Genomic DNA, 144,179 nt, shown 5'->3' on the forward strand with positions numbered 1-144,179 from the left:
TTTATATATTACCGAAAGTGCATAAAACTTTAATTGATCCTCCAGGCAGACCAATTGTGGCGTCCACAGAGTCAGTATTATCCCCTCTATCTATAACATTGGAACACATTTTAACCCCTCTAGTAAATAAAAATAAATCTTTTTTATTAGATACAGGAGATTTTTTGGAAAAAATGAAAACTATTCATAATATATCTGCAGATGCCATCATTACTACAATAGATGTTACAAGTTTATATACATCAATAGAACATGAAAAAGGATTAAACGCAGTGAGGTGGCTTCTTGAGCTTAATGAATTTCCAGGGGTTCAAAGAGATATAGTGATGGAGTTACTAAAGGTGGTTCTGTATGAGAACTATTTTTTGTTCCAAGATGTATATTATAAACAGAAGAGGGGATCGGCAATGGGTGCGAATGTGGCCCCCCCATACGCAAATACATATATGTCATTTTTTGAGGAGCATTATGTCTATGAACATCCTCTATTCAAGATACATGGAAGAGCTTGGTTTAGGTTCATAGATGACATCTTTTGCGTATGGGAGGGGCCACAAGAAACCCTAATGACATTCTATGATGATTTGAATAGTGTATGGAGTGAACTAAAATTTACCATTTCATATAGCACTGAGAGGATAAATTTTTTGGACACTATGGTAATTAGGAATGAGAAAGGGGACTTTGAGACAGATTTATATAAAAAAGATACGGACAGAAATAGTATCTTACATTTTAGGAGTGCACACCCATATTCTGTTAAAAAGGCTATCCCCAAATCACAGTTTCAGCGAGTGACTAGGATTGTTACCAACCCCTCCATCTGTTCAAAAAGAATTGAGGAAATGTGTGAAAATTTTAGATTGAGAGACTATCCCCAACGTATTCTAGATGGGGCATTAAGAGAGGTGGTTACTGATGAAAAAACACTTAGAAGGGATGAATCACGTATATGCTTTGTGAGGGAATATCACCAGGTCAATTTAAAAGTAGATCAGATTATAAAGAAATATTGGCATATTCTAGGGCAGGCATATCCGAGTGTGATGGAATTTAATATACCTCCCCTTATCTGTAACAAGAGATTGCCCAATGTGAAGGATAAACTAATACGGGCGGATGTTGGGAGCGATGCAATAATTCCAAGACAAACTTTTCTTTCAACAAAAAATAAAGGAACGTATCCCTGTCTGAATTGTGCTCAATGTAGTAATGTAATTAAGGGGGAATATTTTAGTCATCCTAGGACAGGTAAAAGATTTAATATTAAGGGCTTCTACACGTGTAAATCTACAAATGTGGTTTACCAGATAAAATGTCCGTGCGGCTTTTCATATATTGGAGAAACAATGCAGTCAGTAGGAACACGGGTTAATAAACATAAATCCACTATTAGGTGTGGAGATACTTCGCTTCCCCTTCCATTACATTTTAAGGAAAAAGGACATTCAATAGCCCAATTGAAATATCAGGTGTTAGAACAAATAGATACACCTAGAAGAGGAGGCAGTATCAAAAAAATCCTTTTACGTAGAGAAGCCTTTTGGATTTATACTTTGGGAACTTTATATCCGAATGGCCTGAATCGAGAATATGATGTTAGTGGTATTATGTGATTAGGATAATGAGTAATATATACATCCTATTTTTCTTTCTAGACATCTCAGATGCGATGAAATCCTGAAGTATCTGCATAGGAACAAATGGGATGCATATTATACTTGCCACATTTTGTCGGGTTAAATAAGATTGAATGCGGAGATAAGACATGATGTAAGCCGGACGGCTTCCCTATGTATTTCTAGGAATCACGGGTGGACAGTTAATTATACTGTCACCTTTAACGAAATAAATAAGGTCTAATTTAGGGAATAGAGGATAACAAAGGATAAATTTAAAAAGTTACTCTTATCTCAGACAACGTTCTGGGGGAGATGAGAATCACTTAGGACATAGATGTTCTCTATTCCCGTATGTCTGTGATTATTCCTTCAGCAGTAGCTTTATATGTAGTTACAATTTATAATGAGATATAAAGTGATATAGAAATAATATGATGAATTTTTTCTATTATGTGAATTGGGATTTATGGGAATATGGCAGTATACTGATCTCTTTATAAGGTATTTATTAATAGAATTATAAAGGGCAAGAGAATAAAAGATAGATTTAGTCACTTGTTGCAGGCTGTTCATGAGGAATCAGTTGTATATATAAATGTAATAAACAGTATTGTTCTAATAAAAATCTTTTTGAAAAAATCTAAAAATGTCAAGGAATTTTTTTTCCAGAAAAATTATATAATGTTGAATGTGTTTAATAAAAGGAACATTGAGAAATTTAGATGGGAATATTTTTGATACATTTATGAAATGGAATCCATGTTTTAGGATTTATATTCTCATATTTGGTTGGAGATTATTTATATATATGAATTTACTTGTCATTGATATATTTGATTCCATTGGAAATATTATAAAATCTTAAAAACATTAAGGATTTTTTCTGGAAAAACTATGAAATGTTACATATTTTTAGCTAAAAGAATATGGAGAAATAAAGATATAATGTGGTATATGCATGCAATAAATTTTACAATCTGCGATGTGTATGGTCTTATGTGTAGTCAGGGATTATTTAAATATATGAATTCACTTGTTCTTTTTCATTGTGCAACTTGAGTTTATTATTGCTTAATTTTTGTATGTTGTTGTAAATTCTGTTATATATAATTTCTTTTATTGGTGTATTCTTTTTTTTTATGTTAATGAGAATTATGTCATTTCCGTGCATTTGTTTATAAATATCTTGACTGAATGTATTTAACCACAATTGAAAAAAGCCTTGGACAGGCTGAAACGTCTTGTGTGAGTTGTGGAATAAATCAACTGATTATCAACACGTGAGTGCCGGGATTTTCTTTTCCTACTCACACATTCACACACCTCCACCCTACCACCTCAGACCAGCAGAGGGAGCCCGTTAGGGATATAAATAGGGAGGGGGAGCCAGGCAGCTCAGTCCTAGTTTCAGCTTGGAGTCTAGTGTGCTCAGTGAAAGAGCAGCACGCAGGCTGCTGTGTGAGGCAAGTTGAGGCCTACAGCACGCACTGAAGCCTAGTGAGGGCCCCTAGAGTGGCTGAAGGCGAGAGGAGAAGGAAGAAGTAGTGAGGGGGCAGAGGAGCATACCAGGCTCACCCCGAGATATATACCGGACAACGGGTCCGCGCCTACAGGGACACTTTATACCCAGTAGGGACCACCGGAACCCCTGGAGGACTACAGGTCCCAGGTTTACCAAACGCTGACTACAGTACCAGGGCTAGGAGTCACGGAGGCCCCAGCGTCCAGGGAGAGTGATCTCCAAGAGAAGGCCCTACCACCAGGTCAGCAGGTGCAAGGGAGAGACAGACAGTAACCAAGCTAGGCCTAGTTCCAAGCAGGCCAGAAGCTTAACGAGTAAAGCCACGGATCAGGAGGCCCTATACCCGCTCACTGAGGAGAGTCCAAAAGTGCGCCCTTCGTCCGGAGTACCTTGGACCGTGCCTGCATCATCACCAGCAAAGGTACTGAAGCTTACCCCCATGTGAGTGTCCGTCTTTCCTCCGGGACCGTACTGAAGTCTCTCACCCGCATCCACCATTCACCCCTACATTGCCCTGGAGCTAGCTCTACCTGTGGAGAGCCACACCATCCCTGCTGCCATAACACCAGCTCCAGAGGACTGCTCTGCAGCGGCGGCACCCTTTAGCCGCAATCCACAGGTGGCATCACGAACACTTCCCAAATCCCATATAAATAATTTCCCCTTTTACTGACCGCCCTGGGTCACGGACCGGGCAAGCCACCGTGATATCCCACACCGGCATCCAGAGGCCCGGCTGCCGAGTACCCCAAGGCCCAGGGGGCGCGTCATACACAGGGAGAGACCTGTCACTCTCGAGCAGCGGGCGCCTTTTAAACAATGTTTTTCCCGCATATTTTTGGCTCCAAAATTGGAATGACAACTATTGCAATCCTATAGACTAGGACATTGATATATACCAAAAGGGAGAAAGATGGGTGTGCTGCCCGGCTGGTGAAGAATTCGCAGGATTCAAATGAATAGAAATATATTGTAGTTTATACCCTACTCGTTTCTAGGTTGAACGGACCTCTTGCTCAGGGGATCCACAATGGAAGAGGTCCATTCGACCTAGAATCTATTTCTATTCACCTTAATCCTGAAAATTCTTCACCAGTAGTGCAGCACACCCGCCTTTCTCCCTTTTTTTATATAACTATTGCAATACTCGCAACTTTAGCAAATTCTGGAGACAAGATCACCAGTGCAGTGAGATGTCAATATTCTGAATTTCTTTCTTGTGTTCTCTCTGTGTATTATATACAATAATATATAAATGTTGCTTTTCCCATGTGCCACTTCTTCAATATCTATGGCATTTTGTTATGGTATAGATCATCCTTCACAATGCTGCCAATTTGCATGGCAAAGACTTTTGTGCAGCTAAATACCACTGATCCAGATGTGTAGCTAGGGATTCAGCACAGGGGGGTTGAAACAAATCTGTGTGGGCCTCTAACCAAGTAATTATGTTCAACACTATGGTGGTGCACCCTTATCATGAGCATAGGGAACCTTAGCAGATGACCATGCTGTTGCTGAAAAAAATTAGTATATAAATACCAGAACCAATGTTACCACCATGTGGTGGCCATATAGTAGTAGACACCAATACTGTAGACCATGTTAAGAGATTACAGTACAGTTATAGTGACTTAGTGACATACAGGTTATGTTCTTCATAATGGAGTCATCCAGGTTTCCCTGGCCCAGACCGCCAAGTCAACCTCTTCCAGTTATGACTCACCTGCAACAAAGACACACTTCTCAAATTTTCCTACACCTGAACCATCTCCATCTCTTCCCAACCTGCACAAACTCCTCATCCTACTGATACACCAATGCTGAGCCTGCTGCTGCCGTATTTGTCCCTGTTACTCGATATACTGAGTGACACAAATACAGTGCTTCTCTTATTATTCCACATAATAATGACAACCATTGTGCATCTTAATAGGTAAAATACAACAAGAGAGAAAGTCACCATAATTGATGCACCAGGATATGACACAGTCAAGGCATGGTGTGGGTCAGAGTAGACGACAGGTAGAAAAAGAAAAAATCCCCAGTGTTGAAAACAAGATCTTGTTTTCAACGCTACAGATTTTTTCTTTTTCTTCCTTAATAAGTAAAATGCCTCTTTTGTGCCCTCTAAATGGTAAAATAGCCCACTAAAAAATGTTGATGTCCTATGCAAGTGCTCTAGAAAACAGTGCCCATATTTTTTCACCCTAAAAAGTAATAATGTCACCTGTGTGCCCCTTTGATGGCAACAACATCCTCAGTGCCCGTATAACAATAATGCTTCTTAGCTACCTACTTAACATTTAATAATGTCCCAAGCCCCCCAACATATAGTAATAAAGTCCCCTGAGTTCCCTTCATGTGCAGTAATAATGCCACCTAAACTTTCAATGTACAGTAATGATGTCCCCTAAGTCCTTCCACATAGAGTAATAATGCTCCCTGAATCCCCCCACGTACAGTAATAATGTCCTCTGATCTGACTCCCAACATATAGTAATAATGTCCCCTAACTCCCTCCACATATAGTAATAATATTCCTGCCACGGGTGTGTCAGAAGTGACAGACACTCACCCTGCAGTTGGTTGCAGGAGATCTCTTCATTTGGCATTACAGACAACTTCTTGAAGCTGTCTCTCTAGGACCCAGCGGCTACCTTCCTCTGGCTAATTAACACCCTGGCCTGGGTGTATAAATACCTGCTGTGTGCCAGAGGGAGGTGCCGGTGATATTCCCTACTCCTTGTGAAGGCTTGAGCAAGAGCAATACTTCTTTCTCTCTGGTGGTAGAGGACGTTTGCGCATTTGTCTGGAATCGACTAAAGCTAAGTGATTTTCTCCTGTTTGCTACCCCTTGTTGTCTTTAGTGGTCAGTTGGGATCGACTAGCGCTCATCCCCTTCCTTCCCTAGCCAGGGCCAAACGCCAGTGAAAGACAGGGCAAGGTAAGTGTGCGGCGATTGGTGAAGAACCAATATAGGGACGTTAGTGGAGACAGGGTGATATTAGGTCAGCCTAGGAGGTCTCCACTCCCGCTTTCCCTAGAGTCTGGGTTCCCTTTCCCTCTTCCCTTTGTGTTGCACTAAGTCTTTCCCACACCTGAGTGCCACACTACATACAGTAATAATGTTCCCTGAGTGCTTCCCCACATACAGTCATAATGTTCCCTGAAACACTAAGAATGTCACCTGAGTCCACTATAGTTCCATATACAAAGTATGATGTCCTGACAATTACCCTATACACAGTATGATGGGCCCGCAGCTTCCCAATGCATAGTATAATACACCCACAGATCCCCTATACACGGTATGATGTCCGTAAAGCTCCCATATGCACAGTATAATGACCCCCAGCTCACCTATTACACATATCCATCTCAACAAACAGTCCTTCTGAGGACTAATCTATCTGCAGAGATATCAGGCAGGCAGTGTATATAGCAGACTGCAGTGCATATAGCACAAGAGGCTTCATTCCAGTTCTGCCTTCCACTGCTGTTAAACATTTCTAGACAAAGGCCCAGGTCTCAGGGACCAGGAATAATTTTTTTTGGATCTTAATCCTCATTATTTGCTTAAAAAGCAATTCAGAGAACACAGTTTTTCTGTGCCATTTGCTTGTTGGCACTGCAGAATACAGCCAGGTCCTTTCCATATTACAGCACTAAAAAACCTATTTAAAACTGTGTTTTCTCAGTCACACGGATCACATGTACGTTTTCAGAAAATGCTGCCATTTTTGGCCTCCATTCAAATTTTTTTTCACTATGTCAGGGAAGTTTTTCACACCGGATTGCTGTTCAAAATAGTTACCTACAGGCCAGGTATTTAAAACTGTGTTTTCTCCGTCACACGCATCACATATAAGTTGGCTCCAAATTCAGTCATTTGTAGTGAGCGTGGAAGAAATTTCCTCCATTTAAAATGGGCAAGGCACGTGGCAAGGGACGGGATACTGGACGTGATGGCGATGGTGCATGCAGAGGCCGAGGCCAAGGCCGTGGGCAAGCTGAAATTGTGCCACAACAAACACCCACATCTTCTCGCTCGACCTTCCTATCCCAATTCCTAGGGCAACGCAGCACACCACTATTGAACCCAGAGCAGTGTCAAAAGGTTGTTGGTTGGATAGCGGATAATGCTTCCAGTCACTTAGCCACCACCACCACCACCCTGTCTTCCACACGGTCAAGTCTCAGTAGCCATGAGTCTGGACTGCATATTCCTCACCCTGATCCTCCTTCCTCCCACCATGCCGAGTGCCCGGAGACAAATGATCCCACACTTGGACACTCTGAAGAGCTGTTCACTTTTCCATTTATAGATTCGGACCTCTCGCCCGGTCCACTTGAAGCGGGGCAAGAGGAGATAGCATGTAGTGATGCCCAAATATTTGAGCAGCCACGGTCACATGAAAGTGTCACAAGATGTGGACGATGATGAGACACAATTGCCAGAAAGTTAGGAGGAGGACCAGGGTGCGGAAGTGGAAGATATAGTACCTGACCCAACCTGACAGGAGGACATGCAGAGCGAGGACAGCAGCACACAGGGGGAGAGAGGCAGAGCACCCCAACAGGCAGGAAGAAGCAGTGTGGTGGCCGCAGACAGAAGGCAGGCCACCGTTCCCTGTAACACCAACACAAACAAAGTTGCCAGTACAACTGTTAGGTCTTCCCGAGTCTGGTTGTTTTTTAAAGACTCTGCCGATAACCCCAAAAAGGCCATTTTCCCCACCTGCCAGGCCAGCATCAGCAGGGGTGGAAAAACTAGCAGCCTGACCACCACCAGCATGATCAGGCACATGGCAGCAAAGCACCCGACTTTGTGGGCCGAATCCCAGGGCCCAGGAACAGTGTCTGCGGGTGGCACCATTGTTTCTTCCACTGTTGTTAATGCAAGCCAATCCCCTGTCCATGGTGCATGCGAAGATGCCTCCTGCCATGCACCTGTTGTTGCACACTCTCAAGTAACAGCATCAGGAAGCATGTCCTTTTCCCAGTGCAGCGTTCAGTTGTTTATACCCCAGTCCTTGGAAAGCAAGTGCAAATACGCAGCCAGGCCACACTACTAAATTCTCACATTTCACGACTGCTTGCGCTTGAAATGTTGCCTTTTAGGCTCGTGGAGATGGAAGCGTTCCGCAACCTGATGGCGTCAGCCGTCCCTCGGTACTCGGTCCTCAGCTACCACTATTTCTCCCGGTGTGCCGTCCCCGCATTACACAAGCACGTGTCCCAAAACATTAGCCGTGCCATCAACAACTACGCAGTTACCGGGAAAGTCCACCTAACCCCGGACACGTGGACAAGTGTTTGTGGGCAGGGATGGTACATCTCGCTGACGGCACACTGGCTTAACATAGTGGACGCCGGGACCAGACGGACCTTGGGATGGAACACGTCCTCCCGACGCCAAGGATTGCAGGCCCTATGTCAATCAAGGTTGCCCCAACGGTCTACAGCTCCTGCACCTCATCTTCCTCAGCCTCTTTCTCCTCTTCAGCCTCCATCTCCGAAATGACCACATCAGTCACAAGCTGGAAGCACTGCAGCACTGCCTCGGCCAAGCGGCAACAGGCTGCGCTGAAGCTAATATGCTTAGGTGACAAACCACACAATGCTGAAGAGTTGTGGACAGCTCTGAAAGAGCAGGCAGATCTGTGGCTCAAACTGCTGATCCTACAGCCAGGCATGGTCGTGTGTGACAATGGCCGGAACATGGTGGCAGCTCTGGGGCGAGCTCACACACGTACCATGCCTGGCCCATGTGCTTAACCTCGTGGTTCAGCGGTTTCTCAAATCCTACCCAGAGCTGCCGGATCTGCTTGTTAAAGTACGCCACCTGTGTGCCCATTTTAGAAAGTCACCTACAGCTTCTGCCACCCTTGCCGTGTTTCAGCAGCGTTTGCAGCTTCAGGCTCACAGACTGTTGTGTGATGTCCCCACGCATTGGAACTCTACACTGCAGATGTTGGGAAGGATTTGTGAGCAGAAGAGGGCAGTTGTTGAGTACCAGCATCAACAAGGCCATCGGTATTCATTTCAGACTCCACACATAAGACCTCAGGAGTGGACATGGATGTCAGACATATGTACCATCCTCCAAAACTTTGAGGACTCCACAAAGAAGGTGAGCGGCGATGAAGCCATAATTAGCATCACCATCCTGCTTCTCTGTCTTCTGAAATGCTCTCTGCTCACAATCAGAGAGGATGCATTTCAGGCGGAGCACGATGAGATGGAGCAAGGAACCATACAGGGTGATTACACACAACCCAGCCTCATCTCATCCCAACGTGTATTGGGGGACAATGAGGAAGAGGAGGAGGAAGAACAGGAGCTAGTTTCATGTGCTATAGACGGTACTACCTGCACAGCTGTCATACCGTCTGTTCAGCGTGGATGGCCAGAGGACAGAGAGGAGGAGGAGGAGAGCATGGTCAGTCATCCTCTTGGTGAGGACACGGAAGTCTTGCCTGTTAGTAGTCTGGCACGCCTGGCTGAGTTTATGTTACGCTGCCCTCGCGTTCTCAAAATTTTGGGTGACAGTCATTACTGGTTGGTGACACTTCTAGACCCTGCAAGGAGAACTTTATATCTCTTATTCATGAGGCGGACAAGTCTGCAAAAATTGGGCTGTACCAGAAGGCCCTTGTTGTGGAACTATTAAAAAAATTCCCATTTGAAAACGCTGGCGGCAGAGGTCACACTTCATTGGACAACCAAGGAGTACAGGCGAGAGAGACACAATTTCAATCCAGCAGAGGCAGGGGAACACTGTCAAAGTTCTGGGAGAATTTTCTCAGCCCATCCCATCACATAAGCCCTGAGGTGCGGGGTACTCTCACAAGGAGTGCAAAGTTTGGGAAGATGCTGAGGGAGTAACTTGCCGACCGTACCAACGTCCTCCGTGATTCCTCTGTGCCTTATAATTATTGGGTATCCAAACTGGATACGTGGAATGAACTGGCTCTCTATGCCTTGGAGGGCCTGGCCTGCCCTGCCGACAGCGTTTTATCAGAGCGGGTTTTTAGTGCTGCTGGTGGAATTATAACTGATAAGCGCATCCGCCTGTCAACTGAAAATGCTGACAGGCTGATTATTATAAAAATGAACAAGGGCTGGATTGGGCCAGACTTCTCAACACCACCGAATGATAGCAGCAAAACATAAACTCAAATCCAGTGTCTTTTCTTGGGAGGTATATTCCCATGCACCTTTTCACACCCAGACATGGGTATACTCTTCCTGATTTTGTCTATTTCCTCTTGTCCTCCTCCTTCTCCTCATCCTCCACCACCATATCACCAGGGTGACCGTGGTCCGTGATGCAACACCCACATAATTTTTTTAAAGGGTGTTTATGATGCCCGTAAAAAAATTTTTTTATACAGTATGTTCATGTATACCCCCCAGGGGTAAATGTTTGTCAGCCCATACACTTAGTGCATGACCATTACAAGTATAGGAGGCCGGATCCTTTCTAATGGGAACACTTTTTTATGAGGCCCTCCTCCCCGTCTCTTCCAAGGGGGATTGGAGTGCCTCCCAATTTTTGGCAACCCTTGCATTCACTGCATAGGCAAACACAATGGGAGACCCACTTCCTAATAATGGGAACTTTTTTTTTATGAGGCCCTCCTCCACGCCTCTTCCAAGGGGCATTGGAGTGCCTCCCAATTTTTGGCAGCCCTTGCATTCACTGCATAGGCAAACACAATGGGAGACCAACTTCCTAATAATGGGAACATTGTTTTCAGGGGGCCCTCTGACCTCCATGTCTCTTCCAAGGGGCATTGAAGTGACTCCAAATTTTTGGCAACCCTTGCATTCACTGCATAGGTCAACACTATGGGAGACCCACTTCCTAATAATTGGAACATTTTTTTCAGGAGGCCCTCCTCTAAGTCTCTTCAAAGGGGTATAACAGTATTGGAGACCCACTCTTTAGTAATGGGAACAATAAAACATAGCCGGCTTATGGCTCTCTAAGAATAGTGAGGGCCGACTGCTGGCCCTTTAAGAATAGTAAAGACCGCCTGATGGCCCTATAAAAATAGGCTTTGTGAATTTCAGTGTCCCTCCTTCATAAATGAAACACGATGTGTCTGATGATATCTCACACACCACACGGCCAGAAAAGGTTGTAAATTGTTAAAATGACATTTCCTGGTGAATGCATTTGTCACGGTTGAAAGCAATGCAACAGTGAAAAAAAACGCATCAAAAACACTAAGTGTGAACATAGCCCAAGGTGTGGAGGAGAATTTTTGTTTTTGGTTATTTATTTTGCTTTATATACAAGTCATTACCCTGGAAAGGATGTTCCTTAACACATTTCCCAGGAAAATCCATTTTGGTTTAGTTTTGGTATGTTTTATTGTGAGTCCGTAAAAGTGGCGTAATACCTCTGACAACGTTGTTGATAGAAGTGACCTGGGAGTCAGAAATGCTTCCAGTGGTCTCCCACATGCTGTCCCCATGTCATTTGAGCACTGTTCCCATCGATTTGGGCAATTTTTAGGCCCTGTGCAGACCGCCGGGAGGAGTCACCTGAAAAATGCTCGAGTTTCCCATGGACTTACATTGGGCTCGTTGCTTGGGTCGAGCACCCGAGTATTCCAATGTGCTCGACCCGAGCATCGAGCACCGAGCATCGAGCACCCGAGCATTTTAGTGCTTGCTCATCACTACTAATGATTTATTAATAATATTTTGGGGTATATGAAATGTTATGATCAGTTTTTTATTGCATTTTTACATAGGTGGTGCAATGACTGAAAAAACCCTCTAATTCTGGTGCTTTGTTGTTTGTTTCTTTTTTACGTCATTTAGCATACAATTTTATACATTTTATATTTGATATTCACATTTTACCAATGCAGAAATACCAAAAATTCTTGTTTTTTTATTTCTTTTTAAAAGGGGAAAAGAGGGTGATTAAATTTTTCATAATTTTTGTATGTTTCTGTTTTCTGTTATATTTTTTACTTTACTGTTTAGTTCCCTTAGAAGACTTGGTGTCATGTAGTGACAAGAGACTGTAGGCACTTATTCGATCCCTCAAACTAGGGGCACCCTATGCTATCCCTCTCCCCCAAATAACCCTAGATGGTGGAGACGCCAGGGTTTCGTACCTTGCTTTGCTCCTATCTTAACTCTTATCTGACCCCCTCCAGGGAGGTGTGAGGTCGAAGTGTATTGGAAAACACTAACCAGACAGACAGGGGTAAACAGGGATAAAATAAATTACAATTATACAAATACATTCACAAATCAAGAGTGGAAATCAAGGGAACAGTAAGAGGGGTATACCAAATGGGAGAGGATTAGGAAATTACACCAACCGACTGCTACTAATTCTGAACTTCACTTCACCACCAAACCAGGAAGTTGAAACTATCACTGGCAACTCCCAAGTGCCAGTGTCGAGTATATATACCAGAGGGGAGTGGCCAACACAGAACAGCTGAGACAATTCATTATGGAGATTCATTATGGAGAGCTCCATAAGATCAACTGAACTGATTAACCCTTGCAATGGCAGAGCAAGGAAAACCTGCACTGTTTAATAGGATGGTGAAGCAGTTCTAATCAGTGCAGGAGTTTATGTAACCAGATGCCGCAATCTTCTGTCCACTCTCTGTCACGGTATCCCTGTGATACTTGGACCTGCAATTGTTCAATTGATTCTTTTATATGCTGCAAGGCTACTGGACAGCAGTATATATTCAAAATGAAATTTTCGTATGAAGCCCCACACACAATGGCACTCTGCTATCTCCCAGCTGCCATGACAACCCATTGGCACCTCACAATCATATCTCGGGGAGCCGATGGGAGTGAGTGACTGCATATATTGATGATCGCACCATTTTAATGCTTCTGTCAGTGATTGACAGTGGTCAATATGATGAACATGCCACCAACAAGCTGTGATGCATTGAGTATTTGGACACTTTTTTTTGTAGAAATTTGTGATACAGGAGCTCTTCTGTGAGGTTGAACCAGATGAGTCAGCTTTTGCTCCCTACAATCAACTAGCCTTGGAACCCCGTACCCCGTGGCCAATTTACCGTTTGTCCTTCTCTGGACCACTTTTAGTCGGTATTAAATACTACATATTGGGAACACTACTACACACCCTACAAGAGCTGCTTTTTTAGAGAGGCTGTGACTCAATTTCTAGCAATTATTGATAGGCCCTTGTATTACTAGTATAAAAATAAAAAGATAAGGTACTCCATAGAGCATATATAACCCTAAAAATATATATCATTGTGGTAAAGGCTGCTTCAGCCCCTTTTGCTTGGAGAGGTACTGTGAGTGCCATCTATAAACACAATATAACATTAAAAAAAAATCAGATGTATCTAACACTAATGATTCTATTAAAATGACCCCAAGAAATGTAGAATAAGATGTTCTCAATTTTTTTCCAGTGCCTTCATAAGGCCATAACGAAAGGCACAGGTCCAGTGCCAGAATGTGTAGTCCTTCTTTTTGTTATGTCTGTCAGAGGCTACAGGCTAAATAAGGCTACCACAGACAGACTTTGCACAAGCCACTCCGTCTGGCTGATTCCAGAGGAACTCCGACCACCCTTTAACCTCTTATAACAGGGTCCAGTGGATTGCTTCCATGGAAGGGCTGACATCCGGAAGAGCGAACCAGATTCAGGAAGGGTCGCCAAGCAGGATCAAAGCCGAGAAGTCACGTCAAGGACATAATCAGGAGACAAGCGTGTGGTCAAAATACAAGCCGGAGTCAGAACATGGACAAACTAATCAGAACACAGGAGTCAAGTCAGAGAGCCTAAGTCATTAGCTGAACACTAACTAATAACTGGCAGCTATACACTGTCAGCTGGGGATTAATAGGAGGGAGTTCCGCCCATGGCTCCCAGCAGAGACCTAATTACATATCAGCTCACTGCAGCAAAACACAAGTGTATTTGAAAGAGAACTAGTTTCAGAAATCTAAAAGCTAAATACTCACACACCGCTGGCGTCCAGCAGTAAGTACAGTTTTAGCGACCAGGGCAGTAGTTGCAGCAGTAAGTTCACACACAATATGACACTTATATGCAATAAAACTTCTCTTGCTACATGTCCCTGCACTTTTTCCGTGAATTGTATTTACTCTAATGTAAGTCACTCAGATCTCTTCTTGCCCAATTTATCTTCCAACACATCAACCTAAAGAACTGACTATTCAATTGCTGCCTAATATATCCCAGATCTTGACACGCATCATTGTAAAGAGACAGTCAATGTTATTCTTCTCACTTGTCAGTGGTTATATTTTCATAGCTGATAGTTGTGTCTTGTAAAATACTATAAATACAGAGCATGTTACTTAATTCATTAATAGCTTCTGTTTATTTTTCAACATGAGAAGTGAAACTTTCTGAAGATCTTCCAAAGCCTGAGAGATTAAACATAACACCATTTGCATAATGTTCAGTGGGTACAAGGCTTATGGACAGGAACCCATGGAATCCTTGAGGGAAATACCAGTCTCAGCTGGATTAACTGAGCTAGAAAATGCCAATTACAGTGAGTATGTCAGGTAAGCGATGGAAAGGTGTAGGAGGCCACTATCTTCTTTATCCCTTAATATATAAATCCAATTCAAAACAGGAGAAAAAACTTCAGGAAATCTGATAATGTCCCTATTTCTGATACCATGGAAGGTTTAATAGACATTTCCTCTATTCAATTGCAACGGAAAACATTGTAAACATATATGTCACATGTTAAAAATTCTGGTGTGAAACTATTGTGTATATTAATCAATTGTATTATAAACAATTGTTAAAGGGAACCTGTCATGTAAAATAGCGCTATTAACCTGTACATATGGAGTTAATCTAATGATGAGCTGGTGGGAGGAAAAATCATTGACATGTCTGATTTTGATCAAAGTGTCAGATCAAAATCCTTGTCATGCAGCCTTGCTGCATGTGTAGCTGAGGAGTTCATTGCTTGGTAGTGCCTACTACTCCTCTTCCTACTCCGGGTAAGAAACTGCAATCTGTTTATGCGTTGTACATACTTGCATTCATTAAATAAGATATACTTTATTTATCCCGTAGGAAATTAACTCATTCTTCAATTTTCTTGAATTCTGGTCATCCCTGGGATTCAAACATGCAACCTCTTGCATGCCAAGCATAGAGGAATTTCTCTATTTCACTAATTCTTCATTGCAGGCAGATTGTACTAGAACATAGAGCTACACTGCTATATACCAGGGCATTTCTATGTACCTGAATTCTAGAGGTGAAATAAAAGTCAGAGATTTTTTTTCTCCCTATAAAATTACTAAAAAAATGAAAACAAATGCAATTATGCACTTTTAAAAAGTAAATATTACATATCAGCAAATAACAGACAAATTTTGTGTCCCTGTAATCGTAAATACCCTTACAATACAGTGAACAGATTATTTATGTTGATTGATAAATGGTGTAAAAAAATAGGATGATGGATTTTTTTTTCCATTAAGCCAATAAAAAGGTAAGAAAAATATTAAGTTGAAGCGGTGTTCACACTTAGTATGAATGCTATGCTTTTTCAGCCGCTTTTGCTGCATTTTTTGCTGCCCTCTCCCACTTATTTGATGCATTTTTGGTGCAATTTGAAACAGCATTTTTAATCCCTTAAGGACTGAGCCACTTTGTAGATTCAACAGATCCCGCTGATTCCGAGATTTTTTTTTGTTTTTTGAGGGTTTTTTGTGACATATTATACTTCATGATAGTGGTAACATTTCTTCTATATGACTTGCATTTATTTGTGAAAAAAATCAGAAATTTGGCAAACAAATTAAAAATGTCACAATTTTCAAAATTTTAATTTTTGTGCCCTTAAATCGAGAGATATGTCACACAAAATAGTTAATAATATTTCCCACATGTCTACTTTACATCAGCACAAATTTTGAAGCATTATTTTTTGTTAGGAAGTTAGAAAAGGTTAAAATTTGACCAGTGATTTCTCATTTTTCCAACAAAGCTTACAAACCATTTTTTTCAGGGACCACATTACATTTGAAGTGACTTTGAGGGGTCTATATGGCAGAAAATACCCAAAAGTGACACCATTTTAAAAACTGCACCCCTCAAGGTACTCAAAACCACATTCAAGAAGTTTATTAATCCTTCAGGTGCTTCACAGGAACTGAAGCAATGTGGAAAGTAAAAATGAACATTTAACTTTTTCACAAAAATTTTACTTTAAACCCAATTTTTTTTATTTTCACAAAAAAGGATATCAGGAGAAAATGGACCCCGATATATGTTGTGCAATTTCTCCTGAATACGCCGGTATCCGATGTGTGGAGGAAAACCAATGTATGGGTGCATGGCAGGGCTCGGAAGGGAAGCAGCATGATTTGACTTTTTGAAAGCAAAATTGTCTCGAAATGAGAGTGGACGCCATGTCACGTTTGGAGTGCCCCTGATGTACCTAAACAGTGGAAACCCCCCACAAGTGACCCCATTTTGGAAACTAGACCCCTCAAGGAACTTATCTAGATGTGTGTTGAGCATCTTTACCCCCAATGTGCTACACAGAAGTTTGTAACGTAGAGCCGTGAAAATAAAAAAATCACATTTTTCCCATAAAAATTTTCTTACAGCCTCAAATTTTTTATTTCCACAAGAGTAACAAGAGAAAATTGACCACAAAATATGTTGTTCAATTTTTCCTGAGTGCACTAATACCCATGTATGTGGGAAAACTATTTTTGAGGCACAGTACAAAGATTTGAAGGGAAGAAGCGCCATATTGGAGTTCAGATTTTGATGGAATGGTGTCAAAACAGCAGAACCCCCTATAAGTGACATCATTTTACAAACTACAATGAATTCATCTAGGTGTGCAGTGATCAATTTGACACCATATGTGCCTCACAGAAATTTATACCATTGGGAGGTGAAAAAAGAATAATTACAGTTCTTCCACTAAAATGTTGTTTAAGCCCCAAATTTTTAATTTTTATAAGGGCTAATAGGAAAAAATGGACCTCTCAGTTTGTTGTTCAATTTCTCCTGATTGGTACTCCCCCCTCCCCCCCCCCCCCCCCCCCCCCCCGAAGAAGCTGATTGCGAAATGCGCATTGGGGCTGTCCTTACCTGCAGCTGAAAGGTTGTATTGTCTTTATTTACATTCTGCTTATCTCTATGCCTGATGATACCTTCTGCTTATCTCCATGCTTGGTGATACCATCTGTATTTTGTGGGCTATAATTGACTTTGCCCTATATTGACACTTGTCTACCACTTGTGGGCTTTATGGCTTCTCTCTATATGATCTATTGACATATTTATAGATATATACTTTCATGGCATTTTGACTATATTTTTCTATGCTGAATACTTTAAGGTGGGTACTTGTTATCCACTAATGCTTATTAGATGAATGAATTTTGGATACTGATCCTTTTACTTATTTATTTATTTAATTCTTCATATATTTATTACTGGGTTCATTGATATGATCTCCTTTTGTTAGTCTTGTTAAACAGAATAAATGATTGATTATCCTTGTTACTAGCACTGCCGGCACCTTCATTGGTTCACTTCCCCTTTATGTATGTTTTTATAAATTTCTTTTAATAATTCAGTAAAAGTTCCAAACCTTTTTATCAAACTTGTGCATCTATACTTCTTTGACGTGATTGGGTGTTTGAGCCATTACCCTACATGTAATCGGGAAATACATTTCAGGTGCAGTGCAAGCTCAGGAGGAAAGGAGCGCCATATTATAGTGCAGATTTTACTGTTATGGTTTGCGGTTGCCATGACCAACTATCAGAGCCCTTGAGGTGCCAAAACAGCGGAAACCCCCCTAAATGACCCCATTTTGCATACTACACCTCACAATGAACTAATCTAGGGGTGCAGTGATCATAGTGACACCAGAGGTGGGTCACAGAATTTTATATCATTGGGCAATGAAGAAAAAATAATTACATTTTTACCACCAAAATTTAGTTTAAGACCCAGATTTTACATTTTTACAAGTGGAAATGGGTAAAAATGGCACCAAAATTTGTCACACAATTTCAGCTGAATGTGGCAATACCTCATATGTAGCTATACAGTACTGATTAGCTACATGGCGAGACTTAGAAGGGATGGTGCACTATTTGCCTCCTGGAGTGCAGATTTTTCTAGAATAGTTTGCGGACTCCATATATAGAGCCCCTAAGTGCTAAAAGAGCAGAATCCACCATCAAATGACTCCATTTTGGAAATTATACCCCTGCCAAAAATGTGGATGCTAAATATGGTTTATGCACACTGGGGCTCAGAAAGGAGGGGGGCATTTGGATTTGGGAGCGCAGAATTTGCTGAATTTCTGTTGGAGGGCAAGGAGATATTTCACTTTTCCAGAGCCTTTGTACTACCAGTAACGTGAAAACCCCCTATATTTCCATTAACAGATGACGGACCTGAGCGGGGCATTTTTCTGTGGATTGAGTTGAAGCTTTTATTGGGAACATATTACATAACAATTAAATTTATCCGGCGCTTGACGCTGAGCACTTACTTTGCGGTTTCCATCTAAATCTCTGAGTAATATGATTCAGATGAAACCTCAGAGGGATCCAATCACTATAATGAGCCAGCAGAGTTAATATTTCAGAGATTTAAACGGAAACACCAGTGTAAGCGCTCAGCGTAGAATGCAGGATAAATGTGAGCTGAGCCTTACTGCAATCTTTGGGATGCAGAATGAACAAATCAACAGCAGGTATAGAATTTATTTTATTTACAGGTGCATCTCACAAAATTATAATATCATCAAAAAGTTAATTTATTTCAGTTCTTCAATACAAAAAGTGAAACTCATATATTATATAGAGTCATTACAAACAGAGTGATCTATTTCAAGTGTTTATTTCTATTAATGTTGATGATTATGACTATGTGATGGCTTTTGATCGCTTTCTATTCCGATTTTTGGGGAGGCAGAGTGAACAAAAGCCAGCAATTCAGGAATTGTTTTTTTTTTTCGTTGGGGGGGTTATGCCGTTTCACATGTGGTAAAATTGATAAGGTAGCTTTATCCTTCTGGTCAGTACGTTTACAGCGGTACCACACTTCTTTCTTTTTTTATGTTTTGGCGCTTTTCCACAATAAAAACTTTTTTGTATCACTTTATTCTGAGAGCTGTAACTTTTTATTTTCCAGCTGATGGAGCTGTATGGCAGCTTGTTTTTTGTGGGACAAGATGACGTTTTTACCGTTACCATTTTTATTTATATTCGTCTTTTTGATTGCATTTTATTACACTTTTTTTCCAGCTTGGTGATATAGCATAGTTTGCTGTGTTTATTTTGGTTCCTTTTTACGGTGTTCATTGAAGGAGTTAACTAGTATGACTTTTATAGATCGAGTTGTTCCGGACTCAGCAATACCAAATATGTGTACTTTTTCCTTTGTTTATTTTTATTTTTTTACATAAAAATGTGTATTTATTAATGTAATTTTTTTATTATTTAAAAAAATATATATTTTTTTATACTTTATTAACTGTTTTTAACTTTTTTACTTAGCCCCTCTATGGGACTTTCACTTTTTTCACTTTTTTTCACAGGTATTCACAGGTATACTGCATTGCAATGCACTAGCATTGGAGTGCATTATACCAATACTGAAAGTTTCTTAGACCATGCTGTAAGCATGCTGTAAGCATGGTCTCAGAAGCTTTCCGTACATTGGTTGCCATTACGACCCTGGGTCATCATGGCAACAATCAGGCCCCTGTGATGACGCCGCGGGGGAGCCGATCTGGAGGCAGAGGGAGCTCCTGCTTCTCTGCCAGCCTCCTGAATGCTGCGATCGCGTCGCAGCATTTAGGGGGTTCACAGCCATGGACAGTGCTGGCACCGCTTCTGGCTGCTAGTGGAGGAGCCCAGGCACTGGCAGCACTGAGCTCTGATCGGGCAGGAGGTGCTGATGTTTTAGCATCTCGTGCACAATCGTGCTGTGATCGGTCAGCCAGATTGCCTAATCAATCACAGCGATCTAGGTGCAGGGACCGACAGCATGGGTCCCTGCACCCCTTCCCCTGCCGCTCAGCTGTCACTGACAGCTGTCAGCGCTGAGCTGTCACTGAGTGTTCACATGCAGTGACAGTTCAAAGTCATGACAGACATAGCTCGTCTTGGTGCGGGTACTGACACCTGCTCATGACGGGCTATGTCTGTCATTGGTCGTAAAGGGGTTAATGCGTTTTTACAGTACAGAAATGCTCACACTGGAAATAATGCACTGAAAAACACAAAAACACATAGCTCACAAACGTCTTTAGACACACAGCGGTCATAAATTTTCATTAAATCATATCCACTTTGTTTGGACAGTTAAATGCAGAAGAATTTCTGTGCGAAAAAATGCCGCATGTGTTTGGCAATAACCACAGCTCACCTCACAAAAAAACAAGACTTTATATAATGAATCTTACAGAAAAATCACAAAGTTCTGACTGTTACAGCTATGAATGAATGAACTGAAAATACATCCATAGGTCCAACCATCCCAGATATATTAGGTAACAATCACCCCACTGTCATAGGCAGTCTGCTGAATGCCCCTTGCCCCCTCTGCCAAGGTAGAAAAAAACTGCAAATTGGTGAGGCTAAGGCTAGGGTCACACCAACATATTTTCTCTCATCCAAGAGAAACAGGCCGATTATTATAATCACACTCTGATCAAACTCTAAAAAAAAATAATAATTTCTCAACCTTCTCCTTCTGTCAGTCTTGTGAAAATTGGATTGCACTTAGGTGTCATCTGAGTGCAGTCTGACATTTTCCACAGACTCATTGACTTGCTTTACCAAGTGTGATCAAAAAATCAGATCCAACCCAGTCATGCTGCAATTTTTTCCTGAGGAAAAAAAAAGGATACGTGCATGGCCCCATAGAATATCATTGATCCGAGTGCAATACGGTTATGTGCACGAACTCTAGAGGTGTGTGGAAAAAGGAGGAAGGGTCAGAGAGCTGCAGCACTGAATCCACACTGAGGAGAATACATCGATCCCGCTGGTGATCCATCCCGCTGGGTGGATGTTGGCACTCCGGACTCGGTAATCCAAGTTTAATTATATTAAAACATTAAAAACTGTCTAATGCTCTTCTGGCAAAAAGGGTGCGCCCTTAGTCGTAGCACGGGTGTGTGGTTAAAGACATGCCCAAAGTTTGACACTGCTATTTTATGAATATTGGGAGGTTTGCTTTTAAATGGTTATTCTCAACTTGTGTGTTCAGTAGAACACTTGTGCATAGCCTTTCACTTCACTGATTCTGGGGGAGGGGTGGACTCCTCCTTAAGTGACATTCTTGGTTCAGTAGCTTTGTCCTACTGCTGAGCTTCTTCTTGATACTTCTTCTGAATTTTTTTTATCAATATATTTACGCTGAAAAAATATATAAACGCAAAACTTGTTTTTATTCCCATTTTTCATGAGTTGAACTCAAACATCTAGGGCCTTTTTCTCTCAAAAATTTGTCTAAATCTTTGTCAGTGAGCTCTTCTTCTTTGCCGAGATAATTCACCCACCTCACAGGTGTGGCATATCAAGATGCTGATTAAACAGTATGATTATTGCACAGGCGTGCGTTAGGGTGGCCACAATAAAAGGCCACTCTAAAATGTGCACTTTTATCAAAAAGCACAATGCCACAGATATTGCAAGTTTTGAGGGAGGGTGCAATTGGCATGCTGACTGCAGTAATGTCCACCAGAGATGTTGCCCGTGAATTGAATGTTCATTTCTCTACCATAAGCCTTTTATTGTGGCCAGCCTAAGCCATACCTGTGCAACAATCATGTTGTCTAATCAGCATCTTAATATGCCACACCTGTGAGGTGGATGGATTATCTCGGCAAAGGTGAAGTGCTCACTAACACAGATATAGACAAATTTATGAACAATATTTGAGAGAAAAAGACCTTTTGTGTATATAGAAAAAGTTTTAGATCTTTGAGTTCAGCTCATGAAAAATAGGGGCAAAAATAAAAGTGTTGCATTTATATGTTTCTTTAGTATACATACAGAGATAATAGTGACTTTGTGCCAGCACATTGCTCTGGAAAAGTGAGAGCAACGATTAGGGGAATTTTGGGTTGGTGGGGCCTTAGATAAGGAGGGGGGATTGTGATTTTGCAGGACTGATAACAGGACGATATGGAGGAGTAGGGAGGCAAGTAGCTAACGGCTATATAGAAATTGATGGGCTCTAGAGAGGTGCCTGAGATCTTGGGCATTAACTCATCTCTTGGAATGCAACTACTGCGCACACTTGGCCAGGTTCTGGTGGTCGGTCTTCTTCACAAAAAGCTGTGGACTATGTAAGATAGAAGTTTCCAGATCAGGAGAATGAAAGCAGATAGTAGAAGAATTGTAAACTCGCTTATTTTCATGCTTTCTAAATTACTGAATCAATTTAATAACATGAGAATATCCCTTTAATACATTCATAGTCTATCTAAATAATATTTGTGTCATTTTTGGATGATTTTACTGTTTTTCTTTTTTTGGTTATTAGAAGTTACGTGTATGAAAATGAAAATAAAAATGTATCGGTCCTTAAAAAATCCCTCACTTCCATAACTTTTATAGCAGATGATAGAACTCACTCATTTTAACACATAAAGTGAAGTGTTTGGCAGTTGTGGTTGGGCTATCATTATTGACTAGGTTAATGGTGATGTTCTTCATTGTTTATTTGCACTTTGTTTTACTATTTCTGCTTTCTTGGTAGGGTTGATTTATCTATGATAGCTTTGTCTCCTCTCATATGGCTGCTTATATTTTGTGAATGTTAAATCTTCCTAACTTAATGGTTATTTAAGTTTGTAATCGGGGCTGGATTTAGATACTTTGAACTCAACAGTGGGAACAATTTGACCAGCCAGACTTGTGCTATACAGATCAAAGACAAATCAAATATAATTACATTGCAGTCTGTGCTTTAACTACTCCCATGAGCAAGTTCATAACACAAAAAATGTGACAAATAGTTTTAATTGATCGGCTCCACTGGCAGCTTCAAATGGTGTTGGCTGCTCCTAATCCACATGGGTTCTGTTGTGATTGGATCCTACTGGAAATTGACCCAGTTTTCCAGATAAAATCTGAACCACTAGAGGATCATTTCTTCTTCTGGTGCTTTACTTCTATCTTTGTTCTAATAAACACAACTGTAAGTTTTATCAAAATATGGCTTGTAAAGTTGAGACCTTTCTTTCTCCTATGGCAATCACATAACAATGCAAAGAATGATTACTATGGAAAAGATTTTTATTTATCCGAGAAGCTTGTAAATAATGGTTCACTAATACTGTATCTAAAATTATACAGCACAAAATATAATCTAATATTACAAGTAAAAGTAACACCATAGACAATAAACAAAAAGTCATTAAAATATGGCTGTAAAGGATAAATATTGTTGATTACGCTGACAAAATCACTAAGCTTATAGATCTGAAATCCCTGTGCTAGGACTTCAAAAATCTTATTGAAAGCAGCTTTCTTTAGTTTTAATTACATGTCTGCTAATTAACAGTAGAAAATTCTCTCCTTGGAGGCCATCGTCATTAATTACCACAGGCAGGTATATATAAATCATAACCTTAGCTTACCTTACTATACATTTTATCATTCCGGTTACTGGACTCATAAACTGCTGAAAGCACTAAGAATCATATTAAGGAACGATCATCATTTTTTCCTCACATACCTTATTGCACATAAGTGATGAATGCTTGATGCTTTACTTTTTTCGCCATCATGGGATGGCAGCAGAGAACATCTTTACGTTCAATTTGCATCCATACTCTTCGTCACACTAGTGCTCATGGAGTGCCAAACATCATACATTCTCAGAACCGATGGAGGAGCTGTTGCTGGGCTGCTTTTGTGTTTCTAGTATTAGGCTGCATGTTATGGCAGTGCAGTCAGTTAACTGCCACCTACCTTCAGTATCCCACACAAGAGAAGGTTATACTGGTAAACAGTGCTCGGCTTCCATTTCCAGCCATCACTTTTTGCAATCTTAATCGGGCGCGTAAATCCCATCTTAATTCATCAAGATACAAGGCTCTAAATGACCAATTATCACTGATGTCAGATCACGAAAAGGAACATGGTCTAACCAGTAATGCATGGGAAAGAAAATTTGCTTTTGCTATGTCTCAGCTAAGTACCCAAGAGCAGATGGCTTTAGGACACCAGCTACAAGACATGCTGATTTCCTGTGTCTTTCATGATATGTCCTGCAATGAAAGGTTAGCATGGTTAAATTAAGCTTCTTGAAACCTTACAGAATATAATGCTAAAGTGATTGCAATAATTGACTTATCCTTGTTACTTTGTATTAATGCAATATCTTAACATACTTTTTACATTGGCTCCAAGGTAGAGCAATAAAGGTTATAAAGGAGGTCGAATATCATCTAATATAGAGAGTTACTATATGCTAGTAGCACTTTTTTTTGCTTGACTTGCGCACTCCTTGTGTTATATAAAAATGCCATTCACCTGAATAGATGCCATATTTTACTAATTTTATGACGCAGATACTTTTAAAAATGTATTGTCACTGATAAAACCAAGGGGCAGAACTGCTTTGGTGTACAGGCTCAACAGACTAATCTGAGCATTTCTGCGTCTTGGTTTGAGCAATTGACTTGAGTTTCAAGATCTAGACAGATCAAAACTACTAAAATGTGGCTATAACATATCAAACCATGTTTAACCCTTTCATGCAGTGGCAATTTTCTGTTTTTTCACTTTCGCTTTTTCTCCCCTTCTTCCAAGAGCCATAACTTTTTTAGCATTCTGTAAATATAGCTGTATGAGGGCTTGTTTTTTGCTGGACGAGTTGTAACTTTGCATGACACTTCATTTAATCATGTAATGCACTGGAAAATGGGAAAAAATCCAAGTGTGTTGTAATTGCAAAAAAAGTGCAATTTCTCAATTGTTTTGGGGTTTTTTATTTACCATGTTTACTATATAGTAAAACTAACGTGGCAATATAATTCTCCAGGTCAGTACCTGGCTTTCCTGGCTTTCACAGGAAAATCTTAATGACAGGCATGGGGTTTTTTAGCAAACCCCTGGCTGAAATAACCACCCATCAGCGCCCCACGATCACTTCACGGGCCTATGGGAGCGTGGAACAACACGCTCCTATCGGCGCATGATAAATGCTTCTGTCAGAGATTTACAGCAGGATTTAACAGGTTAACAGCTGCAGGTGGAGGCGCAGATATTAGAGGCACATGATGGCTGATTAAATCAGCCGTCATGTGCGGGGAAAGATGTGGGCTTGGCTTGCAAGCCCCCATCAAAGACATGGACACGACATATGACATATGTTTATGTCATACTGTATGTCGTGGAGGGGTTATAAGTAAAGTTATCCTTTAATATATGGGGTAAATGTCCTTGTAGTAACAGAATGAACATGGAAATACACATCTGGAGATTCTAGTAGGAGACAGAATATGAAAGGGTACCTCATACTTTCTTGTTCAAGCAAATGTTCTACAAAGACTGTACATGCGATGATATGTATTGATAAATAGCACAGTATATCACAGATTATTTATTTTTTAGTGACTTTATATCCACTGCCAGATCCTTATAAGGGATTTTATTAAAAGCTACAACATGTGAAAGGTAATTCCATCCAATATGAATCAGTGGCATGGTGATGTTGTATGATTATAGTAATATGATATTTTACCTACTTCAATTTGGAAGGATTACGAGTTAAATAAAACTCCAAGTTAAAAAAATATTTGTTGGATTTGAATGATAGGGCTTATAAATCATAGCTACGATATATATACAGTACAGACCAAAAGTTTGGACACACCTTCTCATTTAAAGATTTTTCTGTATTTTCATGACTATGAAAATTGTACATTCACACTGAAGGCATCAAAACTATGAATTAACACATGTGGAATTATATAGTTAACAAAAAAGTGTGAAACAACTGAAAATATGTCTTATATTCTAGGTTCTTCAAAGTAGCACCTTTTGCTTTGATGACTGCTTTGCACACTCTTGGCATTCTCTTGATGAGCTTCAAGAGGTAGTCACCGGAAATGGTCTTCCAACAATATTGAAGGAGTTCCCAGAGATGCTTAGCACTTGTTGGCCCTTTTGCCTTCACTCTGCGGTCCAGCTCACCCCAAACCATCTCGATTGGGTTCAGGTCTGGTGACTGTGGAGGCCAGGTCATCTGGCGTAGCACCCCATCACTCTCCATCTTGGTCAAATAGCCCTTACACAGCCTGGAGGTGTGTTTAGGGTCATTGTCCTGTTGAAAAATAAATGATGGTCCAACTAAACGCAAACCGGATGGAATAGCATGCCGCTGAAAGATGCTGTGGTAGCCATGCTGGTTCAGTATGCCTTCAATTTTGAATAAATCCCCAACAGTGTCACCAGCAAAGCACCCCTACACCATCACACCTCCTCCTCCATGCTTCACGGTGGGAACCAGGCATGTAGAGTGTGTCACCCTGGCCTGGATGCCACAAAATATAATAAAGCTGTGTCTGAGAGCAAGGGGGAGGTTCTCTGGTCAGGGGAACATTAGCATGCAATACCTCCTGTCTCAGGCCAGTAGGGGGAGCAGGCTGCCCCTATAAAAGCTGGTGCTGGGGGCAGGGTTAGAGAGAGCTGGACGACCTGTCTCAGGATTCAGGTCCCAGAGCAGAGAGGGACAGTTGTATTGCACCTAAGAGGAATTGTGGCAGTAGGAGAGCCACAAGCCAGAGACAAGAGGCGAAGAGAGCCTGTCTTGGCAGATAACGGACTTAATTTACCAGACTTTGGTGTCTGAGGCTGGGAGGATTCCACATTCTCCAGCAGATAACCAGTCCGCAGGGGACTGTATATTCCTTGGCCTAAGAAACCTGGAGGCCCTGCCACAACAGAAGGGACCAGCAAAGCCGTACAAGGCTGGGAGCAGAAAGGAACCCACGTCGCAGGCCATACAGGCGAGAATACAAGGAAAGCTCGGAAACGTGGGCTGTTACCCTATAACGAGGAGATAGCCAGAAGGAGCATAGAAAGCACGGTAGGCCTACACCCTCACCCTGACCAGGGCCAATTTCCCCGTTGCTCTCAGACATCCAGGTCCCCTCCTAGCTGGGACTGTTTGTGGGTCAATTTACCTGTTCTAGTAAAGACCCTGGACTGCAACCTGTTGTCTGCGTGCTCCTTGTTCCTCCAGCACTATCAGCACTGGGACTCTCACTACCATCACTCCCAACATCCATTATACTCCCGTGGGGCTGCACTCTTCCCGTGGGGAGTCACACTACCCTAGCTGCACACCTCATCAGCCCCAGCGGTCTGCATGCAGCGGCGGTTCCTAATAACCGCAATCCACGGGTGGCGTAGTCGGACATAAACATCAGCACATAACGGACTACCACTGGCCTGACCACCCTGAGCCACGGAACCGGGTTGCCACTACTACTCCCATCGTTCCCCTACTGCCCGGATCCGAGTGCCCCACGGCCCAGGGGGCGAGTCAGCTTTGGCGTAGTCGGCAGGATTGTAACCATCCCGCCACAAACGGGTATTGCGTGCCTGAAAGAGACTTTGCACTTACCTGAAAAGAGGTTTCCCGCCATCCGGAGCCGTTTCCCGCCATTTCCAGCCGTCTCCCGCCATCTTCCATCGGTTCCCGCCATCTTCAGCCGTTTTCCCGCCATCGGGCGCCATCTTCAGGACGCCGCGCGGGAAGAAGAGGGGCGTGGACGTCCAAAGCGCGCGAGACCCGAAGCTCCGCCCCACGCACCGACGCTGCGCAAGGTCCTGGAAGGGAGAGAGAGCGACGCTGACGTCATCAGGACGCGACGCAAGGTCCTCGTCCAGAGCAGCAACAGCGGAGCCGTGGCCTACAGAAGAGGATCGTCGGGAGGTAGGCCACGCTTAACTAGGGGGGAGGAAGATGTCGGACACAGAGGCTCCCACTACCACCAATGCGGCTGCAGCAGCGGTGATGCCCTTTTCCCTGCCCTACATCCCTGGAGCGGCCTGGCTGCCCAAGTACTCAGGGGAGCCCCATGCCCTAACTGACTTTAAGGAAAGGCTGTACAGTTTGTTCCAAGTCTACCCCCTGACAGAGGAACAGAAGGTCAGCATATTAACAGGGCAGTTAACTGGCGCAGCCCAGAGGGAGGTAAAATCATGGCCCACTGAGGAGAAAAGAACCGTGAAGGGTATTCTGGCCCGGCTGCGGGGTACCTTTGACACACGTACCTCCGCTGAGATTAAAATGAGGTTCTATGGATGTAAGCAGCGGGCACAGGACAGCATCAGAGACTATGCCCTAAATTTGCAGGAAGCCCTAAGGGCCATCCAACAAACTGACCCTGGCAGCGTGCAGGAAACGGATAAGCTGCTAACAGAACAATTCATAGAAGGTCTGCTGTCTAGCGCCCACAGGGCCCAACTGCGCCTCATGTTCTTTCAGAACCCTGATCTGACCTTTGCCCAATTTAAGGACAGAGCCATAAGGGTGCTCCGTGAATCCGCAACCAGTGGTGCTATAAACCCCCGGCGCCCTGCTCTCACCTACCACCAGGAGGCGGCGCCCTCCTCTATGGACTCTGTGGGGGCTAATGCACAGGCCCTGAACCAAGCTCCGTCGAAAGATCTGCACCACCAAGTCCAGGAGCTGACCAGGAGCGTCATGGCGTTGACCAGGACCGTCCAGGCGTTGCAAGTGGACCCGTCAAGACCCATCGAGCTGGCTTCAAGTCCGGAGGATGTCCCGTGGCGTCGACAGAGGAGGATCCCGTCGTTCCGAGGGAGGCCCACAGACCGCTACGCAGAGGATGGACAGCCCATTTGCCGTCGATGCAACCAGCCCGGACACATTTCCAGGTACTGTAATTTAAACGGGTCCAACCTGGGGCAGAGGGCCAACCCCCAGGCATAAGATCACCAGGCCCTTATAATTGGCGTGATAAGTATGTTGGGGGGCACCCGGTTTTACCCGTGGTGCTGGACGGTATCCCCATGAGCGCCTTGCTGGATACTGGGTCGCAAGTAACCACTATCCCATATGTACTTTTTAAGCAGTATTGGACTGATGCTGATATCACACGGTATCCAGACAGTAACTTGAGCATCATCGCCAGTAATGGCTTGCCCGTGCCGCAGATGGGGTTCAAGGAGATGACCATTAAAATTGGTAAAGTTGAACTACCGGTACAGGGAGTAATTATTGTGGACATTGACCGTCGTGAAAGTCACCCTAAAATAACTGTGGGTACTAACGTGATTGAAAATTGTCTTTCAGAGGTAATTGTAATTCTACAACAGGTGGCGGTGAATGCTAGTTCCAGCCAACAGAGAGTCCTCAACAAGGAGATAAAAGCCCTGATGAGACGGCAGCAGGTAGAACTGTCTGGTGGTGAGATCGGTAGCGTAAGACTGAGTGACCCGTTCCCCATTTCCATGCCTCCCAAAAGTGAAATGATGATCTGGTGTCGGACTGCAATCGGGTTGAGAGGTAAAGACTACCAAGCCATGGTAGAACCCGTGTACTCGGACAGCAGGCCCACCATTTTGACAGCCAGGGGGGTGGTTGATGTCCGTCATGGGAGGGTGCCCGTTCACATTCTCAACATTGGGGAGAGGGAGGTACACTTACCCAGGTACGCTACACTTGCCAAACTGTTTGTTGTCGAACACAAAGCTATCAGGGCCGTGGAACCCTTGCCTCCATCTCCACAGGCGGAGGGTAATGGCTTCCTGAAACAAAAGGAAGACTGGTGCCAGAAACTCCATGTGGGTGCTGACTCCACCCCCCTGCACCAAAACCAAGGCGTCTACCGGGTGGTACAGGAGTACGAGAGAGTCTTTAGTAAGCACCCGCTAGACTTCGGCAGAGTAAAAGGGATAGAACACCATATCCCCACACGGAGCCACCCACCAATAAAAGAGAGACACAGACCTGTATCCCCTGCACATTATCAGAACGCAAAGGGCATGCTAAGAGATATGAAAGAAGCTGGGGTCATTAGAGATAGTTGTAGCCCCTGGGCAGCCTCCTTGGTTCTGGTGAAAAAGAAAGACGGCACCATGAGAATGTGCGTGGACTATAGACAAATCAACCGTATCACCCACAAAGACGCATATCCGCTGCCTAGAATAGAAGAGTCTTTAGCCGCACTAAAATCAGCTAATTTCTTTTCTACTTTGGACCTTACTAGCGGGTACTGGCAGGTTACTGTGGCAGAAGCTGACAAGGAGAAGACCGCCTTCACCACCCCGATGGGACTGAGCGAGTTCAAATGTATGCCTTTCGGGCTCTGCAACGCACCAGGGACCTTCCAGCGGTTGATAGAATGCTGTCTAGGGCACCGAAACTTTGAGACGGTCCTCCTTTACCTGGACGACGTTATCGTCTATTCGAAAACCTACGAGGACCATCTAAAGCACCTGGCCGAGGTGTTCGAAGCCCTGGCAGGCTATGGCCTGAAGGTGAAACCATCGAAGTGTCACCTGCTGAAACCAAAGGTCCAGTACCTAGGGCACGTGGTAAGCGCGGAAGGAGTAGCCCCCGACCCTGACAAGGTCACGGCAATCAAGAGCTGGCCAAGCCCCTCGAACATCAAAGAGGTGAGACAGTTTCTCGGGTTGGTAGGCTACTACCAAAGGTTCATCCCCAGGTTCACTAAGATGGCAGCTCCTATGCAGGACCTCCTGATCGGACAGTCTAAGTCCAGAAGTCAAAAGCCACCCTTCAAGTGGGATAAACCGGAAGAGGAGTCCTTCCGCCAGCTAAAGATGGTCCTCACGGGGGATGAGATCCTGGCCTACCCTGATTATGGTCAGCCTTTCATTCTCCACACAGACCCCCACCTGGTTAAGGCTACCCGTTGTATTGGTGATATGGACACCCGGTCACAGACCACACTGTGACCTTAAGAACTCAAGCTGTGCGTCGTCTGTCTGTTAATGTTTTATAGTCATGTATATTATCTTTGTTTACTGTTTAGTCCCGGAGTACTAAATTTTACTAGGGGGGAATGTGTCACCCTGGCCTGGATGCCACAAAATGTAATAAAGCTGTGTCTGAGAGCAAGGGGGAGGTTCTCTAGTCAGGGGAACATTAGCATGCAGTACCTCCTGTCTCAGGCCAGTAGGGGGAGCAGGCTGCCCCTATAAAAGCTGGTGCTGGGGGCAGGGTTAGAGAGAGCTGGATGACCTCTCTCAGGATTCAGGTCCCAGAGCAGAGAGGAACAGTTGTATTGCACCTAAGAGGAAGTGTGGCAGTAGGAGAGCCACAAGCCAGAGACAAGAGGCGAAGAGAGCCTGTCTTGGCAGATAACGGACTTAATTTACCAGACTTTGGTGTCTGAGGCTGGGAGGATTCCACATTCTCCAGCAGATAACCAGTCCGCAGGGGACTGTATATTCCTTGGCCTAAGAAGCCTGGAGGCCCTGCCACAACAGAAGGGACCAGCAAAGCCGTACAAGGCTGGGAGCAGAAAGGAACCCACGTCGCAGGCCATACAGGCGAGAATACACGGAAAGCTCGGAAACGTGGGCTGATACCCTATAACGAGGAGATAGCCAGAAGGAGCACAGAAAGCACGGTAGGCCTACACCCTCACCCTAACCAGGGCCAATTTCCCCGTTGCTCTCAGACATCCAGGTCCTCTCCTAGCTGGGACTGTTTGTGGGTCAATTTACCTGTTCTAGTAAAGACCCTGGACTGCAACCTGTTGTCTGCGTGCTCCTTGCTCCTCCAGCACTATCAGCACTGGGACTCTCACTACCATCACTCCCAACATCCATTATACTGCCCTGGGGCCGCACTCTTCCCGTGGGGAGTCACACTACCCTAGCTGCACACCTAATCAGCCCCAGCGGTCTGCATGCAGCGGCGGTTCCTAATAACCGCAATCCACGGGTGGCGTAGTCGGACATAATCATCAGCACATAACGGATTACCACTAGCCTGACCACCCTGAGCCACGGAACCGGGTTGCCACTACTACTCCCATCGTTCCCCTACTGCCCGGATCCGAGTGCCCCACGGCCCAGGGGGCGAGTCAAGAGTCCATCCGTTCACCTTTTCTGCGTCGCACAAAGACACGGTGGTTGGAACCAAAGATCTCAAATTTGGACTCATCAGACCAAAGCACAGATTTCCACTGGTCTAATGTCCATTCCTTGTGTTCTTTAGCCCAAATAAGTCTCTTCTGCTTGTTGCCTGTCCTTAGCAGTGGTTTCCTAGCAGCTATTTTACCATGAAGGCCTGCTGCACAAAGTCTCCTCTTAACAGTTGTTGTAGAGATGTGTCTGCTGCTAGAACTCTGTGTGGCATTGACCTGGTCTCTAGTCTGAGCTGCTGTTAACCTGCGATTTCTGAGGCTGGTGACTCGGATAAACTTATCCTCAGAAGCAGAGGTGACTCTTGGTCTTCCTTTCCTGGGGCGGTCCTCATGTGAGCCAGTTTCTTTGTAGCGCTTGATGGTTTTTGCAACTGCACTTTGGGACACTTTCAAAGTTTGCCCAATTTTTCTCACTGACTGACCTTCATTTCTTAAAGTAATGATGGCCACTCGTTTTTCTTTACTTAGCTGCTTTTTTCTTGCCATAATACAAATTCTAAGGCTGTGTGCCCACGATGCGTTTTTTAAGCGTTTCCGCAGCGGCAAAAACGCTGCAGAAATGCTTAAAAAACGCATGGTAGAAGGCCTGCCATGTTCCCCAATGATAATCCGCATGTGCTGTGCACATGCTGCGGAAATTTCCACTGCGGATTATCATTGCGGAAAAAACGCAGCACTACCAATTATTTTGCGGAAATGCTGCGTTTTCGTCGCCATTGACTTGCATTAAACCGCATGGATTACTCATCACTGTATATGTAGATGCGCATTCCATGCGTACTAATGTGCGGATGGTACCCGGGTCTAGAGGAGAGGAGACTCTCCTCCGGACCTGGGTACCATAGAAAACTGTAAAAAAAAGAATAAAATAAAAAATAAATATATACTTACCTTCTGGTGGCCCGGGGTGCGCTCCTCCTTGCTTGCCAGCAGTTCGCGATGTACTGAAGGACCTGCGCTGACGTCATAGTCATGTGACAGGTCATGCGACGCTGACGTCGGCAGGTGCTTCAGTGTACCGCTGCCAGCAGACGGGACGGTGAAGCAAGACAGTGTGGGCCATCGGAGGGTAAGCATAGATTTATTTTTTGACATTCTCTCGGGTCACACTATATAAGTCCATGCTGTTTGCATGGATTTATATAGTGTGACCAAGTTGACAAGCACTTTCCAAGTGATGCTAAAATCGCTTGGAAAGCGCTTGTCAACCCGCATGTGGAAATGCAAGTGAAGAACGCTTCACTTCCGCATGTCCCTGGCAGGAAAACGCATGTACAATCCGCATGCGTTTTTTTCTGCCAGGGAGATGCAGAAACGCTCAGGAAAAAATCCTGAGCATTTCTGCATTGTGGGCACATAGCCTAACAGTCTATTCAGTAGGACTGTCAGCTGTGTATCCACCTGACTTCTGCACAACACCACTGTTGGTCCCAACCACATTTATAAGGCAAGAAATCCCACTTATTAAACCTGACAGAGCACACCTGTGAAGTGAAAAACATTTCCGGTGACTACCTCTTGAAGCTCATCAAGAGAATGCCAAGAGTGTGCAAAGCAGTCATCAAAGCAAAAGGTGGCTACTTTGAAGAACCTAGAATATAAGACATATTTTCAGTTGTTTCACACTTTTTTGTTTAGTATATAATTCAACATGTGTTAATTCATAGTTTTCATGCCTTCAGTGTGAATGCACAATTTTCATAGTCATGAAAATACAGAAAAATCTTTAAATGAGAAGGTGTGTCCAAACTTTTGGTCTGTACTGTATACATATATACAGGGTGGTCCAAAAGTAGGTGGACAGAAAGTGTAATAAGGTTATGAAGGGGGAGATTTATCAAACACTAAATTGCAGCCGCCTGTCTGGATCATCCTCCAATAAACCATGAATTAGACGTGGACGATAAGCTTTCCACCCAATAGATTTCAGGATTCGCATGATAGAAGCTCTTGAAATTCCCAATTCCAAAGAGGCTCTTCTGGTGGACTTTTTTGGACTCTGAACAAATGTTTCAGCAACAAGTTGTTTATTATCTTCTGTACTGACTGTTTTGGGTCGACCAGTTTTTGGAGCATTATGGATTGAGCCAGTGGCATTGAATTTGTCACGAATGCGGTAAATGGTTTGTCTCTTTGGGGCTTGAGTCCCAAATCTTTCAACCCAATTTGCTCTAACGGTTTCATCATTTTGAGATTTCCAATACTCTGTTAAAATCCATTTTCTTTGATCTGTATTTACATTATTTGCCATTATGTGTTATCTGAATTATCTGAAAAGAAAACAGATTTGGGGGAGATCTATCTGTGAAAATTAGATCTGTGAAACTGGCTCAGTTGCCCTTAGCAACCAATCAGATTCCAACTTTCATTTTCCAAAGAGTCTGTGAGGAATGAAAAGTGGAATCTGATTGGTTGCTAAGGACAACTGAGCCAGTTTCACTTTACACCATGTTTGATAAATCTCCCCCTTCATAACCTTATTACACTTTCTGTCCACCTACTTTTGGACCACCCTGTATATACACATATATATAGTGGTGTGAAAAAATGTTTGCCCCTGTCCTAATTTCTTATTCTTTTGCATGTTTGCCACACTTAAACGTTTCAGATCACAAAACAAGTTTAAATATTAGACAAAGATAACACACATTGCAGTTTTTAAATCAAGGTCTTTATTATTAAGGGAAAAAGAAAATCAAACCTACAGGGCCCTGTGTGAAAAAGTAATCCCCCCCAAAACATGAATTAACTGTGGTTTATCACATCTTTGGGAAGCCGAGTTCAATTTCCCTAGCCACACACTGGCCTGATTACTGCCACACCTGTTCTCAATCAAGAAATCACTTAAATAGGACCTGCCTGACAAAGTGAAGTAGACCAAAAGATCCTCAAAAGCTAGATATCATGGTGCGATCCAAAGAAATTCAGGAACAAATGAGAAACAAAGTAATTGAGATCGATCAGTCTGGAAAGGGGTTATAAAGCCATTTCTAAGCTTTGGGACTCCAGTGAACCACAGCAGGAGCCATTATCCTTAAATGGCGAAAACATGGAACAGTTGTAAACCATCCCAGATGTGGTCAGCTGACCAAAATTACCCTAAGAGCACAGCAGCGACTCATCCAAAAGGCCACAAAAGACTCCACAAGTACATCTAAAGAACTGCAGGCTTCACTTGCCTCAGTTAAGGTCAATGTTCATGACTCCACCATAAGAAAGAGACTGGGCAAAAATGGCTTCCATGGCAGAGTTTCAAGACAAAAACCACTGCTGATCAAAAAGAACATAAAGGCTTGTCTCAGTTTTGCCAAAAAACATCTTGATGATCGCCAAGACTTTTGGGACAATACTGTGGACTGACAAGACAAAAGTTTAACTTTTTGGAAGGTGTATGTCCCTTTAAATCTGGAGTAGAAGTAACACAGCTTTTCAGAAAAGGAACATCATACCAACAGTAAAATATGGTGGAGGTAGTATGATGGTGTGGGGCTGTTTTGCTGCTTCAGGACCTAGAAGACTTGCTGTGGTAAATGGAACCATGAATTCTGCTATCTACCAAAAAATCCTGAAAGAGAATGTCTGGCCATCTGTTCGTGACCTCAAGCTGAAGCGCACTTGAGTTATGCAGCAGGACATTGATCCAAAACACAGCAGCAAGTTCAACTGTGAATGGCTTAAGAAAAACAAAATTAAGACTTTGGAGTGACCTAGTCGAAGTCCTGACCTTAATCGGATTGAGATGCTGTGGCATGACCTTAAAAAGGCAGTTCATGCTCGGAAACCCTCCAATGTGGCTGAATTACAACAATTTTGCAAAGATGAGTGGGCCAAAATTCCTGCAGAGCGCTGTAAAAGACTCATTGTCAGTTATCGCAAAAGTTTGATTGCAATTGTTGTTGCTGCTAAGGGTGGCCCAACCAGTTATTAGGTTTAGGGAGCAATCACTTTTTCACACAGGGCCCTGTAGGCTTGGATTTCTTTTTCTCTTAATAATAAAGACCTTCATTTAAAAACTGCATTTTATGTTATCTTTGTCTAATATTTAAATTTGTTTTGTGATCTGAAACATTTAAGTGTGACAAACATGTAAAAGAATAAGAAATCAGGAAGGGGTCAAACACTATTTCACACCACTGTATGTGTGTGTATATCCAGTGGGGAAGTAATAAGTATTTGATACACTGACAATTTTGCATGTTTTCCCACCTACAAAGAATGGAGAGGTCTGTAATATTTATTGTATGTACACTTCAACTGTGAGAGACAGAATCTAAAAATAAAAACCAGAAAATCACCTTGTATGATTTTTAAATAGTTAAATTGCTTATTATTGCATGAAATAAGTATTTGATCACCTACCAACCAGCAAGAATACTGGCTCTCTGTTAGGCCGGTACGCAGGAGAAGGGCTTTCTCGCGGCGTCCGGCCAAGCCCTTTCCTGCTGGTCAGCAATTGTCAGCATTTAGGTTCCATTCTAGGGATTCTAAGCGTGGTTTCTGCGTTTCTGCTCATGTGCCGCTAAGCCACGCCCATTGCGGTCATGTGGCACTAAGCCACGCCCCATTGTGATCATGTGCCGCTACGCCACGCCCCCTGCTGTTTGGTACAGCGTGGTTGGTTGTCCTGAAAGGCTGGGGCTGTCTCTAGTGTATTTAAGTGCTCCGTGGGCTCCACCTCGGTGCCTAGCCTATCTCTTTCTAACCTGGGGTGAGGTCTCTGGCAGTAAATGCAGTGTGTGAGAGTCTGTAATGGGTCTGGGAGGTGAAACCTCTGAGCAACTATACAAAGGGGCAGTCCTTGTAAGGAAGCGGGTGGCTCCCAGGGAAGGCGGGCAGGTAGTCATGGCAAGTGACAGGGACAGTCTCTGGGTAGAAGGGCAGGAGGTCACGGCAAGTGACGGGGACAGTCTCTTGACAGGCGGATGGTCACGGCAAGTGACAGCAGGGTAAGAGTCTCTAGACGGGCAGGTGGTCACGGCAAGTGACAGCAGGGAAAGAGTCTCTAGACGGGCAGGTGGTCACAGCAAGTGACAGCAGGGAAAGAGTCTCTAGACGGGCAGGTGGTCACGGCAAGTGACAGCAGGTAAAGAGTCTCTAGATAGGCTAGCAGGCAGGTAGCAGGTGAGCGCTCCCAGGTGAGCGGGCAAGAGTCTCTGGACAGGCAGGTGGTCACGGCAAGTGACGGCAGAGCCTCCAGGTAGGCTAGCAGGCAGGTAGCAGGTAAGCGCTCCCAGGTGAGCGGGCAAGAGTCTCTGGACAGGCAGGTGGTCACAGCAAGTGACGGCTAAGCCTCCAGGTAGGCTAGCAGGTAGGTAGCAGGTGAGCGCTCCCAGGTGAGCGAGTAAGAGTCTCTGGACAGGCAGGTGGTCACAGCAAGTGACGGTTAAGCCTCCAGGTAGGCTAGCAGGCAGGTAGCAGGTGAGCGCTCCCAGGTGAGCGAGTAAGAGTCTCTGGACAGGCAGGCAGGTATCAGGCAGGTATCTGGCAGGTACTTTCTGGTCCGCAGGCGGACTGATCCATAGACAGACTGGTAGGTGCTGGTAGGCAGACTGTTGGACCACAGGATAGCAAGCAGGTAAGCAGATATCAGGCAGGTATCAGGCAGGTATCAAGCAGGAATCTGGCAGGTGACTGGCAGGTAACTGGTAACGGGACCTGAGGGCTGAAGCAGAGTTGAAAGGCTTTGCAACAACATTGCTCGGGCACCTCCATTTTGGAGGAGGTGCCTTATATGTGGTGAGGTCCTCCGGCCATTGGCCGGGGACTCCTTAGGACGGCGCGCGCGGCCCCTTTAAGAGAGGGGGAGCGCGCGCCCTAAGCACAGAGGCCGGGAAGCAGCGCGCGCTGCCAGCAGAGCGGGAGGAAGACGCCGGGCACGGAGCGGAGAGGTGAGGGGAATGGCGTCCCTGCCTAGCAGGAGGCAGGGACGCCGACGCTACAGTACCCCCCCCTTTAGGCCCCCCCTTTTTTAGGCCAGACAGAAATTTATCAAGGATGAGCGGGGCATGGATGTTCTCCCGGGGCTCCCATGTTCTTTCCTCAGGACCAAACCCCTTCCAATCCACTAGAAAAAAAGGTCCTTCCTCTTACCCTTTTGGTGGCCAGAATGTTCTCTACCTCAAACTCGTTTTCAGTGGTAACCGGAGCAGGAGGCGTACCTGTAGACTTGGAAAAAGAGTTAAGTATCACGGGTTTGAGTAGAGATACATGGAAGGAGTTAGGAATTCGCAAATTGGCCGGGAGTTTCAATTTATAGGCCACCGGGTTGATTTGTTTGATAGCTTCCAGTGGACCGATGAACCGAGGCCCTAACTTGTAGGAAGGAATCTTGAGCCGGACATATTTGGACGAGAGCCAGACCTTATCTCCAGGACGGAATTGTGGTGGATCCAGACGTCTCTTGTCAGCCTGTTTTTTCATCCGCTCGGATGACTGAAGAAGTGTGGATCTGGTACTTTCCCAAATGGAGGAAAATTCGTTAACGAGAGATTCCGCAGCCGGATTGTCCACCGAGGCGGAGACGGGAAACGGGATCCGAGGATGCTGACCGAAGACTACAAAAAACGGGGATTTGGAGGAAGATTCACTCTCGTGATTATTGTAAGAAAATTCGGCCCACGGTAAAAGATCCACCCAGTCGGAATGGTGAGCATTAACAAAGTGCCGGAGGTAACTGGTTAAAATTTGGTTGATCCGTTCTACTTGGCCATTGGACTGTGGGTGATAAGCAGAAGAAAAGTCCAAGGTGACCCCCAGCAGTTTACACATGGCTCGCCAAAAACGAGAGGTGAACTGAACCCCTCGGTCGGATACGATGTGGAGAGGAAGACCATGAAGACGGAAGACATGATGGATAAAGTCTTTAGCTAACTCTGATGCAGATGGGAGACCCGGCAGGGGAATAAAGTGAGCCATTTTGGAAAAGCGGTCAGCGACCACCCATATGACCGTACAACCGGCAGAGACAGGGAGGTCCGTTATAAAGTCCATAGCTATATGCTGCCACGGGGCAGCAGGTACAGGAAGAGGAAGGAGACGGCCGGCTGGCAGATGTCTCGGAACCTTGTTGCGGGCGCAGGACACACAGGCTGAAACAAAGTCTATTACGTCCTTGTGCAGGGTAGGCCACCAGTAATGCTGGGTAATAAGCTGGAGGGTCTTTTTCTGACCAGCGTGGCCAGCTAGCTTGGATGAGTGTCCCCAGTGTAGAACCTTCTCACGATCAGGAACAGTTACGAACGTCTTACCGGGTGGAAGACGATTTAGATTCACGGGGGCCACCTGCATTACTTTGGCGGTGGTCGATGATGTGTTTAGGCTCCTCCTCAAGATCAGAGACCAAAAAGGATCGGGATAAGGCGTCAGCTTTGATGTTTTTGTCAGCCGGGCGAAAATGAAGAATGAAATTAAAGCGGGCGAAGAACAAGGACCACCGGGCTTGGCGCGGGTTAAGTCTCTGGGCACTCTGGAGGTAAGCCAAGTTCTTGTGGTCCGTGTAAATTATTACCGGGTGAAGAGCCCTCTCGAGCAGGTAACGCCACTCCTCCAGTGCCAGCTTAATGGCCAACAATTCTCGGTCTCCTATAGAATAATTGCGCTCAGAAGAGGAGAAGAGTTTGGAGAAGAAGCCGCAAGTTACCATTCTTCCGAAAGACGACTTTTGGGTAAGTACTGCTCCGGCTCCAGAGGAAGAAGCGTCGACTTCTAGAAAGAGGCGGAGGAAAAAGCTAGTTTTAAGGAAAGGAAGGCCTCCTCTGCTTCGGGCGGCCATTCTCTGGGATTAGCGCCCTTACGGGTGAGCGCCGAGATAGGGGCAGTCTGGGAAGAGAAGTGCGGAATGAAGAGGCGGTAGTAGTTGGCGAAGCCCAGGAACCGCTGAATAGCCTTCAACTCCTCTGGTCGGGGCCACTTCTGGATGGCAGACAGTTTCTCAGGGTCCATTTGTAGGCCGGTCTGAGAGATTATGTAGCCCAGAAACGGAAGCGAGGTCTGCTCAAAGAGGCACATCTCATATTTAGCGTAGAGGTGGTTCTGCCTGAGCCTGAGCAGGACCTGACGAACGTCCCTCCGGTGAGTGAGAAGATCCAGAGAGAAGACCAAGATGTCGTCCAGGTACACCACCACGCAGGAGTAGAGAAGGTCACGGAAGATGTCATTGACCAACTCTTGAAAGACGGTGGGAGCATTACAGAGACCGAAGGGCATTACAAGATATTCATAGTGGCCGTCCCGGGTGTTGAATGCCGTCTTCCATTCATCCCCCTGACGGATACGGACCAGATTATACGCCCCACGGAGGTCCAGCTTGGTGAAGATTCTAGCCCCCCTCAGACGGTCAAATAATTCAGGAATGAGCGGAAGGGGGTATTTATTCTTCACTGTGATCTGGTTAAGGCCTCTATAGTCTATACAGGGACGGAGTGAGCCATCCTTCTTTTTGACGAAGAAGAAGCCTGCTCCCACCGGCGAGGTAGATTTCTGGATAAATCCCCGGGCCTGATTCTCCTCAATATATTCAGACATGGACCGGGTCTCAGCAGCGGACAAAGGGTAAATACGCCCACGGGGAGGAGTAGCGTCGGGCATCAGGTCAATTGGGCAGTCGTATGGTCTATGAGGGGGTAATGTCTCTGCTTCTCTTTTATTAAAGACGTCCGCAAAAGACCAATAGGGAACCGGTAGGCCGGGTAGATTGGCTGGGGTAGGAGAAGGACGAGCAGGATGAACGGGAACTAAACAAGTCTTATGGCAGTCCTGTCCCCAGCAAAGAACTTCTCCGGTCTGCCAATCAAGCACGGGTGCGTGTCTCTGGAGCCAAGGTAGGCCTAGCAAGAGAGCGTGAGAGAGTCCAGGCAGAACATGGAAGAAGATGCTCTCAGAGTGCAGCATTCCCACCTGCAGAGTTATGGATTCGGTGATGAGTTGGATGGGATGTGGTAAGAGGCCCCCATCCACGGCGGCGACAGATAAGGGTACAGCCAGAGGTTTGGTGGGAATGCGGTATTTCTCTACCAGGGACTGAGAAATGAGATTTCCGGCAGCTCCAGAGTCAAGTTGAGCCAGTTCAAAATAACGGTTCTCCCCGCAGATGATAGAGACCGACAGCATTAGAGATGGAGAGGGTTTATTTCTGTCTAGGGCGACCTCTCTGAGCGATCCTAGACACAGGCGTTTCCCGACCTCTCTGGGCAGGAACGGATCCGGTGCTCCTTACTGCCACAGTAGAAGCAGCTCCCCTCGGCACGGCGTAATTCTTGACGGGTCTTGACCATCTTGGTCTGGTCGACCTGCATAGGCCTGGGTGAGTGCGCCGGAGGAGTAACGGAGGAAGTGACGGGTCTCTGGAAGGTAGGGGCAAGGCGTGGAAACCTCCTCTCACGGGTGACCTCTTTGGTGCGCTCCTGGAACCGGATGTCAATCCGGGTGGCAAGTGTAATTAAGTCGTCGAGAGTGGTAGGAATGTCCCGACCGGCGAGTTCATCTTTAATACGGCCGGACAGACCCTCCCAGAAGACGGACACCAGGGCGTCGTTATCCCAGGCAAGCTCTGAAGCAAGGGTACGGAACCGTATGGCATATTGGCCCACGGTGAGACTTCCTTGGCGGAGGCGTAGCAGAGATGAGGCGGATGAGGTCCTCCGTCCTGGTTCGTCGAACACCTTCCGGAAAGCCGAGAGAAAGGCTGGCAGATTGGACACCAGGGGGTCTCCTCTCTCCTATAGAGGATTTAGCCAAGCCAGCGCCTCCCCCATGAGATGGGACATGATGAAGGCTACTTTGGCTCGGTCGGTGGAAAACTGATGTGCCAACAGTTCGAAGTGCAGAGTGCACAGGTTAATGAAGTCCCGTGCCTGACCGGGATCTCCGCCAAAACGAGGCGGGGCGGTGAGGCGGGGACCGGGAAGAGATGCCATGGAATTGATGGGCAGCGACGCTGCCGGGGTAGGAGTCGTGCGACTGGAAGCCGGTCCCGAAGATGTAGTCAGTGTGTCCAGGCGGGAGTTAACACTACGCAGGTGACTCAGGATGGTCTCCTGTTGGGACCTCTGACGGGACAGTTCATGGCATAGGTCCGAGAGCGAGGGAGCTTGGGTGCCACCGGGTTCCATGGCCCGAGCAAACTGTAACGGGTCTGGGAGGTGGAACCTCTGAGCAACTATGCAAAGGGGCAGTCCTTGTAAGGAAGCGGGTGGCTCCCAGGGAAGGTGGGCAGGTAGTCACGGCAAGTGACAGGGACAGTCTCTGGGTAGAAGGGCAGGAGGTCACGGCAAGTGACGGGGACAGTCTCTTGACAGGCGGATGGTCACGGCAAGTGACAGCAGGGAAAGAGTCTCTAGACGGGCAGGTGGTCACGGCAAGTGACAGCAGGGAAAGAGTCTCTAGATAGGCTAGCAGGCAGGTAGCAGGTGAGCGCTCCCAGGTGAGCGGGCAAGAGTCTCTGGACAGGCAGGTGGTCACGGCAAGTGACGGCAGAGCCTCCAGGTAGGCTAGCAGGCAGGTAGCAGGTGAGCGCTCCCAGGTGAGCGGGCAAGAGTCTCTGGACAGGCAGGTGGTCACAGCAAGTGACGGCTAAGCCTCCAGGTAGTCTAGCAGGTAGGTAGCAGGTGAGCACTCCCAGGTGAGCGAGAAAGAGTCTCTGGACAGGCAGGTGGTCACAGCAAGTGACGGTTAAGCCTCCAGGTAGGCTAGCAGGCAGGTAGCAGGTGAGCGCTCCCAGGTGAGCGAGTAAGAGTCTCTGGACAGGCAGGCAGGTATCAGGCAGGTATCTGGCAGGTACTTCCTGGTCCGCAGGCAGACTGATCCATAGACAGACTGGCAGGTGCTGGTAGGCAGACTGTTGGACCACAGGATAGCAGATAGCAAGCAGGTAAGCAGATATCAGGCAGGTATCAGGCAGGTATCAAGCAGGAATCTGGCAGGTGACTGGCAGGTAACTGGTAACGGGACCTGACAGCTGAAGCAGAGTTGAACGGCTTTGCAACAACATTGCTCGGGCACCTCCATTTTGGAGGAGGTGCCTTATATGTGGTGAGGTCCTCCGGCCATTGGCCGGGGACTCCTTAGGACAGCGCGCGCTGCTTCCCGGCCTCTGTGCTTAGGGCGCGCGCGCTCCCCCTCTCTTGCCAGCAGAGCGGGAGGAAGACGCCGGGCACGGAGCGGAGAGGTGAGGGGAACGGCGTCCCTGCCTAGCAGGAGGCACGGACGCCGACGCTACAGAGTCGTTGTCAAGGGTTCCTGTTATGTGCTCCCCAGTCATCCTAGCCATCAATTAGGGCTAGGGGAATGCTGTGAGCAGCATGCTCTACCGTGTCGGTTCACCGGTTGGTGTCCACGCCACGGAGGCGTCCTCGCTACTGATCCAGCATTCCAGGTCTCCGCCATTGTGTGTGTGGTCACACTGACGCTTTTACACCCATGTGTTGGGTGCTGCAGAGATCCTCCTCCTCTTTAGGAAATTAGGTTCCAGGCCTTTCCTGGCCTGCAGCTATCTGCAGCTCTATACGCCACCATCTAGTGCTCAGGCGTTTCTTGCTGCCCAATCCCTCCTGCTCTGCACAGCGGTGTCTTGCAGTGCAGAAGTTTATTAGTTTAGTTTCCAGAGTGTTGCTAACTCCCAGCATAGTACTTTGTTTAGTTACTACTTGTGTGTACACTTAACACACTAGTTTATTTCTTTCTCTGTGCTTAGCTGAACATTCCTCTGGGACTCAGCTGCTGCATCTCCTCTGCAGTCCGGTGGACCCCGACGTGTCCTTTAGGTTTTATTTTATTTTATTAAAGGACACGTCAGCATAACATTAGACTAGGCCAGGGTCTGGCTGAGTATGACGGCTACTGCACAGAGTCAGAACGGCTCATCCTCGATGCAACGCAGCTGCTGGAGTCTCAGTTGCATCGAGTAGAACAATGTGCGCCGACTCTGGACATTCTAACTCTGACCGCTCAGGCTGTGGGCCAGATGGTAGCCGCCCTAATAACCTCCCCTGTCCCAGCTCCTCGCCTAGCGCTTCCAAATAAGTTTTCTGGGAGCGCTCGTACCTGTCGGAGGTTTCTCAATCAATGTGCGATGCACTTCAAGTTCACTGATAGGTCTAAGGTGGGTTTTATTTTTTCCCTGCTCTCTGAGAGGGCGCTGGAATGGGCTACTCCACTCTGGGAACGGTCGGATCCAGTTGTGCAGACTGTAGCCAGTTTCACAACAGCCCTCAAACAGGTCTTTTTGGGTCCTGAGGTCACCAATGACACTGCCATGCGTCTTCTCGCTCTTAGTCAGGGTACGTCGTCCGTAAGCGACTACGCGGTGCGTTTCCGCACCCTAGCAGCTGAGTTGGATTGGCCAGACAAAGCTCTGATTCCCATTTTCTGGAGAGGTCTGGCCTCCCATGTAAAAGATGCATTGGCTACCAGAGAGGTGCAGTAACAATTGAGGCATTGATTAATCTCGCTACCAGAATTGACCTTCGGTTTGCCGAGAGGCGACTGGAGGTGACTGCTGAGACGCTACGGGAGCGTGCTGCTCCAGCCTTCTCAGTGCCTCTGAATGAGGGTCCAGGCAATTATGACCCCTCTGTGCCCATGGAGGTGTCACACATGGAGGGTCTTCGTCTTCCCAAACGGTCAATAAAATCCGGTCTATTGTCCCACACTCTTCAGGGGTCTGGGCGATGCGCCATTCACTCTCCGCATGTTCAGGGAAACGGGGAGTTCTAGTGTCTGTTGGAGGCGAGTCACTAGAGAATGAATTTGTTTCCTCCAAAATTCTGTTGCCTTCCTCCGTCATTCTTGATCAGAAGACTGTGGAGATAGGAGCCTGTGTGGACTCGGGAGCAGAGGCAAACTTTATATCCACGTCTTTTGCTCAGAGCCATTCAGTTCCATTAATTTTACTTCCTAATCTTGTTAAGATCCGGGTAGTTAACGGGTTTGTTCTGCTTAAGGAGGTTACCCATCGTACTGAGGCTATACAACTCCAGATAGGAACTAGCCATTATGAATCTATTTCTTTCCTGGTGGTGGAGGAGGGGGTGGATTCGGTACTTTTGGGTCTGCCCTGGCTCCGGAGGCATTCCCCCCATCTGGACTGGTCAACTGGTCAGGTTATCCAGTGGAGCTCTTCCGGCCAGGGGAATTGTATTCGTCCGGTGCTTCTGGTTTCTCGTTCTGAGTTACCTCCGGAGCTGTCAGCGTTACCCGTTCAATATGCGGAGTATGCAGATGTTTTCTCCAAAAAGGCTGCAGAGACTCTACCACCTCACCGGGCGTATGATTGCGCCATAAACTTACTTCCGGGTTCTGAACCAGGGTATCCTTTGTCGGTCCCTGAGACAAAAGCAATGTCAGAATACATTGCAGATAATCTGGCAAGGGGATTTATCCGTAAATCTACATCCCCAGCAGAGGCTGGATTCTTTTTTGTCACTAAGAAGGACGGGTCTTTGCGTCCTTGCATTGACTATCATGGTCTTAATGCGGTGACAGTAAAAAATAAATATCCTTTGCCTCTGATTACCGAGCTGTTTGATCGGTTTCGGGGTGCGAGAATTTTCTCTAAATTGGATTTCCGCGGGGCATATAATCTTGTGCGAATCCATGAGGGTGATGAGTGGAAAACGGCTTTTAATACCAGGGATGGTCATTATGAGTACCACGTCATGCCTTTCGGATTATGCAATGCTCCCGGAGTTTTTCAGGACTTCATGAATGATGTCTTCAGGGATTTACTTCTTACGACTGTTGTCGTGTATCTTGATGACATCTTGATTTTTTCTTCGGACCTTGAGCAGCATCGTCGGATGGTGAAAACTGTATTGCACCATCTGCGATTGAATCGCTTATAAGCGAAGCTTGAGAAGTGTCTTTTCGAGCAGGAATCCTTACCCTTCCTGGGTTATATTGTTCCTGGGTCCGGTCTTACTATGGATCCCGAGAAACTCAAGGCTGTTCTGAAGTGGCCCGAGCCTCATTCTCTGAAAGCTGTTCAGCACTTCTTGGGGTTCATAAGTTATTACAGGCAGTTTATTCCGCACTTTTCCACACTTGCTTCGCCTATCACCGCCCTCACTCGAAAAGGGGACAATCCTAAGGATTGGAGTCCTGAGGCAGAGGAGTCTTTCGCTAAATTGAAACTCTGATTCACTAAAGCCCCTATCTTGCACCGTCCTGACGATTCCAAACCGTTCTTTTTGGAGATAAATGCGTCTTCTGTCGGCGCAGGAGCTTTACTGTACCAGAAGAATGCTCAGGGTAGAAAAAGAGTCTGTTTCTTTTTCTCTAAATCCTTTTTCTCGGCTGAGCGGAATTATTCGATTGGTGATAGGGAACTGCTCGTGAGGAAACTGGCCTTTGAGGAATGGCGGCTCCTGCTGGAGGGTGTGATCCATCCTTTTCATGTGTACACTGACCATAAAAATCTTTTGTACCTTCAGACTTCACAGCGCTTAAATCCCAGACAGGCAAGGTGGTCCTTGTTCTTCTCTCAATTTCACTTCTCTCTCCATTTTGTGCCTGGTGAGAGGAATCCTCGGGCAGATGCCCTGTCTCACTCTTTTGACCCCCTGGGTGAGGAGTCAGAACCGCGACTTATTGTCCCATCCGAGAGTTTACTTTCTGTGAACCCTGTCACCTTGCAGGGACTTCCGCCTGGGAGGACCTTTGTGCCAGAGTCTCGTAGGCAAGAGGTTCTCCATTGGGGTCACTCCTCCAAGATTGGAGGGCACTTTGGGGACAAACGGACCAAGGAGTTAATTTATCGGTCCTATTGGTGGCCCAAGATGTCTACTGATATCTCCCATTTTGTCGCCGCCTGCGTCTCTTGTGCGCAAAATAAGCTGTCTAGGGAACGGCCGGCGGGGCTTATTATGCCTCTTCTCGTGGCTGATAGGCCGTGGGAGATGATTGCGATGGATTTTATCATGGATTTGCCGCTTTCACAGGGTAACAGACTGATTTGGGTGGTTACGGACTACTTCTCTAAGATGTCCCACCTGATTCCTCTGCCCGGCCTTCTATCTTCCTGAGAGCTTGCTCAATTGTTTGTTGCCCATATCTTCCGCTTGCATGGTATGCCTGATCGGATTGTGTCTGATCGGGGTCCTCAGTTCGCCTCTAGATTTTGGCGAGACTTTTGCCGCCTCTTGCAAATCGAGTTGTGCTTTTCCTCATCGTATCATCCCCAAACTAACGGTTTGGTTGAGAGGACTAATCAAGACATTGGCAATTTATTTGCGACATTTTGTGTCTGCCCGCCATGATTCTTGGGCATCGTTGCTACCCTGGGCGGAGTTTGCCTTAAACAACTCTGTGGCAGATTCTACAGGGCAGACGCCATTCTTGATGAATTTCGGACAACATCCTCGGGTCCCGATGCCCTTACCTGGTACTAATCCTCTTCCCGCTGTGGAGGATTGGGAAACTAATGCCAGGGATATCTGTGATTAGACTCGGGAGACTTTGCATGCTTCTAAGGAGCGTATGAGGGTCACAGCCGATAGGCATCGGCGCCCTGCTCCAAGTTATGCTCCTGGGGACTTGGTGTGGCTTTCTGCACGCAATATTCGCCTCCGGGTGGTTTCGACTAAATTTGCTCCCCGGTATTTGGGGCCATTTAAAATCTTGGCCAAAGTGAATGATGCGGCCTATCGGCTGAAATTGCCGGCCGCTTGGCAAATTTCTAACACCTTCCATGTTTCTTTACTCAAGCCGGTTACTCTCAATGAATTCTCTGGTTCCTTTCCGGCTGATTCGGAATCTGCACAGGATGTCTTTGAGGTAAATAAAATCATTGCTTCTAAGGAGGCTAGGGGCAAGAAGTTTTATTTGGTGGACTGGCGGGATTATGGTCCGGAGGACAGGACTTGGCAGCCGGTAAACAATATCAACGCTCCGGATCTTATTGCCGCTTTTGAGCGTATCCATAATTCCGGGGGGGGAGCCCTAGAGAGGGGGGTAATGTTAGGCCGGTACGCAGTAGAAGGGCTTTCTCACGGCGTCCGGCCAGGCCCTTTCCTGCTGGTCAGTAATTGTAAGCATTTAGGTTCCGTTCTAGGGATTCTAAGTGTGGTTTCTGCGTTTCTGCTAATGTGCCGCTAAGCCATGCCCCCTTGCAGTCATGTGCTGCTAATCCATGCCCTCTTGTGGTCATGTGCCGCTAAGCCACGCCCCCTGCTGTCTGGTACTGCGTGGTTGGTTGTCCTGGGGGGCTGGGGCTGTCTCTAGTGTATTTAACCCTAGAACGCATGACCATAAAAATCTACACTTTCACATACCTGGGGCCTTTTAGGCCCGTGTGCAAATAAAATGGAATAACTCAAACAAAAATGACAAACAACTATATACCTGAGGAATACCTAGAGTTTCAAAATTCTAACTAAAGTAATCTTGCAGAAAATAGAAAACAATTAACAGGGCGGGCCTGCGAGGCCCCAGGTATGGGTTCTAGGGTTAAGGGCTCCGTGGGCTCCGTCTCAGTGCCTAGTCTATCTCTTTCTAACCTGGGTTGAGGTCTCTGGCAGTAAATGCAGTGTGTGTGAGTCATTGTCAAGGGTACCTGTTGTGTGCTCCCCAGTCATCCTAGCCATCAATTTGGGCTAGGGGAATGCTGTGAGCAGCACGCTCTACCGTGTCGGTTCACTGGTTGGTGTCCACGCCACGGAGACGTCCTCGCTACCGATCCAGCATTCCAGGTCTCCGCCATTGTGTGTGTGGTCACACTGCCGCTTTTACACCCATGTGTTGGGTGCTGCAGAGATCCTCCTCCTCTTTAGGAACTTAGGTTCCAGGCCTTTCCAGGCCTGCAGCTATCTGCAGCTCTATACGCCGCCATCTATTGCTCAGGCGTTTCTTGCTGCCAAATCCCTCCTGCTCTGCACAGTGGTGTCTTGCAGTGCAGAAGTTTGTTAGTTTCATTTCCGGAGTGTTGCTAACTCCCAGCATAGTACTTTGTTTAGTCACTACGTGTGTGTGCACTTAACACACTAGTTTATTTCTTTCTCTGTGCTTAGCTGAACATTCCTCTGGGACTCAGCTGCTGCAGCTCCTCTGCTGTCCGGTGGACCCCGACGTGTCCTTTAGGTTTTATTTTATTTTATTCAAGGACACGCCAGCTTAACACTCTCGCAGACCTGTTCATTTTTCTTTAAGAAGCCCTCCTACTCTGCACTCATTACCTGTATTAATTGCACCTGTTTGAACTCGTTACCTGTATAAAAGACACCTGTCCACACACTCAATCAATCACACTCCAACCTCTCCACTATGGCCATGACCAAAGAGCTGTCTAAGGACACCAGGGACAAAATTGTAGACCTGCACAAGGCTGGTATAGGCTACAGGATATAGGCAAGCAGAATGGTGAGAAGGCAACTGTTGGCACAATCATTAGAAAATGGAAGGAACAAAAGATGACTTTCAGTCTTCCTTGCTTCATGCAAGATCTCGCCTCCTGGGGTAAGGATGATTCTGATAAAGGTCAGGAATCTCCCCAGAATTACAAGGGAGACCCTGGTCAATGACCTGAAGAGAGCTGGGACCACAGTCTCACACATTACCGTTAGTAACACACTACGCCGTCATGGATTAAAATCCTGCAGGCCACGCAAAGTCCCCCTGCTCACGCCAGCACGTTCCCTTTGAAGTTTGTCAATGACCATCTGGATGTGTAACGGGCACCAGAGCGCAGGGCCGAGACCCTCCAGTACGCCGGGCATGGGTCAGATCTTCTCTATGGTCCCCAGTCACAATGTCGTTGGTGGCGGTGCCCGACGCCTGGCGCTGCGGAGGTCACAATTAAAGGGACACATGGCTGTGGGTGTGTGGGGGTTAAACGCCGCTGTTATGCTTCCCACTGGGCTGCGAGATGTGGGTGGCGTTCCCCATGATGTTAGGTGCAGAGGGAGAAGGGTGGATCAGATGAGAGAGTCACAGAGGCATGTTAACGTTGAACAGGTTAACTTTTACTTCTCACACAGTCTTTGATGGTAACAGCCATAGATGGTACAACATGTGCAGATGGTAAAGCAGGTTCCAGAGTCACAGACAGCATTTGATGGAACGGAGGCAGAGTAGTGGAACAAATGAGGAGCTTACAAATAGGTCCCTCCAGGTGTCTAAAGTCTGGTGTCTGCTACTAACGCTACAGAGATTCCTTTCAGAGTCTCCATCCATCTTAGGCCTCACTGCCAGTTTAGGCCTCACTGTCCCATCCTCACTAAAAATCACGTTTCATGAAGGGGCAGACTACTGCTAGACGATATCCCCACGATCGGGCCGCGAGTAACCACCAATGGCTGAGCGTAGCTCCTGCATCCTAGGCACACCTGCACACGGCAGTAGACGGTTGTGTACTCGTGAGGATCAGGCAATCACCCCATTAGCAGACGACTTGTTCCTTCATGATGGGTTATCATGTTAGCCGTTCCCAAAGAAGTCCGGTAGGAACAGGGGAATGGTTTCCCTCACATGCTGGCTGGGTGCTGTGGTGCTTCTCTGTGTGGTGTTATATCATCTCCTTCTAAATCTGATCTCTGACTAGAATTTAGTGTAACTTGTGTAGCTAGCTCCACCCACCAAAGTGTTCCCTAGCAATTTGGTCTGGTGTGGAGAATTAACTATTCACTAGCTTTAGGCTATGTGCCCACGATGCAGAAATGCTCCGGATTTTTTCCTGAGCGTTTCTGCATCTCCCTGGCAGAAAAAAAAGCATGCGGATTGTACATGTGGATTGTGCATGCGGATTGTACATGCGAATTGTACATGCGGATTGTATATGCGGATTGTACATGCGGATTGTACATGTGGATTGTACATGCGAATTGTACATGCGGATTGTATATGCGGATTGTACATGCGGATTGTACATGCGGATTGTATATGCGGATTGTACATGCGGATTGTACATGTGGATTTTACATGCGGATTGTACATGCGGATTTTACATGCGGATTGTACATGTGGATTGTACATGCGGATTGTACATGCGGATTGTACATGCGGATTGTACATGCGTTTTTCCTGCCAGGGACATGCGGATGTGAAGCGTTCTTCACTTGCATTTCCGCATGCGGGTTGACAAGCGCTTTCCAGGCGATTTTAGCATCACTTGGAAAGTGCTTGACAACTTGGTCACACTATATAAATCCATGCAGCCGGCATGGATTTATATAGTGTGACCTTAAAGAATGGTAAAAAACAAAAAATAAATCTATACTTACCTTCTGATGACCCCCGCAGTCTTGCTTCACCGTCCCGGCTGCCGGCAGATCGCAGTACACTGAAGGACCTGCCGACGTCAGCGTCGCGTGACATGTCACATGACTCTGACGTCAGCGCAGGTCCTTCATTCCATTGCGAACTGCTGCCAAGCAAGGAGGAGCGAAGCGCGGGCCGTCAGAAGGTAAGTACTCGTATATTTATTTTTTATTTTATTCTTTTTTTTACAGGTACTATGGTACTCGGGTCCGGAGGAGAGTCTCCTCTTCTCTAGACCCGGGTACCATCCGCACATTAGAACGCATGGAATGCGCATCTACATATACAGTGATGCATAATCCATGCAATCTAATGCAAGTCAATGGCGACGAAAACGCAGCTCTTCCGCAAAATAATTGGTAGTGCTGCGTTTTTTTCCGCAATGATAATCCGCAGCGGAAATTTCCGCAGCATGTGCACAGCACATGTGGATTATCATTGGGGAACATGGCAGGCCTTCTACCATGCGTTTTTTAAGCGTTTCTGCAGCATTTTTGCCGCTGCGGAAATGCTTAAAAAACGCATCGTGGGCACACAGCCTAACTGGTGTAATAAATGCTGAGTCATAGTGACAGTACATAACATTAAAGGCACATATACAATATTCAGCATTCTGATAAAACACTAATGTAATACCCAGCTCTGGGGCATTACATATTATCCAGAGGAGGCATGGGAGAAGGTCATGTGGTCAGATGAGACCAAAATAGAACTTTTTGGTATCAACTCCACTCGCCGTGTTTGGAAGAAGAAGGATGAGTACAACCCCAAGATCACCGTCCCAACTGTGAAGCATGGGGTGGGAAACATCATACTTTGGGGGGCTTTTCTGAAAAGAGGACAGGACGACCGCACAGTATTTAAGGCAGGATGGATGAGGTCATGTATCGCGAGATTTTGGCCAACCTCCTTCCCTCACGAAGAGCATTGAAGATGGGTGATGGCTGGGCCTTCCAGCATGACAATGACCTGAAGCACACAGCCAGGGCAACTAAGGAGTGGCTCCGTAAGACGCATTTCAAGGTCCTCCAGTGGCCTAGCCAGTCTACCAGACCTGAACCCAGTACAGAATCTTTGGAGGGAGCTGAAGCTCAATGTTGCTCAGTGACTTCCCCAAAACCTGAAAGATCTGGAGAAGATCTGTATGGCGGAGTGGGCCAAAATCCCTGCTGCAGTGTGTGCAAACTTGGTCAAGAACTACAGGAAATGTCTGACCTCTGTAATTGCAAACAAAGGTTTCTGTACCAAATATTAAGTTCTGTTTTTCTATTGTATCATATACTTATCTCATGCAATAAAATGCAAATTAATTATGTAAAAATTCATACAATGTGATTTTCTGTTTTTTACTTTTAGATTTTGCCTGTCACAGTTGAAGTGTACCTGTGGTAAAAATTACAGACCACTCCATTCTTTGTAGGTGGGAAAACTTGTAAAATCGTCAGTGTCTCAAATACTTATTTTCCCCACTGTGTGTAAATATAAATATATATATATATATATATATATATATATATATGTAATCTTATATTTGCAACCGCCATTTTTTTTAAATCCCTCCCACATTGGTTGGTACCGTGATTGTTTGTGTTCATAGTAGTCTCAGAAAAAGAAGATGATTGTCACACATTTCATCCTTACCAACATTTTACCCACATCACTCACTATCAGGCAGACTATTGACTTTAGACAGATATTTTAATTATTTTGCATTTTTAATGTGCTTTAAAGGCTTTTAATTTTCCTAGTTGTTAAGGAATCATTACCATAAAAAATGTATCCTCTTAATATATTACAATCATATTATATAGCACTGTGTACTTACAATTGCTCATTTTGCCTTTCTACCCAGTTAATTCTTCTGTTTTCCATTAGGTCTATGACATCATATGATTAGCAACTGACTAGCTGAATTCTTCTAAGCTCTGTGTAGAAACAGGTAAATTTTCTCTGCGCAAGGCATGAGCCACTGCAAAAGTCATTGGCAGGGAAGAGGAGAAGAACAGCTGGGTCAAGTGTTGAAGAGGGGATAAGTCATACAGGGACAAGAGACATCCTGTTTCTACATAAATTACAGGAAAGAGAGTAATTAACTGGGTAGAAAGGCAAACTGAGCAATTGTAAGTACATAGTGTGACAGTGGTGAGTGTGGACCCACTATGCCATGGGCTGGGCTTACCCTGGAGGGGCGTGACTAGGCAACTACCTGGTTATTGCTAGAGCCTGTGGTGTTGAGGATAAGCTTGGCTGCAGTTATTCACCAGGTGTCACTACAGGACAATCCCCGGACGTGCAGCAGTGGACCCAATGGTCAGAAAAGGTATGAGAGGTACAGACGGGTGAGACAGAAGAGTATCAAACAATCCAAGGTCGGGGCAGGCAGCACAGGTTCACTGTATAAAGCCGAGACAGGAGTGGAGAGGTCAGACAACGGGTAAACGAGTTGAGTCAGAAAAATGGAAGACATGATGAGAAAATACACTAAATGCTGGAGACAGACAGGAACCAAAGTTCAGGCAGGGAACAGGAGGAGGAGCAGCCTAATACTTTCGCTGCTGGCAGAGGAGAAGCTGGGGAAGGCAAACCATGCAGGACATAGCACTGTTAAATTCCTGCAGCATCTGGCCACGCCTCCTCATAGTCAGGTGGAAACAGCTTGGGTATGCAACAGAGTTGGAAGTGCTGCATAAAGACTCAGTCCGGCAGCCTGACACACGGAGGAGCATAGCGGCGAACACCTCTTAACTAAAATTTTGGACCACTCTTCTTTTGCAGACTGCTTCATGTCTCTCATATTTGAAGGGTGCCTTCTCCCAACAGCAATTTTAAGATCTCTCCACAGGTATTCAATGGAATTTAGATCTGGACTCATTGCTGGCCACTTCAGAACTCTCTAGCGCTTTGTTTACATCCATATCTAGGTGTTTCTTGAAGTAAATTTGTGGTCATTGTCCTAGAATGAAATCCAGCTTTTGGACACTGGGCACTACATTGTCAACCAAAATTCATTGGTAATCTTCAGATTTCATGATGCCTTGCACACAGTCAAGGCACCCAGTGCCAGAGGCAACAAAGCAACCCCAAAACATCTGTGAACCTCCACCATATTTGACTATAGGTACTATTCTTTTTTTTTTGGACCTCATTCCATTATTGGTAAACAGTAGAATGATGTGCTTTACCAAAAAAAGCTCTATCTTGGTCTCATTTGTCCATAAGACGCTTTCTCAGAAAGATTTTGGCTTACTCACGTACATTTTAGCAAACTGCAGTCTAGCTTTTCTATATCTCTGTGTCAGCAGTGGATCTTTTTGGGTCTCCTGCCATAGCATTTAATTTCATTCAAATGTCGACGGATAGTTCGTGCTGACATTGATGCACTCTGAGCCTGCAGGATGGCTTGAATTTCTTGGAACTTTATTGGCTGCTTATCCACCATCGGACAATACTGCGTTGCAACCTTTCATCAATTTTTCTCTGTCGTCCAAGTCCAGGGAGATTAACTACAGTGATATGGGTTGTAAAATTCTCGATTATGTTGCACACCATGGACAAAAGAACATCAAGGTCGCTGGAGATGGACTTGTAACATTAAGATTGTAGATTATTTTTCAACAATTTTGGTTCTCAAGTCCTGAGACAGTGTTCTTCTCTTTTTTCTGTTTTAAATGCTTAGTGTGGCACACGCAGACACACAATCCAGAGATTGAGTTAACTCCCTTTTTTATCTGGTTTAAGGTGTGATTTTCATATTGCCCACACCTGTTACTTGTCGCAGGTGAGTTTGAATGAGCATCACATTCTTGTAACAAAGTTGTTTACCAACAATTTTGGAAAGGTGCCAACAATTTTATCCAGCTCATTTTTGGGGTTTTGTGAGAAATAATGTCCAATTTGCTTTTTTTCTCTGTTTTATTGTATTTTTACAATATACACAAAGGAAATAAACAAATAAATGTGTATAACAAAACATGTGTAAATGCAATAATTTTCTGGGGAAAATGCTACATTTTCGGGAACACTTTCAAGGGTGCCAGTACTTCCGCCCATGACTGTATATATTTATGTGATTGAGTTTGATTGAAAAAACACCCAAATTTGTCTGAACAATATACACATATGAATTTATGTATTCTCTCTTTCAGCTTCTTCACCCCTTTCTTGAATCCCAAGCTTGGGAACTGTTATACCTTTAATGGACCAGGAAATCAATCTGCAAGAAAAGAAGTAGATGTCCTTAATGCCACCAAGGCTGGTTTCAGTTATGGTGATGTCATATTAAGCATTTTGCCCTAAACCTATAACTTTTATGAACCATACAAGATTCCCTCATCACTTTTTAATGATTGTCAGATTAGAAGACTGAGGTTATTCCAAGTCTAGTGCATTGAACTGAGGCTACATTTGTATCCAGAGGCATGAGTGATAGGAGATGTATCTTGCAAGTTCTACCTGTAATTTATGTAGACTTTCTGCATTAATGTAATGCGATTTTCTACTTCTGCATTATTGAAGAAGAGCTATACTGTAGTTCAATCAACCCCAGTTAGCTTTGAGCAGTATAAATATAAGAAATATTTTCCACATAGACTAGTTAATAATTATACCACTACAGAAAGATCATCTGCATTCACTTTATTTAAGACAATGATTAGATTTGTGTCACATGTGATTTGAGGACTAAGTTTTATATAGTGTGTGTTTGATAATATTAATTTATACTGATTATTGATCTTTACTGATAGGACTGACAATGGAGCTTTTTATTGAGCAGCACGAGTATATCAGTAGCCTGAGCACAGCTGCTGGACTGAGAGTGGTCCTACATGGACAGGGGAAGATGCCATTCCCTGAGGACGAGGGAGTTAATGCCCCTCCTGGACAAGAGTCAGACATTGGCATAGTGAAGGTATAATCTCCTAAACAATTCTCTAAAATTCATTACAAATTGATTTCTAAATGTCTGAATTTCTTAAAAACAATGGTGTATTCTTTACTTAAAAATAGCTTTTATGACTCTCCAAGATCTCTGCCTGTTGGGATTCAAGTAAAAATTAGCAGCCTGGACTATGTGCACCAAGTAAAAAGCAGGGGCCCCATGACGTAGGTGGGATGCTAGGCCCAAATTTTGAGGTGGAAAGGATTACAGTGGGAATTCAATTAGTACAGATTAGGGTTATGTTGAGTATGTGGGCTTACTTTACTGGTGAGTAGATGAGAATCGTTGGAGGGATTCAAAAAGGAGAGGTTATCAGGTGACCATTGAGCATGCAGCATTTCACCCACACACCCTGTTGCTTGTTGATTGCTATGAATGGCACTTTGTGGATTTTTAACTTGTGACACAGTTGTCGAGAAGAGAGGGGTGCACATTTCTGCCCATCACAGGTATGGGTAACCCCATGTGGTAAAATGTTGTTGGAGAATTTATATAAATGGGTCCCTACAGGGCTTAGGTCTCTGTGAATGTTTGTATGGTGAACACTCAGCAAAGTTGCCCGAGTCTGCTCAGTGCAGTTGAGGGCAGAGTAGAGGTTCTGATGTTGCAGAAAAAAGGTGGCGTTCGACATTCAAAGTCCCATACACTTTTGTGATTTAATATTTTACATTTGTTTTTTATACTCCTTAAAATTAAAATTACAATATCAAGAAAGAAAAGTCATGGTATTATGGAATTTACAGGAACAATAGACATGTCAATCATGCCAGGACTAGATAATGTACCCCATTTCCTGACCAAGCACATTTTCGGATTTGTTTGTACATGAAGTTTAAAGAACTGTAAAAAAAATTCCCGTTAAGATATGCAAACAATTTTTGCATCTTTTTAACATGATACATGGTGCTTCATTTTTCTATTATTATCAAACTCTGTTTTTTTATTTTGCAAACATTGGACAATATCAGTGGGAAAATTTAGGACATACCTGTATGTTTTTCACCTTTTTAAAAAAGATTTATGACCACCAAGGAAAACTAAAATATATTTCAAAATGTATTCTCCTTTCTGTAACAATTATTATTATATATTGAACACGCTTTTCTTCTATGGGACCAGGGCTAGTAACAATGATTTGGATTGACAACATTATTTTTTATTTAATTTTTATCTGCCTCATATTTTGCCCCCACATAAGGTCAGAAAAGAATTTTTGTGGACATTTCAATATTTGAATCCTCTTTTTGGTTTACCCAATTTCCCCTGTAACTGGGGCTGGTACATTAGCCCCAGTTATAGTTGAAGTGAAGCATCTTGGCTGTATAGCAGAGCTGTCTGTGTCTCCTAGGACCCAGCAGCACCTGTTCCCTCCCTAGGTGCCATGATCACATGATCTAGCAATTACGCTGTGTATATAGCAATTGGGAATGCTTACATGATAACAAACCATCCCTGCTTCTTTATTAAAAGCTCTGCTGTGTTTAATAAATGATCCTCTGCTTCCACAGCTGCACAATCATGTCCAGCTGCTCGAAAAAATGCAGTGACGTATTAGAATGTCACTGCAGAGTATAACGCGGACCACCTAGATGTTTAAAACCTATGGGTGGTCCTCAAGTAATTAATGATATGCAAGTGGTGAAAAAATGTCAACATATTCGAAATATTTTGATTTATTCACTATTGAATATGAGCACCACGCAAAGAAATACACGCATTCACACACCTTGTCATGCTATCAATGAACTATTAATTATTGTCTGAGGAATATTTTGCCATGCTGAATGCACTTGTACACACAAATTATCAAGATCTGCTGCTGGCAACTCCCTTTGTAATTGCTGAACAATGAAATTACATATGTGCTTGATAGCAGACAAGTCCGAAGATGTTGAAGCCATGATACCTGGAATGAAGACTAAAGGGATCTAGCTTCTGTACATTATGCCACTCCACACGATAATCATGAGAGTAGGACTGGGGTGACATTTCCTCATGAAGACTTCATTATAGCACTGACCAGATGGTCTCCAGACGGAGGCCAAAGGCTGGAATGGAGCAATGGATGCCTTAATGGAGGTCTGTCTTCTTCAGCCATTTTTGTCTTGGATACTATACCAGAGATTAGTCTGTAGAGCACATGAGCAATGCCATGAAGAGGTCTTCTCGAGGACATGTCACACCAGTCCTACAACTAGGCTTATGATGTGTGGTGGCATAATGTAGTCGGATCATTCTAATCTTCATGACAGGTACACTAACAGCTTAGCATTATGTTAATTTGGTGGTGCAACAAATGCACGGCCATTTCTTCAAAGTTTTACAGGAGATGTTTTTCAACATGACAGTGCCAGACCGCATGTTGATTGTGTTACTGTGAGCAGCCTGCATGGCCTAAACATGCTACCATGGCCTACAGCTTCTTCGGACCTGTCTTCTATTGAGCACATTTGGGATGGCATTGGAAAGCCAACTGCAAAGGGAGCTGCCAGCTGTGGATCTTGATCATTTAATACAGAAATTAAATGGGAATAGTCTAGACAACTTCATTATGCAAAGCATAGCATTCAAATTCTTTTTTAAACCTTTTTTACTCAAAACTAACATCTATTCCTGGGCAACAATTACTTGTTCTGCAAACATCCTAGCAACAGCAAAATATGAAAGCAAAGGTCCTAATAAATGTAAAGAAGTCATTGAGAGGTAAAATACTTGTGCTAATACTGGGACTGATATAATTTTATGGTATTACAATAAATCGACTTTTATAAAGCCTTGTTGAAGTATAACTTGAATTTATAGTTTTCATTGTTCCAATAGACAGACAATGAGCCATCAACAATATAGGAATCTGTAGTAAATTCAAACTACCAGGATTAATGCCAATCAAAGCAAATGTCTCTTTTTGACAGGTTCATGTCAAACGTTTGCAAGAACCATACAGTAGCAGCTGTAGTAGTGGTGAAGGCATAAGAAACTATTATACCAATGCATATGGTACAGACTATAGTAGAGAGGTGAGTATGAAACCGTGACATCTTCTCACCATATTTATAATGGAAATATACTTTTAACAAACTTTGAACAAAAGGAACTGCAAATAATGGAGTAGCCATAATCCACCGAATGGCATAAAAACAGTATTTTATTAAGACATATTAAAAATTACATGACATATATAAATAGGGTCTAATTTAGGAGGAAAAAAAAGGGAGAACTATCAATATAAAGTGTCACCCATGGATATCCTGTATGCTGTGCCCATATATAATGTAAAGACTATGTAGGGTATATGCAGTGTTTAATATATACAATGTACAATAATATTCAAAGTGCAATGCTAAACTTACCCAACATGTGTGTGATAGTGAAGCCCCACACGGGGCTACTATCACTGGCATTGTGCTTTGAATATTACTGTCCCAGTCTGTAATGTTCATTAATAGGGTTTTTTTTGAGATATTCAATGTATGTTTATTCTTCGATGCTTTGTTTATAATAGTAGTCTTTACATTATATATAGGCACAACAGACAGGGTTTCCATCGGTGACACCTTATATTGATACTTATCCTTTATCTTTTCCTCTTAAATTAGACCTCATTTATATGTCATGTAATTTTTAATATGTCTTAATAAAATACTGTTTTTATGCCATTCAGTGGATTATGACTACTCCAACTACTCCATTATTTGCAATCCCCTTTGTTCTCAGTTTATAGGAGTACTCCATCCTCTCTTTAATTTTCTTTATTATTTTGGAGGAACTTGGTAATTCTTTTGGTTCCCAGCCTTAATATTAAAGGATGTGCTGTATGAATATTTGTTCTATTTTAACAAACTTTGTTCAATTTAGTAGTACAAAATAGAATATAAGAAGCTTTGTAATTAGTGTTGAGCAAACGTGCTCGGATAACATGTTATCCAATCATGCTCAGTCTTATACATAATTGGCTAATATGTTTGCCTCCCTGTGGCTGTATGTTTTCCGGCAGTAGACAGATGCAAAACATGCGGGGATTGGCTAACAAACAGTCAATCCCCGCATGTGTTGTGTCTGTCTACCGCCAGAAAACATGCAGCGCAGGGAGGCAAACATATTAACTGGGCACGCCAAAAATACTCGGATAAGACCGAGCATGCTCGTATAGCATGTTATCCAGGCATGATTGCTCAACACTATTTGTAATATATCCAATCAGAGAAATATGCTTCATTTTTCATGTATTAGACACTTCTTCTCCTACCCTCTGCCTCTTGAACCTTACTTTAAAAAACTCAAAGCTTAATTGTTTCTTGCTCAGACAAGATAGACTGCAAGCTCACTGAGGTGTCAGGTTACAATGCCCATTATATTCTATGGAGAGGGGCATGGGTAAAGTAGGGAGCAGGGGAGAGGAAACAGGCAGGGTATGACACAAAAGGTTGTGCTGAGTTTTTTATCAGGTCTTTTACTTTACACCAGAGCTTGATTCACATCAAGTTCAGAGTCAATCCATCTCTGTGGTCTGTGCAGTATATAGAAGAGATCATAGTAGTTAGTCTGTCACTAGTCACCAGTGTAGAGTTAATTGCAAATTAAGAGATAGAGCCTGCAGAGGGGAAAACTGGTGAAAATGTAGGATACACTGTCCATAAACCTATTATTCGTCATGTACATATAAAGTGCATAGGACACACAAGTAACAGGAAAGTAATTTGAAAGTACAGTTAGACTTTAAGAAATCTTTATATTTTGGTAAAGGCTAGTGCTGGAAAGTTGCTGTGGACTTTCTTAGTGTAGTAGTATCAGTTAAGATAATTGTAGTCCTTGTAGTGCACTGTCTGAACATAATTTGACCTCTGGGATTTCAGTTGTATTCCAGTAGCACTCATTGTGATTCAGTCCCATCACTGTCTATCGGGACTAAAATCTCCAGACTCATTAATTTTAATGATACTAAGCAGTCTACTTTCAGTATTCGTAACCATTAAACACATGCAATATATTTTGATCTGTATTTATATTACCGTTTCTATGTTATGTCGCTGTATTTGGCCCCTCAGGATGTTTTTGCACATTTTTTTATGTGTACACATTATTTATTTACGTGCACTTTTTATAATAAATGTTGATAATACCTTGATGCCTCGTATTTTTCCTTGGGCTATTACTTTTAAATATATAATTGATATAACTGTCCTGTCTTTCACTTTTATGTGTGATGCACTGCCTTTTTAACCCCTTCCTATTGCATCTAATTTTTTTTATGTTTTTTTATTGCTTTTTTTCCCGTTTTATTCAGGAGCCATATCTTTTATTTTTCCATTGACATAGTCATATCCGAGTTTGCTTATATATGGGATAAGAAGTACTTTTTTATGATTCCATTCACTTTACTTAACTGAAGAATGGGAAAAAAGATATACAGTCCTGCTCATCGTTATTGGCACCTATGAAGTTTAAGTACATAATGTGGAATATCTCCTGGAAAAAATTAATCAAGTGAAACAGTTTTTTGTATAGAGCTCTCAGGTTAAATACAAAAGATCAAAATGATAAACAATCATTTTAAACAAAAAACAATGGGAGGGAAAAATAGAAAAACCTAAAGCTTGCTGTGTCACTGGTATTGTCACCCTTTACATTAATTTAGTATAGAAACACATTTTGACTCGCCTGTGGTAAATCACAAAAGAGATTCACCTGTGATTAATTATCCGAGCCCATGTGACATGAATTAGCCAATGAATGATGACTTTAGTGTTTTAAAGTAGGTAGGCCCTGTTCCTTTGTCATAATGTTGAAGACAAAGGAGCAGTATGAGGACATCAGAACTGCTATTATTAGCAATCACAAGACTTCCAAAGGGTATAAGGCCATCTCCAAAGACCGTGTTATCCCAGTTTCAACAATGCGCAATGTTATTAAGAAGTTTGCCAAGCATGGAATGGTCAAAAACATCCCTGGATGTGTGGGAAATAGGAAAATTGACAAGATATGTCTTTGAAGGTTGGTGCGAATGGTGGAAAAAACACCAGGTCAAACATCTAAAGACCTGAAGGCCAACCATTGCTGAAGAAAAGACATAAAAAGGCACAACTGATCCTTGCCAAAGAGTACCTTGACAAACCAGAATCCTTCTGGGAAAATGTTCAGTGGACAGATGAAACAAAAATAAAGCTTTTTGCCAATGCAAAGCAACAGTTTGTTTACAGACCGTGCAATGAAGCTTATACGGAAAAGAACACCTTACCAGTTAAGCATGGTGGAGGATCCATAACGCTGTGGGGTTGCTTTGCTGCGTCTGGTACTGGAGGCCTTGACTGCATCACAGGAATCATGAAATCAGAGAATTATCAAGAGATTTTAGAGCGAAATGTCCTATCCAGTGTAAGAAAACTTGGTTTGAGTTGAAGATCATGGGTCCTCCAGTAAGACAATGACCCAAAGCACACATCCAAAAGTACACAGGAATGGTTGAAAAAGAAAAAATGGACTGCTTTAAAATGGCCAGCAATGAGTCCTGACCTCAATCCCATTGAAAATCTTTGGGGTGAGCTGAAATCTGCCATTGGGAAAAAGAACCCTGCAAACATTCAAGAGCTTGAACAAACTGCAAAGGAAGAGTGGGAGAAAATTCCAGCTGAGAAGTGCAAGAAGCTTATAGATGGCTACAAGAAACGTTTGGAGGCTGTCAGCAATGCCAATGGGTGGGCAACAAAGTATTAATTAGGGATGCATTTATTGCTGCACATGCTGTTTATTCTGTCTCTTTTTTGAAATTGCAACATGGAGCTTGAAAAACAATGTTTTATAGTTGAATCATTTTGTACCACTAATTAAAAAATCCTGAGGATATAACTTTGGTACACTTCCATTTATTTCTGAAGATATTGTACAGTCTATGAAAAAAATGAAGGGGTGCCAATAATGGTGACCAGCACTGTATATGTGGAGAAATGGTGAAATAAAATGCAATTCTACTATTGTTGCTTCGGATTTGATTTTACGGCATTCGTTGTGTGGTAAAAATTACCCGATAACTCTATTCTGTGGGTCAGTATAATTATGGAAATATCAAATTTACACCATTTTTTATTTTACTGTTTTTATGTAAGTCTGAACTTTTTTTTATAATAAAATTTGTCTTATTCCGACCAATAACTTTTTTAATTGTTCACTGATAAAGCTATTTTTTTTTTTGTAGAGCAAGTTGTAGTATTGATTGTTACCATTTTGGGACATAGATAGCTTTTTGATGGCTTTATATTTCTTTTTTTGGGGAAGCAAGTTGACCAAAAAAAACACGAGTTATTGAGGTATATTTTTTTTTAACAAGCTAAGGGTATAGAATAAATATTTTTTAATTTCAAATGATTGGACTTTTAAGGAAGCAAATATGTTTTTTTTTCTTAATTCCTAGCCACAAACCAATGTTGTGTATTCACATCCTGGGAAAGAGTCTTCAGGTGTTGAGGGACTCAAGAGTTGAGCTTCCTCCACATACGCCAGATACTAGCTATATTACATAGCTGGCATCTGTCTTTAGCAGTTACAGTTGGAGTAGTCTTTGTCAACGGGAAAAAAAAATGATGGCTCTTGGAAAAAGGTGAGAAAAAACAAAATTTGAAAAATTAAAAATCCCTGGTCCTTAAGGAGTTAATTTACGAAATAGAAAAACGAAAGCAATTTGATTTGTTACATTATTACAATTTTCTTTTTAAACATTTTTAAAAAAATGTAATCTATTTTTATAGTATTTTAGTCAGAAGAAACTTAAACCTGCAATTGTTTGAGCTACTGTACAAAAAAGCATGTGTTGCAATATGTTATCAATTTAAAGGTTATGAGTCATTAGAAATTGACCTATTGTTTAAAATACGTTTTGGTGCTATTCATTGTTTTTATTATTTTTTTACATTGTTCATATCACTAAATCTATGTCTAGATCTATAATAATAAAAAAGTTGAAATCTTGCATTTTCACACTGGCCACTAAGTCTAATACTAGATTCATATTTCCTGTTGTCATATTCTCAGTTCTTTTCAGCAGACACATGAACATAAGCAGCAATAGACTGACTTTGACCCTTGTTTGTACAGGGTATCTTTCAGGGGCATGCCCTGACCTGGGCAAAGGTCATTGTGAAAGAAGAGGGTGGAGGTGAGCTGTCACCATTAGAAATGAGCGAACCGAAACCCTAAAGTTAGGGGTTCATAGGTGTCCGGTGCTGACTTCCGAACACAGACTTTTCCTGGAAGCGCATTTTACAGTTCAGGAGTCCGGCGAGAGGGAGACATATTTTACAGCTCCAAAGTTCGGGTCCCAATTGTTTTATATCGGGTTTGGGTTCAGGTTTAAGTTCAGGAACAGTTGTGGTACCCAAACCAAACTTTTGATTAAAGTTCAGTTGAGGAACCTAAACTTCCATGGGTCCGCTCATCCCTAGTTATCATCATCATCATCATCTATTATGAATAGTGGGTCCTGCATTTTCTAATGTGTACAATGATGTTATCTGTTATTGTAATCCTGCCTGTGATGATAATGAGACAGCTGAAAAGCCTTCTGTACAGAACAAGAATAGTAAGTCTCATATTAGGGTTAGTGGGTAATATGAAACTTACTGATTTATTTAAATGATTATATAGAAACTCAAGAAAAAAACTTGAAAGATGTAAAAAAATGCATTTAACAAAAAACTCTGATTTAAATAGTACGTCATTCCTTTTAACAATGTTCTAGCCACTTAAATGTTGCTGTTCACAATTTGAAAATTGACAATGGTACTTAAGAGGTGAAAAAACAACTGAAGTTCTGTTTTTAGAGGGAAGTGCTGGCTGTATAACACACACTGCATCTCCAATGAATGTAGATGATTGAGCTGAGGGCATGTGAGGAGTTGTATTAGTACAGTACAAATATATCAGTAGAATACATGAGTAGCTTGTGGCCAGTTTTGTGAACATTGTACGGTATGTTCTACTCTATGGAATATAATATACAACCATATTTTATATAATTCATATTATTTGTTCACTGAGCAATTAAATGGTTATTTAAACATTCCTTTGGATCAAGGTCCCTTTGAAAGTCCAGTATTATGATAAGTGGGTAAAATTGAATTTGCATGTTGCCTACCACAAACAAATAGTAGCCTAGCACTTGTGAATCAAGTTACAAGAAATTTTAATTACTATCTTAATAAAAAAAATTCTATGTCGGCAATCCTGACATGTGCAAAAAAAATCAGCCAACACGTTTCGGGCTTAGCGTAGCTCTTATTCACAGAATATTCATAAGATAACATTTAAACAATTGGTGTGAATATTTCATTAACCAAAAAAAGGCAATTCTTTGCGTAAACTAGACTTTCTACCTACTTTATTGGCATTTTCAGAAATGACCCAGGACAAGGAAAATACTTCTACTTTCATGGTTAAACAGTCTGTCAAGTCATGTTGTTTAAGGGAAAAAGCAGCAATATCTTGAAACGTAAGTTACAGTCATTGTGCAGAGTGAGGAAGGAGGAAGCCATAAATCCAGCTAAGAGCATATTTGTAGGTATAAAGTCTACTTGTGTACATAATGTGTCAAGCAGTTGTGTACATTTTCACTTGCCCCCAGGCTTGCAAGAAGAGCTGTGCGCAGACCAAGATGATCAAGAACTGTGGCTGCAGAATGTGGGAGTTCCCAGCACCCCCCGAGTTGGATGTACCTCTGTGTAATATCAGTGAGCTCTCCGTGAGTAAGTACATCTTCCCACTAGGTTACATGCTGAAGACCACCCAGTGACCTGAGATGGGGTTTTCTCTTACCAGATAACTGTGTGGAGCTGTATGAATATAAACTGTCCCACGACCAACTAAAATGTCACTGTCCTCTTCAGTGTGAGTAAGTATTATCTACAACAAGACACATCCCATATATCATTTACAGTTTTCACATATCTTTGGCATTTTCTGGGTATCTAACGCATAACATGTACAGAAAGTATAATGCCCAAGGCAAGATGAAAGCAATTCTAGGACAGAAAGCAGGATACTTCCTTTTAGAAGGTGAGAATCACAGTCATTGCTAGTTATAATACAGTGACATGACAAGAATCCGCATAACTAATCAGAGGCTCAATAGTTGCAAGTCAAATTTATGTATGAGATAGTCAAGATGCTTGTGTATAAAATGATGGTAGTCTCACGTTACAAGCAGTAGTAGATGGTGAGATATGGAGCCTGAAAGTCAAAAGCTCAAAACATTGTTACTATTTTGCTCTTCAGTGTATAGTCTGTAATATAACAGACTGAAATGATCATTATCAAAATAATGGTGTTCTGTATTTCTGTTCATAGCGAGGAGATTTATGAACTTACACTTTCTTCATCACAATGGCCCAGCAATACCTACTTGGTAAGTGTCACTCAAGGGACAAATGAGTAAAGTGAGCTAGCACATTAGAGATGAACGAATCTGCCAAAAACAGGCTTGAATCTGACCGGCTAGGCCTCAGGCCATGCCATGACATCACATGGGGTCTTGATGGATGTATTAACAGAAGCATACAGTCTAGATCACGTGAAGTCATTATCGGACTTTACTCCTCTTTGGTCAGACCTCATCTGGAATACTGTGTCCAGTTTTGGGCGCCACATCTTAAAAAAGACATTGACAAACTGGAGCAAGTTCAGAGAAGAGCGACCAGAATGGTGACCTGTCTGCAAACCATGTCCTATGAGGAACGGTTAGAGGATTTGGGAATGTTTAGCTTGCAAAAAAGAAGACTGAGAGGAGACTTAATAGCTGTCTACAAATATGTCAAGGGCTGTCACATTGTAGAAGGATCATCTTTATTCTCATTTGCACAAGGAAAGGCTAGAAGCAATGGGATGAAACTGAATGGGAGGAGACACAGATTAGATATTAGAAAAAACTTTTTGACAGTTAGGGTGATCAATGAGTGGAACAGGCTGCCACAAGAGGTGGTGAGTTCTCCTTCAATGGACGTCTTCAAACAGAGGCTGGACAGACATCTGTCTGAGATGGTTTAGTGAATCTGCATTGAGCAGGGGATTGGACCAGATGATCCAGGAGGTCCCCTCCAACTCTAACATTCTATGATTCTATGAGAGCATCAGAGGCGCCACTAAGTATTGTGAAGAAAGAAGACCAAACTGAAGGGAGCTAACTGTGTAGGAGACGGGGCAAGATGAGTATAACTTTTTTAGTCACCTACTGGCCCAAAGGTTATGTTCACACATCATGTTTTTTTCAGCGTTTTTTCATGCATTTTTATGCAAATTTTCAGCTGCATTTTACAGTATGAGCAAAGTCTATGAGATTCCAGAAATCTCATGCACACATCATGGTATTTTTGTGTTCAGGATTTTGTGCTTTGCATGTTTTTTTGCAAAATAAAGCATGTCACTTTTTTCAGCTTTTTTCAGTGTTCTTTCACCCATTCAAAGTAATGGGTGGTGAAAAAACACTGAAAATGCATCAAAAACGCAGGTGTCAGGTTTTTCAGCATTTTTCCAGCATTTTTTGTGCCAAAACCAGAATGTGATTTTTTTTTTTCACTGAACTTTATGTACATGCATATAATGAACAAAAGGACATTGAAAAAAAAAAAGCAGCAAAAATGCACCAAAAAAACCAAGAAAAATCCTGAACAACCTCCTGGCAAGAGATGAGGTTTTGTTGCAGGAAAAAATCATGATGTGTGAACATAGCCTAAGACAAATCCAGCAAAGTGACAGCCAGATGGCAACCATGTTGTTGGATGTATGTGAATGCAAATGGAATTTCAAAACAAAAAAGGGATTCTAGGTAATACAAAGTTTTTATTAGATTCAAATCGAATTTGATTCACTTCAAATTGAGTGGTTCTAATCTATAAGACATAAAATGTAAAAAAAAACACCGGAAATCAGATAATTCATATATAAAATACTGTAGGTTCGAGGCATAAACTGGAAATAAGATAATTCATATATAAAAAAGGTTCATTGGCATAACCACCAGGGTAGAGGACATAGCAGGTGATATGGGGTCCAGCATCTAAGGGAGCAGATCTTCTGTCAAAGTTTAGCTACAGATTGATCATTGATAATCACGTAAGGAGGAAATGGCGCAAGATATACAGCTGAGTCCAAAAAGTCATAAGCGCTTTCATGGCCTGAGCTCTTTGGTGCTCGAGTTGTAAAGAGTGGCGGTTGTGCCATAGTGTCATATTTACTTATTACAAATCTGTTTACGTGCTTCCAGATATATACAGCACTTTATAACTATTAATCATTTAGTAATCTAATACAAAATTATTCAGTACAAAAATATTGTAAAGTATACTGACATTTCATAAGCTCATCTGGCAAACCTGCCCAATGCGATAGAAATATTGTACAAACCCATTTAAGTGCAATCATACTCAGACTGGATTCACAAAGTGGGTTTTGGTACATTTTTCAAGGTGTTTTTAATAAGGTTTTGCACAACTTTTCTGGAGGGTAAAACAGGTTTCAGTCATATGTTTTCCCAGATTTGTAGCGTTTACTAGGATCGGTAACATTTTGTTTTTTTCAAAATGCAGTATGCTCTAAGTAGAGATTTTCTTTCTGCCATTTCCTTATAGGATTATGCATGGGATTTCAAAAATATCAGAGAAAAAACATAGAAAAGTGAAGCCTAAATATGAATTTTAAAAAAATCTGCTTTATTGAACATCCATTAAAAAGCCAGCATGACAATATGGCAAAATATATATACAGTTATATGAAAAAGTTTGGGCACCCCTATTAATCTTAAGCTTAATGTTTTATAAAAATTGGTGTTTTTGCAACAGCTATTTCAGTTTGATATATGTAATAACTGTTGGATACAGTAATGTTTCTGCCTTGAAATTAGGTTTATTGTACTAACAGAAAATGTGCAATCTGCATTCAAACAAAATTTGACAGGTGCATAAGTATGGGCACCCTTATCATTTTCTTGTTTTAAATACTCCTACCTACTTTTTACTGACTTACTAAAGCACTTTTTTTGGTTTTGTAACCTCATTGAGCTTTGAACTTCATAGCCAGGTGTATGCAATCATGAGAAAAGCTACTTAAAGTGGCCACTTGCAAGTTGTTCTCCTGTTTGAATCTCCTCTGAAGAGTGGCATCATGGGCTCCTCAAAACAACTGTCAAATGATCTGAAAACAAAGATTATTCAACATAGTTGTTCAGGGGAAGGATACAAAAAGCTGTCTCAGAGATTTAACCTGTCAGTTTCCACTGTGAGGAACATAGTAAGGAAATGGAAGAACACAGGGACAGTTCTTGTTAAGGCCAGAAGTGGCAGGCCAAGAGAAACATCAGAAAGGCAGAGAAGAAGAATGGTGAGATCAGTTAAGGACAATTCTCAGACAACCTCCAGAGAGCTGCAGCATCAACTTGCTGCAGATGATGTCACTGTGCATCGGTCAACTATACAACGCACTTTGCACAAGGAGAAGCTGTATGGGAGAGTGATGCGAAAGAAGCCGTTTCTGCAAGCACGCCACAAACAGAGTCGGCTGAGGTATGCAAAAGCACATTTGGAGAAGCCAATTTCTTTTTGGAAGAAGGTCCTGTGGACTGATGAAACCAAGATTGAGTTGTTTGGTTATACAAAAAGGCGTTATGCATGACGGCAAAAAAACACAGCATTCCAAGAAAAACACTTGCTACCCACAGTAAAATTTGGTGGAGGTTCCATCATGCTTTGGGGCTGTGTGACCAATGCCGGCACCGGGAATCTTGTTAAAGTTGAGGGACGCATGGATTCCACTCAGTATCAGCAGATTCTTGACAATAATCAGTGACAAAGTTGAAGTTACGCAGGGGATGGATCTTTCAGCAAGACAATGAGCCAAAACACCGCTCCAAATCTACTCAGGCATTCATGCAGAGGAACAATTACAATGCTCTGGAATGGCCATCCCAGTCCCCAGACCTGAATATCATTGAACATCTGTGGGATCATTTGAAGAGGGCTGTCCATGCTCGGCGACCATCAAACTTAACTGAACTGGAATTGTTTTGTAAAGAGGAATGGTCAAAAATACCTTCATCCAGGATCCAGGAAATCATTAAAAGCTACAGGAAGCGACTAGAGGCTGTTATTTTTGCAAAAGGAGGATCTACTAAATATTAATGTCACTTTTCTGGTGAGGTGCCCATACTTATGCACCCGTCAAATTTTGTTTGAATGCAGATTGCACATTTTCTGTTAGTACAATAAACCTCATTTCAAGGCAGAAACATTACTGTGTCCAACAGTTATTACATATATCAAACTGAAATAGCCATTGCAAAAACACCAATTTTTATAAAACATTAAGATTAAGATTAATAGGGGTGCCCAAACTTTTTCATATAACTGTAGTTAACATGTTTTAATATTTTTGTCTTAATTGTAACAAACAAAAACTCACGTTTAAAATGTTACAGTACAAAATAAAAAATGGCATCGAAAACATTTAAAAACAAAATGCCATGACAAATGCTAGAAACTCATGGCATTTTTTTACATTTAAGGCCCAATTTATCAAGGCCGGGATTGTTAACGCTGACCTTGATGAGGGGGCATGCTGGAGTCAGACGCTCCTGATTTCTGGAGAGGTGCATGGCTCTTCATGAATCTGGAGCATCTGACAAGTGGCCTCCATGCGCCACTCCAGAAATCTCACTCCGGTCAAGTACTGGAGTGATGTTTCTAGAGTAAGGAATGCCACAGCTCATCTAATTCATGACGAGTGTCTCGCCCCAGTTCTGCCCATTTCAACAGAGCTGGAAGAAACTGGCGTGAAGATGGCAAAAGTCACAAAATTTAGGCACAACTCCAAGTTGCGCCTAAATTTTGTGATCTTTTACGCCAGAATTCTGATGTAAAAGCTTTGATTAATCGGCACTTAGTGTTTAAACTGCTGCAAAAATACTACTTTGCAGAACCCACATAGTCAGTCAAGGCCACAAAGCTTCAGTAAGAACAGTAAATTTTATTTTGTATAATTGTCAATGACAAGAATCATACAAGAAACAGTCACACCCATTACCATAATAATTTGAAATGTTACTATGCACATTTAGGCTAGGCGTAGATGACCGTGTATTGTCTTATCTTAGAGAATCGGGTCCCATTATGCTGATCACATTCTGATCAATCTCTGATCAGAGTGTGATCATAGCGTGATCTGATTCTCTCGGATGAGGAGCAGATGGAGAAAAAAAATTCTCCATCTTCTCCATTGTATCAGTGCACGGAAATCGGACTGCACTCAGATGTCATCCAAGTTCAGTCCGATGGTTTCCATTGACTCATTGACTTGCATGGCTGAGTGTGATCTGAATATCAGATCAAACTCAGGCATGCAGCAATTTTTTTAGTTAGACCAGATCAGTCCGATGAAAAAATTTGACATGTGCACGGCCCCATAGAATAACGTTGGTCCAAAATATGGCCGTGTGCATGAGTCCTTAATAAAAGCAATTAAAGTGGAAAACGAACACTCAAAACAAGCTCATCTAAAAGGGTAAGTGGTTCATAGGAACAATTTTCTGTATCAGTATACACAAAACAATCACACAATATAAGTAGTCTCACAGGTTAATTAATTCAGTTAAATCCCATTATAAATAAGGTGCAAGGTAAGTAAAAAGTGTGACATTTATACTGAAAAAAGCAAGTGCAAGAAATAGTTGAAATATACATAAGATATGCTATAACCCTATTATTAAATATAAAGAGCCATTAGGCCATAAGTGTTTAATTCATTATATCCTGAGACATTGTGGATTAGTTCTTATAAAGGCATAGACAGCAGGTCTGGTAAATATCTTTTTATCTTTAATATGGTTTAAAATATTATACTTTATATGAACTAATCACGCAATGTCTCAGGATTAGTGTTGAGCGATACCTTCCGATATCAGGAAATATCGTATCGGATTGGATCGGACCGATACTCAAAAAGTATCAGATATCGCCGATTCCGATACCGGAAACCAATGCAAGTCAATGGGACACTAATATCGGAATGAAAATAAACCCTTTCTTTCCTTGTAGGTTAATTCTACATGAAGGAAAACAACTAAGAATAATGTAGAATGTATTATGCGAAAAGCCGGCAATTCATCAGCGCATACACCGGTACCCGACAATTTACAACAGAAAGAATAGAGCTTCACACATAGATTAGATAGATAGAAACATGTCAGTCACATATATATGAAGTACAGTGACAGTGTTGATTACTGTACTTGTCATTTAGTGTAAAGGATTTATTCAAAAAAATAATAGTGTTTTCATGCACCATCTCTTTAAAAAAGCCGGCCGGCAATTCAGCTTCGGTACCCGACAATTTATAACAGACAGAATAGAGCTTCAAGCATAGATTAGATAGATAGATAGAAACATGTCAGTCACATATATATGAAGTACTGTGACAGTGTTGGTTACTGTACTTGTCATTTAGTGTAAAGGATTTATTTAAAAAAATAATAGTGTTTTCGTGCACCGTCTCTTTAAAAAAGCCGGCCGGCAATTCATCAGCGGTACCTGACAATTTATAACAGACAGAATAGAGCTTCACACATAGATTAGATAGATAGAAACATGTCAGTCACACATATAAGAAGCACAGTGACAGTGTTGGTTACTGTACTTGTCATTTAGTGTAAAGGATTTATTTAGAAAAATAATAGTGTTTTCATGCACCGTCTCTTTAAGAAAGCCGGCCGGCAATTCAGCATCTGTACCCGACAATTTAGAATAGAAGGAATAGAGAATCATACATAGATTAGATAGATAGAAACATGTCAGTCACATATATATGAAGCACAGTGATAGTGTTGATTACTGTACTTGTCATTTAGTGTTAAAATAAAGGATTTATTTTAAAAAAAATTGGCGTGGGGTTCCCCTTAATTTTAGTCTCTAGCGGAGGTTAAGCAGACAGCTGGGGCAGATGTTTGAAGCCTGGGAAGGGGGTAATACCCACGGAGCTTCCCAGACTACTAATATCAGCCCCCAGCTGAATACCTAGCCCTTACTAGCTATTAAAATGGGGGACCCCCCCCAAAAAATGACGTGGGGTCCCCCCTATTTTAATAGCTAGCAAAGGCTAGGCAGACAGCTGGGGGCTGATATTAATAGCCCAGGAAGGGAGCCATGAATATTGGCCCCCTCCCAGGCTAGAAACACCAGCCGTCAGCCGCCCCAGAAATGGCGCATCCATAGGATGTTCCAATTCTGGCACTTAGCCTCGCTCTTCCCACTGCCCTGTAGTGGTGGCAGTGGGGTAATAGGGCTGGGGTTGATGTCAGCTTATAATGCCAGCTGACATCAAGCCCAGGTTAGTAATGGAGAGGCGTCTATAAGACACCCCCATTACTAACCCCATAGTGAAAGTTAAAAAAAAACCACAAACACCCAGAATAAAGTCCTTTAATTGAAATAAACACACAATTCTTTATTGTTCTAAATTAAACCATACTTACCGTCACGCCCATTCCAGCTGAAGCCAACGATCTCCTGCAATAAAAGAAAAATAATAAACCAACATCATCCTTACCTTTCCATGGTTCCCACGACGGCTCCAGCTCTGCTACATTGAGATGACAGGCTGGACCGCAGCAGAACGCTGCCATCCAGCCTGTCATCCCGCAGACACTGAGAAGCGCAGGCATGCTTGCGCTCCTCAGTGTCTCTCTGTGACGGCATCCAGATGAGCCGACAATTAACTCGGCTCACCTCATGCACGTCACTGACAGCGTGGGAGAATTCTCCTGCACTCAGCGCTTCAGCGTGAGAATTTCCCCACGCTGTCAGTGACGTGCATGAGGTGAGCTCATGTCCAATGAACTCAGCTCACTTCATGTACGTCACTGACACCGTGGGAGAATTCTCACGCTGAAGCGCTGAGTGCAGGAGAATTTTCCCACGCTGTCAGTGACGTGCATGAGGTGAGCTGAGTTCATTGGACATGAACTCGGCTCATCTTTATGCCGTCACAGAGAGACACTAAGGAGCGCAAGCATGCCTGCGCTTCTCAGTGTCTGCGGGATGACAGGCTGGATGGCAGCGTTCTGCTGCGATCCAGCCTGTCATCTCGATGTAGCAGAGCTGAAGCTGTCGTGGGATCCATGGGAAGGTAAGGATGAGGTTGGTTTATTATTTTTCTTTTATTGCAGGAGATCGTTGGCTTCAGCTGGAATGGGCGTAATGGTAAGTATAGTTTAATTTAGAACAATAAAGAATTGTGTCTTTATTTCAATTAAAGGACTTTATTCTGGGTGTTGTGTTTTTTTTAAATACTTTACTAGAAATTCATGGTGGTCATGTCTAATATTGGCGTGACCCCATGAATTTCGGGCTTAGGGCCAGCTGATAATGCCAAGCTGGCCTTAACCCCTTTATTACCCAGTGAGCCACCGCACCAGGGCCCTGGATGAGTTGGGTACAGCGCCAGAAGATGGCGCTTCTATGAACGCGCCATTTTCCGGGGCGGCTGTGGACTGCAATTTGCAGCGGGTGGGGCCCAGAAAGCTTGGGTCTCCCTGCGCTGCAGATTCCAGCCCCCAGCTGCCTAGTTGTACCTGGCTGGACACAAAAATAGGGCGAAGCCCCACGTATTTTTTTTTTAAATTATTTCATGAAATTCATGAAATAATTAAGAAAAAAAGGGCTTCCCTATATTGTTGTGTCCGGCCAGGTACAAATAGGCAGCTGGTGGTTGGGGGCAGCCCGTTCCTGCCTGCTGTACCTGGCTGGACACAAATATAGTGCGAAGCTCCACGTCAATTTTTTTTTAATTATTTCATGAAATAATTTTTTTAAAAAAGGGCTTCCCTATATTGTCGTGTCCGGCCAGGTACAAATAGGCAGCTGGTGGTTGGGGGCAGCCCGTTCCTGCCTGCTGTACCTGGCTGGACACAAATATAGGACGAAGCCCCACATCAATTTTTTTTAAATTATTTCATGAATTTTCTGAAATAATTAAAAAAAAATTGACGTGGGGCTTTGCACTATATTTGTGTCCAGCCAGGTACAGCAGGCAGGAACGGGCTGCCCCCAACCACCAGCTGCCTATTTGTACCTGGCCGGACACAACAATATAGGGAAGCCCTTTTTTTAAAAAATTACTTCATGAAATAATTTAAAAAAAATTGACGTGGAGCTTCGCACTATATTTGGGTCCAGCCAGGTACAGCAGGCAGGAACGGGCTGCCCCCAACCACCAGCTGCCTATTTGTACCTGGCCGGACACAACAATATAGGGAAGCCCTTTTTTTCTTTATTTCATGAAATTCAAGAAATAATAATTTAAAAAAAAAATACGTGGAGCTTCGCCCTATTTTTGTGTCCAGCCAGGTACAACTAGGCAGCTGGGGGCTGGAATCCGCAGCGCAGGGAGACCCAAGCTTTCTGGGCCCCACCCGCTGCAAATTGCAGTCCGCAGCCGCACCGGAAAATGGCGCGTTCATAGAAGCTGGATGCTGTACCTGGCTGGCATACAAAAATATGGCAAAGCCCACGTCAAAATTTTTGGGAAAAATTAATTAAAAAATAAATAATAATTTATGGACTGCATCTTTATTAACTCATCAAATGTCATTTAGTGTTAAAATAAAGGATTTATTTAAAAAAAAAATGGCGTGGGATCCCCCATAATTTTAGTCTCTAGCGGAGGTTAAGCAGACGGCTGGGGAAGATGTTTGAAGCCTGGGAAGGGGGTAATACCCACGGATCTTCCCAGACTACTAATATCAGCCCCCAGCTGAATACCTAGCCTTTACTAGCTATTAAAATGGGGGACCCCCCCAAAAAAATGACGTGGGGTCCCCCCTATTTTAATAGCTAGCAAAGGCTAGGCAGACAGCTGGGGGCTGATATTAATAGCCCAGGAAGGGTGCCATGAATATTGGCCCCCTCCCAGGCTAGAAACACCAGCCGTCAGCCGCCCCAGAAATGGCGCATCCATAGGATGCGCCAACTCTGGCACTTAGCCTCGCTCTTCCACGCTGCCCTGGTGCGGTGGCAGGGGGTAATAGGGCTGGGGTTCATGTCAGCGCCAGCTGCTATGAAGCCCAGGTTAGTAATGATGGGCGTCTATAAGACACCCCCATTATTAACCTACAAAGTGTTAAAAAGAAAAAACACACACTACACCCAGAAAAAAATAATTTATTTGAAATAAAACACACCATTTTATTTAATTCTTAGTTTACTAAAAAAAAATAGTTACCTGTCCACGTTCCTGCGCTGATCTCCCATGCACAGCTGTCACATCTGGAGATGGTGACAGCTGTGCATGGCTGCTGTAAGCTCACGCTGCCGGGAACACGTCCGCTGCCGGCAGCGGGAGCCACTGACTGAGGTCACCGGAGTGCATTCAGTCAGCGCAGCTCCGGAGACCTCCTTTACGGCACTGCTGTACCGTGGGAATTTCTCACGATACAGCAGGGCCGTAAAGTAGCTAACTGGAGCAGCGCTGCCTGAACTCCGGCGAACCCGCTTATGCAATGACGGGGCTGCTTTACGGCCCCATCATTCTAGCGGCGGCAGCGGTTCAGAGCGGTCACATTCTATGTGGCTGCTCTGAACTGGAGATCATCGTGGGACACTCGTGGACTACTACGGAGGGGTAAGGATAAGGTTGTGGTTTATTATTTTATATTTTATTACAGGAGATCGATGGCTTCGGGGAATTAGGTGTCTAGGTGAGTATAGGTGTAGTTTTTTATTTTTTACTTTATTTTAGGTGGCGATCGGCGGGGACAGGTAATGTATGAACTAATTTATTGTAGGTAACCACGGGCCACCAATGACATGTATTTAACATTTATTGGGGACACAGTAGGGCAATTTAAATAGCAGGATCAGGCTGATGGGAACTACTGCTCCCATCGAGCTGATCCTGCTGGCACGAGTAGACGGGGGACAGACATAGGCCGATGGGAGTAGTAGTGTCACTTCGGCCTATGTCTGCCTGCACGCACACACCCGCACACATCGCACAGACACCGCATACATCGCACAGACACCGCACACATCGCACAGACACTGCACAGACACCGCACACACCGCACAGACACCGCACACACCCGCAGACACCGCACAGACACCGCACACATCACACAGACACCGCACACACCCGCAGACACCGCACAGACACCGCACACATCGCACAGACACCGCACACATCGCACAGACACCGCGCACACCCGCACACATCGCACAGACACCGCGCACATCGCACAGACACCCACACACACCAATCATGACGGGTCTGGGAGGTGAGGCTGACCTGTGCGACCGTGGGAAAGTTCATGTGAGTTCATGCAATGCAGTCAAGCATGAACTCACATGAACCCTCTGAGGGCAACGCGACGACTTCAAATGAACAGCTGATCGGCATCACCTGATACCTCAGCTGTTCATTTGAAATATCCGGCGGGAAAGCGCAGCACAGAACGGGAAAGCCGGCGGTGAAGTCTTTTCACTGCCGGCTTCCCCGCCCGGGTCCTTCGCTCCCTGCTCCTTGGTGCTGTGCTCCCCGCCCGGTCCTAACTTACGATCGGGATGGGAGGTGGCGAGGGGAGCGGAGGGTCGGGGTGGGAGGCTGCGGGGAAGCAGTATGGGGCTGTGTGATTGTTTAAAAGCCGGCGGCTTTTTACCGCCCGCCGGCTTTTAAACAATCAGGAGAATTCTCTCACGCTGGGATGGCATTCTTATGACAGGCTGGATCTCAGCTGAGCGCTGCCATCCAGCTTGTCATCCTTCAGAGACACTGCAGAGCGCAGGCATTATGGGAACTTCCGATTCCGGTATTCGATATTGTAAAAGTATCGGAATTAAGTATCGGAATTCCGATACCGCAAATATCGGCCGATACCCGATATTTCAGTATCGGAATGCTCAACACTACTCAGGATACAATGAATGTACTGATATAATGAATTTCTTTCAGGAAAATGTTACTTTGTGCAGAGGAGAACACAGATGGATGTATTTTTTTTCACATGCCAATGGGCATTTACAAATATATAATTACAGTCAAGGGGGCCAATACATCAAAGTGTTTATGCCAGAATTGTTGTACAAAACTTTGAATAGTCTCAAAATTTTTGCGCAATGCGGAGTTGCATAAAATTTTGTAACTTTTGGTGTTTTCAAAACAGTTTTGAGCAGATCTGCCTAAATGGATGGGGTTCTTGAGGAGACAGGACAGTGTGTGGCTATGGTCATTTCTCAATTTAGCAGCGTTTTTACACCAGAAATGGTGACTGGAGGAATATTTCTGACGAGGTGCATAGAGGCGCACACTACTGATAAGATGCGCCAAATTCATTAATTGGCGTGCAGAGCATTTTATTCTTGCACACCCCTTGTTAATACTAAACGTCATTCTTAAAAAATTGGGAACATAATATCTGTTCAGAATCGTACTAACATGTGCATGTGTAAAGCATTTTCCGACTGATAACACTACTGCACTGTCACAGCTCAAACACGGGAAAGTCTATCTAAACAGTGTCCAAGCAGTTGCATACTTTTGTATTTGTCATAACATCTGCTATATATATGTAAAATGTAACTTAATATTTTATTAGGACCCCTTCTCAAAGCGTCTAGAAAGTAGAAGAGGGTATCAAAACATGCAAACTATCAGGTAAGCCTAAAAAACATCCTTTAATATATTGTTCCATTTATGATAACTACACTTACATATAGTGAATATAAAAAGTCTACACGCCCCTGTTAAAATGCCAGGTTTTTGTCATGAAAAAAATTATACCAAGAAGAATCATTTCAGTCGGTATACATCCATTGAGAAACAAACTGAAATCAGTTTGAGGGTAAAAAAAAAAAAAAAAAAAAAAAACTAAAATAATGTGGTTGCATACTCTTATAATTGGGGATGTGGGTGTGTTCAAAATTAGTCAATCACATTTAAATAGTAGTCAGCATTGAATATTGTGAAGACAGTCATTAAAAAATTGGGTTAAACTTGTCACAACAGTGACATAACCTACAACTGGACGTTCCTCAAAAATTGATGAAAAGACAAGAGATAAATTGGTCTGAGAGGCTGCCAAGACGCCTGCAGCAACATTAAAGGAGCTGCTGGAATTTTGGCAAGTGATACTGGTTGTGTACTACATACAATAACCATTTCCCATATTCTTTATATGTATGGCCTGTTGGGGAGGGTGGCAAGGCGGAAGCCTTTCCATTCAAAGAACAACATCTAAGCCAGGCTATATTTTGCCAACATTTACATCAAATCTGCCAAAAGAATGTGGGAAAATGTGTTACAGTCTCATGAGACCAAGGTTCAACTTAAAACCATAATTCCAAAAGGTATGTTTGGCACAAAGCCAACACTGCACATCACCAAAATAATACCATATCCATAGTGAAGCATGGTGGAAGAGGCATTATGCTTTGGTGCTGTTTTTTGGCAGCTGGAACAGGGGCTTTAATCAAAGTGGATGAACAGTTCAAAATATCAGTCAATTTGCAACAATCATTCAGGCCCAGTGGCGTACCGCCAATGGCGGCAGACCACGCGACTGCTATGGGGCCCGTGAGCCGGGGGGGCCCCATAGCAGTCCAGGGGTGGACATACCGCTGCCGGTGCAGCTGCGCCGGGTCCCCACCATGCAGCTGCACCAAGAGGCCTGCAAGGTGCAGCTGCTCTCTCCACATGGCGGTCAGTGAGCGATCCCTGGAGCTCTGCTGCTGTCAGGAGGAGAATAGCAGCGGAGCTGGAGGGTTCGTCCTCTGCTTCCTCCCTGACCCAGGTGCGTGCAGCTTGATGACGTCATCATGCAGCGAACGCGTGGGTCAGGAAGAAAGCTGCCGGCAACCAGGAGGATGCTGCAGGGGAGCGAGCTGAGGTAAGTTTTTTTTTTTTTTTTACTGAAACGCTGGGGAGGGGAGGTGAGGGGAGAGCACTGGTGGGATGGTGGGGCTGGGGAGAGCAATAATGGGGCTGATGGGGCTGGGGAGAGGAATGATGGGGCTTGAAAGAGCAATAATGGGGCTGATGGGGCTGGGGAGAGGATTGATGGGGCTGGGAAGAGCAATAATGGGGCTGATGGGTCTGGGAAAAGCAATAATGGGGCTGGGGAGAGGAATGATGGGGCTGGGGAGAGAAATAATGAGGTTGTTGGGCTGGGGAGAGCAATATTGGGGCTGGGGAGAGCAATGATGGGGCTGGGGAGAGCAATGATGGGGCTGGGGAGAGCAATAATGGGGCTGATAGGGCTGGGGAGAGCAATGATGGGGATGGTGGGGAAGGGGAGAGCAATGACGTGTTGCTGGGAGAGAGCAATGACGGGGGTGCTGGGAGAGAGCAATGATGGGGTGGTGGGAGAGAGCAATGATGGGGTTGCTGGGAGAGAGCAATGATGGGGGTGCTGGGAGAGAGCAATGATGGGGGTGCTGGGAGAGAGCAATGATGGAGGTGCTGGGAAAAAGCAATGATGGGGTTGCTGGGAGAGAGCAATGATGGGGGGGCTGGGAGAGAGCAATGATGGCAGTGCTGGGGCAGAGCAATGATGGGGTTGCAGGGACAGAGCAATGATGGGGGGATGGGACAGAGCAATGATGGAGGTGCTGGGACAGAGCAATGATGGGGTGCTGAGAGAGAGCAATGATGGGGTGCTGGGACAGAGCAATGACTGGGGTGCTGGGACAGAGTAATGACGGGGGTGCTGGGACAGAGCAATGATGGGGGTGCTGGGAGAGAGCAATGATGGGTGTGCTGGGAGAGAGCAATTATGGGGGTTTCACTTTGCTTGTACTGTGAAGCCTTGTATGTTTTCCGTGTGCACATAGCCTTACAGTTAATTGGGGAGAGTCACAGAGACTGAATAATTTATATTATTGGCTGGTGGAGCTTATAGTTAATGGGGGGCACAGTGCTGCTTATCACTTTATATTTTGATTACTAAGTGGCTAATAGTATATTAATGGGGGGGTTACATATCTGTATTCGAGGACACAGAGCGGGGGAGACACATGTATGCATACAATATGTGCCCTTGTTATTTTCTAGGCTGGAGATCATCGTGACAAGACGAGTCGTGACTGGGAGATGTTGACATGAAGGTCTGACCAGATGGAAAGAAGCAGCAGAAACCGACTCTGATCATATGACACGTCAGCGGTAAGTGCCTGGATGTAAATATTATTCTGTATCTGCGCTGTATGACTTGGAGTGATAATGTTACATGTAAAATCCCTTAGGCTGCATTCTCACATTTGTGTGAAATGTCCGTGTGCTGCCAGATTTTTTTATAGGATGGTCCACGGACTCGTACAGTTTTATAGATCCATTCACACATCCATGAAAATCACGGATCTGAGACTGAGATCTAAGAGGGTCAGACAATGTCCTGTTCTGATCCGATTTTGAGGATTAGAATAGGACATGCTCAATGCGTCGGTAAAACAGGGCAGCACACCGACACTGCACACAGATACAGGAATGTAGCCGTATTATGTATAGCACAGTCCCTTAGTACATAGTGTACTCACTTATTATATATAGCATACGCCCTTAGTATATAGTGTACTCACTTATTATGTATAGCGCCGTCCTTAGTTATATAGTTTCCTCTTTTATTATATATAACACCCTCCCTTATTATGTACCATCCTCTCTAGCTCTAGGGGCTCACAGTTGAGGGATCATACTGTGTTGGGGTCAGCATACTTTGCCCTGGAAGTTGAGGTGGGGTATAGTAGGGTCATTATAGTGCGTATGTGGAGGAATTCACCATGGGGGTATCATACTGTGCTTGGGGGGCCCTTTTATTGGCATCACACTTCATGGAGCAATGAAAGAGAGATGTAGGACTTCAGCAGGAGGAAAATTACTATATAAAGGATGGAAAGTTGTGAGATCTGATCTTTGGTGACCCCGACTATTATTTACATTTTATTTTGGGGGGGGGGCCCAATTAGAGCTTCTGCTATGGGGCCCCATGATTCCTATGTACGCCCCTGTTCAGGCCTTTGCTATAAACCTGAAGATGAATAGGAACTTCACCTTTCAGCCCAACAATGACCCTAAGCATACCTCCAAATCAACAAAAGAATGGCTTTGCTAGAAAAAGATCAACATTTTGGAATGGCCCAACCAGAGCCCATACCTGAGTCAAATTGAAAATCTATGGGTTGACCTGAAAAGGGCAGTACACAGGAAATGCCCTTGAAATCTGACAGATTTGGAGCTGTCACAAATTCAAAGGTTACTTTAATAAAGTATTAGTTTCAGGGTGTGCATATTTATGCAACCACATTATTTTAGTTCTCTATTTTTCTTTTTACACCCAAAAAATGGCAGTTTGTTTTTCAACTGAATGGAACAGATTGGGTGACATTAAAGGTGAACAAAGTTCTGAAATGATACTTCTTGGTATTATTTTTTTACATGACAAAAACCTGACATTTTAACAGGGTTGTTTTACACCCGTTGCAATATCCCCTGTTACAATATCCACTGTATAGACAAGACGTTGCAAGTTTTCCAACAATTGATGACAAAATTATGCTAGGAGAACACTTTGCTGATGTGGCAGCTTTGTGATCTCTTACACAGTTGTTACATTATTGTCTACGGAATAATGCTGTATGAATTCAGAGTTAAGATTTGGCAGAAGATAATTATGGCTGATGATCCAACTGGACATTGTGTCATCTAATTTCCTCATGCAATATAGGAACACAAATTGTCAATTTTTTATATTTATTCTCTATCACCCCCGGTCAGAGTGTTTTAACACTAAAACAGATACCATATTTTCAAATATTAACCTAGGCAAACTATGTAAACTTGATTGTAATAAAACTCTGTGTTTTCCTAAAATAAGTGGCTCTATCCAGATTCTTTTACTCTGTGACCTATGTTTCCCATATATTATATAACAATATGCAATAATAGACATAAATTTAAGAAGTAGATTAGGTTGAAAAATACAAAACAACATAACCACTGATAGATTTATAAACTGTCTCCCAATGAAATGTTACGACAAAATACAATTTATTAATATAAACATCTGGCAAGGGCAGAGTAACAAAAGGGGGTATTGCAAAACAGATACTTATTTAAGTCAGCAAACATTAATCATGTCTATCATTGAGTCATGACTACGACAGGGAAGATGTTTTTACTCACACATACTGGGCTGCACTTTGAGAAATAGATGGGCTGTTGGAAGAAAGGAAAATATAAAGTTAGTCCATACAATGTTAACTATGTGCCCATCCCTCTATGAAATCATCTATTCATGCCGAATATTTTAATTAACTTATTCCTTTGTCATATTTATTAGCTATGTCAGATGAATATGTTTGGATACTGTGACATATTCAAAGGATATCATGAACTTTACATACACTAAAATAGTTGTCAATATTATGACAGTAAATGTCAAAAGTGTATGTACATATTTTTTCTAGAAATCTATTAATCTTCTCTATAGGTCTATTTACTGTACCCGGGGTCCTAAAACAACTATTACTTATTCTTTTAAAACCAGTAAGTACTTCTCATTGTAGTTCCCATAATAAATAAAGTAAAGAGTAGAATGGACCATCTACAACAGTGTTCCTCAACACTAGTCATCGAGACCCACCAACAGATCATGTTTTTAGGATTTCTTTATCAACAGATCATGTCTTCAGGATTTCCTTAGTATTGCATGGGTGATAGAATTATGCAATACTAAGGAAATGTTGAAAACATGAACTTTTGGTGGGCTCTGGGGACCGGAGTTAATGAACACTGTATCTGAAAAAAAGCTGTGGAAAGTGACATATTGGATCTGGCATGCCAAGGTAAGGAGGCTCCTCTGGGAAATGAAATATGCAAATTGCCTCTTCAGAGAAAAAGAGGACTTGAAATTTGTAGCGCCACCTACTGTAGCGCCACCTACTGGAAGCAGCAATCCTACAAGTCACAATCAACCCTTTAACGAGTCGTGCAATATGACTATGACTTAGGATAAAAGCCAAATTGAGATTCTGATTTGTCTTTTATCCTAAGTCATATGGCACGACTCGTTAAAGGGTTGATTGTGACTTGTAGGATTGCTGCTTCCAATAGGTGGCGCTATAGAGTACAAGTCCTCTTTTTCTCTGAAGAGGCAATTTGCATGAAAAAAAAGCTGAATTTGTATGTATTATATTATTTATATAGGTTTTGATATGAACTATTTTATGAGACTATGCACTGTTTGAGATGTTACAGTTTTCTACAGATCACTTGCCAGCTTTACTGTGTAGACTAGGACATTATTAGCTGATCATCCTATATCATTGATGGGCAAAGGATTTGTTGATGACTATATTATGCTGTTGGGAGGCTTAAGGCCCCGTCACACTAAGCGATATCGCTAGCGAGATCGCTGCTGTTTCACGGTTTTGGTGACTCACCAGCGACCTCACCAGCGATGTCGCTATGTGTGACACTTTGCAACGATCAGGCCCCAGCTGTGAGGTCGCTGATCGTTGCAAAGTGTCCTGGACCATTTTTTGGTCGTTGGCCTCCCGCTGACCAGCACACATCGCTGTGTGTGACCAGCGGGACCAACGATCTGGCTGGTAACCATGGTAAATATCGGGTTACTAGGGGCACGCGCGCACTTAGTAACCCGCTGTTTACCATAGATACCACTCTGCTACGGTGAGCGGAGGCTCCAGCGCACCGTAGCTGAGTGGTATCCATGGTAAACAGCGGGTTACTAGGGGCACACGCGCACTTAGTAACCCGATATTTACCATAGTTACCAGCCTGCTCCTGCTTAAGCAGCAGGCTGGGAACGGGAGCAGGACATCGTGGAACGATTCTTTCCACGATATCGCTGCTCCCCTGATCGCTGGTGAGCCTGCCTGTTTGACAGCTCACCAGCGATGTATTAGCGATGCAGCAACGATCCCTGACAGGTCGTATCGTTGTCGGGATCGCTGCTGCATCGCTTAGTGTGACGGGGCCTTTAGATAAACCAGGATAGTAAAGGAACACTTGCCCAACCAATATCTATTCCTTTCAACTCCACAATCACATGCAGGCTGGGCTTATGCTTTCAGTGGGAGAGCGATTGCTTATCTCTTGAGAGCAATGGATCAGGCATGTTGAAATCACACACACGTAACCCTTTTTGAACCTGACATCTGGTGTCACAGGAGAGCCAGGGCAAACATACATATTAGATGGCTTGCTGGTCCCACCGAGATTGCTGGGTTCAGCCAACAATTCTGTTATTTGTATGGCCAGCCTAGCGCTGAAAAATTCAGGTAAGGCTCTTTATGCATCTACCTGGCCACTCTCTGCTTCCTGGGAGACAGAGTAGTACTTTAACACTCACTGGTGACTGTAATAGTCCATTTCTCTGTAAATGAACTCACATTCATTGCAGCTGCTGTTAATTGAGTACTCCCATCTCCAAGATCCTATCCCAATATGTAATAGATGTAATAATAATAATATTAACAAATACCTCCAATTAGAAATGTTGTATAGTTTTTCTGATTCACTATGTCACTTAGCCCACATGCAGGGCATTGCAGTAGCTTAGGTATCCATGGTTATGACCACTAACAACTAACTGTCACTATATGAGTGGTCGTAACCACGGATACCTTCACTGCTGTAATGCCCTGCACATGGTGTGACATAGCGCATCAGAAGAACTATATAGCACTTCTAATTGGAGGTATTTGCTAATATTTTAATTATTACATCTACTATATATTGGGATAGGAACTTGGAGATAGGAATACCCTTGTAAGTGCACATATCTTGCTACACTCTCTAGACATACAATACAAAAATAAATTATGTTTTCAATAAAGAAACTACTTTAGAAAATTTTTGTTTTTTAATAAATGGCTACAAAAGTTGAAAAAAGAACAATGAGATTATTTCTTTTCTACTTATATTAATTAATAAAACTAAAAATAAATATACAAGGCAATAATGAGATCCATCAATGAAGTCACGATAACATGATTTCAATATTTCTCACCAAAATCAGCCTAAGTATATTCCTTTATACGGCATAAGGAAATCATAGTAGGCCTAAAGATTGGCTTGTTCTCTGGAAGGTCCATCTTCTCCCAATGGTATCGGCTGATCATCAGAGGGTTGCTGGGATCCGCACATGGTCAATGCATAGACCTACCAAAAAGAATTGTCCTTTTGATGAATAATTGTAGCTCAAGATACTGAACATTTAATACTGATCTTGCCTATTGCAGAGGTTCCACTAATATGTCACTATCCTATGGAAAGAATCCAGTTCTCAGAAGTCATGGTCAATGGCTACTCAAACATAACCCCTTGTGAGTACAAAAAAGGTACACAAAGTAGGGATATCTACAATAATTGTGCTTTCTTTTTGTTAGAGACAACGTAGTAAAGGTTGTGGTGTATTACCAGCAGCTCAATTATGAATTGATAGAAGAAGTTCCTTCCATGCAGGTAAGACTCAAGATATTTGCCTACTCCGTAGATTGTGCGGTCATTAGATCTGTTTTATTCATCCACAGGTGTACTGTCTCACAATATTTAAAGAATTGAAAAATGTAATAAAATTATATAAGTCAGTTGATCACAATGTGGATTGGGGTCAGAGAAACCTTTCTCTCTTCTATATAGCACCTGAAAATACAACAAAAAGGGCAAAAAAGGAGGTAATGCCAACTAAGTATAAAATAACAATCTTTATAAAGGTATGTAATAACTACAGTAGTGTTGAGCGAGTATGTTCTATTAACCCTTTCGCCGAGTATGCTCGGGCCGAGCTTCGAGTATTTATAGCTGCTCGGTGATATGGTTGAATCGCTCCCGTGTCCATGATTTGCGACTGTTTGACAGTTTTATTACATGTGAGGAATGCCTATTTCTTACACATTCCTCACATGTAATAAAACTGTCAAACAGTTGTAAATCATGCACATGGGAGCGATTTAACCTTATCACCGAGCAGCTATAAATACTCGGAGCTCGGCCCGAGCATACTCGGACAGAACATACTCACTCAACCCTAGTAATAACCAATAAAATTAGCCACATAGTAAAAAAGTGGCATCACCAAGGGAGAGAGGATATACATGTGATCACAATATGTTGGTTGTAACTTACACATTTTAAGTAAATTTTAATTCATACGTGAAAAATGATAATAAAAATGATATGAAAGTAACAATAAACTGCCTAATGCTCAAAATGGCATGCCCAGATCACACAATTCAAGATGCATTTACTTTATTACAACCATTTTATAGAACCAAACTGCGAAAAGTTAGGTCTCTTGTATGCTAAGTGTGATCTGTGGTAACCTAGATATTGTGATGGCATTTATCTCCTCCATCCATTGTGATGCCACCAATCCATCATTTAACTCATTTTTATTAGTTGTTATAAAATTTGATAAAGAGTTATTATTTTTTACATATCTGGCATTACCTTAATGTTTACCCATTTTGTCTGGAACAGTTTGCAGTTGTTCAAAGGTATATGCCACAAGCACTATGCATAAAATGATGCACATCATATATAACTGCGATGTAACTATATAAGTGGTTATACTATGTAAGCATTTCTATTGTTGGTCCACTTGGTGTACTTAAAGGGTTATTCACAAACAAACAAGTTATCTCCTATACATTGCGTAGAGGAAGTGTAGGTGCACATGCTGAACCTCAACTCCATTCATTGTTAATGGGACTGTCAAAAATAGCTATGTACAGAGCTTAGCGTTCACTGGCAGTCCCATAGACAATGTAAGGAGCAGAAGTTGAGCATGGACACCTCCATTCCATTCAGGATGAGGCTCTGCAGTCCTGTTACAGAGTCCCAGCATTCAAACACCCAGCAATCAGCAAGTTATCCTCTATTTCTAAGATAGAGGAAAACTTTTTTTTTTTTGTTGGAAATAACACAATACATGAAATAGAGGCTTCTAAGTACATTTACAATGTATTCCTCAAACTAATGTTAAGCCCCGTCAAATACTTTACATAGTTGTCATCCTTTAATCTTTAGAATGTCCAAATACCTGTTTAACCACGATTGGCACTTCTCAAATGTATATACATAACCACAGACCTCACCAGGTGTTCTATTTATCCCTGGCGATAACTAGAAGTGACACATGTTAGTTCAAATAAAATATTACTTTTATTAAATAGCTCAAAATTGTTAAAAAACAGACAAGGTGCAGGAAAAACGGTACAGGAGCTGTAATACCCAATAATGAAGGCGGTCTTATATAAAAAATTCAACACCGATTATAGTTCCAAATCAAGTAAAAATGCATATGCATGATTGTATTTGGCATTTAGCACCCTGCTTTTTAGTACAATTGGTTCAGATGCTGTATTATTATACTTGATATTCCAATGAAACGTGAAAAAAAAATAAAAAATATATATATATATATATATATATATATATATATATATACATACATAGCAAAATGCTAATACACTTGTAGATACAAAGCATTTAGTGTTTCATATTGCACACTGCCCTCTAGCCTAAATACTTGAAACACATGCCCTAAGGTCTATAATGTTTTTATCAAAGCAAGGGCTTCATATGTGGAATCAAATTTTTAAAATTCCCAGGTGCACTTAATGGTATACTGGTGAGACTAAATGCCACAGGATTCAACTATGTGAACACATCCTCAATGGTCATGAAATTTTAGCCTAATATCCCTCAGAATAAAAACTATCATGCACATGTATTGAAAAAACTGGTGGAACTTAAGGTTGTTTTTAACTGTTTAAAGAATGCTGTCGTATCTAAGTGGGAGCTCCTGTGCTCAGCCCCGACGTGCACGTTTCGCCCAGCTTCCTCGGGGGCGGGATAGTTTTCACCTGGGAATTTCAAAAATTTGATTCCACATATGAAGCCCTTGCTTTGATAAAAACATTATAGAACTTAGGGCATGTGTTTCAAGTATTTAGGCTAGAGAGCAGTGTGCAATATGAGACACTAAATGCTTTGTATCTACAGGTGTATTAGCATTTTGCTATGTATGTGTATATATATATTTTTTTTTTCACGTTTCATTGGAATATCAAGTATAATAATACAGCATCTGAACCAATTGTACTAAAAAGCAGGGTGCTAAATGCCAAATACAATCATGCATATGTATTTTTACTTGATTTGGAACTATAATCAGTGTTGAATTTTTTATATAAGACCGCCTTCATTATTGGGTATTACAGCTCCTGTACCATTTTTCCTGCACCTTGTCTGTTTTTTAACAATTTTGAGCTATTTAATAAAAATAATATTTTATTTGAACTAACATGTGTCACTTCTAGTTATCGCCACGGATAAATAGAACACCTGGTGAGGTCTGTGGTTATGTATAGCTGTCATCCTAACTACGGTTCAGCAGACAGTTCGGCCGGCAGTTGTTTTGAATGATTCTCCCATACACAGGAGGACTCGCTCTGTGGAGCACTCCTGTGTTCTCTACGATAAAGCCACTTCTAGACATCCCTGATGGCAGTCTATCTCTTAGAGGACAAAATGATCTGCAATCTGACGTCAGACATGTCAGATCCTTATTAACACAGACAGATTGTGTCAGGGAAGACTCGGGGCCATCATACAAATTAGACGGTTGGCCGATATCAGTGGGTTCCGGCCGATGTTAGTCTAATGTGTATTTTGAGCTCTTAAATATTCATGTACAGTAGTGTTCAAAATAATAGCAGTGTGTTCAAAAACACGAGTTAAACACAAAATCTTTATATTAGTTTTTATTTCCATGCATTTGGAACATTTATTTAGTTGTATAACCACACTTTTTTTTACAACTGCTTCACATCTATGTTGCATAGAGTCAACCAAATTCTGGCACCTGTCAACTCTTATTCCAGCTGAGGATGCTTTGATTACATCCCACAATTTTTTGGCATTTGTTGGCTTTGCCTTAGAAATGGAATTTTTGATGTCACCTCACAAGTGTTCTATTGAATTAAGGTCTGGGGATTGGGCTGGGCACTCCATAACCTCAATTTTGTTGGACTGGAATCAAGATTTTACTCATTTACTGGTGTGTTTAAGGTCATTGTCTTGTTGAAACACTCATTTCAAGAGCATATCCTCTTCAGAGTAAGGCAGCATGACCTCTTCAAGTATTTTAATATATACAAACTGGTCCATGATCCCTGATATGCGATAAATAGATCTGGCACCATAGTAAGAGAAACATGCCCATATCATGATGCTTGTACCACCATGATTCTGTTGGTATATGCAACAGTTGTGGACTTCTTTGTTTGTGTGAAGGAGGACATTATGGTGATCTGACAGATGGCGATGTTGTGTAGACTTTCCTTGTTTACTGCATTGTAAAAGAAAAAAGGTCTCTCTTGTATTTTCTGTTTTGTTCGTACTTCCTGGTGCAGTACTGTGTGACTGTGCGTTTTTTCCTTTTCCTCATGTTCTGAGAAGTAAAAGCTTGTTATCCCATGTAATCTGCTCTGTGAAGTTTCTACCGCAACTGTGGGTATCCAGAAGCTGTGTAACAGATTCACTGTCTTCAGTGTGTACTATGGTTTGAATGCAGAGTTTGGGGGTCGTCTGATGAACTGTCTGCAGCCCTTGGACCTAAAAAGAACAATTTTACTTTCATCAGTCCACAAAATATTTCTCCATTTCTCTTTAGGCCAGTTAATGTGTTCTTTGGCAAATTGTATCCGCTTCAGTACATGTTTTTTTTTTAGCAATGGGGCTTTGTGGGGTCTTCTTGCTAAGAGATTAGCTTCACACAGGCATCTTCTCACTGTCACAGTACTCACAGGTAACTTGAGACCGCCTGTGATCATCCTGGAGCTGATCATTGGCTGAGCCTTTGCCATTCTGGCTATTCTTCGATCCATTTGAATAGTAGTCTTTAATTTTCTTCCACGTCTCTCGGGTTTTGCTTTCCATTTTAAAGCATTGGAGATCATTTTAGCTGAACACATTATCTTTGTCTGCACTTCTTTATATGTTTTACCCTCTCCAATCAACTTTTTAATAAAAGTACGCTGTTCTTCTGAACAATATCTCAAACGACCCTTATTTCTCAGGCTTTCAAGGAGAAATCAGGCAATGTGAACTGAGGTCTAAGATGGTAGACATGCAAGAAATAGGAGCATGTTCACACTAGCAAAAAAGAAACAAAACCTACAAAAGACAAAAGACAAAAAAATATATCTCATACCCTACCATCATTATATATAAATGTAAAGCAAAGTTGCATAATAAATATAGGGTACTTAGTGAACTATTTTTGATCAAAAAAAGTATACAAGCCGTCCCACCAGCGGCAAGGTGACCCTAAATTGGGACGGTACCTATACTGCCTATATTAAAAACCTTACTGTATATCAAAGTTGAAGCAATGCATATAAAAGGGTAGACAAATAGGACCGGGTCCCAACTCCAGACCACCCAGGCCCGTGGTAAGCTACATATATACCAGTCAGCTCAACAAAGGGGATGCCACACCCTTAAATTGCACATTGCATTCTGTGCAATTTAAGGGTGTGGCATCCCCTTTGTTGAGCTGACTGGTATATATGTAGCTTACCACGGGCCTGGGTGGTCTGGATTTGGGACCCGGTCCTATTTGTCTACCCTTTTATATGCATTGCTTCAACTTTGATATACAGTAAGGTTTTTAATATAGGCAGTATAGGTACCGTCCCAATTTAGGGTCACCTTGCCGCTGGTGGGACGGCTTGTATACTTTTTTTGATCAAAAATAGTTCACTAAGTACCCTATATTTATTATGCAACTTTGCTTTACATTTATATATAATGATGGTAGGGTATGAGATATATTTTTTTGTCTTTTGTCTTTTGTAGGTTTTGTTTCAAGGAGAAATGCATGTACAACATGTGCTGGCTTCACCCTTAAATAAGGGACACCTGACTCATGTTGTAACATCCCTGTCGGCGTGCTTGCATGGTGCACCACCTCCCACCATGCAAGACCGCAATCTTACCTGTCAGTCCATGCTGCACTCTTTGCTTCAGTACTTGCTGTGTCCATGTCTCTTGTCTGATTGCTTAGGGCGTCGGCACGGCTTTCTGCTTGTTTCTTATAGCTACTGTTTGCACAGTCCTAATGCGTCCCCAGCCTATTGCTGTGAGTCACTGGATACTTAAACCCCCTCCACTCAGTAGGAGGGGCCTGAGCAACACTTTCCATCTGTGTGTTTCTTGCAACTTAGTTGCCAGGTCCTGTCCTGTATCTAATCTGTTTCTGCCACCCAGGCATGTTACCTGTACCTGTGACCTTAGTCAGTTTCTGCCACTCTAGGGGGCTGAGTTCCCAGGCTTGTTCCTGTATCTTGTTCCCGGTTCAGTTTCTGTCTGAACAGTGTCCTAGTCCGTTACCTGTTTGTCTCTATGTCTTCTCCTTACCCTTTTCCTGCAGTATCTGAACCTGCACCTAACTCCAACTCGTTGTCTCTGTACTTCTGTTTGTGAGTTTTGTGTCCACTCGCTACTTCATTGCAAGTACTTTGTGCGTATCTGGTTCTGCTCGTTCTGTTTCCCTGCCTCTGTATCTAACTCCTGTGTTTCAGCTATCTTCTTGTGCTCTCCAGTCTGTTCCATGTGAACAGATCCCAATCCTGTCTACCGCATCTGCAGGTTTTGCTTTGCTCTGCTTGCTCACCGCATCTGCGGGTTTTGCTCTGCTTTGCTTGTTCAGCGCATCTGCGGTTTTGCTCTGCTTTGCTTGTTCACTGCATCTGCGGGTTTTGCTCTGCTTTGCTTGTTCATCGCATCTGCGGGTTTTGCTCTGCTTTGCTTGTTCACCGCATCTGCGGGTTTTGCTCTGCTTTGATTGTTCACCGCATCTGCGGGTTTTGCTCTGCTTTGCTGGTTCACCGCATCTGCGGTTTTGCTCTGCTTTGCTTGTTCACCGCATCTGCGGGTTTTGCTCTGCTTTGCTTGTTCACCGCATCTGCGGGTTTTGCTCTACTTTGCTTGTTCACCGCATCTGCGAGTTTTGCTCTGCTTTGCTTGTTCACCGCATCTGCGGTTTTGCTCAGCTTTGCTTGTTCACCGCATCTGCGGGTTTTGCTCTGCTTTGCTGGTTCACCGCATCTGTGGGTTTTGCTTCGCTCTGCTTGTCTACCGCACCTACGGCTCTGTTCCTGTATCCCAGTCTGTACTGGTCCCTATCCTGCCTACGTTCCTACTTGCCAGTACCCGCCTGTCTGCATGTCAGCCGTGCCTGCCTGTGCCCACCTGTCTGCATGCCAGCCGTGCCTGCCAGTGCCCACCTGTCTGCATACTAGCCGTGCCTGTCAATATCCACCTGTCTGCATACCAGCCGTGTCTGCCAGTACCCACTAGTCAATATGCCAGTTTAACCTGCCTGTTCCTGCATTCCCCGGTGTGGGTCAACAGCTGTGACCGGGGTCTGACCTGGAGTCGCACCTGGTCCCTCTGCTCGGTTCCTCCCTGGTTCACGGAGTTGACTGAGCCGCCGTGCGACCTTGGTCGGATCGGGTTGATACTTAGTTACTCCCCTCCAGGCACTCCTTGGTTCATGGTACAGTGGGATCACTAATCACACTCATGCCAGTCAGTCCGGGCGCGAGCGTAACACATGTTAAGGGTCCGGGTGGTGGAACCTCTGTGCTTCGGTGCAAGGAGAGACCAGAGGGGCGTGACTAAGTGCCTACTCGGACCAACCCAGGTCACACAGCGGCTTAGTCGACTCCGTGAACCAGGGAGTGACCGGGCAGGTGAACCAGGTGCCACTCTGGGACCGACCTTGTGTGAGAGCAGGTGACTCCCATGGGTCAGATGACAGGAGCTGACCGGTACAGCGGATGAGCACGGCAGGAAGGCTGGTGGGTGGTCCGAGTAGATAAGCAGGCAGGTACGGCTGAGAGCCAGACAGGTGCTCCGGGTAGGCAAGCAGGCAGGTATGGTGGATAGCAAGACATGTGCTCCGGGTAGGCACGGCAGGTTACTTGGCAGGTGCTCCGGGTAGGCAGGCTGGCGGGCACGGCAGGTAACTGGCAGGTGCTCCTGGGAGGCAGGCTGGCGGGCACGGCAGGTAACTGGCAGGTGCTCCAGGTAGGCAGGCTGGCGGGCACGGCAGGTAAGCAGGTAACTGGCAGGTGATCCTGGTAGGCAGGCTGGCGGGTACGGCAGGTAATTGGCAGGTGCTCCAGGTAGGTAGGCTGGTGGGCACAGCTGTTAGACAGACTGGCGGGCTGGACTGTTAGACAGACTGGCGGGCAGGACTGACAGACAGACTGGCGGGCAGGACTGACAGGCAGCGGGACCTGTGGGCTGAGGAAAGTGTTAACTCACAAACCATTTTGGAGGAGGTGCCTTATAAAGGGGAAGTCCTCCGGCCATTGGCCGGGGGCTCTTTAGGACGGCGCACGCGGCCCCTTCAAGAGGGAGGGAGCGCACGCGCCCTAAGCACAGTGCCTGGGAAGCTGCGCGCAGTGCGTGGCACAGCAGCAGCAGGGGAGCAGGAAGACGCCGGACCGGGAGCACGGCGGTGAGGGGAACGGCGTCTCTGCCCGACAGGAGGTAGAGACGCTGATGCTACAATTCACACCTGTTTCTTCACAGAATGATTGACGTCACTAATTGAACTCCACACTGCTATTATTTTGGACACACCCCCTTTCAATTAATTATTCAAATACACAGACTCAAAAACATGCAGATCATGAATGCGGAGTCTGTTGGTTTTCTTAGAACCTACTGCACCAACTGGTAAATTGTTTGACATGTGGTAATATAATTTATACCAAAAACAGTGATTAATCTGGTTAGTCATATTGGACTGCAAATATTTTAAACACTACTGTACAACTTGTATCTCCACAAAAGGTCTATCAGAATAAACAATTGGACACTGTATATATAAATACATGTATAGAGACAGCATGGTGGCTCAGTGATTAGCACTGCTGCTTGCAGCGCTGAGGTCCTGAGTTCAAATCCCATCAAGGACAACATCTGCAAGGTGATTGTATGCTTTCCCTGTGGATTTCCTCTCAATACTTTAGCTTCCTCCCACACTCCAAAGACATACTTATAGGAAATTTTGATTATGAGCCCCAATGGGGACAGTGCCGATAATGTCTGTAAAGCGCTGTGGGATATGATGGTTGGTGCTATATAAGTAAGCAAAATAATTAATAATAATAGTTTGTCATCTAATTATATTTACACAACTTTGATAATTAAATTGATTGGATTCTGTCCCAAGCAAAAGTAATCTACTATTGTTTTCCAAAAGCAATATGTAAAATGTATACTTTATTTCTTATTGCAGCTCGTAGACCTGTTCTCAAGTATCGGAGGACTAGTAGGACTGTGGATTGGGGTCTCAGTTTGTACAGTTGCTGAGTTTCTAGAATTGATACTAAATATATTGACATTAGTCATTGTATGCGTCCCAAATGGAAAAGAAGACTGTCCCGAGAATCCATACACAATCCCAAACCCTCAACCTGAACCTTTCTCACCAGTGCGTTCTGCAGATCGCAGCCTTCTATGGGACTCTGTGGAAGATGTCTCCGTTTTGCTCAGTAAAAATGCTGAGGATGATCAAACCCTATACAACCCATACCAGAGCTGTGAAACAGTAAATGAATCCATTTACAATGTGTAGGCTTCAGAAATAAAGTAAAGGAAGGACCTGCAGCAAATCTGTTCTGAAAGCAAGTGCAATGTCTATTTACTAACTGCATAATGGAGAAATGCAAATGATAAAACAACTATCACTATGGAAGCTAGTCGTCATCTGGAATAATAACGTCTAAAGATTGGTGCCTTCAGAAATGATATCATTCCTGTCCCCTAGGAGAGATCTGCAATATCTGAACATGAAAGTTTCCAGAAACTTTGCCTTCACTGACCTGCCTCCTATTTTATCTAGCTCCGCACTACTAGATGCATTATGTAAAATGGGAGGCCAGTCAGTGAACGATCAGTGAGCTGTCATAAGAGCATACAGAGGAATATGTAAGCAGAGCACCACATAGAGCGCTACCAACAGTCACTCCCCGAAGCACGAGCATATCATTATCTCCAAACTGAAAGTAAAGATTACACAAGAACCACGGGACGGATTTCATTACACAACAGATTATTTTAATTAAAGTACCGTATATATTATTCTTTAGAACTTGTAGAAAGTAAAATATCCAAGTGATGAATGAATTGATTCAATGCAAATCAAATTTGTATTAAATATTTAGAAATTTGATTAACCCGGTGAATTTTAACTATTTATGATGGGCAGCACAGTGGCTCAGTGGTTAGCACTGCAGCATTTCAGCACTGTGGTCCTGGGTTCAAATTCCACCAAGGGCAACATCTGCAAGGAGTTTGTATGTTCTCCCTGTGTTCAAGTGGGTTTCCTCCCACACTGCACAGACATACTGATAGGGGATTTAGGTTGTGAGTCTCAATGGGGACAGTGCTGTTAATATCTGTAAAGCACTGTGGAATTAATGGCACTATATAAGTAAAATAATTAAATCCGATTCTTGCCATCAAATAGCTATATATGATGTTACTTTGACATTATTAAGGCTGTGAATTAGCATGAAAGGGGTTGGATACAGTCCTAGGAGACCTTACAGTTTTATACATGTTTTGTCAAGGCATTCAGAGGCTTTGCAGTAGTGATTTGTGGTGAATCAATTAACTGGAAATCCAATTTTAGGGACAAATTTGGCAAAGCTAGTAAATTTAAATTTCAAAACATTCACTTGTCTCTAAAATACCCCAATGCATGGTCTTTGGTGTCCCTATAACAGTAAAACATGTACTATAAATACATGTACAGTTATTTCAGGTTAAAAACACATGACAGAATGGGAATTTTTTTCTTGTTGACCCCAAATTCATAAAGATTGGATACATATGTAACATTATTAAAATGCTACTTATATAAAAGTAGAACTTGTCCAGTATAAGATCTCATATAGCAGCATAAAGAAATGTAAAAATAAGTTACTAAAATAGTACATGGCCATAAACACCGAAAATGACTTGGTCCCAAATAACTTTTTATGCCTATTACTTCTTACTATAACAAATGGTGGCAGATAATACGTGTTGCCTGCGTTGGTTATACTCCTGAATTCTCTCTTGCACAATATAGCAATGTGACTTGTTATTTGGCGTTTAGATTTTAGGATGTGTCTGCTGTATGGAGAATTGAAAAGACCTATTAATATTTATCATTCCATCTTCTGCTTCTTATCTCTCGCTCTGCACCACTGAGCTGGAATGTGAGCGGAAAGCATTTCATGCAGAGTAATACAGAATGGTCCGGCATAGAGATTGTCACATAAGAAGCCATCACATAGCCTGACTATACAAATCAACACAAAAGCCCATCTATCAGCAGTCCCATAATTGGAATGGGTTTTGTGTATGGATCTTCTCTAATAGAAATGAATGTACCAGTTTCTATGGCTTTATCTTAGTGTTACTAATGAAGGCTACAACAAGGGCTACCAGAATTCAATATGAGAATAGTCGTCGACGATCTGGGATGGTTATTGCTCCATAATGATAAAGATAATTATTAGCTTTGGAAGATAGTGAGAAATGGATCATTTTTTAACTTCAGTGGAACAGAGGTCACATTATTATTATTATTATAGAATTCATATAGCAAATCACTCACTTTTGTAATTTTTTAATATTTTTTACTTTATTTACTAAATCAGATGAGACTCAGCCACAAATTAGCATCTGATTGTTATTGATACATTACAATTCTGTAACATAGGAAACTGTAAATGGTCCTGTAAAAGATTAATAGTTGCCAAGTAAAAAAATGGATTGTATACAGATTGCACATGAGTGACAAGTGAGAAAAAAATTGAACTACTTTTCTGGGTGCAACTCTGAACGATTTTTCATACACTTGTGTAAACCTACCCACAAGCAGACAATTAGCTAAAAACCCCTAATGACCCATTGAAATGAATGTGATCTGAGCTGCAGTACCTGAGAATGGCCACTGCAATGTGTATGGTACTGCAGGGCTCCAGCTCCATACACTTTGAACATCCATTTGTAGCAGTTCTAGGTATCAGCTGGCCGGTGGAGGGGCCAAGTGTTGGACCCCCGCCAATCTGATATCAATGACTATTCTAAGGTTAGGTCCTTGCCAACCCCTTTATCATTTAATTGCTGTATTTTGTTAGCTAGATGGAGGTGACTAAATGTTACTGAGGATGACTAAAAAGGTAATTTTTGCTATGGCACACAAGGGGTTACGGTGTCTTTGCCATAACTTAATGAGAACTCATAGGTTTAGAGATGTCACAATTCTTATGTGGGGAAGAACAAGTTAAGAGCTATAAGCTATGTTTTTTCCCCATCAAGCTCTTGCCAAGGTGTAGGCCTGTCAGTAAAGAGTAGATATAAGTGGAAAAAAATCCAGGACAACTGTCGGAAATGGCACAGCAGAGGTGAGTGACTGGAGGCCTTGGAGCAGAGATCCAGATAGCTGCACCAGCAGAGATAATATGTAGTGGGAAGGAGAGATGACCACAACCACTTGGGATCCAAGTCTGGCTTCCAAAAATTGTGTACAGTTCTTTTGGAGAAGTACCATTTCCATGGAAGTGCCATTTTGACTGTAGTTGAATGGTTATAAACTAATGTTCTTGCTTAAAGGTGTCCTGTGTCTGCATCTCATTCCTTGTCTTCCTTCCTCAAAGGTCAAAGTAGCCCTACTATCTGAATATCACATTTATATGTTGTGCCCTCTTCATTGAAAATATTGCCAAAACTGAACGTTCCTTATTCTGAGCCTCAGTCCCATTAAGCTCTTTATAAGATGCTGATTATCCTAAAACATGCTGGCATCGTCGTCTCCCTGACATCCACACAGAATGATAAAAGCTCTGCAGTCATGTAATGTTCTCCCGATGTGCGTCTCAGGGCTCAGATATTGTCAGAGAGATTGCATGTGGGATGGATTCTCTGTCACTGCTGCCATGATCCCACATCCGGCAGTAGGCACGTCAGGCCTCATGTATAAGTTAGTAGAACTGTTGCTAGGAAAAGCCCTGTAAATCTGTCGTTAGCAGTCAATTAGCAATGTCAATGCTGTACTGTTTTTCCAGATGGATAAACAGCCATATCATTAGCGCTGGCTTCTAGCAATCTCGAAATAATCACACATTAATAGTTGCACTTCTCCTTAGAGCCAAAACAGCAGCATGAGAAGAAATGCATGGTGAATCCGTCTTGGATGCCTGTAAATATAAGATTATAAACCAGTTCTGCTATTTACTGTCACTGCAATATGATCTAGCAAATATTTTAATATTGCACATATTGATATAGCAAGTTTTATAATTAGCAGGTTGGTTTTTGGTGGGTTGCTCTTCACGGTATGGTGGCTCAGTGGTTAGCACTGTTGCTCTGCCCCGGGGAAGATGTGCTGGTACCTACTGGCTCATACATGCCAACATATCCTGTAAATGTTTGTCATTTTTACTTTCTTAGGGCGGTTTCACACTTTCGGATATTTCCAGTACCGGAAAAACCCGTACCGCAGATATCCGTGTCCATGTGCACCTGTATGGCACACGTGTGCCGCCCGTGTGCCGCATCAGGAGCATACATACCGGCATTAGGGAATCAGCGGTACAGTTAGCGCTGTTTCCAAGTGCTGGGTGCTGAACGCAGCCCCCATCATAGTCCCTTGCTCGTGCTGTGATCAGCACGAGCAAGGGACAATGTTGGCAGTAGTAGTCTCTGCTCTCGCAGTGTCCATGTGTAAAAATAAGACTAAAATAATAAAATCCTTATACTCACCTGTCCGGAGATGTCCCCTGCTGTAATCCTCTGACTGCTGACGCCGAGGAGTCGGGGAGTATGACTCGCCCCAACTAGCGGGGCCCACTCTTATTTTTACACATGGACACTGCGGGAGCAGACACTACTACTCCCAACATTGTCCCTTGCTAGTGCTGATCACAGCGCGAGCAATGGTCTATGATGAGGGCAGCATTCAGCACCCGGTGCTTGGGAACAGCGCTAACTGTACACTGATTCCCAGGCGTTGGTACGTGTCACACTGATGACACACGGATGTCATCCGTGTGTGTTCAGTGTGAGACATATTGCGAACCGTGCAGCGTGTAAAAAAAGGACATGTCAGCGTGTTTTGCCCACGGACACACAGTCCGTGGAAACATACTGACATGTGCACAGACCCATTCATTTGAATGGGTCTGCGTGTGTCAGTGTCTCCGGTACGTGTGGAAACTGTCACCACACGTACCGGAGATACTGACATGTGAAAGGGCCCTTAGTCAATTGATTAGAAGGTGTTTAGTTCAGCGAGACCACCTCCGGCAGAGGCAATGCACATATTCTTTTGTAGTATTCTTATGTAGTGCAACAGTTGCAAGTTAAAAGTTTGCCCAAGATATAAGAAAACATTTGTAAAAGCAGGGAATGTGACAAAATAAAAAAAAATCATTACTCGCCCACTTACAACCCCATCACTCCAGCACTGCTGCTTTGATGCTCCTTTTCAGTCTCTGATTACTTCCCTTTAGCAGATGATGTGTCATCTACCCTCAAGTCCATCACTCTCTGAAGTGGTGATATCTGTATGTATGGCATGATGTAGTTCAGATTCTGTCTGCAGCTGTCTCCTAGGAAGACGGCACATGATCATTGGCAGAACGGGTTTATCTCGTTAGTGACATCCTCCTTACATTTATGGCAAGTGTGTGCACTCACTAATTGAGCAGACTCAGACAAAGATCAACTCCACACAGTACAGGTGCCGGCTGCATTATACAGCCAGCACCGAGACTAACTGCTACGACGGGAGCTAGCTACTGAAGGGCCTGTGTCTGCTATATGAGTATATTTACAGTGCCTACAAGTAGTATTCAACCCCCTGCAGATTTAGCTGGTTGACACATGCGGAATTAACTTGGCATTGTGACATTTGTACTGTAGATCAGCCTGGAAGTGGGAAATGCACTGCAGCAAATTTTTTTTTTTTTTTTTTAAAAATGTTAAAAGTTAATTCAGAGTGTCATTTATTATTCAACCCCTCAAACCACAAGAATTCTGTTTGGTCCCCCAAAAGTATTAAGAAGTAGTTCAGGCACCAAGAATAATGAGCTTCACATGTGTGGATTAAAGATCTCTTTTGCCAGCCTTTTCTGACTATTTAAGACCCTCCCCAAACTTGTGAACAGCACTCAGACATGGTCAACATGGGAAAGACAAAGGAGCATTCCAAGGCCATCAGAGACAAGATCGTGGAGGGTCACAAGGCTGGCAAGGGGTACAAAACCCTTTCCAAGGAGTTGGGCCTACCTGTCTCCACTGTTGGGAGCATCATCCGTAAGTGGAAGGCTTATGAAACACTTTTTGGGCCATTATATTATATGGAATACTTTTTGTGGTTATTATAATGTATGAAGCACTATGTGGGGCCATTTTACTGTATGGAAGGCAATGCAGGGTCCCGTTATACTGTATGGAGGACTAGATGTGGCCCATTATACTGTATGGATCACTTTTTGTGACTATTATACTGTTTGGAGGGCTGTGTGGGGATTTCAGTTGGAGAATCATACTGTGATAGGGTCACCATTCTTTGTGGGGGAATTGAGGGAGGGGGGTACAGTGGTACAGTAGGGTCATCATACTGTGCGTGTGGAGGGTACTGTGGAGGAATTCACTGTGGGGGCACTTTGGTTTGCATCATACATTATTATTTGTATTATTCAAGTTTTTGTTGTTAATTATTTAAATTATGCTATTGGGCCATATGCTTTTTACTGCTCTTACATAACATATTATTGCAATATTTTATCCTAAGGTCTAATTATTAAAAAGTACTTTGTTTGTGGGGCAACCCCTTTAAGTTTGTTTCCATATGAAAAAGTTCATCGTTATATTTGATAAGGTAATACTTCCTCAATCGCAGACATTTTTTTAATAAATGTCAAAGTTGGCCCGCGACTTTGTCCAAGTTTTTAATTTAGGCCCTCTGTGTATTTGAGTTTGCCATCCCTGCTTTAGAGTAAGCTTGATTCTGTTCTTGTATCCATATAGTAAGCTGGGTGCTGTTCCTATCTCTATAAGCTCCGTTCTGTTTGAGTAGCTATGTAGCAAACTTTGTTCTGTTCCTGTAACTATATAGTAATCTTGGTTCTTTTCCTGTATCTTTATGGTAAGCTCGGTTTTGTTCCTGTATCTATGTAGTAAGCTCGGTTCGGTTCCTGCATCTATGTAGTAAGCTCATTTTGTTCCTGTATTTATATGGTAAGCTCAGTCCTGTTTCTGTATCTATGTAGTAATCTCAGTTACTCAGTTACAGTATGTAATAAGGTCAGTTCAGTTCCTGTACCTATGTTGTAAGCTTGCAACGTATCGAGGCCACTGCATTGTGAATTTGGTGTAATGGACTAATAAATTTATATTTGGATTGCTGATGTTTCAAGTCTGAGACAGACATCTAATTATCCTATAACGTTATTTTGGTCTTTTATCACTGAACTATGCTGCATCAACTACATTTAATGCAAAATAAATGATAATCCTAATTTTTGGTCCTTCTATATGATTGTGTTGTTATTAACAGCATGATAATGTATCTAGGATTACACAGGTATGTATGATCCCAATATGAAAACAACACCAACCACAATTTTAAAAAGCCTTGCTACCTCTACTGTTTTATGTGCTTGCCCCTCAAGCTAAAATTTGCCAGCCAGCCCTTGGCCATGGCCACTAAAGTACTCTGCAGTACCTGTAGTTTTCGGCAGCAGCCACAATACTTTTGAAAGAACAGCAGATCTCACAGATTGAAGATTAAAACTTGCGGCATAAACCAGGTGCTGCCAGTGGATGTGTGGTGTCCGGAGACAGATTGAAAGAGAAGTATTATAGAAACAACGCATTTCAGAGTCAATCCAATTCCTTCATCATGTACATTTGAACAGGATGTCACCTCTGACCTTTATGGGGGCCAGTGGTGACCTTACAAATCAGATTATAAACAGAAAAAACTAAATAATAAACACATTTCCAAATTAATTTTCTCTAAAATCAATGGTCTTCAAACTACAGTATGCTCATTGTTACATCTCTCTGTAGCAATATTATATCACATTGAATATATTATCATAAAAAAATGCTTACTATGAAATATTTCCCACACAAATAGAATTATCATGACAAAATTGAATGACACCTATCGTGTATTTTCAATATGTATGTACAATAGAATTCATTCCATTTTGCCTGCTGCGCACAACCTAATTAGGTGAGCACCTAACACTCGGATTTATTGATCCACACAAGAAGCGCTTTCCTTTTCTTTTTTACATGTTGGTAACAGCAATAGCGGGGGTGTCGGGTGTCATACCCCCACCAGTCCAATAATGATGGCCTAACCTATAGTCATTAGTCAAAAAAATAGTGGCTAACCTCTTTAAACTTGCGTGTATCTTAAATCAATTAACACTATTCAGTATGGTTTGCCGTCAACATTTTTGTCACCAATTTGGAGTAATAAGTACTAGTTTAAAGAAAATCTGTCACCAGGTTTATGCTGAGAGCAGAATAAAGTAGGGTCAGGGACCCTGTTTTCAGTGATGTATCACTTACTGGGCTGCTTACTGAAGTTTTGACAAAACTCTACATTATCAGCTGCAGCTCTGCTATTCCCCACAAAGATAAACTGCTGCTATGTAGTCCAAAATATTCATGAGTTCCATCTACCCCCCCCCCAAAACTGATTGGCAGTTTTGTGTTTAGGCATAGTGTAAGCAATAGCTGCCAATCAATAGTGCTGCCATGTTTACCAGAGTCCATCATTAAAAAAAGTAGGTAAAGAAGTGATGTTATCAAAACTACCTCAAGGAGTCCAGTAGGTAACACAGCGCTAGCATCAGAGTCTCTGTCCCCATTGTACGCAGCCCTGAGCTTGAGAAGAATAAACCTGGCAACAGATCTCTTTATGATATATTCATTCAGATAAATAATAGCGTTTTTATAGTGTCTCTTTCTCATTTTATTCCAGTAACTTTCCCAAGGCTAGAGATGCAGTGAAAGCACTGAGCAATCAGATGAGGTATAATAGGGAATACAAGAATAGCGGAGGTCACATCATGAGTCAGCTGGTAAATTCTGTTTTTTTAAAAGGGTGAAACAAGCATAATTTGTATAACATACATTGACAAAACTTAGAGCATAAAACTATGGGACACTAATGTGCTCCATAGACCTCCAATTTCATATAGACATATTTTATTATGTTGGATTCTTTGAAATACAGCACCACATGGGGCACCAAACCATGGCACATGGAATCCCTGTGGCCTTGTACCACAGAGCATCTGGGTCTTCATGTGCCACCATGCATCAAGTAATAGATGGCACTTATTATTTGCATATGATAACAATGCTCTCTCATGCTTCTATATTTATAATAAGAAATATATTTTATAGGGAAATAGAGTCTGTCAGGACAATATTACATTGTAAAGTAAGTAAATCTCCAAGTAGGGCAGATTTCCCTAAAAGAAGCATAGCTGTAGTTCCAAAATCTGTAGACGACTTGTAATTCGGAGGTTGGTGTGACGCGCCCCCAGGGCCGTGGGGTTACTCGGCAGCCGGGCCTCTGGTTGCTGGGGGATATCACTGTGGCTGGCCCGGTCCGTGGCCCAGGGCGGTCACTCAAAAAGGGGGGATATTTGGTATAGGGTCTTTAAGTGTTCGTGACGCCACCCGTGGATTGCGGCTAGAGGGAGCCGCCGCTGCGGAGCAGTCCTCTGGAGCTGGTGTTACGGCAGCAGGGATGGTGTAGCTCTGCACGGGTAGAGCTAGCTCCAGGGCAGCGAAAGGTGGTGTCGTGGTTGCGCTGGGCGTTGTAGTGCAGGGAGGGAATGATGGCGAGGACGAAATAACTGGACAGAGGCGGTGCAGTGCAGTCATCTGTGTCTTTACTCACAGTTCTTTAGTTCCACAGGGTGTACTGTCAGCTTACAGCCTCCCACGTCGCGCTGCGTTCACCAGGCAGGGGTTCAGCTCTTCCTCAGGGGATTTAGGAATGCCTGACAGAACCCCACTTTCTCGTGTTCCTCTTTAGACCGACTTCACACTGGGTCTTTCTCCCTCCTGCCCTGCGCTGCCCACTCTCAATCCCGCTCGGGTGCTCTGAAGTCCTTCCTGTACGTCGGATCCCGGACCTGCTTGACCCTCCTGGGGATTAGAATGCGGCTTATGATCCCTTTGTCTTCTGACAGGTGCGGGGCGTACGGGTGCCTTCCTGCACTCGCCGTACCCCCTAGGATCCTTTCTTAGAACGGAGCCTACTCCCTGCTCCCCTCCTGGGCCTCTAGAGTTGGCCCTACTTGTGGAGCAGAGCTCCTAATGAGACTCTGCTCCCGGACTGTTCTTCTGAACTGTCCCGAGCTGTTCTTCTGAACTGCTCTCCTCTGACTGATCAACCACTTAACTGATCTGCCACCCTAAGATGGCTTTCCTCAAACTACTCCCTCAAACTACTTCCTCCCCCCTCACCCACTACTGGTTCCCCCTACCTTTGGGTCCCCCCCCACTCCAGCCAGGGTCAGGGCTCAGCAGCTGCGCTCTGCATGTTGCCCCTCCAGCCGGCCTGGAGCAGTGTAGTGTTGGATGCAGGTGTTTGAGGTTCCGGGCAGCACTCCCTCCTTACCTGAGAGAAGAGAGACACCACACCTCTGGGTGAGGTGCAGTACCTCTGTGGCGACTGAACCCTCAGGGGCGCCACAGGTGCACTATGGGAGTTCCACTGCATCATCCCACAATAAATCTGGACGCCCTGCTTCTACCTCCACTTCATTATTTTTTTGAAAAGTAGCCCACTGATTTAGAACTACAGATATGCTTCCCAGGAACAACTACCCTATACGGAGATGGGCTTACTTCCAGATCTGAACTGCCCATTTGATCATTCTGGTAAATGTTGGATAGACCATTCTGGCAGTGGGCCGCATCAGACCACAATACTTTGACAGTATCCAAATCCTCAGGACACAGATATTGTTAAAAACTATGGCAAAGAAGAGAGCCATCAGCTTCCTGCACCATCACTTACCCTGGCAGGCTGCTTCTGGTCTGAAGCCTGTTAGAGGCTGAGGTAACACAGGAGACTTTAAGCGTCATGATGGCATCGCTTCATTGTGCTGCCTGCACCTTTTCATCTGCACACGGCTACAGAACTTACATTCACAATTTGTCACCTACAAGTTATTGTGCTACTCTGCTACTATTTATTGTCTATCTGGATCTTTTGTTTTTCCTTAGTTTTTTACCCTTTCATGACATGACTATTTTCTGTTTTCTCGTTTTCGTTTTTTCCTCCCCTTCTTTCAAGAGCCATAACTTATAACTTTATTTTTCAATATAGCTGTATGAGAGCTTGTTTTTTTTGTGGGATGAGTTTTACTTTTGAATAACACTATTCATTCTACCTCATAGTGTATTGGAAAACAGGAAAAAAATTTAAAGTGCGTTGAAATTGCAAAAAAGTGCTATTCCACAATTGGAGCCTGCAACAAAGGCAGGGACACGACATATAAAGCACATGTACGTTATATGTCGTGAAGGGGGGCTAATATATTATAATAAAAATGTTATATGATCCTAATTTCTTGCTCTAGTCTATAGTGGAATTTCTCTATTTGATGCCTGTGCATCATTTACGAGGGCTGTTATCTGAGATACTGTCAATTTGCGGTTTCTGAGACTGGTAACTTTGATGTAAAGTTTATTCCGCCATCAAGTTACTGTTACAACGTTTCGACCTATAGTAGGTCTTTGTCAAAGACTTACTATGGGTCGAAATGTTGTATCTATAACTTGATGGCGGAATAAACTTTACAATTTGGACTATACCACCTTGGATTGGACACTGTTTGTTTGCTCCTCTGTTGCTTAAATCTTCCAAGTGGGTTCCTTGGAATTTTAATAGGGCGTCCCATATAGTGAGTGCTGTCAGCCTTCCTTTCTATTCCTAGTAACTCTCACGAACTTATCCAAGCGTCAGACAGCTTTTAAACTCACCCGTTTAAAGTGGACAGCTTTTAAACTCACCCGCTCAATTCTGATTCTGAGTCTGGTTATGCCATGGATCATTTTGTTTTTGTAACAATGACCATGGTATGGCCTAAAAATGAGGAGGCAAGAGGCCTATTAAGCACTTTAGAATTACATTAAAATTACAGAAAATGTTTATTTCCTCTGTCAGGAAAATCTCACCAGACTATGCAAGCTAAAATTATTTTCACATTAACGTTAAAAACTCGTTGGTTTGCACAGGTAAATTAGTTGTTATTGGATCAGTGTGCAATCTGTTGAGAACACGGACTTCACACTAACCAGCAATACAGCTATCTGAATAGGTCCTGAAGTTACCCTTTGGCCACGTTCACACATTGAATATTTGGTCAATATTGGAAGAGGTAGCAGTGATACTCCTGAAAAGCCATTGCATGATGTGACATTAGTGAGAATAGACTGCCATCTGCTGGCCGTGCGAAACCAGGTAGAATCAATTGGTACCAGAAGAATTGCAGGGGGAGCAAGTTCTTATGCTGGACCTGGTCAGGTGACTCATATGACAGACTTCTTGAATATAAAAGCCCTCCGTGCCAAACCGCAGCTAGATTTGGCGCCAAGAAGGATAGTGGAGCAGACACAGACGAGGAATGGCACCGAGACCAGCGTGACTGACTTCAGTGCAAAGCCTTCACCACCAAGGTGCTGGTTGTCGCATGACAAGGTCCAGATGATGCTCAGTGAAAGTTCATTCTGTGCCAGTCAAGATCCAGAGTCCCGAACTGGGCCAGTCAAGACCCAGAGTTCAGACTGCACTGGTCAAGAACAGGACCTGCGTCCTACACCGGTCAAGTCCCAGACACCAGATGACACTTATCAAGAGTTGAGACCCAGTCCTTCCCACCCCAGGTCCAGGAGACATCTGCCAGTGATCAAGCACCGAAGACCCGTGAGGAGACTGTGACCAGAGGAGCACGCCTGCGATTACAGAGGGACAGTGAGAGTGAGCAGTGGCGTCACTTCCAGCTATAACATATGGTAGCGGGGCAGCCCTTCATGCTGTACACCAATGGAAGCCTGTTGGGAGCAGTACTGGCCCAGGTGCAGGAAGGAAGAGAGAGAGTGATTGCATATGCCAGTTGGTCACTGAGAGACACGGAAAAGAATCCGGACAACTATAGTTAGTTTAAACTGAAGTTGTTAGCATTGGTATGGGCCAGGACAGAAAAATTTGCAGAAAATTTGTCGGGGTCAAAAATACACTTGTGGACAGATAACAATTCCCTGGCCCACCAGGAGAATGCGAAGCTGGGTGCACTGGAACAGCAGTGGGTCGCAAGCATGTCTAAATATCAGTACAAGATCTCCTACCAGTCTATGTCCCAGAGACACATATGCTGACGCTCTGCTCCGAGTCACTCAAGCAGGTCCGAAGAGAGATGTTGATGAAGAGCTCAAAGAATAAACGCCAATGAATCATTTGGGCCAAAAGACATAGAATACACCAAAAATAATTAAGGCAAAAAAACAACTATATGACCCAAGCCCAGGTTCTAGGCCTTTCTAGAGATGAGTGGATACATCTGCAACAGTCTGATACAAAGCTGGCGAAACTGAGAAAATGGGTCGCTCTGGGACAAAGGCCTAGGAAGCTAGGACTGCTTTTCCTACAAGCACCCTGCAGATTTTGGGCCAGTGGGAAAATCTCTTCCTGAAAGATGGCCCGCTGTGCTGAAGGAGTTTGATGTTACATGGCAGGTTGTGGCTCCAGATTCAGTGGTGGTGCAGTTAGCCAAAGAAGCTCATGAGAGAGGTGCCCATTTTGGGGAAGAGAAGACCTTTCGGTGGTTTCAACAGCTGGTATATTGGCCCCCACTGTGACAGGAGGTTGAAGGCTGCCGAAAATGTCGCCGGTGCGAGCTGAACAAACCACCTGAACAGAGGGCCCCTATTCAGGCTAAACGGACCTCTGCGCCCTTGGAAGTCGTAATGATTGACTCACAAAGGAACATCTCACAATGGCTATGAATATTGCTTGGTGATGACCGATCACGTCACCAATTTCACGGTGGTGACTCCCACCCAGGATCAGACAGCCGAAGCTGCAGCCAAGGCCATCTGTCAGGATTCCATTTGAATATATGGGTGCCCAATGCGAATTCACTCCGAACAAGGGGCCTGCTTCCAGGGGCGAATAATGGATGAGCGGTATTGTATCTACGGGTTCAATAAGTCCCGAACTACGCCGTATCACCCACAAGGGAACGGGGCCTGTGAATGCTTCACTCGTACCCTGTTACAAATGTTGCTGACCCTGGAAGAGGACAAGAAGATGAAGTGGCCCGAATTTGTGTCTGAGTTTGAGTCTATAACAATCGAGTCCATGCGACTACCCGTTTCCCCCCCTATATGCTGTTGTTTGGGTGAAGAGGATGATAGATTACTGAACTGGAGCTGGAGAGTACCCCTGTCCAGGCAGTAGTCCAAGTACCTGGAATCGAGAACACTGACTCCAGACAGTAAGAAGATTGGTAGAGCAGAAGTTTCGGGAGGTGGAACACTCAGGTCAACCCCTGATGTCGGCTGAACAGCTCCAGCCAGAGGACCGTGTACTAGTGCGGGCCAAGTGACCCAGAAACAAGCTGGATCACCACTCGGAAGCAGTACCCTACCGAGTAGTGAGTAAGATTCACTCAGAAAATCCAGTCTACAAGGTCAGGCCTGAGAAAGATGATGGATCGTTACCCTGGGTGTTGTACCGAAATGTGCTGCAGCCCTGTTCCTCTGAAGCAGAAGAGCGTACTGCGGCCAGGTCTCCAATGGGAGTGGTCAAGGTCCCCCAAAGGGGAGTCTTAGAAGGAGAAGAAGGATGTCTTACAGTGCCGTTGAGTTCACTGGAGGTGCCAATGCTGCTCTCGAGTGGGAAAGAGAAAGAATCAGTTGACTTACAATCTCCGGTGGCTGGGTATCCAAGTAGTCCAGAAGTGCCTCTACAGGAAGAGCCTCACAGGACTGAGCGGGCCAATGCCGGAATTCCCCCCAATCGGTATGCCCAAGACTAACTTTTCTGGACACAGATACAGCAGAATACCTAAGAGTTCGCCCAACTGTTGGCTGAACTTGGGTTACCCGTGGGGAAACTTTGAACCCACAAGGATTCCACTCGCCTGAGGACTGGCGAGCTAAAGAGGGAGGGAAGTAAGAGGAAGCAGTGATACCCCTGTAGAGCCAATGCATGATGTGACATTAGTAAGGAAAGACTGCCATCTGCTGGCAACCAACTGGTACTAGAAAAATTGTAGTGGGAGCAAGTTCTTGTGCTGGACCAGGTCAGGTGACTCGTATGACAGAGTTCCAGGATTTAAAAGCCCTGCGCACCAAACCGCAGGGAGATTTGGCACCAAGAAGTAGAGGAGACCAGACACGGACCAAGGATGGTGCCAAGACCAGCGTGACAGGCCTCAGCGGAAAGCCTTTGCCACTAAGGTACCGATCGTCACCTGACAAGGTCCAGATGATGTCCGGTGAGACCCAAAGTTTAGACTGTGCCAGTAAAGACCCAGAGTCCAGAACTGCGCCGGTCAAGACCCAGAGTTCAGACGGCGCCTGTCAAGACCAGGACCTGTGCCCTACACCCGTCAAGTCCCAGAGACCAGAAGACACTCATCAAGAGTTGAGACCCAGTCCTTTCCACCCCAGGTCCAGGAGACATCCGCTGACAGTCAAGCACCATAAACCCATGAGGAGACGGCAACCAGAGGAGCACGCTTACGGTTACAGAGGGTCAGCGAGAGTGAGCAGGGTTTTCACTTCCAGCTATAACATACGGTACCAGGCCTGGCCTGGGCTAGGACAACAGGTGGGGAGGGGGCCAGTTTGTGGGTGGGAGACTCAACGTGCTTTGATAGACTTCATCAGAAAGACTTGCTGTCTAGAGGGGAAAACCTGGTGACCTCCGCTAGGGCCAGAATTGCAGGAAGAACTTAAGTGGTAACTCCCGTGAACGGGCGTACCCTCATTGTAAAGAGGCATTAGCACTATATTGTGAAAAATGTTCATTATTATTACCATTGTATCATTATATGGTTCATTGTTGATTTGCATTGTTTAATAGCACAAATTGTCTTATAACTACTGTAAATTATTGCTGCATTTGAACAGAATTACGTAAAAATTAATTCATCGCACACTCCTAGGAAGTTTTGCTTTTTAGTGCCAATTTATTCATACAAATGAAATGTAGGAAAAATAACAGTGGTGAAGGCGACAATAGGTAGACGTTTCGGCCACACTGGCCTTATTCATTAAGTCGCTATTGTATCAAGTTTGTTTTAGTAGGAAGGCACTGTTCACTAACTGTTCTAGCCTTGTGTCGTGTTGCCTCTGGTCACCTGCATTACAATATCTTACATTAGTATTTGTAAGCCAAAATCAGGAGTGCGACAATGACAGATAAATAATAATAGAAACGTGCACCACTTCTGCGTTTCCCACCGTCTCCTGGTTTTGGCTTACAAATACTGAACGTGTGAACGTGGCTTTATGTATTCTCCGCTGTTTCCAGGTCAGCTACATAGTAGCTAGGTACAGTACACTAAATTTAATTAGAACACTGTTCAAATAGACGTCATTAAGTGCTTCTTAGTGTTATTCGATACGCAATTGATCCTGCGGTATTTTCTATACGACATGCTATGCATTGAAGAAACATAAAGGTAAATAACAATCCAGAACCTCCCTAGATATAATCAATAACATATTCTGTGCATCTAAAACATGATTTAATGGTATTGCTTGTATTTGCACAGACTGAACTGTTGACAATATAGAACAAAAAGATGTTTCATAAATATTAACATAACTGAGGCATAGACTGAATGCATCACAAAGCTTAGGCAAACACGAGGAAGTGGATCTAGTGCTTCCGAGAATTGGATCTAGTGCTTCCGAGAATTTACAAAGGTATTAAAGAGGTCAGTTATCAGTAGAAGTATTAGGCTACTGGAATATGGAGGGGTGAGGGGACTGCTAGGATAAGAGATATAGGATAGATACAAAAATATACTATAGTGTTTGCAAATGCTCATAAAAATGAAAAAGGCTTCTCTTCTGAACAGATGTAACCAGGGGTGGATTAAGAGCAGCCAGGGTACTGGACAGTTTAGAAGGCGTGGTCATCCCTCCCCCGGTACCTGATGTATCATGTGACATGTCACATGATCCCACTTTTATAAATCATGTGATAGTTTATGTGAGCAATGTACAGGTGCTTTGGTGCAGATCTGTAGATGGAAAAAGACAGATAGCGGCACGCTATGAGCAAAATAGAGCAGGGGTGGGAGATTAATTTTCCCAAGGGGCCACATGAGAGACTGTGACAGTTGTGGAGGCCAAACCAAAAGGCTGAAATTAATTCTGCTCAATATTAATATATTAATTATATATATTTTTACATTTATTGTATGACTTAATATTGAACACAATTAAGTATGCTGACATCGCCCTATATACAGTATGAGACCCTACATACAATACGAGCCCCCACATACAGCATGAGCCCCTACATAGCCCTCTACAAACAGTATGAGCTTCCACATAATCCCCTATATACAGATTGAGCCCCCACATAACTCCCTATATACAGTATCAGCCCCCATATAGCCTCCTAGATACAGTATGAGCCCCACATAGCCTCCTATATACAGTATGAGCACCATGTAGCCTCCCATATACAGTATGAGGCCGCACGTAGCCACATATATACAGCATGAGGCCGTATGTAGCCATCTATATACAGCATGAGGCCGCACAGCGCTCCCCAGATACAGCATGAGGCCGCACAGCGCTCCCCAGATACAGCATGAGGCTGCACGGCGCTCCCCAGATACAGCATGAGGCCGCATGGTGCTCCCCAGATACAGCATGAGGCCGCATGGTGCTCCCCAGATACAGCATGAGGACGCATGGCGCTCCCCAGATATAGCATGAAAATGCACAGTGCTCCCCAGATACAGCATGAAGACGCACAGCGCTCCCCAGATACAGCATGAGGCTGCACAGCTCCTCAGATACAGCATGAGGCCACACTACGCTCCCCAGATACAGCATGAGGCCTCACTATGCTCCCCAGATACAGCATGAGGCCGCACTACGCTCCCCAGATACAGCATGAGGCCACACTACGCTCCCCAGATACAGCATGAAGCCACATGGCGCTCCCCAGATACAGCATGAAGCCACATGGCGCTCCCCAGATACAGCATGAGGCTGTACGAAGCTCTCCAGATACAGCACGAGGCAGCACGTAGCTCCCCAGATACAGCATGAAGCCGCACGTAGCTCCCCAGATACAGCATGAGGCCGCACGGTGCTCCCCAGATACAGCACGAGGCCGCACGTAGCTCCCCAGACACAGCATGAGGCCGCACGTAGTACCATATATACAGCATGAGGCCGCACGGCGCTCCTCAGATACAGCATGAGGCCACAAGTAGCTCCCCAGATACAACATGAGGCCGCATGTAGCTCCCTATATACAGTATCAGCCCCCATGTAGCCTCCTAGATACAGTATGAGCCCCACATAGCCTCCTCAGATCTGGGGATATACAGTATGAGCACCACGTAGCCTCCCATATACAGTATGAGGCCTCACGTAGCCACCTATATACAGTATGAGGCCGTACGTAGCCATCTATATACAGTATGAGGCCGCATGGCGCTCCCCAGATACAGTATGAGGCCGCATGGTGCTCCAAGATACAGCATGAGGACGCACGGTGCTCCCCAGATACAGCATGAGGACGCACGGCACTCCCCAGATACAGCATGAGACCGCACATAGCTCCCCAGATACAGCATGAGGCCGCACGGCGCTCCCCAGATACAGAATGAGGCCGCATGGTGCTCCCCAGATACAGCATGAGGCCGCATGGTGCTCCCCAGACACAGCATGAGGCCACACAGTGCTCCCCAGATATAGCATGAGACTCCACGGTGCTCCCCAGATACAGCATGGGGCCACACAGTGCTCCCCAGATACAGAATGAGGCCGCACGGTGGTCCCCAGATACAGCATGAGGCCACACAGTGCTCTCCAGATACAGCATGAGGCCACATGGTGCTTCCCAGATACAGTACAAGGCCGCAAGTAGCTCCCCAGATACAGAATGAGGCCGCACGGCACTCCCCAAATACAGCAAGAGGCCACATGGTGCTCCCCAGAAACAGCATGAGGCCGCACGTAGCACCATATATACAGGATGAGACCGCACAGTGCTCCCCAGATACAGCACGAGGCCCCATATAGCTCCCCAGATACAGCATGAGGCCTCATGTAGCTCCCTATATACAGCATGAGGCCGCACGTAGCTTCCCAGGTACAGCATGAGGCCGCCCGTAGCTCCCTATATACAGTATGAGGCTGCACATAGCTCCCTATATACAGTATGAGGCTGCACGCAGTCACGCACACATGCAGTCATGCACACACGCAGTCACGCACACATGCAGTCACGCACACACACGCAGTCATGCACACACGCAATCAGATACCAGCAGGCACGCACACCCACAGTCATGCACATGCAGTCACGTACATACGCACATGCAGCCACGCACAAACGCACATGCAGTCATGCATACACATGCATACTTGCACGTATATGGATCACAGAGATGTGTACACACACAAACATATACAGACATATACAAAGGCACACACAGGCATAAACATATTTGAAACACAAAAAATCATATAAACAGACATATAACACATACATAGATAACACAATGATATCTGCACACACAGACACACGGTGACACACACAAACGTCACTCACCATCCCCCAGCTCGGCTCCCATCATCCAGCTCCTCTCCGGTGGTAAGTAGCAGTACTGGGGGCACTGTGTGACATCACTTTAGCAGACAAGACCGCGCACAGGGCCATGTCTCCTAGCTGTGACGCTGTCGGACCAGCACACACGCAAATTTACAGGTACAGTGCCAGCTGAAGAAGAAGCAGGGGCCCTGCGCAGCTGCTGGGGGAGTGGCCTGGGGGCCCTCCAGCCCAGCCCGCCCCTGCCTGCCGGGATATGTGCGCCGCATTGGAGCAGCACACATTATAATGAAGGTAATCGGGCCAAGGGCCCCTGGAGCCTCGGGCCCCAGGAGGTAGTCCAGATTGCCCTCATTATAATCCGCCTATGGATGTAACTATAGCAAGACCAAATGGAGAGACCATCAGGACATTTATAAAACCTTGTAGAGAAGAATCCTCCATCATACTTGCACTCAGGGTGGTACTGTAAGTATGCCAGAAACACTGTATAACACTAATTATAGTCTGATGATCACCACTACATTGCAAATGCCTCATCCTTGGGAGCTTCTTATGGTCTGAAATATGTTATGTACATTTATGGTATACAATTCTAACATATGCATGATTACATTACAGAAATATTTATTTATTTCTGTATTTATCATGTTCTTGTTTATCAGGGGTTTCCTTTGTATAGTTGGGATCTTATTGGCCAAAAAGTCTCTAAAATCCCCTCAGTCATGTGCAAAAGTGGAAATATTTTCTGACATTTTAAGTAAATAGTTTGGAGGACAACTGCTTCATGACAGTCTATAAATTATGAAATATTCCATTCTACAGGTGTAGACAATAGTTTCTGGTAGTTGAGGGCTGCACATTGGGACCACAACCTATGTCAAAAATAGGAGTCTACAGAAAAATAATGAAGAGGTAGCTGCTTGCTTGGCTCTTCAAGAACTCCTTTAGAACCAAATAGAGAAAGCCACTGACAAGCACTACCATCTCTGCTTTCTTAAGGTCCATTTACAAGGACCGACCGGAGGCACGATACAACCATTAAACGGTAAACCTGTACCAATCGGCAGTCATTTCAATGCAGACCAAAGTAAACTATGTGCACTGAGCAATCTACGTATAATACATGGTGTGTATAGATGCCATGGTTCTCGTAGTGCAAGTCCTGTTTACACAGGACGATGCACCGCTGAGAACAATGATCCATCGGGCTTCATCGTTTTGCTCATTAATCGGGTGATCGGTGGCCTCCTTACACTCAGTTGTAGTTTGAGCTCTTGACGTAGGTGCAGAACCCAGAGGATTTCAATATACTAGATAAGATATTTCAACATTGAGTAATCTCTGGGTCAGAAGAGGATCTTATAAGAAGAATTTGCGGAGTATTGCAATCACTCACAAACCAGTTAACAAAAAAGTTGCAAAGTGAAAGAAGTCACACCTGAAACGTTTCACAGAAGAAGAGCAACTTTACAATTATATCCCACTTATCAGTGATTACATCACACTGTATATATGGCCTGAAAATCAAGTTTTCATTAATATGATGGCTCTATGTAGCTTGAACATTTTACTCCTCACTGAGCATGAAACGATTGTAGAGCATATATACTAATACCAAGAGTGATACCAGTCTGGAATTTTAGTGTTTGATGCACTGAGTTGTCAAAAATATGGAGTCCTGGGTATTCATCTTCAACAAAAAAATAAAAATAATACTCAGCAGGGTCATAAAAGAGCATATCTCACAACTTTGCAACCCTTAGAAAGTAATTTTGCTCTTATTGAAGCTCCTTAATTACACTGTATTATGTCTCCACAGTGACTCCAAAACAGCATGGTGACACCTATAGTCCCCCACACACAGTATGACGGCCCCGACACAGCCCTCCACATAATATGATGGCCCCGACACAGCACTCCATACAGTATAATGGCCCTTCAAACAGTATGATATACCCCACACAGTATATATAGCCCCCCACTAGCCCTCCAAATAATATAATGGCCCCTACAAAGTATGATGGACCCAACACAACCCTCCACAAAATATGATGGACCCTATACACACTATAATGTCCCCCAGTAGCCTTCCAAACAGTATAATGGCTCCCACATTGTGCTCTAAATAGTATAATAGCCGCCACATAGCTTTCCAGACAGCATAATTGTTCTCACATAGCCATCCAAACAGCATAACTGCGCCCCACATAGCCTTCCAAACAGTATAATTGTCCCCCACATAGCCCTTCAAATAGTCTCATTGGCCTCCACGCAGACCTCCAAACAATATTACTGCCCCCACATAGCCCTTTGAGCAGTATATTTGGCTCCCACGTAGCCCTTCACACAGTATAATTGGCCCCCATATAGCTAACCAACAGTATAATTGGGCTGTATATAAACTTCTAAACAGTATAAATGGCCCCCACACAGCCCTCCAATCAGTATAATGGCCACTACATAGCTTTCCAATCGGCATAATTAGCTCCCACATAGCACTCCATTATGCATAATTGACACCCTCTAAGCTGCATAATTGGCCCCAACATAGCTGTCTAAACAGTATAATTGGTCCCCACATAGCCCTCCAAACTAGTGATGAGCGAGCACTAAAATGCTCGGGTATTCATTGCTCGGGTCGAGCAAATTGGAACACACGGGTGCTCGACCCGAGCAACGAGCCCAATGTAAGTCTGTGGGAAACTCGAGCATTTTTCAAGCGGCTCCCCCCGGCGGTCTGCAGAGGGCCTAAAAATTGCCCAAATCGATAGGAACAGTGCTCAAATGACATGGGAACAGCATGGGGTAGACCCCTGGAAGCATTTCTGACTCCCAGGTCACTGCTGTCAACAACGTTGTCAGAGTATTATGCCACTTTTACGGATTCACAATAAAACATACAAAAAAAAATGGATTTTCCTGGGAAATATATTAAGGAACATCCTTTCCAGGGTAATGACTTGTATATAAGGCAAAATAAATAACCAAAACCAAAACTACTCCTCCACACCTTGGGCTATGTTCACACGTAGCGTTTTTGATGCGTTTTTGCACTTTTGCATTGCTTTCAACAAAGACAAATGCATTCACTGGGAAATGTCATTTTAACATTTTACAACCTTATCTGGCCATGTGGTGTGTGACATATCATCAGACACATGCATACAGTGCTGAAAAGACATGGGAATAGCATGGGGAAGACCTCTGGAAGCATCGCTGACTCCCAGGTCACTGCCTAAAAGTGTGCCCATCATAAGTGATCCTTGGCACATGCGAAGATGCCTCTCACCATGCACCTGTCGCTGCAGACTTGCAACAATCACCGTCCATCTCCTTGTCCCAGTGCAGCGTTCAGTTGTCCCAACCCCATTCCTTGGAATGCGAGCGCAAGTATGCAGCCAGCCACCCACAGGCTGCAATACTATACTGCCAAATTTTTGACAGCTGCTTGCACTTGAAATGTGGCTTTATAGGCTCGTGGAGGCGGAAGCTTTTCATAACCTCATGCCGGCGGCGGCCGGGTGTCCATACTCGGTCCTCAGCCACCACTGTTTCTCCCGGTGTCGTCTCCGCCTTCCACAAGCACGGGTTCCACAACATTACCCGTGCCCTCCCCAGTGCACTTACTGGGAAGGACCGCCTAACCACAAACACGTGGACAGGTGAATGTGGCCAGGGACGGTACAGAGCCAGTCCACAGCTTTTTTTGCTGAGTTGTATTTCACCACAGACATATTCTTTAGCTTGGTGAAAAGACTTGGGAAACCATATCTACCCAGCTGTCATTTCTCCCAGGAAGTCCTCTAAAGCTGCTTTCACGTGAAATGTGGCCTTTTAGGCTCATGGAGGAGGAAGCTTTTCATAACCTCATGCCAGCGGAGGCCGGGTGTCCATACTCGGTTCCCAGCTACCACTATTTCTCCAGGTATCGTCTCCGCCTTCCACAAGCAAGGGTCTCACAACATTACCCGTGCCCTCCCCAGTGCACTTACTGGGAAGGACCGCCTAACCACAAACACGTGGACAGGTGAATGTGGCCAGGGACGGTACGGAGCCAGTCCACAACTTTTTTTGCTGAGAGTTGTATTTAGCTCGGTGAAAGGACTGGCATAGAGGGAAACCGTATCTACCCTGGGTGTCATTTCTCCCATGAAGTCCTCTAATGCAGCTTGTTGCAGAAGCAATGGCAGCCTGTCCAACATCAACTCGCACTTGTCGGTGGTGCTTTGACACACAAACATCTTTCTTTGCGCATTTAATTTCATGAATACAAAGTTGGACAACGGCCTGATCTGCAATGCGGTTTAAGAAATAACATGCATAAGCATTTCCGATCCGCATTAAAAAAACAGTCTTAGAGTGTCCGGGAACCTTCCCCCACACTTTTCTTAGCCAGGACTGCTTCTTGGCAGGGTTGGACGGTCCCACCAGAGAATCCTCTGGTGTGCCTTGGCTTCTACCTCAGGAGAGTTCATGATAGCGCTAACTTTGCAGCTGCTATGGGGCTCTTGAGTGGGGGAGAAAGGTGAGCCCTCAGAATCAAATCCTCTGGTGGGCACAATGTTTTTCAATCTGAAACAGCTTCTCAGTGGAAGTTGTATTTCACCACAGCCATATTCTTTAGCTCGGTGAAAGGACTGGCATAGAGGGAAACCGCCCATTGTCACACACAACCATGCCTGGCTGTATGTTCAGCGGTGAGAGCCACAGCTCAGGCTGCTGTGTTACAGTTTTCAACAACTCTGCAGCGCTGAGCGGTTTGTCAATTAAGCATTAAGCATGTTATCTTCAGCATAGCCTGTTGCTGCTTGGCCAAGGCAGTGCTGCAGTGCTGTCAGCTTGTGACTGATGTTGTCATTTCAGAAATGGAGGAGGAGGTGCAGGAGCTGAACAATGTGATTACATTGAGGTTAAATTGGTGATGCTGTTTTTTTATACTAAAGAAAGATCCTATTGTTTTGTTTTTTTTACGTTATTTTTTAAGACAAATGCATTCACCGGGAAATGTCATTTTCACATTTTACAACCTTATCTGGCAATGTGATATGTGACACATCATCAGACACATCCTGTTTTATTTATGATGGAGGGACTCTGAAAGTCATAAAGCCTATTTTTATAGGGACATCAGACGGCCCTTACTATTCTTAAAAGGCCAGCAGTCGGCCCTCGCTATTGTTAGAGAGCCATCAGCTGGCTATGCTTTGTTGTTCCCATTATTAACAAGTGGGTCTCCTATACTGTTATTGCGTATCCAGTGACTGCAAGGGATGCCAAAAATTTGGACGCAACCCAATACTCCTTTGAAAAGACATAGAGGAGGGTCTCAGTAAAAAAAAATGTTCCCATTATAAAGGAGCGGGTCTCCTAAAGTGGTAATGCCCATGCTGTGACTGCAAGAGCTGCCAAAATTTGGGAAAAACCCCACTAAGAATTTAAAGACACAAAGAGCAGGGCCACAGTAACGACAAATTCCATTCAGAAAGTAGAGAGTCTGCTATACAGTTACAGGGTATGCAATGAGTCCAGCGGCTGACCAAATTTAGGAAATTTAGGAAAAACCCCACTAAGAAATTAAAGACACATAGAGCAGGGCCACTGTAATGACAAATTCCATTTAGAAAGGAGAGAGTCTGCTATACAGTTATAGGGTATGCAGTGAGTCCAACGGCTGACCAATTTTAGGAAAACCCCACTAAGAATTTAAAGACACACAGAGCAGGGTCACAGTAACAAGTACGACATGTTCCCATTAGAAAGGAGAGGGTCTGCTATACAGTTATAGGGCATGCAGTGAGTCCAACGGCTGACCAATTTTAGGAAAAACCCCACTAAGAATTTAAAGACACATAGGGCAGGGCCACAGCAACAAGGTACGACATGTTCCCATTAGAAAGGAGAGAGTCTGCTATACAGTTATAGGGTATGCAGTGAGTCCAATGGCTGACCAAATTTAGGAAAAACCCCACTAAGAATTTAAAGACACATAGAGCAGGGCCACAGTAATGACAAATTCCATTTAGAAAGGAGAGAGTCTGCTGTACAGTTATAGGTTATGCACTGAGTCCAACGGCTGACCAATTTTAGGAAAAACCCCACTAAGAATTTAAAGACACAAAGAGCAGGGCCACAGTAACAAGTACGACATGTTCCCATTAGAAAGGAGAGGGTCTGCTATACAGTTATAGGGTATGCAGTGAGTCCAACTGCTGACCAATTTTAGGAAAAACCCCACTAAGAATTTAAAGACACATAGAGCAGGGCCACAGTAATGACAAATTCCATTTAGAAAGGAGAGAGTCTGCTATACAGTTATAGGGTATGCAGTGAGTCCAACGGCTGACCAATTTTAGGAAAAACCCCACTAAGAATTTAAAGACACACATAGCAGGGCCACAGTAACAAGTACGACATGTTCCCATTAGAAAGGAGAGGGTCTGCTATACAGTTATAGGGTATGCAGTGAGTCCAACAGCTGACCAAATTTAGGAAAAACCCCACTAAGAAATTAGGGACACATAGAGCAGGGCCACAGTAGCGACAAATTCCATTTAGAAAGGAGAGAGTCTGCTATACAGCTATTGGGTATGCAGTGAGTCCAACAGCTGACCAAATTTAGGAAAAACTGGCTCTAAGAAATTAAAGACACATAGAGCAGGGCCACAGTAACGACAAATTCCCATTATAAAGGAAAGAGTCTGCTATACAGTTATAGGGTATGCAGTGAGTCCAACAGCTGACCAATTTTAGGAAAAACCCCACTAAGAATTTAAAGACACATAGAGCAGGGCCACAGTAACAAGATACGACATGTTCCTATTAGAAAGGAGAGGGTCTGCTATACAGTTATAGGGTATGCAGTGAGTCCAACGGCTGACCAAATTTAGGAAAAACCCCACTAAGAATTTAAAGACACATAGGGCAGGGCCACAGTAACAAGGTACGACATGTTCCCATTAGAAAGGAAAGAGTCTGCTATACAGTTATAGAGTATGCAGTGAGTCCAACGGCTGACCAAATTTAGGAAAAACCCCACTAAGAAATTAAGGACACATAGAGCAGGGCCACAGTAACGACAAATTACCATAAGAAAGGAGAGAGTCTGCTATACAGTTATAGGGTATGCAGTGAGTCCAATGGCTGACCAATTTTAGAAAAAACCCCACTAAGAATTTAAAGACACACAGAGCAGGGCCACAGTAACAAGTACGACATGTTCCCATTAGAAAGGAGAGGGTCTGCTATACAGTTATAGGGTATGCAGTGAGTCCAACGGTTGACCAAATTTAGGAAAAACCCCACTAAGAAATTAAAGACACATAGAGCAGGGCCACAGAAGCAGCAAATTCCCATTAGAAAGGAGAGAGTCTCCCATAGTGTTGGCCTATGCAGTGAATGCAAGGGCTGTCAAAAATTTGGAGGCACTTCAATGCCCCTTGAAAGAGACGTGGAGGAGGGCCTCATAAAAAAATATTCCCATTAGAAAGGAGCAGGCCTCCTATACTTGTAATGCCCACCATGCACTAAGTGTATGGTCTGACAAACATTTACCCCTGGTAAATGTTTTTTTTACGGGCATCATAAACACCCTTTAAAAAAATTATGTGGGTGTTGCATCACGGACCACGGTCACTCTGGTGATATGGTGGTGGAGGATGAGGAGAAGGAGGAGGACAAGAGCAAATAGCCAAAATCAGGAAGCGTATACCCATACCCGGAAGCGTATGTGTGGGTGTGAAAAGGTGCATGGGAATACACCTCCCAAGAAGAGACACTGGATTTCAGTTTATGTTACGCTGCTATCATTCGGTGGTGTTGAGAAGTCTGGCCCAATCCAGCCCTTGTTCATTTTTATAAGAGTCAGCCTGTCAGCATTTTCAATTGACAGGCGGATGCGCTTATCAGTTATAATTCCACCAGCGGCACTAAAAACCCTCTCTGATAAAACGCTGGCGGCAGGGCAGGCCAGGACCTCCAAGGCATAGATAGCTAGTTCATTCCATGTATCCAGCTTGGATACCCAATAATTATAAGGCACAGCGGAATCACGGAGGACGTTGGTACGGTCGGCAAGGTACTCCTTCAGCATCTTCTCAAACTTTGCACTCCTTGTGAGAGTACCCCGCGCCTCAGGGCCTGTGCGATGGGAGGGTCTGAGAAAACTCTCCCAGAACTTTGACAGTTTTCCCCTGCCTATGCTGGATTGAAGTTGTGTCTCTCTCGCCTGTACTCCTTGGTTGTCCAACGAAGTGTGCCCTCTGCCGCCAGGTTTTCAGATGAGAATTTTTTTAATAGTTCCGCAACAAGGGCCTTCTGGTACAGCCCCATTTTTGTAGACCTGTCCGCCTCAGGAATAAGAGATAGAAAGTTCTCCTTGTAGCGTGGGTCTAGAAGTGTCACCAACCAGTAAGGACTGTCACCCAAAATTTTGAGAACGCGAGGGTCATGGGAAAGGCAGCGTAACATAAACTCAGCCATGCGTGCCAGACTACTAACAGGCAAGACTTCCGTGTCCTCACAAAGAGGATGACTGACCATGCTCTCCTCCTCCTCTCTGTCCTCTGGCCATCCACGCTGAACAGACGGTATGACAGCTGTGAAGGTAGTACTGTCTATAGTGCATGAAACTAGCTCCTGTCCATCCTCCTCCTCCTCCTCTTCCTCATTGTCACCCAATCCACGTTGGGATGAGATGAGGCTTGGCTGTGTGTAATCACCCTGTATGGTTCCTTGCTCCATCTCATCGTGCTCCGCCTGCAATGCATCCTCTTTGATTGCGAGCAGAGAGTGTTTCAGAAGACAGAGAAGCGGGATGGTGACGCTAATTATGGCTTCATTGCCGCTCACCATCTTTGTGGAGTCCTCAAAGTTTTGGAGGATGGTACATATGTCTGACATCCATGTCCACTCCTGAGGTCTTATGTGTGGAGTCTGAACTGAATACCGATGGCCTTGTTGATGCTGGTACTCAACAACTGCCCTCTTCTGCTCACAAATCCTTCCCAACATCTGCAGTGTAGAGTTCCAACGCGTGGGGACATCACACACCAGTCTGTGAGCCGGCAGCTGCAAACGCTGCTGAAACATGGCAAGGGCGGCGGAAGCTGTAGCTGACTTTCTAACATGGGCACACAGGTGGCGTACTTTAAAAAGCAGATCCGGCAGCTCTGGGTAGGGCTTGAGAAACCACTGAACCACGAGGTTAAGCACATGGGCCAGGCATGGTAAGTGAGATCGCCTCGCCTCAGAGCCGCCACCAGGTTACAGCCATTGTCACACATGACCATGCCTGGCTGTAGGTTCTGCGGTGTGAGCCACAGATCTGCCTGCTCTTTCAGAGCTGTCCACAACTCTTCAGCATTGTGCGGTTTGTCACCTAAGCATATTAGCTTCAGCACAGCCTGTTGCCGCTTGGCCAAGGCAGTGCTGCAGTGCTTCCAGCTTGTGACTGATGTGGTCATTTCGGAGATGGAGGCTGAAGAGGAGGAGGAGGCTGAGGAGGATGAGGTGCAGGAGCTGTAGACCGTGGGGTCAACCCTGATTGACCTAGGGTCCGAAATCCTTGGCGTCGGGAGGACGTGTTCCGTCCCAAGATCCGACTGGGTCCAGGCTTCCACGATGTTAACCCAGTGTGCCGTCAGCGAGATGTACCGTCCCTGCCCACAAGCACTTGTCCACGTGTCCGTGATTAGGTGGACTTTCCCGGTAACTGTGTTGTCGAGGGCACGGCTAATGTTTTGGGACACGTGTTTGTGTAATGCGGAGATGGCACACCGGGAGAAATAGTGGTGGCTGGGGACCGAGTACCGAGGGACGGCCACCGCCATCAGATTGCGGAATACTTCCGTCTCCACAAGCCTAAAAGGCAACATTTCGAGCACAAGCAGTCGTGAAATGTGAGGATTTAGTAGTGTGGCCTGTGGGGCGTTGGCTGCATATTTGCATTTGCATTCCAAGGACTAGGGTATGGACAACTGAACGCTGCGCTGGGACAAGGACATGGACGTGCTTCCTGATGCTGCTACTTGAGAGCGCGCAATGACAGGTGCAGAGCAGGAGGCATCTTGGCATGCACCATGGACAGGGGATTGGCTTGCATGCACAACAGCGGAAAAAGCAATGGTGCCACCTGCAGACACTGTTTCTGGACCCTGGGGTTCGGCCCACAAACTCGGGTGCTTTGCTGCCATGTGCCTGATCATGCTGGTGGTGGTCAGGCTGGTCGTTTTGACACCCCTGCTGATGCTGGCCTGGAAGGTGGTGCAAATGGCCTTTTTGGGGTTATCAGCAGTATTTAAAAAACAACCAGACTCGGGAAGACCTAACAGTTGTACTGGCAACTTCCTTTGTGTTAGTGTTACGGGGAACGGTTGCCTGCCTTCTGTCTGCGGCCACCACACTGCTTCTTCCTGCCTGTTGGGGTGCTCTGCCTCTCTCCCCCTGTGTGCTGCTGTCCTCGCTCTGCATGTCCTCCTGTCAGGTTGGGTCAGTTACTATATCTTCAACTTCCGCACCCTGGTCCTCCTCCTGACTTTCTGGCAATTGTGTCTCATCATCGTCCACATTTTGTGACACTTTCCCACCGTCGCCTTCGTGTGACCGTGGCTGCTCAAATATTTGGGCATCGCTACATGCGATCTCCTCTTGCCCCGCTTCAAGTGGACCGGGCGAGAGGCCCGAATCTATAAATGGAAAAGTGAACAGCTCTTCAGAGTGTCCAAGTGTGGGATCATTTGTCTTGGGCTCTCGGCGTGGTGGGAGGAAGAAGGATCAGGGTGAGGAATATGCGGTCCAGACTCACGGCTACTGAGACTTGACCATGTAGAAGACAGGGTGGTGGTGGTGGTGGTGGCTAAGTGAATGGAAGCATTATCCGCTATCCAGCCAACAACCTTTTGACACTGCTCTGGGTTCAATAGTGGTGTGCTGCGGTCCCCTAGGAATTGGGACAGGAAGGTCAGGCGAGAAGATGTGGGTGTTTGTTGTGGCACAATTTCAGCTTGCCCACGGCCTTGTCCTCGGCCTCTGCATGCACCATCACGTCCAGTTCCCCGTCCCTTGCCACGTGCCTTGCCCATTTTAAATGGAGGACAGTATCTTCCACGCTCACTACAAATGACTGAGTTTGGAGCGAACTTATATGTGATCCGTGTGACGGAGAAAACAGAGTTTTAAATACCTGGCCTGTAGGTAAGTAGCTTGAACAGCAAACTGCTGTGAATTGCTTCACTGACACACTGAAAGAATTTTTTAATGGAGGCCAGAAATTGCAGTATTTTCTGACAACGTATTTGTGATCCGTGTGACGGAGAAAACAGAGTTTTAAATACCTGGCCTGTAGGTAAGTAGCTTGAACAGCAAACTGCTGTGAATTGCTTCACTGACACACTGAAAGAATTTTTTAATGGAGGCCAGAAATTGCAGTATTTTCTGACAACGTATTTGTGATCCGTGTGACGGAGAAAACAGAGTTTTAAATACCTGGCCTGTAGGTAACTAGTTTGAACAGCAAACTGCTGTGAATTGCTTCACTGACACACTAAAGGAAATTTTTAATGGAGGCCAGAAATGGTAGTATTTTCTGACAACGCATATGTGATCCGTTTGACGGAGAACAGAGTTTTGAATACCTGGCCTGTAGGTAAGTAGTTTGAACAGCAAACTGCTGTGAATTGCTTCACTGACACACTAAAGGAAATTTTTAATGGAGGCCAGAAATGGCAGTATTTTCTGACAACGCATATGTGATCCGTTTGACGGAGAAAACACAGTTTTAAATAGCTGGATTTCTATCGCTGTAATATGGAAAGGACCTGGCTGTATTCTGCAGTGCCAACAAGCAAATGGCATAGAAAAACGGTGTTCTCTGGATTGCTTTTTAAGCAAATAATGAGGATTAAGATCCAAAAAAAGGTATTCCTGGCCCCTGAGACCTGGGCCTCTGTATAGAAATATCTAAAAGCAGCAGAAGGCAGAATTGGAATGGAGCCTCTTGTGCTATATGCACTGCAGCCTGCTATATACACTGCCTGCCTATATAGAATATAGAAACTACCATACTCCTGGAGTGGGAAAGGTGCCCAGGTAGGGTTACAAGCCCGTAATAATATTTATAAATAACCTGGCACTCAATTGACTCGTTGATATTTTTGTGAATAAATATTTAATAATCTTGCAGTACAACAAGCAGATGTTTCGGTCACAAATGACCTTCATCGGTGTACTACAGGAATGACAAAAAAATAACAAAAAATAACAAAGTATCACCTGGACCAATGCATATACGAGATACTATCATGGTAAACAAAATCAAAATAGACATAATGGAAATCATATACAGTGCCTATATATACTGCCTGCCTGATATCTCTGCAGATGGATTAGTTAGTCCTCAAAAGGACTGTTTGTTAAGATGGATATGTGTAATGTACGGTTTTTCTCCATACACTACCTAATACACAAGCAAATCTCTCCCTGACACAGCAGCACCTCTCCCTACTCTGCCTGATTCCGTAGAGACTGTGACGAGCATGGTGGCACCAGGTCTGATATAGACCTGATGACGCTGTGCGGCCAGCCAATCACTGTAATGCCACAACCAACATGGCTACGGCATTACAGTGAGTGGCAGGCAATCCCTGCATGTTGATTGGCGCTCTAAAGAGCGCCAAACATGCAGCGAGGGGACCCGAGCTCCCGCCGAGCAACCCCGGAAATACTCGGCAAGCGCCGAGCATCTCGAGCAGTGAGATGCTCGGGCAAGCACCGAGCAGTAGCGAGCATGCTCGCTCATCACTACTCCAATCGGTATTATTGACCCCCACATAGCCCTCCAAACAGTATAATTGTCCACCATATAGCTCTCCAACAGTATAATTGGGCTCCACATAGCCCTTCAAACAGTATAATTGGCACCACGTAGCTCTTCAAACAGTATAACTTCCCCCTATATAGCCCTCCAACAGTATAATTTGGCTCCGAATAGCCCTCCAAACAGTATAATTGTTATGTTCTGCTACCAGAGCTAAGGAAAGAGAGGAGATCTGTCCCTACGATAGAACTCAGCTGAATCCCTACGATGTAACAGGGAACCTGATCCTGCGATCAGACCTGCTAAAGTCCTAAGCTAGTCTGTACGAAGACCTATAGATGTGGGGGAGGAATCCCTACAAGTACTAAGGACTGGGAGGAATATGGGACACCTCCTAACTGAAATAGTAGCAGACAGACGAACAAACAAAATATAAAGAACATAGAGGTCAGTAAACCAAGCAAACTAACAGAGCAAGACACAGAGCACAGGCTAGCTAGAAAGTAGATATACAATGAAGTCCAGCAAAGCCAGAAGGGCGGAGCAGGATTAAATAGGCCAACAAGGTCATGTGACCAGCAAAGGAAAAAAAACCTAACAGCAAGGTTCTAACAGTACCCCCCCTTCTAAGAGGATCCTCCGGATCCCCTAGGACCAGGCTTATCAGGAAATCTCCTGTGAAACGCTCTGATAAGTCTGGACGCGGAAACATCATCTGACCTCACCCAAGAGTTATCCTCGGGTCCGAAACCTTTCCAGGCCACAAGATACTGCAAACTACCTCTATACCGTCTAGAGTCAAGGATGCGAGAAATTTCATATTCCCCGTCCTCCACCACCGGAGGAACAGAGGCAGAGGCGTCACCATCCGACACAACAGCTTTTTTTAACAGAGAGACATGAAAGACCGGATTAATTCTCCAGGAGGTAGGAACCTCCAACCTAACAGCAGATTGGTTGACAACCTGAAGCACCTTAAAGGGCCCTACAAACTTGGGACCCAATTTCTTAGAAGGAATCCTCAACCGCAGATTCCTAGAGGACAACCAAACCATGTCACCAACAGCGAACAAAACCTCCTGTCGTTTCCTATCAAAGTAGTCTTTAGATTTTCTGTTGGCCTCCTGAAGATTACCACGCACATCCGTCCAAACTCTTTCCAAATCACCGGAAAAATTCTCCTCCTCAGGCACGGCAGATCCCAACTTGGAGAACGACCCAAACGACGGATGTCTCCCAGAACAACAAAAAAAAGGCGAACAACCAGCAGAAGAAGATGTATGATTGTTCAGAGCAAATTCGGCAAGTGGCAGAAACTCAGACCACCCCTCTTGATTGTCTGCCACAAAACAACGCAAGAACTGCTCAACATCCTGGTTTTTCCTTTCTGTCTGGCCATTAGATTCAGGATGATATCCGGACGAAAACGACAAATGAATTCCCAACCTGTCACAAAAGGCACGCCAAAAACGAGCCACGAACTGAGGACCCCTATCAGAAACAATGTCAGTAGGAACGCCATGAAGTCTGACAATTTCCTTGACAAAGGCCTTAGCGAGAGTTTTAGCGCAGGGCAGTTTGATGAAGGGAACCAAGTGACACATCTTACTAAAACGGTCCACTACCACCCAGATGACAGTAAAACCCTCAGAGGGGGGAAGGTCAGTTATAAAGTCCATAGCCAAATGTGTCCAAGGAGCACTGGGGACCTCCAAAGGACAAAGCAACCCCGCAGCAGGAGTATGTGAGGACTTAGATCTAGCACATACAGTACATTGGCGTACCCACTTAATGACTTCCTTCTGCCATCCAGGCCACCAAAAACTGCGACCCACCAGTCTCTTGGTCTCAGAGATTCCGGGATGACCTGCCAACCGAGATTCGTGACACTCAACAAACAAATCTCTCCTAAAGGTCCCAGGCACAAACAACCTCCCATGAGGAGTGTTAGATGGGGCATTCTCCTGAGCTTTAAGAATCTCATCTTCCAAAACGGAGTCTAAAGCAGCTATCACAACACCTTCTTGTAAAATGTTTTCCTCTTTCTCAGCACCGACTATGGGAGAAAAACTGCGAGACAAGGCATCCGCCTTAACATTCTTAGTACCAGGGATGTAAGTAACGGAGAAATTAAACCGCGAGAAAAACAGTGCCCACCTAGCCTGACGGGCATTCAGGCGCTTGGCAGCGTCAAGATATATCAGATTTTTATGATCCGTAAGAACCTGAACGGGAAATTCCGCACCTTCCAAGAAGTGGCGCCAGTGTTCAAATGCGAGTTTAATAGCCAATAATTCCCGATTACCAATATCGTAATTCAATTCAGTCTCCGAAAAATTTTTTGAAAAAAAGGCACAGGGATGTAATCCATCCCCGTTATCCTGAGACAATACTGCGCCAACCCCCACAGAGGAAGCATCAACCTCAACCAAAAACGGCCTAGTAACATCAGGCTGCATAAGGATGGGAGCAGAGGTGAACCTCTCCTTGAGATACACAAAAGCTTCAATGGCCTCAGAAGACCACTGAACCGCATCAGCACCTTTCCTGGTGAGATCAGTCAGAGGTTTGACAATACTAGAAAAATTTTTTATGAATTTTCTATAGTAATTGGCGAAACCCAAAAACCTCTGTATCGATTTCAAACCAATAGGCCTAGGCCATTCCTGCACAGCCTGAACCTTAACCGGATCCATCTCAAAACCTTTGCTGGAGATAATGTAGCCCAAAAAACTAATTCTCTGTACAGCGAACTCACATTTCTCCAGCTTAGCAAAAAGCGAATTGTCCATTAATAACTGTAATACCTCACGCACGCTCCGCCAATGAGACTCCAGATCTGGCGAATAAATCAAAATGTCATCCAAATACACAACCACATTTTTACCGATCAAAGGTCTAAGGATGTCATTAATCAGATTCTGAAAAAATGCAGGAGCATTAGTAAGACCAAAAGGCATAACCAGATTCTCAAAATGACCCACAGGAGTGTTAAAAGCAGTCTTCCATTCATCACCCTCCTTCATGCGCAACAGATTGTATGCCCCCTTAAGGTCAATTTTAGAGAACCACTTGGCCCCCAATAACTGGTTAAACAGATCAGGAATCAATGGCAGTGGGTAAGGATTGCGTACCGTAATTTTGTTAATCTCACGAAAATCCAGACAAGGACGTAAACCGCCGTCCTTTTTTTTTTACAAAAAAAAATCCAACCGCCACAGGAGACTTAGAGGGCCTAATGTGACCGGCGGCCAAACTTGTCTGTATGTATTCCTCCAAAGCCTTCCTCTCAGGAATAGTAAGGTTAAATAAACGACTTTTAGGAAGAGTCGCTCCAGGGACAAATTCAATAGAACAATCATAGTCTCTATGGGGAGGCAAAACCTGCGATTCCTTCTCAGAAAAAACTCTCCAAAAATCCTGAATAGGAACAGGCAATTCTCCCCTATCCAAAGCTGCAATACGCCCGTTACAACACTTGTCATAACATTTATGGCTCCAGGATTTAATTTCACTGGTAGACCAATCCAGTACAGGATTGTGACATTTTAACCAAGGCAATCCCAATATTACTGGAGAAGGCAAGTTATTCAACACTACCAAATCCAATTTCTCATGGTGAACACCATTAATAGTGAGAGGAAATTCACAGACCTTGAGAGTAATATTCTTCAAAGGGGAGCCATCCACAGAAACCACAGCAATGGGGGATGATAAAGGTTCAGGTTTTAAATTGAGTTTTTCCACGAATCCCCCATCAATTACATTCAGTGTAGACCCGCAATCAACAAACACCCGAAATTCCATTAATTTTTCCTGAGCAATCGTGGAAGCAGCTAAAAATATACCCTTGGAATTTAAACAGGCAATACGGGCGTGACTGACCATTTTTTTTTCTTTCTTCATACGAAGCTCACAGCCTTTAATCAAATGACCAGATTTTCCGCAATAGAAACACAAGCCTTTCGAAAAACGACGGTCTTTTTCTTGAGAGCGAGGTGCCACCGATCCAATCTCCATCGGTTCACCACTGTTAGTACACACATTATCATAACCAGAAACTGACATAGCAGAGGATTTGCTCTCATTAACCCTAGCACGCAGTCTTCTATCCACCCGTATAGCTAATTGCATAGCCTGTTGCAAATCCTCAGGTGTAGGATAAGCAATTAGCAGGTCTTTAACCCTTTCACTGAGCCCAGCAAGAAATAGACTTTTCAGAGCAGAATCGTTCCACCCTGTTTGAGTGGACCAACGACGAAAATGTGTACAATATTTTTCGACATTACCTGATCCTTGTTTTAAACGTCTCAACTCAGTCTCAGCTGATGCGACACGGTCAGGATCATCATATAATAGTCCTAAAGCAGAAAAAAAACTATCCACTGATCTGAAGCATGTATCACTAGGTTGCAAAGAAAAGGCCCACTCCTGAGGCTCTTTGCGCAAAAGTGACATTATGAACCCTACGCGCTGGGATTCATCCCCAGAGGACTTGGGTCTCAAACGAAAATACAATAAGCAAGCATTTTTAAATGAAAAAAATTCTCGATGTTCACCAAAAAATAAATCCGGCAAACATACCTTAGGCTCCAAGAAATGTGCTCCAGAACAGTTACTCACGTGCTGACGGAGCTCGGTCACTTCCAGAGAGAGTCCCTGCAGGCGATGAGCCAAATCTTGAACCGACACCATGATGGAACAGAAAAATCTTTCCTTAGAGAATTTGCTGGCTGGACTTACTGTTATGTTCTGCTACCAGAGCTAAGGAAAGAGAGGAGATCTGTCCCTACGATAGAACTCAGCTGAATCCCTACGATGTAACAGGGAACCTGATCCTGCGATCAGACCTGCTAAAGTCCTAAGCTAGTCTGTACGAAGACCTATAGATGTGGGGGAGGAATCCCTACAAGTACTAAGGACTGGGAGGAATATGGGACACCTCCTAACTGAAATAGTAGCAGACAGACGAACAAACAAAATATAAAGAACATAGAGGTCAGTAAACCAAGCAAACTAACAGAGCAAGACACAGAGCACAGGCTAGCTAGAAAGTAGATATACAATGAAGTCCAGCAAAGCCAGAAGGGCGGAGCAGGATTAAATAGGCCAACAAGGTCATGTGACCAGCAAAGGAAAAAAAACCTAACAGCAAGGTTCTAACAATAATTGGGCTCTACACAGTCCACTGAGCAGTATAATTGCCCCCCCCCCCACTGCTCTTCAAATAGTATGGTATAATGGTCACCATATAGCTCTCCAAATAGTATAATGTCCCCACATAGTTCTCCGAATAGTATAATTGCCCCCATATAGCCCTCCAAACAATATAATCCCCCCACATAGCCAGTCATACAGTATAATTGGCCTCCACATAGCCCTTCAAACAGTATTATTGCCCCCACATAGCCCTCCAAACTGTATAATTAGCCCCCACATAATCCTCTAGCAGTATAATTGGGCTCCACAAAGCCCTCCAAACAGAATAATTAGCCCCACATAACCATCCAAATAGTGTAATTGCCCACCTGCTCCATCATTACTTTCAATTGTATCTGCATCTAGGATTCAGATACAGTTGAAAGTGTGATGCTGGGAGGGGGCGGATGCTGGCAGCGGGCGCCCCAGACGCACGGGACCCATAGCGGCCGCATGGTCCGCTGCTATTAGCGGTACACTACTACTGCTGGTAATATAGCGCCTACGCATTCTGCAGTGCTGTACAGAGATTGTCCTCACATCAGTCCCTGCTCCCAATGGGGCTCACAATCTAACTTCCCTATCTCTCATATTTTGGATGTATCCAATTGAAGAAAAAGCAAATTATCTTATCACTATGTTTTTAAAATAACTTAAATTTTGTAAAAAAAAGATACTAGAATCCTGTAATTTCCATGTAGATAAATATATTATGCCTTCTACATGTGAAAAGCATTACCAGAATATACCTGCAGGTGGGTGTATATATTCAATTGTATAAACAATGGTGGAAAAGCTCCAGCTGTATATACATATGGGTTATACTTGCACTCTATGACATAAGGCGATGTGTCCATTTATAACGTTGTTATTGTTTGCTTTCCCTGTAAAGCTTTACTGGCATTGTAATCCTGCTACTTAAAATGACCATTTGCTGAAAGCATAGCCAGCACTTGAGTATACATTAGGAGACAATACATGTAAAACCCTGAGAAAGCCATTATCCACTGTGGATGCCTCTTTAAGATATAAGAATAACAGTTTAGGTAAAGAATATAAACCCTTACAAAAGTGAATAGATAAAAGCTTAAATATAAGGCTATACACATTAAGAGTTAAGGGGAACGTGCCATGTCTAAGGTGAAGTATGATCTCTGGGTAGCACTGCTTTAAAGGAGGAGTTGAGTACATTTATATATAGTTTTTTTTATTGACATAACACTTTGCTCAATTTGGGCTTAGGAGGCCATGGGGCTGCTCTACACAGCAATAGACAGCTATCCTTACAGTCCTGCTCATCGTTATTGGCATCCATGAAGTTTAAGTACATAATGTGGAATATCTCCTGAAAAAAATGAATTAAGTGAAACAGTTTTTTTGTATAGAGAACTTGTGTTAAATACAAAAGAGCAAATGATAAACAATAATTTAAAACCAAAAACAATGGGAGGGAAAAATAGAAAAACCTAAAGCTTGCTGAGACACTGGTATTTGGCACCCTTTACATTAATTTAGTATGGAAACACATTTTGAATTGCCTGTGGTAAATCACAAAAGAGATTCACCTTTGATTGTCGGTGCCCATGTGACATGAGTTAGCCAATGAATGATGACTTAAGTATTTTAAAAAGCCACATGGTAGGTGACGCGCCCCCTGGGCCGAGTGTACACGCGTGTGGGTTACCCGGAGCCGGGTCTCTGGGGGTTGTAGTCTCCGCGGCGGCGACCCGGTCCCGTGGCTCAGGGTGGTCAAACCAGTGGCAGTTTTTATAGGGTTTTTGTGGTTTAATGTCCGACTACGCCACCTGTGGATTGCGGTCAGGGTGTACCGCCGCTGCGAGGCAGTCCGCTGAGGCTGGTGTGGTGTGCGCAGCTAAAGATGGGATAACTCCCCACGGGAAGAGTATGGCCTCAGGGCAGGGAATGTGGATGATGGGAGTGATGGTGCACGGGCGTCCCAGTACTAGAAGTGCTGTGAGAAAGCAGGAACGACTCAGAGTCTTTGCAGTGCAGTTCAGGGTCTTTACTGATGATATTAAGGCAGACCCTCCCGGGAGTACTGGCTAGCATAAGGGGCCTGGTCAGTCTGCGAGCAAGCAGGAGTTCCCCTGGCCAGGTGGAGTTGTAGGCCTCCCCGTTAATCTGCACTCTTCCTGGCTACCTTGCTGTCAGCGGTTACAAGTAGCCCACGTCCCTGAGTATACCGTGTGGTGCTCACCCGTATGGCTGGTGACTTGGGGCCTTCTGATAGCCTCCGCTCCTCGATGGCGGTACTGGTCCCTTCCTTGTGACTGAGCCTCCGGGTTTCTATGGCCAGAGGACCTGGAATCCCCTGCCAGCTGGTTTCTGCTGCTGGCCTTAGAGGTTCCCACAGCCTCGGACTCCGGTGTCCGGTACTTAGGTTCTTCTGCCAGGGCGAACTCTGCTTAGCTCCAGCCCCTGGCACTCAGCTCCTGTTCCTACAGAGCTCCTGCTGTTTCTTGCCCTGTGTCTGGAACTTCACTCCAGGCTCTGACTGTCTAACCCCGCCCCAGACCCAGTTTATAAGGGCAGATTCCTCCCCTCCCAGGTCTGGGCAGGAGGTGTTGCAAGCTTAAGGGCTCCTGACCAGGAAACCTCCCACTTGCTCTCAGACATAATATTTCTATTACTGTGGTAACCAGACCCCTGGGGTGCCACATTCCCCACTAGTAAATTTTAGTACTCCGGGACTAAACACATTTTTAAGAAAACACAAATACAGGGTATAACAGTAGCATAACATATGTACAAGAAGTTTTAGTCTTTAGAGGTCACGGCGTGTCCGTAACCGGGTGTCCATGTCACCCAACAAGGTGAAGTCTTGGAACAGAGTATGGGACCTATCCAAAGCAAACCCCAAACGTTGGCCCTGGGCGTGGCTGCAAGGCTGAGGCTAGCTACTTTGGGACACAAGGAGGCCACGCCAGACAGGTTTTTCTCTTCCGCGGCCATCTTCGCAAGAGGCACCAAGGTGCAACTATCTACAATGTAGTTCCGGTTACTCAGCGTCCATAACCTGTCAGTCCAAATAAACCTGCAGGGTAACTAGAGAAACATAATCAATGAACAGGCAACAAAAACATAAACCTTTTTCAGCATTTGCAGTTTACAGGTATTACAGTTTAGATTCTCCAGCGAGCGGGCATCTGTCCTCTAGTGCTCCTGGTGGACCTACGTAACCCACTATCTGGTCCTGCACTACAGGGTGTAGGAGGTGTTGCGTGTAGGCCTGGCAGCTTTCTGCGTACTCTTTGGCTCACTAGGGGCACGGCAGGCTCACTACTAGCAGAGGGTTGATTCTCCTAGGCTGCTGGTATGGATTCTTCTGCCTCTTGGGCTGGCTGCTCTTCTGACACTACCTGTTCTTCTGTAGGCCCTTGAGGGGCTGGCTGGAGAAAGGTGAGGACGGGTACCACGACTGCGTTGTTGATTTGAGTCCAGGACCGGGGAAAGTCTCCGAGTACGGTACTGATCATTTCTTCCCTTTCCTCTGCGGGTAGAGGGTTCTCTTGATCTTCGTCAGGGCTTTGCAGCTGCTCGGGACACTTTTTCAGGTGGTCTCTGGAGACAATGGCTGTGGTCTCTCCTCCATCCTTACTGATTACACAGACTTTTGGGTTATCATGACTTGAGGGCAGTACGGTGTACGGGTCCTTCTCCCACTGGTCGTCCAACTTGTGGAGCCGCCTCTTTCTCTTCAAGACCTGCTCTCTAGGTACCAGGGGAACAGCGGCAGCATGCTGGTTATAAGTCTTCTCTTGCCTTTCTCTTGCTTGAGACAGACTTCGCTCGACGCTCTCCTGTACGTTCCGATACTGCTGCTGCCGTTCTGTATCCCAGTCCGCCTCTGGCGAGGTGTGCTCAGGTGTCAGGACTCCCATATCCAGGTCAATAGGCAGCTTACCAGGTCTTGCTCTCATTAGGTAAGCCGGGGTACAGTTGGTGGAACCTACGGGGATGTGATTATATAAGTCCACCAGATCAGGCAGTTTTTCAGGCCAGAGACTGCGTTCTTCCAGGGGCAACGTTTTTAGCAAGTCTATCACCACCTGGTTCATTTTCTCACATAGTCCATTGGTCTGAGGGTGATAGGGCGTTGTTCTTATCTTCCTGCAGCCATACAGATTGCAGAACTCTTGAAAGACCTCCGCTTCGAAGGCTGGCTCTTGGTCAGTCAACACTTGCTCCGGATACCCGTGTGGAGGGCAGAAGTACTGCTGGAAGGCTCTAGCTGCTGTTTGAGCTGTTAAGTCCTTGACAGGGACCACCACCAGGAACCGGGAGTAGTGATCTACGATGGTGAGGGCGTAGACGTACCCAGATTTGCTTGGAGCCAGTTTCACATGGTCCAGGGCTACCAGTTCCAGTGGCTGTTTGGTGATGATGGGCTGCAGGGGAGTCTTCCGGCTGGTGCAGTCCTTCTTTCTTAGGTTGCACGGGCCACAGTCTCTACACCACCTCTCGATGGCTCCTCTCATGCCTAACCAGTAGAACCGTCCACGCAACAGGAACTCCGGCTTCTTCCATCCGAAGTGTCCTGCTCCGTCATGGTATGCCTCCAGAACCATAGCCGCGTCTCGTCTTGGGACCACTACCTGCCAGGTCAGCTCATGTGTTCTTGAGTTGACCATTCTCCGGCACAGCTTCTCCTTGTAAAGAAACAGTCTACTTTTCTCCTTCCACAGTTGCTTGGTCTCCTCCGGAGCGTCTGGGTCAAGACGGGCATCAGCCTGTGTCAGCATTTCCTTCACCAGACGGACTGCGGGATCACTGTCTTGTGTCTCCGCCCAGCTGTAGTGGGGTAAGGGATTGAACGTGGCAGAGCGTCTGTCCCTTACACGGTGGGAATACAGGGTAATCCCATGATGGTGGAACGCAGGGAGTTCGACCTCTTCCAGTTCTTCTGGATCTTCCCCTACGTCCGGTAAGTTTGGCATTCTGGACAGGGCATCCGCGTTGGCATTTGAGCGCCCCGCCCAGTATTTGATGGTGAATTCATAGTTGGACAGGCGGGCCATCCATCTCTGCTCCAGGGCACCAAGTCTTGCAGTGTCCAGGTGTGTCAATGGGTTGTTATCCGTGTACACGGTGAACTTGGAAGAGGCAAGGTAATGCTTGAAACGTTCGGTCACTGCCCACACCACTGCCAGGAACTCTAGCTTGAATGAGCTATAATTCTCAGGGTTCCTCTCCGTGGGCCGTAGTTTTCGGCTGGCGTAAGCAATTACCCGTTCTTTCCCCTGCTGGATCTGGGACAGTACGGCTTCTAGCTCGATGTTGCTCGCGTCCGTGTGGAGGATAAAAGGCTGGCTGTAGTCAGGGTACGCCAGGATTTCATCCCCCATGAGGGCCATCTTCAGCTGGCGGAAGGACTCTTCTTCCAGCTTTTCCCACCTGAAGGGCGGCTTCTGGTTTTTGGCCTTCCTGGATTGACCTATCAGGAGGTCCTGCATAGGAGCTGCCGTTTTGGTGAAACCGGGAATGAATCTTCGGTAGTAGCCTACCAACCCGAGAAACTGCCGCACTTCCTTTATGCTGGAGGGTCTTGGCCAGTCTTTAATCACGGTGATCTTATCGGTGTCGAGAGCCACTCCGTCAGCACTCACCACGTGTCCCAGGTACTGCACCTTTGGTTTCAGCAGGTGACACTTGGAGGGTTTCACCTTTAGGCTGTAGCTTGCCAGGGCGTCAAACACTTCTGCCAGGTGTTTCAAATGGTCCTCGTAGGTTTTGGAATAAACGATGACATCGTCCAGGTATAACAGGACCGTCTCAAAATACCGGTGTCCCAGACAGCATTCCATCAACCGCTGGAAGGTTCCTGGTGCGTTGCAGAGCCGAACGGCATACAGTTGAATTCACTGAGACCCATCGGGGTGGAGAATGCAGTCTTCTCCTTGTCTCCCTCTGCTACAGGAACCTGCCAGTACCCGCTAGTAAGATCCAAAGTGGAGAAGAACTTAGCAGATTTTAATGCAGCTAAAGATTCTTCTATTCTAGGTAACGGGTACGCATCTTTGTGTGTGATACGGTTGACCTTTCTATAGTCTACACACATTCTCATTGTGTTGTCCTTCTTTTTCACTAGCCCAGGGGCTACAGCTGTCCCTGATTACCCCAGCCTCCTTCATGTCCCGCAACATCCCCTTTGCATGCTCATAGTGTGCAGGGGGTACAGGTCGGTATCTTTCCTTTATGGGTGGATGGTCTCCTGTGGGGATGTGATGCTCTACCCCCTTTACTCGCCCGAAGTCTAGCGGGTGTTTACTAAAGACTCTTTCATACTCCTGAACCACCCGGTAGACTCCCTGCTTTTGGTGTGAGGGAGTGGAGTCAGTACCCAAATGCAGTTGCTGACACCAGTCCTCCATTTGTTTCTTAGAGCCGTTACCTTCCTCTGGTTGAGATGAAGGCAAGGGTTCTATGGCCTTTACAGAATTTTGGTTTATGGTGAACAAATTGGCTAGCGTGGCATACCGGGGCAGGTGTACTTCTCTCTCCCCGATATTTACGATGCGGACAGGTACCCTCCCATGGCGTACATCGACCACTCCCCGTGCTGTCAAAATGGTGGGCCTACTGTCTGAGTAGACGGGCTCTACCATTGCTTCGTAGTCTCTACCTCTTAGACCAATAGCTGCCCGGCACCAGATCATCATCTCACTTTTCGGGGGCATGGCAATAGGGAACGGGTCACACATTCTCACGCTACCAATCTCACCACCAGATAATTCCACCTGTTGCCGTTTCATCAGTGCCCGGATTTCTTTTTGGAGGACACGCTGCTGGCTGGAACTGGCGTTCTTGGCAACCTGCTGTAAAATGAGAATCACCTCTGCAAGACAATTTTCAATCACGTTAGTTCCCAAGGTTATTCTAGGGTGACTCTCATGACGGTCAATGTCCACAATAATCAGTCCTTGTGCCACCAGTTCGACCTTACCGACCTTAATGGTCACCTCTTTGAACCCCACCTGCGGCACGGGCTGACCATTGCTGGCGATGATACTCAGGTCGTCATCTGGGTAGCGGGTTATGTCCGAGTAATTCCAGTACCGCTTAAAGAGCACGTATGGGATGGTAGTCACCTGTGACCCAGTGTCTAGTAGGGCACTCATAGGAATGCCATCTGTAACGGGTCTGGGAGGCGGAACCTCTGAGCTACTATACAAGGGGGCGGTCCTTGTAAGGGAGCGGGTGGCGACCAGGGAAGACGGGCAGGCAGTCACAGCAGGTGACCGGGACAGTCTCTGGGTGAACGGACAGGAGATCACGGCAAGTGACCGGGGCAGTCTCTGGATGAACGGGCAGGAGGTCACGGCAAGTGACCGGGGCAGTCTCTGGATGAACGGGCAGGAAGTCACGGCAAGTGACCGGGGCAGTCTCTGGATGAACGGGCAGGAGGTCACGGCAAGTGACCGGGGCAGTCTCTGGATGAACGGGCAAGAGGTCACGGCAAGTGACCGGGGCAGTCTCTGGGTAAAGGGTTGGTACGACCTGTGACGGCTGAGCCTCCAGGTAGGCTAGCAGGCGGATGGTAGACGTGAGCTCCCAGGTGAGCAGGTGAGAGTCACTGGATAAGCGGGTGGTCACAGCATGTGACGGCGGAGCCTCCAGGTAGACCAACAGACAGGCAGCAGATGAGCGCTCCAGGTGAGTGGGCAGGAGTCTCTGGACAGGCAGGTGGTCACAGCACGTGATGGCGGAGCCTCCAGGAAGACTAGCAGACAGGCAGCAGATGAGCGCTCCCAAGTGAGCGGGCAGGAGTCTCTGGACAGGCGGATGGTCACAGCACGTGACGGCGGAGCCTCCAGGTAGGCTAGCAGGGAGGTAGCAGATGTGCGCTCCCAGGTGAGCGGGCAAGCTGGTCCATAGACAGACTGACAGGAGTTGGAGGGCAGACCGTCGGACCTCAGGCTAGCAGGCAGGTAGCAGAGGTGCGCTCCCAGGTGAGCGGGCAAGCTGGTCCTTAGACAGACTGACAGGAGTCGGTAGGCAGACCGTCGGACCTCAGGCTAGCAGGCAGGTAAGCGGAATATCTGGCAGGAATCAGACAGCAAACTGGCAGGAATCTGGCAGGTAACTGGCAACGGGACCTGAGGGCTGAAGCAGAGTAGTGAACAGTGCAACAACATTGCTCGGGCACCTCCATTTTGGAGGAGGTGCCTTATATATGGTGAAGTCCTCCGGCCATTGACCGGGGACTCCTTAGGACGGCGCGCGCGGCCTCTTTAAGAGGGAGGGAGCGCGCGCGCGCCCTAAGCACAGTGGCCGGGAAGGAGCGCGCGCTGCCAGCAGAGCGGGAGGAGGACGCCGGGCTCGGAGCAGAGGGGTGAGGGGAACAGCGTCCCTGCCTAGCAGAGGGCAGGGACGCCGGCGCTACACCATCCAGTACCACAGGCAAGACCGGACGTCCCCCTACGTATTTATCACGCCAGTTCGATGGGCCTGATGATCTTATGCCTGGGGGTTGGCCCTCTGCCCCAGGTTGTGCCCGTTTAAATGACAGTACCTTGCCATATGTCCGGGTTGATTGCAGCGGCGGCAGATGGGTTGTCCATCCTCGTTGTATCTGTCGCTGGGTCTTCCTCTGGACGAAGGGATCCTCCTCTGTCGGTGCCACGGGACGTCCTCCGGACTGGTGGCCAGCTTGATCCTTCCTGGAGGAGAGACCTGTAAAGACTGCATAGTTCGGGTTAGCGCGGCTACGCTTTTAGTTAGCTCTTGGACCTGATGGTGCAGGTCTGTAGCCGGGTTGTTGTCCAAAGCCTGCGCACCAGCTCCTATAGGCTCTGCAGACAAGGGTGCCGCCTCCTGGTGATAAGTAATAGCAGGGCGCCGGTGGGTTACAGCGCTACCCGGTGCCGGTTCTCTGAGCACCCGGATGGCCCTGTCTTTGAACTTGGCAAAGTCTAAACCAGGGTTCTGCAAGGCCATTGCGCTTAACTGGGTTCGGTGGGCGTTGGACAGCAGACCCTCAATGAATTGCTCAGTTAACAGTTCATCTGCATTCCGCACACTGTCAGGGTCTGCCTGTTTAATGGCTCCCTGGGCCTCTTGCAAACTCAAAGCATAGTCTCTTATACTGTCTTGGGCTCGCTGCTTGCACCCATAAAATCTCATTTTGATCTAGGCTGAGGTGCGGGTATCAAAAGTGTCCTTCAGACGGGCCAAGATCTCCTTTACGGTCTCCTTGTCCCGGACTGACCAGGACTTTACTTCACGCTGGGCTGCGCCGGTTAGCTGGCCTATCAATATGCTCACTTTGTGGCCCTCCATCAGGGGGTATACCTTAAATAGGCTGTACAGTCTCTCTTTAAAGTTGCTTAGGGTATGCGACTCCCCTGAGTATTGGGGCAGCCAGGCCGCTCCGAGAATGTAAGGCATTGTAAATGGCATTACTGCGGCAGTGGCCGCGCTGGTGGTAGAGGGTCCCTCCGTGTCCGTCATCTTCCTCCCCCCTAGTTAAGTGTGGCCTACCTACCGACGATCCTCTTCTGTAGACCGCGGCTCCGCTGGTGCTGCTCCGGACGAGGACCTTGCGTCACGTCCTCGTGACGTCAGCGTCGCTCTCTCTCCCTTCCAGGACCTTGCGCAGTGTCAGTGCGTGGGGCGGAGCTTCGGGTCTTGCGCGCTTTCGGCGTCCACGCCCTTCTTCTTCCCGCGCGGCGTCCCGAAGATGGCGTCCGATGGCGGGAAAACGACTGCGGATGGCGGGAAAACAGCTGCGGATGGCGGGAAATTTCTGAAGATGGCGGGAAACTTCTGAAGATGGCGGGAACCTTCACCACGGCAGGTATGACAGTCTTTGAAGGCACGCAATACCCGGTGGTTGCGGGCACAAAATCCTGCCGACTACGCCAAAAGTTGACGCGCCCCCTGGGCCGAGTGTACACGCGTGTGGGTTACCCGGAGCCGGGTCTCTGGGGGTTGTAGTCTCCGTGGCGGCGACCAGGTCCCGTGGCTCAGGGTGGTCAAACCAGTGGCAGTCTTTATAGGGTTTTTGTGGTTTAATGTCCGACTACGCCACCCATGGATTGCGGTCAGGGTGTACCGCCGCTGCGAGGCAGTCCGCTGAGGCTGGTGTGGTGTGCGCAGCTAAAGATGGGATAACTCCCCACGGGAAGAGTATGACCTCAGGGCAGGGAATGTGGATGATGGGAGCCACTCTTCCTGGCTACCTTGCTGTAAGCGAGTGGAAGTAGGCCACGTCCCTGAGTATACCGTGTGGTGCTCACCCGTATGGCTGGTGACTTGGGGCCTTCTGATAGCCTCCGCTCCTCGATGGCGGTGCTGGTCCCTTCCTTGTGACTGAGCCTTCGGGCTTCTATGGCCAGAGGACCTGGAATCCCCTGCCGGCTGGTTTCTGCTGCTGGCCTTAGACGTTCCCACAGCCTCGGACTCCGGTGTCCGGTACTTCGGTTCTTCTGCCAGGGCGAACTCTGCTTAGCTCCAGCCCTTGGCACTCAGCTCCTGCTCCTACAGAGCTCCTGCTGTTTCTTGCCCTGTGTCTGGAACTTCACTCCAGGCTCTGACTGTCTAACCCCGCCCCAGACCCAGTTTATAAGGGCAGATTCCTCCCCTCCCAGGTCTGGGCAGGAGGTGTTGCATGCTTAAGGGCTCCTGACCAGGAAACCTCCC

At 44.6% G+C, this 144,179-nt stretch overlaps 1 protein-coding gene across 1 annotated transcript; it reads left to right on the plus strand.

Moving 5' to 3' along the window:
* The first annotated feature begins 23,967 nt into the window (after nt 1–23,967).
* Nucleotides 23,968–96,223, plus strand: LOC141164975 (epithelial sodium channel subunit gamma-like). The gene is made up of 10 exons (XM_073650629.1): nt 23,968–24,464; nt 55,733–55,854; nt 56,333–56,496; nt 59,439–59,543; nt 66,137–66,257; nt 66,331–66,403; nt 66,859–66,916; nt 79,139–79,197; nt 86,949–87,024; nt 95,885–96,223. The coding sequence occupies exons 1-10, from the start codon at nt 23,968–23,970 to the stop codon at nt 96,221–96,223; spliced, it is 1,614 nt and encodes a 537-aa protein (XP_073506730.1).
* The last annotated feature ends 47,956 nt before the right edge of the window (nt 96,224–144,179 follow it).

Source organism: Phyllobates terribilis, unplaced genomic scaffold (genome assembly GCF_046119375.1).
Source record: "Phyllobates terribilis strain yellow unplaced genomic scaffold, ASM4611937v1 Scaffold_11__3_contigs__length_659146591, whole genome shotgun sequence".
Lineage (NCBI taxonomy): Eukaryota > Metazoa > Chordata > Amphibia > Anura > Dendrobatidae > Phyllobates > Phyllobates terribilis.

Excerpts from the sequence above, each read along its gene's own strand:
- LOC141164975 (XM_073650629.1), top strand. The coding sequence starts at position 23,968 with ATGGGATGGCAGCAGAGAACATCTTTACGTTCAATTTGCATCCATACT. Across the intron at positions 55,855-56,332 it reads CAAGGCTGGTTTCAGTTATG|GACTGACAATGGAGCTTTTT; the intron begins GTGATGTCATAT and ends CTTTACTGATAG. Across the intron at positions 59,544-66,136 it reads GTACAGACTATAGTAGAGAG|GCTTGCAAGAAGAGCTGTGC; the intron begins GTGAGTATGAAA and ends ACTTGCCCCCAG.